General features: G+C 44.7%; 9 protein-coding genes and 2 long non-coding RNA genes across 22 annotated transcripts; 4 read left to right on the forward strand and 7 right to left on the reverse strand.

Annotated features, from left to right (window-relative positions):
* Positions 1–9,613: 9,613 nt before the first annotated feature.
* Positions 9,614–31,748, forward strand: sptbn4a (spectrin, beta, non-erythrocytic 4a). 2 transcript variants are annotated; one of them, XM_030360555.1, is made up of 20 exons: positions 9,614–10,505; positions 10,840–10,996; positions 18,148–18,411; positions 18,777–19,004; positions 19,230–19,319; positions 19,646–19,924; positions 20,440–20,570; positions 20,897–21,101; positions 21,533–21,778; positions 22,292–22,426; positions 22,691–22,932; positions 23,286–23,424; positions 23,679–23,763; positions 24,002–24,213; positions 24,604–26,120; positions 26,243–26,303; positions 26,392–26,660; positions 26,903–27,073; positions 27,239–27,281; positions 27,512–31,748. In XM_030360555.1, exons 2-20 carry the CDS (start codon positions 10,874–10,876, stop codon positions 27,809–27,811), a joined length of 4,740 nt encoding a protein of 1,579 aa, XP_030216415.1. In that variant the 5' UTR covers positions 9,614–10,505; positions 10,840–10,873; the 3' UTR covers positions 27,812–31,748. The 2 variants fall into 2 exon arrangements, with proteins under 2 accessions (XP_030216415.1, XP_030216416.1); XM_030360556.1 differs by lacking the exon at positions 9,614–10,505 and having other exon boundaries at positions 10,747–10,996.
* LOC115546800 (uncharacterized) lies at positions 18,512–19,793 on the reverse strand. The gene is made up of 2 exons (XR_003977274.1): positions 19,622–19,793; positions 18,512–19,283 (listed from the first exon to the last, which is right to left on the reverse strand). It is a non-coding gene; the product is annotated as an uncharacterized LOC115546800 (long non-coding RNA).
* A 1,343-nt stretch (positions 31,749–33,091) lies between the features above and the next one.
* On the forward strand, positions 33,092–38,216 carry micu2 (mitochondrial calcium uptake 2). Its single transcript, XM_030360559.1, has 12 exons — positions 33,092–33,525; positions 33,711–33,840; positions 34,051–34,082; positions 34,194–34,269; positions 34,385–34,432; positions 34,615–34,697; positions 35,385–35,438; positions 35,640–35,737; positions 35,926–36,097; positions 36,443–36,551; positions 36,768–36,925; positions 37,629–38,216. The coding sequence occupies exons 1-12, from the start codon at positions 33,334–33,336 to the stop codon at positions 37,728–37,730; spliced, it is 1,254 nt and encodes a 417-aa protein (XP_030216419.1). The 5' UTR covers positions 33,092–33,333; the 3' UTR covers positions 37,731–38,216.
* On the reverse strand, positions 37,902–41,532 carry LOC115546798 (interferon regulatory factor 2-binding protein 1). Of its 2 annotated transcripts, none has more exons than XM_030360557.1 (2): positions 39,469–41,532; positions 37,902–39,252 (listed from the first exon to the last, which is right to left on the reverse strand). In XM_030360557.1, exon 1 carries the CDS (start codon positions 41,288–41,290, stop codon positions 39,494–39,496), a length of 1,797 nt encoding a protein of 598 aa, XP_030216417.1. In that variant the 5' UTR covers positions 41,291–41,532; the 3' UTR covers positions 37,902–39,252; positions 39,469–39,493. The 2 variants fall into 2 exon arrangements, with proteins under 2 accessions (XP_030216417.1, XP_030216418.1); XM_030360558.1 differs by having other exon boundaries at positions 39,458–41,532.
* An 830-nt stretch (positions 41,533–42,362) lies between these two features.
* Positions 42,363–49,975, reverse strand: hnrnpl (heterogeneous nuclear ribonucleoprotein L). 2 transcript variants are annotated; one of them, XM_030361662.1, is made up of 14 exons: positions 49,772–49,855; positions 49,231–49,349; positions 48,870–49,107; positions 48,525–48,610; positions 48,252–48,348; positions 48,071–48,143; positions 44,473–44,508; positions 44,097–44,165; positions 43,753–44,018; positions 43,489–43,610; positions 43,182–43,383; positions 43,017–43,074; positions 42,807–42,902; positions 42,363–42,722 (listed from the first exon to the last, which is right to left on the reverse strand). In XM_030361662.1, exons 1-14 carry the CDS (start codon positions 49,853–49,855, stop codon positions 42,664–42,666), a joined length of 1,605 nt encoding a protein of 534 aa, XP_030217522.1. In that variant the 3' UTR covers positions 42,363–42,663. The 2 variants fall into 2 exon arrangements, with proteins under 2 accessions (XP_030217522.1, XP_030217523.1); XM_030361663.1 differs by lacking the exon at positions 44,473–44,508 and having other exon boundaries at positions 49,772–49,975.
* A 347-nt stretch (positions 49,976–50,322) lies between these two features.
* slc8a2a (solute carrier family 8 member 2a) lies at positions 50,323–75,936 on the reverse strand. 4 transcript variants are annotated; one of them, XM_030360353.1, is made up of 13 exons: positions 75,615–75,936; positions 66,142–66,606; positions 65,645–65,782; positions 64,742–64,969; positions 63,927–64,205; positions 62,955–63,392; positions 61,874–62,226; positions 55,948–56,051; positions 55,138–55,155; positions 54,635–54,747; positions 53,135–53,234; positions 52,473–52,739; positions 50,323–52,074 (listed from the first exon to the last, which is right to left on the reverse strand). In XM_030360353.1, exons 2-13 carry the CDS (start codon positions 66,493–66,495, stop codon positions 51,698–51,700), a joined length of 2,769 nt encoding a protein of 922 aa, XP_030216213.1. In that variant the 5' UTR covers positions 66,496–66,606; positions 75,615–75,936; the 3' UTR covers positions 50,323–51,697. The 4 variants fall into 4 exon arrangements, with proteins under 4 accessions (XP_030216213.1, XP_030216215.1, XP_030216214.1 ...); XM_030360355.1 differs by lacking the exon at positions 75,615–75,936 and adding an exon at positions 72,823–73,016; XM_030360354.1 differs by lacking the exon at positions 75,615–75,936 and adding an exon at positions 71,296–71,551.
* A 109-nt stretch (positions 75,937–76,045) lies between these two features.
* On the reverse strand, positions 76,046–79,912 carry nccrp1 (P1, F-box associated domain containing). The gene is made up of 6 exons (XM_030360357.1): positions 79,758–79,912; positions 79,126–79,206; positions 78,792–78,888; positions 77,969–78,064; positions 76,702–76,840; positions 76,046–76,385 (listed from the first exon to the last, which is right to left on the reverse strand). Exons 1-6 carry the CDS (start codon positions 79,828–79,830, stop codon positions 76,242–76,244), a joined length of 630 nt encoding a protein of 209 aa, XP_030216217.1. The 5' UTR covers positions 79,831–79,912; the 3' UTR covers positions 76,046–76,241.
* A 491-nt stretch (positions 79,913–80,403) lies between these two features.
* On the forward strand, positions 80,404–82,351 carry LOC115546683 (uncharacterized). 2 transcript variants are annotated; one of them, XR_003977260.1, is made up of 4 exons: positions 80,404–80,606; positions 81,027–81,174; positions 81,866–82,017; positions 82,261–82,351. It is a non-coding gene; the product is annotated as an uncharacterized LOC115546683 (long non-coding RNA). The 2 variants fall into 2 exon arrangements; XR_003977259.1 differs by lacking the exon at positions 82,261–82,351 and having other exon boundaries at positions 81,866–82,248.
* A 6,946-nt stretch (positions 82,352–89,297) lies between these two features.
* ckma (creatine kinase, muscle a) lies at positions 89,298–93,904 on the forward strand. The gene is made up of 8 exons (XM_030360364.1): positions 89,298–89,554; positions 91,073–91,281; positions 91,435–91,589; positions 91,751–91,883; positions 92,194–92,365; positions 92,489–92,612; positions 92,738–92,927; positions 93,310–93,904. Exons 2-8 carry the CDS (start codon positions 91,089–91,091, stop codon positions 93,486–93,488), a joined length of 1,146 nt encoding a protein of 381 aa, XP_030216224.1. The 5' UTR covers positions 89,298–89,554; positions 91,073–91,088; the 3' UTR covers positions 93,489–93,904.
* Positions 93,905–94,260: 356 nt separating this feature from the next.
* On the reverse strand, positions 94,261–116,687 carry mark4a (MAP/microtubule affinity-regulating kinase 4a). 5 transcript variants are annotated; one of them, XM_030360363.1, is made up of 18 exons: positions 116,039–116,687; positions 113,289–113,486; positions 112,950–113,003; positions 109,340–109,388; positions 108,570–108,635; positions 107,869–107,939; positions 107,576–107,632; positions 106,220–106,456; positions 105,552–105,671; positions 105,001–105,100; positions 104,722–104,831; positions 104,217–104,406; positions 103,536–103,747; positions 102,484–102,587; positions 101,813–102,100; positions 100,354–100,436; positions 99,352–99,400; positions 94,261–98,894 (listed from the first exon to the last, which is right to left on the reverse strand). In XM_030360363.1, the coding sequence occupies exons 1-18, from the start codon at positions 116,087–116,089 to the stop codon at positions 98,471–98,473; spliced, it is 2,463 nt and encodes an 820-aa protein (XP_030216223.1). In that variant the 5' UTR covers positions 116,090–116,687; the 3' UTR covers positions 94,261–98,470. The 5 variants fall into 5 exon arrangements, with proteins under 5 accessions (XP_030216223.1, XP_030216219.1, XP_030216218.1 ...); XM_030360362.1 differs by having other exon boundaries at positions 98,729–98,843; positions 99,356–99,400; XM_030360361.1 differs by having other exon boundaries at positions 98,730–98,843; positions 99,356–99,400; positions 103,536–103,762.
* A 10,092-nt stretch (positions 116,688–126,779) lies between these two features.
* On the reverse strand, positions 126,780–137,047 carry exoc3l2a (exocyst complex component 3-like 2a). The gene is made up of 13 exons (XM_030362015.1): positions 136,895–137,047; positions 134,664–135,308; positions 133,488–133,705; positions 132,004–132,757; positions 131,765–131,879; positions 131,564–131,674; positions 131,359–131,459; positions 130,937–131,047; positions 130,554–130,689; positions 130,338–130,460; positions 130,089–130,244; positions 128,849–128,970; positions 126,780–127,942 (listed from the first exon to the last, which is right to left on the reverse strand). The coding sequence occupies exons 2-13, from the start codon at positions 135,281–135,283 to the stop codon at positions 127,609–127,611; spliced, it is 2,901 nt and encodes a 966-aa protein (XP_030217875.1). The 5' UTR covers positions 135,284–135,308; positions 136,895–137,047; the 3' UTR covers positions 126,780–127,608.
* Positions 137,048–141,113: the final 4,066 nt, after the last annotated feature.

A 141,113-nucleotide genomic window follows, 5' to 3' on the forward strand; every position in this document is an offset into this window, starting at 1 on the left:
GGGGGGGGGGGGGGGGGTTGCTATATCTCTATGATTCAACATGAGGATGTTTTCTCTCCGCTGTGAATCAGACATGGAGAGTCACTTTCATGCTTCTGACTTGCTCTGCCTCCTGCAAATCTTGATATCATCCGTTAAAGCCAAAGTCTGTCAGTGTTAAAGGCGAGTTCTTTTAATAAAATTTGCCCATTATATATTCAAGCAAGCAACATAAAAACTGTTGTAAGTGCACACACAAGCCCGGCTAGGGGAAAATGACCGCAGAAGTGTTATAGAATGAAAATATACTTTAATTATTGCATAGTTACACATATCGGAAAATATTTGGACTAAGATGTCTCAATTATTTTGCTTTGCTAATTATTAGATATTTTAGGAGCGTCCTTCATGAAACACTATTTATCAACATGTATGCATTACTTAACAATTGCCCTATTCAGTGGCGATCCTAGGTCCAATTCCGCCCCGGGCAGCGATTGTTGACGGGGGGGGGGGGGGGGGGGGGGAACCAACGGACTTCAGTGGGGGTTTCGCTTATGCAAACAAGTGTGCGCCTGCAACCAGAGGGGGCGCCAAAATACCTATTCCCCACACAATATTATGTCGTACTTCATTGATAACCGATGCGCAGCGCATTTTTTTTTTTTACTGCTCGTGGCGCCCCCCATGTGATTTGCCGCCCCCCACAAATATGCCGCCCCGGGCGTCTGCCCGGGTCGCCCGTGCCTAAAACCGCCACTGGCCCTATTGCTGTGCCCATGAATGTTTCAATAGATCAGTGAAAATCCTTCCAGACTAAAACAGGATTACCCTACTTAAATTCGGTTATAAGGCAATTCCTAAGCCGTTTTAGTAAATTGGGCTACTACCATTCACATTTGACTATGTAACGTCTAGCCTAGGAAAGTAAACTATGACGCTAAGTGTACAAGCATGAACTCATGTTGAAGACAATTTAATTGTGCGAACGATGACGCATGTGATACATAGTTTATCCAGTCACTTTCCAACGTGCTGGAAAGTGACTTACGAGATCCATGTCCCCTTTGTGTCAGACAGCATTCTGACATCATTGTGAATCACTGCGTAAGATAATTGGGTAGGCTAGTAGAGATCTCCTTCACACAGTGAAACATGAATTCAAACTATGAAAAAGGCCTGGGGTATTTACCATCATCACTGACACGGCTGTCAACAATTATTAATCACTGGTACTCGATAGTTTAATGTGACATGAGGACATTCAATTGTAGGCCTATAACATGTAATGCAACCTGGTAGCATGCACAGATAAATGTGCAATATGAATGTATCGGTGAGGAGACATCTAAAAATACATAAAGGAGAACAATTTCAAGTTGAGACTAGTAGGTAATAACTTCAATTAGAATTTATATATATATATATATATTTATATAGAATCCTTTATATGGATTTTACGAAGGGATATTATTCTTTTTTTTTGTATGCAGTGAAACATGCCCAAGCAAGATAACTGCAGAAGTAAATCCATTCATTGTGTTCATAAATAGCAAAAACTAAATGTTGGGTTCGGCTCAAAAAGTAGTTATGATCTTAAAAGGATTGATTGGTGCGATGTGTTTATCAATCAGTTGATGTTTGTGTTTTTCCCAAATGTTAAACATCATATTTTCCATTTGTACGTATATCTTAGGTACTTTAAGTTATTTTTCTATTTCTCTATATTGTGTATTGTTATTTACTGTTCCTCTTCTATGATTACATCTCATTCATACATATCTGCACAATGCAAACAATTCTCATTAGTTTGAGAATTAAAAAAATTTGGCAAAAAAACAATACAATTCAAGAATCTGATATTGTCTGACAATCTTAAACATGCACATCTATTCACTAGCCTTATAATTACTTAGGCTATACTTACCCTATCTAATTTTTTTCAAGCATTGGAACAGTAATTTATATTCAAAACTAGGGGGTTCAGGATTGATCCCCACTGTCCACCCAGACAACCTGCAGGCATCCTTCAGCAAAAAGGCTAATAAACCTCAACCTGTTTCAATGCTCTTAATTTCACTTTGGAACCCATTCACATGCACACACACACACACACACACACACACACACACACACACACACACACACACACACACACACACACACACACACACACACACACGTACGTACACACACACATACACACACACACACACACGCACGCACGCACGCACACATGCACGTACGTACACACACACACACACACACACACACACACACACACACATACACAAGCACATACACACACAAGCACGCAACATTACTTTAACTGAACATTACTTTTGCGTTGCTCCACCCATCCCTGGCTGATTTATGCCTGAAAGCATGCAAATAAGCAAGCACTGTAGTCACAACATGTCAGCTTCCTCACAAAACACCAAAAAGGTATGTAAGTGACATAACTGCCTCAGCCCTAAAGACATGAATCAGTCCATCCCAACTTGGTTGAGAATAAAGTCAGATAAAAAATAAGGGATTTCTGGGAGATCCGTGTTGTACATTTTAGATTACTTTTGGAGGATAACCGCAACTATTCCTTCGATAACGGTAAGCCGCTATAAAGATATACAATGTTTTCCTTCCCGGTGCAGTGAAATAAACCTGTACATTGCATTATAGTGGCATTTCACATGGCAGTAAATATAGCTGGGCTACATGGCTCATGGTTCATTATGCCATAATTATGCAAAGGCAAGTATTGCGTTATTAGAAAAAACAAAGCATTTAACAAAGGTATTGTTTAACAATATAAATTCATATTGTTTAAAACCTTAGAGACTGCAGGATGATGTCCTCTGTGCATTCCTTCCAAAGAGGACTAATTATAGTGGGTACTCTTCGTGAAAGGGTATATTTGGAGTGTCAGAACATGTGGTCAAGGTTAACTGTCTGTGGGCTAGTTCCCACACAACCTGCAGCACTTAAACCACCGCCACTGTCGCACCACACAATTAGTTACCACTCACTGAGAGGGTAATTACGCTTACGTTTGTCTAACGTTTATTTAGAACAGCTTCCTTATTAAGATATGCGTTCATGAATGAACAAGCATGAATAAGGATGAGCTATTATGGAAGGACGAAGCCCTTCTTTAATCGCTGAAAAAAACGTTTTGGTATAAAATGTAGTAAAGAAAACGAAAAGTTATTGCTGGTGGGAACACTACACATGTGTTGGGGGTTTTAATGACAAAGGAAAGTTATAAACTAAGGCGCATGATTGTCATTAGGCAGTCATTGATAATTGTAGGCTGCGTTTCAGGTCAGTCCTACAGGGGTAACAACCTTTCCCTGCCTTTGGCTGTTAACCTTTCTCCCATCGGGACAGGGGTTACAACCATGTCTTCACAGGTCAGTAGATTTCATTTTAATTTATGTTTGCTGGTAGGGGGAGAAGGTGGGGGGGGGGGGGGGGGGGGGGGGGGGGGTACTTCAGAACACACTACGGATGTGCTAAAACGTTTACTCCTACAATAATGTAGTTTTAAATTAGATGCAATTTATTTTCTTTGGGTAGCCCAATGCAATGTCATTCTTTCAGTGTGATCAGTTAACAGGTTATATGAAGCCTTGTTACCATTTCAGTTGCAGGCAATCGTTGCAGTCTTCTCTCATTAGGAAAACTAATGTGGCTTGTTACAAAGCATAAAAGCATAAAACATCAATAAATCAGTATGGACAGTAAAAAGCCAGATGGTACCTGTATTCTATGGGTTGGGGGCAATCTACTTTACCTGTCATTATTAACTGGTGGTTATTACCTGCCTCATAACTAGACCTAACCATCGTCGTCTCCCACACAGGGAGAATACATTGCCACCTAGTGTTGGAAACGTAATATGTATATATAGACTGCCATCTAGTGGTAGAATATAGATTTTGATCATTTCTCTGAGTGTTGTCAACAATCACACGTGCATCTGCAGCCATCTTTAACGGTACTTTGAGGTAAGGAAGACATAATTTGAGTTGGATATTAGACGTTTTATCCGCCAATGTCGAATATAGCCTTCAGCAGATTTAGTAAGATCTTCTTACTATGTCAACACTGTCAATTTGACGAACAAACTACCAATTTATTTGGTAACTTGAACGTCAAACGGCAAATATCCAAAAACTCAAAGGTCAAGTGAAAGGATAGCCACGTTTTTTACTCGTCTGTTCGTTTTCTCCCGTTTTTATTTAGGGCATACATGAGACGACCAGGTCTGTTCTTTTGTAAAATTAAATCTGTGTGCATTTATGTGTTTTTCTTTACCAAGTAAAATTATTCACAATACATCGTCATCAGGTCACATGATGCATGTACCTACATCATATTCTAACTTACAAGAACCGTACCTAAGCACTCCCAGTGACATTTAACCATTACCTTTCGGTTATCCCAAATCGTTTTTAAACGTAGGAATTAATGTGTCATATTTATCGCCAACATTGCAATATAAACGAGGGTAAACAGGAGTAAAATCCTATGATTGTGCCAATCTCTGCCCCCGGAACCTTCCACTCTGCTCTGGAACGGAGGTGTTCTTTCGTGATGACCGAGTGCCCTTTTGTATACTTAAAGTACAACAGCACAGTGTGTAGTGCATTTCATATACAACATTGCTGATTATTACAATAATACACACCCTTTCTAAAAAGGTGTTACAAATTGGGCCTGGGTCAAAACCATGGGGATAACATGCAACCCTCCTTCCAAGAGCTTTCAACCAAAAACAGTGGGTTTGACTTACACACACTCGAGTCCTCCAGATCTTTGACCTCTGTCCTCTAGCTCTTGCCTATGAACACGAGTGCAGTACTAAGGGGATGTTGACAACTAACTATAGGCTATAGGTCCAAAATGACTAGTCAATTTTTTCGTCAGCATTGGAATCCATGCCATTTTGAGACTGTCATTTAGAAATAAGACCATCATTTAGACAAAACAGGAGTATATATTTTTGCCAATCTCTGCCAAACTGTTTGTTAACATTCCATTCTGCCTCGAACAATTCGAAAAAAACACTACTTCTACAACACCTTTCATCCTTCAGTTTCAAGCCAAGAGCACTATTTTCTCAGATCAGTTCTCAATTCATATGCATGCTTAAGTGGTGTCACTTTAAAAACAAAAACATCCTATCGCTCCATCCCTATGGCGATGAGAAGACACCTTAGGTCCTATGTCTTCGCTAACCTGTTTCAGAAGGTTCTATCAGAGGGGAAACGTTGTCGGAATTGTCATCAATAACTTTTGCAGTGCTATAGAGAGAGAGAACACATTATGCTAAAATGGTTTTCTGCTTTTTCGAGACTGGGAAGGGGGGGAGCAGAGGGTCAAGGTTTAAGAGTCACGGTTGCTACTGGGTTCTACTGTGTTCCGAACTCGGCTGCCATTCCTTTTGTGACGTTGAAGTGTCTTTTTAGACGTACTACAACATCATGATATGGGCAGGCCTGCCTTAAACTGCCATTGGGCCCTGGGGCTGAGAGGTTTCGTAGGCCCCCTGAGAGGGGATCTTACAATGAAGATGTGTAACTTTTTTCCGACATTTTGCAGTTGTTGACGGGGGAGGGGGTTGGACGAGAAATCCTGACGGGGGGGGGGGCGGGGGGGGGGGGGTCAAGGGGCCACTGGACCTCTTTTTTCTTGGCTGATGATAGGCCTCTGATCTTTGTAAGCCCCAAACAAAAAATCACATTGTCTTGGGCCTTCGCCGATCGGGGGGCCTATCATGGGCCAGTATAAAATAAAAGATAAATAAAAATAAAAGATTATTTTTATTTTATTTTTTTACTGCAGCTCATGATAGGCCCCCCGATCGGCGTAGGCCCTGGGACTTCAGCCCAGGCAAGCCCGTGCATTAAGGCGGCCTTGGACATGGGGCACCGACAGTGAGAGTGTATCATAAAGCGACTTTGTTGGTGGATGTGTAAAGCCTTGTCTGGGCAGCTTTTAATGTTGATAGCTATGACCTTAGAAAAACCTTTCCTTGTAAAAATGTGGTCTCTATACATTTTGTCCCGAATGTTCGGCAAACAGAAACAGAACAGTGCAAGCTTGACAAATTCTCTATCCATGGTCTCCCACCATACCAGCTGGGGTCAACACCTGCGCCCTGATACCAAAGAAACACTTCAGGAAAGCCCAAACCTCTGGGCTTCAAGTGACACCACAACTCTTACAAGACATCTTAGCTTGTTTTGTTGAATACCCAAAAACTCTTCAGTATTCTTCTTTCAAAAGTTTGGGAACAAGGAAGGGGACTTTATGGCCCTTTTCCACCGACAGTACCTGCTCATCTCGCCTCGACTTAGCCAGCCTTTTTTTGCGTTTCGATCACCAAAATGAGGTACCTGGTACTTTTTAGTCTCACCTCCGTCGAGGTTCCAAGAGAGCTGATCTGATACTTTTGTGAGACGTAAAGAGGCTGCTGGCCACTGATAGGAGAACGACGTCCAAGCCTGGCACCCGGCATCTTTAAATACTAGCATCAGTGTTCAGTCGACAATAGTGTTTGATTATTGAAAACAGCAGGAATAGTGCGCAAGAACACGCCGTGGATCGTGACAGAGGTGGAAACGCTCCTTTGTGTAGCCCTGTCTGTTTATGTGTCGCATGGATAAATACGTCACTGCAGTTTGGCCTATGCGTGCTATGACGAACCGCCCAGATTGAAGAGGTACTTTGTTCTAGATGGAAACACGACGTGCCTGGAACCAAACCAAGTCGTGCCACGCTAATTCGTGGCGAGTTCAGCTGGTACTGTCTGTGGAAAAGAGGCATTAGTCAGCAAAAGGCTTTGAATCGACCATGCTAGCTATTTGCTGTGTCTGTTCTCAAATACATTTTCCACCTTGTACTTGATATCTGGGGGGGGGGGGGGCAGTTTGAATATTAGTGTGGGGATTTCCCTACAGTAGTTTCAGCCCCGGCAGTCCAGGATAGGGTTTAGCTTCTGTGACACTTTTGGTGTAGCACCACGTTGGATGTAGGGCATTTATAAACCACACCGGTCATCGTAACACTCATACTATGGACAGGAATCGGCAGAGACCTCAAGTTACAATAGTACACCATAAGATTGTGATTCTGTAAAAACTGCAAAAGTGATATTACAACTTTTTGTTGTGCTATTTTATCTGTTGTGTTTAACGTGGGAGTATGGCAAATTTACTATTTGTGAATACACAATAGAACCCTCTGAAGGATGTTACCATTATTTTGCTTCCAATAAGATTGGATTCGATATTTGGGTCAACCGGACGATACAAAAGCAAAGAATCTTGGATCTGTTAGGTGATGCGTAGACGTAGCATTAACCGCTGACACATTTTAAGCCGGTACACAGCCCGGGACCATCCGGTGCTCACCAGTCTCCAGTCAGACTCAACAACCTGTAGTAACTTAAAGGATGTACAAGAAACACCTCCCCCTCCTTCCTCTCAGATCTCTGCCCCCAAAATGCATTTAAGCAATGTAAAGTGTTCAAATTTGAGCTTGAGGTTCACTTACACTTCTGTATTTTCTGTAGCACAGGAGTAATTAATAAACAATTAATTGTACAGTCAGTTTTTTTAGTGGATTATTTTCATGCATTTCAGCAGACAGGCTAATTTGTATGCCGATGACGTCTAACTGTGTATGACAGAAATGGTTATGCTATGTATTGTATATTGACTGGAAATAACTATTAAAAATGACTTATTTGGGACAGAATAAGAAAAGCTGAGACATAGTGCAAGGGGCTGTCATACAAAGCCAAACAATGGTAGTGGTGACAACCATGGGGGTGTAAATGTTAAAATGCACATGATTTATAATATTTTAGCAGTAATTGTATAGTTTCAACAACTCTTCACTGTCCCCAATCTAGGAACAGCCTGCTTTAAGTGGAAATGTATTCCCTAGATATGAATCACTGCTAGGATTGGCTGCTGTATTGAATGATGATGATGACAGCGAACATGTGGGGTCAGGAGGGAAGAAGCAGGCGTTTCATCCAAAACAAAACCAAACGATTTTGTTCTGTTTTGTACTCAATGAGAGCATTATTAATTCCTATCATGATGGGGCTCATACTACTGATCAATATATCTGTGCTGCTAATGAGATCATGGGGAACGCGATTTACTTGTGTCAGACATTACCGTTAAAAGATAAATGGCCTTTTGTGGACACCCAAATTAATTTTATTTCTGAAGATCCCAGAGCCTCCTTCACCCTCACTGCAGCTCCTCCTCTCCTCCTCCTCATCTGTAAGCATGTGCTTGCAAATCTGATGTCAGCAAATTTAGTCACACATTGGTTTTACCCATAGTGATGTTGGTGGGGCTGGACCATACATTTGATACGTTAGCATGTACATCAGCATTATCTTAGTGTGAATTGTTTCACATGCAGTACAGAACATTACTATAAATCATGGACCAAAACAAGTTGTTTTATTAAAAGATGTTAAAAGTTCTCCATTTTAGACTATCTTACGACATTTTAATTTCTTATTATTTATTTTAAAATGATGAAAATCATTTCAATCTAAATTTGACTTGTCAATCAAATCCAAATAGAACGATCAATACTAACTGGTAATCAAACATAGCAGCCTCCTCTAAACCTGAAAAGTGCCCTGCTGGTGTAGAGCCGGTATTTATGGCTGCTGTCAGTGAAGGGGTTAAACTGATCCACCCGGCACCACACCTCCCCCTCATCCAACATTTCTTTCCCATAATCAATGAAACCAAATCACATATTTGCGGCAGGATCATTTCATGCACGGAAGAAGGAAAAAAAAGGCGAAAGAAAAAAAGAGAAGGGGACGAATAGCATTGCGGTTCAAATCACTGAGCTGCACTGAGAGGACCATGTGCTCCTCCTCCACCTCCTCCTCCACCCCCTCCTCCTCCAACCGCCTCATTCAGTTGTTAAAAAGGACACCCAACCCCCGTCTCCTAAATCCTGCTCAGGCTTCGGGTGCAGTCATTTCTAGTGCAGAGAAATGTCCCTGGTGACACTGAAGGATGACGCAGGCTCTATCCGTTCTCTCCGTTAAACACCGCCTCCTCCACCAGCAGCACGACCACCAGCAGCACCACCACCAGCAGCACCACCACCTTTATTCCCTCCATTTTTTTTTTACTGTTCCCTCCACCTCCCTTCAATCCACCCCCCTCCCCCCTTTTTCCCCAAGCGGTCTCCCCCTGATTCTCCATCTTCTTGCACACTCTGTTTCTCTCCCTCCCCTCTCCCTCTCCCTCTCTCTCTTCCTCTCTCTCTCTTCCGTGTGTGTCTCCTGCTCCCCGTTTCACACACACATGCTCCCTTTCCTTTACTCCTTCTCCCTATTTCTCTGGCTCTCTCTCTCTCTTGCTCTCACTCTCTCTCTCGCTCTCTCTCTAGCTCTCTCTCTGCTCCGGCACTGCAGTGCTGATTGCGATTGCACGCACACACATACACACACACGCACACACACACAGACACACATAGGCAGACACACACACACACACACAAACACACACACACACACACACACACACACACACACACACACACACACAGACATACACACACACACACACACACACACACAAGCAGGCAGGCAGGCAGGCAGGCAGGAGTGTAGCTGTGGAGGAAAGACTGCAGCAACGTGCAGCAGCCACTGTCTGATCTGGTTCTGGGGACACGAAGCACAGGGAGCCACGGAGCGGCCGAGCGAGAGAGCGGGAGAGAGGGAGAGCAGTGTAGCGTTATCTCACACAGGCACACGCATGTGTCGGTGTGCGTGCGCGAGCGGGCGGGCGTGCATGCATGCGTGACGCGAGTGCACGTGAGCGCGTGTGTGCGCGTGCCTCTCTGCGCCGGTAAGGAGCGATGCATTTCAGGAGCAGATAGCTCATGTTATCCGGCCTCTTCTACCTCTGCATCCCATTCACCCTGCTCCTCCCACCAAAGTCTTCCTCCGCCTCCTCCTCCTCCTGCTGCTGCTGCTGCTACTGCTGCTCTACGGCATCATTAGACAGGACCACAGGCTGACCGGAGACTGGTGAGCACCAGATGGTCCCAGGTTTTGTACCGGCTGAAATGTGTCGGCGGCTAATGCTACGTCTACGCCTTGCCTAACTGTTGGATTTGACTGCTGGCGTCTTCCTTTTTTTTTTTTTCTTTTTTTTTTTCGCTCTTTTTTTTTCGAAACCGCGCATTTGAAAAAGGCAGAGGACGATCCCTAAATCCCAGGTGAAACGAGGAATCGCTGGATGCGTCTGTGTGTGCGTGTGTCATCCTTTACTGGTGTTGCCGTTGGCGCAGTTCCCTCTATTTTCCGCGGTTGTTGTTTCCCTTTTCTCTGAGACGGGGCTAGCAGGCACTGCAGCACTAGCACTGCAAGAGCCGTGAACGTGTGGGGCATGAGGACCCAGCGACCACCCAGCGGAAGGGCTTGACTGCTCCCATCGCACCGCTACAACTGCTGCTGTACTTCTGAGGTGCATATCTTGTGTTTTTTGGGGGGGAGTTTTCTCTCTCTCTCACCAGAAGAGGGTGTCTGGTTGGTGGTGGGTGCTGGTAGTGGAAGGGGGGTAGAGGGTGGGGGCTGGTTGGGTGGGTGGTTGGGGACTGCACAGGTACCCCAGGCCCCTGCAGCACTGAGCCAGAGTGGCTCGGCGTTCTCGTGTAGGTGGGAGGCAGGCAGGACGTCCTGCGAGAGAGAGAGAGAGGGGAGGGAGAGCGAGGGAAAGAGAGAGAGGGTGAGAGGGGAGAGAACGCGGGGCTGGCTCAGGCACGGGCTCCTGATGGTGGCTATTTTTGTCTCCCCCTCAGCTGAGTGATTGGGGACAGCGGGCGGGAAGAGAAGATGCTTATGGCCCGAGACACGGCGAGGGACGAGGCTCAGAAGCTGCACAGGAAATGGCTGAAGCACCAGGCCTTCATGGCCGAGCTGGCCCGCAACAAGGAATGGCTGGCCAAGATAGAGCAGGTGAGTGGAGTCGAAACCGCGGGGGGCTTCTCCGGGGGGGTGGGGGGGGGATTGGAGGGGGGGATGGGGGTGTGAAGGGGGGATGGGGGTTTGGTGGGGGTGCTTGAGAGGTCAGAGAACCGGTGTGTCGGAGAGATGGAGGGGTGTTGGTGCTGGCGGTAGTGGAGGTGGGGTAAGGGGGGGGGTGAGAGGTTGTGAGGGATCGGGGGTGGAGGGGCTGGTGGCGGCGGGGGATGGGGGAGTTGGGTTTTTTGCTTGTTGGGTGCGGTGGAGGTGGAAAAGGAAAATAGGTGAGAATGGGGGAGAGGAGGGGTGTCATCGCTCTCCGCTGGTTACATCACACGCTTCCCGGGGACATCCAGCATGGCAGGCTCAAGGTTATGACTGTCAGAGCAGCTGTGCTGGGTGTCGACCGGGGCACAGGTGATGAGATGGGACATTTCTTTGATTTCCCTCTCACACACACACACACACACACACACACACACACACACACACACACACACACACACACACACACACACACACACACACACGAGGGCTCTGTCAGTACGAGGGGGTGGGGTGCTGGATGGATGTCATTGGATGGCACCGTAGAGACGAGATCTCTGTGAGCAGCGAGGGAGTGTTTTTTTTTTTACTAAATCAGCATAAGACATAAGGGTATGCACCACCCGGTGATTTACGTGTAGTTACTGTGATCTTTACCTGATCTGAGGGGAATCCACTTACAAACAAATAATCCTAGATCCATTTTTTGTTCGTCTTCTCCTGTGTACCCATGGTGCATTGCAAACCTGGGAGAGCAAAACGACATCTGTGGAAACCCTGTGCCTTAACTAGGCTGGAGGATTGTGTGTGTGTGTGTGTGTGTGTGTGTGTGTGTGTGTGTGTGTGTGTGTGTGTGTGTGTGTGTGTGTGTGTGTGTGTGTGTGTGTGTGTGTGTGTGTGTTTGAGTGTGTGTGTGTGTGTGGGGGGGGGGGGGGTTCAGATGTAAATGGTTGATGATTAATGATGCTTGATTTCAGTCAATGGCTTGGAACATGTTTCTGATACAGCACAAAACGTATTGCTTCTCTTGTGTGAAAATGATATGCTGACGAGGAGGTAAATGCAAGAATATCCAATTGCATTGTAACCCCGGTGGATGACTCATGCTAGTCATAACAGTAGAGGAGAAAAACAGTGATCGTTTCTATGCATATTTATATTATGTGTGGTTTTAGTCAGGACAAGGCCTAAAACCAAGTTACCGCAACATTTTGTTGTTGATCTGCCCTGCTGGGATGTGTCTCAACTGTGCTGGCTTTCTATCGGTTTTATTCTGTTGGACGCCATCTTGGAATTCACAAACATCATATGTTGAAGCATTTTAACCTAATGATACAAGTGACAGTATCAGCAACATAACTTTAGGTTAAAATGGTTATATTTTCTGTAACATTTAAGCCCTATATATTTCTTTCCAAGTTTGTCATCATCCATCAATCAGCATCCTCATAAACTATGAAATAGGCCATGTGAATATGGTTTATTGCTAGCATTCAAATGTGAGTATTGGGTCACAAACAGTGCTGATACATCACACATTTATTGAGGGTATTTATACAAATATTACAGACATTCATGCATTTCCAGTCCTTTCAATGTGTGCCAACAGCTATCAAGTTTGGTTTGCACATACTTGCTAAATTAAATGTCTTACTATCATAATGTTCTTATTATTTGTTCAATTTAATACGTTAAAAATAATCCACACCTGGCCCTTAAATATGTATTCAGATTAATTAGTAAACTACCAATGCTTCAATGTTCATCATCTGCAGTCGACCATTTCTTGTTTACTGTCTCATAGACTAATTGGTTACATTTCTGATAGCTATTACAGTATTTATAATACTAGTTAATTGTCTGACACCCCCAAAAAATAGTCTATTTTTAAGATACATGTATAATTTGTGTGGCATTCATTCTTTGACATGCTGGTCAATCGTCTTGAATAAATCCTCCTGTTAAAGCAAAGGTTCAGTGGTCCATCTTCCTATTTTGTTATCCATAACAGATTAACGGCGGCAGGGCAACCTAAAGTCTTGCTGGTCCCCAGGTGCCAGTTGAGACAGCGCTTTGTTTAACTGGAGGCCTAATGCCCTTGATTCCCAGTAAACATAAACCCAATTTATGTCTGTCCATGTGCTGCTGTTTATGTTGCTACATTTTTTATAATTTGTTGCTGCATTCTCATCTGGCTTACACAGTAACCCTCCTTCTGATTAGTTAAGGTGACCAAATCACTTCCCATGTGCCAGTAGCCAATCATTTGATGCCCTGTGGACTGGCAGTCACTCTGTAGGTGAATCCAAAAGGTCTTAGTGTCTCGTGTAATGTTTATCGATGCTCTGATACCAATGATCTACTAGGAGTGATAAATTGTGAATATTTTACCAATGATAACCGAATTATGCAACACTATTCCTGCACAGACACATAATCCATCACCCCCTGCATTTATTTTACTCTAAGTCTAAGGCTAGTTAGTTTGTATAAAATAATAGTTCTATCATCTTTCCGTTTTTTCCCGAAAATAAGATAGCTTGTTATTTCCATTAAATTCCAAAAACGATGTGTTGGTAACCAAACAACATTATGGGAACCATCTTTTTATAGCCTAACGGCTCATAAGATAATTGTGCCACTTGAAGCAATAACATATCTTTTATATATCCTGTAAATATGTGGATATTAGTTTTCCCTCAATGCTAGCGGGTTGTAGAGACAGTGACAGCTGGGTGTGGTAGGATGTGTTAAAATATGACAAATAATTATAAAATCCTGTTTTTAAATATCCTTTTATTTTAAATGTACTATTATATATAAAATTGTCTATAACGTACACATACCATACTAAGAAAGATACTAGAAATATAGAAAGATTGGCCTGCATTCAAACTGAAAATAACATAGGCCTACACAGGCCTGTGGATACTGATAGGAATCAGATCTCTGCATAACATGCGATGGACACGGTATTGAAACAGAATACTGCTCGGCTTCTGAATCATCAGCGTATTCACGTATAACCTTTAACGCCAGACACCAGACACCTGAAGCCGGATTTGAGTGACACCCTGAGAGCAGTGAGAGAAGATGGCTGCCACAATTAATAACATTGCTACCAGGGAGCTAACGAACTGAGCGTGGTTATCCAGTGCCCCTGTCTCTCTGTGTCCTACAGGGACCTAGCTTAGTCTCCATGCTAACGTCCCTTAGCTCTTAGCTGCCTCCCTTGGTCCCTCCCATCCCTCCCCATCTCTCTTTGTCGTCACCTGAGACACAGAGAGAGAGAGATCGAGAGAGAGACAGAGAGAGATAGACAGAAAGAGAGAGAGACAGAGAGAGCAAGAGAGAGAGAGAGAATAGAGAGAGAGAGAGAGAGAGAGAGAGAGAGAGAGAGAGAGAGAGAGAGAGAGAGAGAGAGAGAGAGAGAGAGGGAGAGAGAGAGAGAGAGAGAGAGAGAGAGAGAGAGAGAGAGAGAGAGAGAGAGAGAGAGAGAGAGAGAGAGAGAGAGAGAGAGAGAGAGAGAGAGAGAACATGACGTTGCGCCCTTGCGTCGGCCATTGGAGAACTATGTGTGCTTTTGGGAGTGTTTGTGCTTCAACCTCTATGGCCACAGTAAGGAGAAGACGCTGTTCTGGTACAGTGGGAGAAACTAGGGTTGACCTTGTGCCAAAGCTAGTGCTCTACCACCGGCTCTGGGAGGGAAATGCCTCTGTAAACACACTGCCATGTCGTGGCCCAGTCTGTCTAGCTCAAGGGCTTTGAACCAGATAATGAGCTAATAGGGATGGATCGATAATGGTCGTTGAAAACTGTGTAGCTACTGTAATGTAGGATTTTCTTTTCGTTGAAACCGGAAGAACTGTTTACTTATCGAGTATCATGTTAACCTCAACAGAGGAAGCATGTTAAACTGCTGAGGGTTGAAATTGATGATATCCAGTTACCCTGTTGACTCTTGCTCTCTTTATTGAGAACACATGATTGTGATAGATAGAATAAGAGAGATATCCTACGCAGCTTATTTAAAGTTGATGGAAAGTTAGATCGTACCAGGTTGCTATTATACATGCAGAACATTTTATTCTTTATATCCATTTTCCTACCTTTCCCCAAGCTTTTTAAAACTTAAACGGACAACCCAGTCATACGTCAGAACCTTTTCAATATGAATGTTGGGAAAGGCCATGCTTTATCGTTCTGTTTTTTTTTTTTTATGTCTATTTGTAGCTTTGAATATATCAGAGCTTTCTTCTGTGTTTCCTAGTGTCTCCATTGTATTATTTATCAGTTCCACGTGGTCAGGTGAGATCTGAGGAAAAGGGGATGCTTCCTAGCCATTTTCATTCATATATTTAATTTTAGAATGATGACGTATCAATTACGCTTTCTTCTATTCAATGGTTCTGCTATTGTTCTTCTTCTGTCAGGACATGTCCACCGTGTCTGATTTCTCTGCCTTGCAACGCAAGAGGGATCTCTCATGTTACTAATATGGACCACATTCCCTAGATACATATAAATGCATTTATTTGTATGGTTGGAAATATCCAATAGGATGGATCCCTCTACAGTACACTAAATCGATCCTCATTTAAAATGTGCCATAACCAAAGGTGCTCATAAAGAAATATAATTATTTGTGTAACCAATCAAATCTGTTTTATATGGCCGAATTACATGTAGGCTTTTAGTGTATTAGAAATGATCAAGGCCAAACCCTTTCCCAGAATTTGTTATGATATCAAAATCGTGTACAATATGCTGAATCATACACACTTAAAAATCCACATTACTGTGTTATGCCACTGCTATGGACCTTTGGTTGAGCCATAGATCGATATGAACTCAGTAAAAATACATAAAATAGAAAACAATTTAATTATGCTTGTACTATGTAGAGGAGTAGGAGTGTCTCACTGTCTCACTGTTCTCTCATTCTTCTTTCAATCTTAACTGTACACAAATATCAATAATCGTTTAAAAAGATCCAAATAAAAGTACCGGTTTGAAAAAGTTTATTACTTGCAGTATAACATTCTGCTATGGTCCACTGATCCGTTTTTTTTTCATTATGCTTACCCATTGCAATTCTTATTGGGCGTCTGAAGTTGGAATCATGCAGGTTCTACTGCATGTGGGCTTCTGTAAGAATATCTAAGAATTGTTTTCCTGCATTCATCACTTCATTTGCATAGCAGCTGCATTGGCGATAGCATACTTCTTCCAGCAGCCAATACAATCTGCTGCATACTGTCACTTTTATGCCTGACTCTGGAATACGTGTTTGTGCCAACATTGTAAAACAAGCCATTTAATGGCACCCGCCCTTTCACTGATCTGTACCGGCGGCTCAAGCGAGCCTGCAGTGTGTTGGCGACACAATGCTACGAGAATAGCACAGTTTCTTCTGGTTGTATAGGAAATACTGCGCTATGTGCAGGTTATGTCGGATGTATTCTCCTCTTCCTTTTTCAATCCTAACTGAACTGAACCGCCCACAGCAGATACAGCATTTTCTGTGCTATACACCATTTTTTCCGCCCGTTTCTTTACCTTAACTCTTTCCCTCTCCATCGCTTCTATGATTTCCTTTTCCATCGCCCCGTGTGTCAGTAAAGCCTGAAGAGTAGAGAGACAAGAGAGAGAGAGGGGGGAGAGAGACAGAGGGACAGAGAGAGTGAGAAAGGGTTGGAAAAGAAATGGAGAAACCTGCGTTTTGCTGGCTCTGCATTATGAGAGAGAGAGAGAGCGAGGAGGGAGGGTGTGAGAGAGAGTCTGAGACGAGTAAGCAGTGAGCGAGAGAGAGAGAGAGAGCGGGAGAGAGAGAGAGCGGGAGAGAGGGAAAGCGAGAGAGAGAGAAAGCGAGAGAGAGAGGGATGAGAGAGTGAGCGCTAGCAGCAGTAAAGCAGAGAGCCTGTGCCAAGTGGAGGAATGCAGCACAGCAATATGAAAGCCACAGGACAGGTCCAGCTCGCCTTGAAAAATGCAGAAAACAAGGAGAATTTGGGGAGACGGATTCAGTGTAGGAACAGATATGTTCGGTATATGCAGCATTGTATCCGTAGCACGCAAACACAGCTGAATCACAAGCACACAAGCATTCTCGAAGTCAAGATATTCTCCTGTTATAATAGGCTCTCACGTTACCGTACGATTTAAACCACTAAAGGTATTCACTGACTCCGTGGTTCTCATCCATCATTAAAGCACCATGCACGTTTAAGATTCTCTCCATTAAAATGTGGAACCACTCATGATAAAAGCACCGCCTTTTGCCCAGGTCTGAGACAGGGAGGGTACACTGCTACAGTTCTATTTCAGGGAACTGGACAAGAGCCAGTGAGAGCACATAAACGCAAAAGAAAATGACACATTCTCCTGGTCCACCTCACCCCATGGGCAATGCTCCCGTATGAGGCAGCTTGAAATGACCATATGCCATCGAACACGACGAGGGAGGGTTTGGTTCATGCATGATTACGAGTGGATGGTTGTCTTTATCTATGTGTGTGCTGTGTGATAGGGAGTCCAATCCTAATATACTAATATAGATTTTGGCTACTATTCTTTTTCATTATCTTCACAATCTGTTAAAAAATTGTGTAACAAAATTATTTTGTTCATGAAATTATTGGATTTCCCTTGTAGGTAGGTGGGTTTAATGGTAGATAAAATGGCGGTTGCCCTAGTGTCATTTGAGAAAGATGTCGTCCGAATGGCAACTACTACTCATTATGGTTTGAATGTATTCAGTATGGTCTAAATCTGTGCTGCATTGCTTTGCGGATAGTCCTGCGCAGCCACTTGGCAATTCACACACATGGGGGATGTGATTGTAACCAACTGAAGACATGCAGGACAGCTGGGTGCATGGGAAGCCTCGCTTTAAGCTAGACCTGACATTAACCAGTGTACGCGTAGCTACGATAAATAACACTCAACACTGAAACAACTGATGATGTAAGCTCCACTTGAAGGAGGCTACCGATGTAGCAATCCATAATCGAACTGAATCGAACACTGAATCGAACTGCAGCAGAGCACCATGAACCACGAACCATGACATGGTCCAACACATGCCCGTGTGTCCCCAGGAGGGCCAGGACCTGATCCAGGAGAAGCCAGAGCTGCGGCCGGTGGTGCAGCAGAAGCTGGAGGAGATCCGGGAGTGCTGGTCCGACCTGGAGCGGACCACCAAGGCCAAGGCCCGGCAGCTCTTTGAGAACAACAAGCCGGAGCCGGCGGTCAAGAGCTACTCGGACCTGGACAGCCAGCTGTCTCACCTGGAGCGCCAGCCCCCCCAGCTGGAGCAGGCACACCACCTGCCCACCTTCAATGAGCAGCTGCAGAAATTCCAGGTGATCCACTGAGGCCTCAACGGTAGTCTTAACTATAGTCCCACAGCCAGTATATCCCAGTGTGGTGCATAGTACCGCAGGAAATCAGAGTTCAACAACATTTTGTATTTGATATCCATGATGCATTTATTTCTTTATACTCTCCCTGTATAAATGTTGCTTATAATGTACCTTCCAAAGGGCCGGTATTAGCGTATCATTTTTTATACGCTAATAATAGGAAGAGACCCCCTTACACAACATTGAAAGTCGATGATATCAAATATCCGAAACATGTTTTGTATTAAGTCGTTTACCGCCTCCCTTTGTCTTTTCGGCTCACATGACGTTCTTCCCTTTTATTCCTCCTCCGCCTCCTGGCTCAGACCATGGAGTCCCAGATCGGGGACATATACAAGGATGTGAGCGATCTGGGCAGCCTGCAGGGAGTGTGCCTGCCCCAGCGGGTGGCCGGCAACAGGGAAGGCGGAGAGCAGTCAGGCGTGGTGGAGACACGCATCGTCCGGCTCATTGAGCCCCTGAAGGAGAGACGCCGCATCCTGCTGGCGTCCAAGGAGATGCACCAAGTGGCTCAGGACCTGGAGGATGAGATAGTGAGCAGCAGCAGTCCTTCCAATCCTGCCTGCTCCCTACACTTTACTTACTGTTTTCCCCTCTACATCTTGTTTTCTCTTTGCTATGTCTATCCGCATACCGTAACACCACCACGCTATGTCTTGTGTTTGAGGGTAATCAGATCAATCGTGGAAATAGATATACAGTGTGCAACTTGATTTTTCGCTCCAAAAACCCAAACCACCTTTTATTTCTTTTTGCAGCTGTGGATTCAAGAGAGGCTTCCCTTGGCGTCCTCTAAGGAGTACGGCAACAACCTGCAAAGTGTACAGCAACATGTGAAAAAGAACCAGGTGAGACGGCCTTATTGAAACCCCCTCATTTCAACCACCCACTAACACTAACCTTAACCCTTAACGTACACGCAAAACGACATCATCAGCCCCACTAACACTAACCTTATCCCGAACCGCACATGCAAAAATACATAATCAGACCCACTAACAGAAACCTAAACCTAACCGCAGACGCAAAAAATCCTCAGACCCACTAATACTAGCCTTAACCCTAACCGCACACGCAAAATGAAATCATCAGACCCCACAACATTCACCAAGCGTTCCGTCGAAACGCTTCCCGCCCGCCACTCACTCACGCCTTGATCGTCGTCCTTCCCCAGACCCTCCAGAGGGAGCTGACGGGCCGGTGTGCGCGGGTGGAGGAGGTGCTAGACCGGGCGGGCATCATCGCCTCCCTGCGGACCCCCGAGGTGGACTTTGTGCGCGAGGGGGCGGGGCACGTGAGGCAGCTGTGGGAGGTGCTACGGCTGGAGGCGGAGCGGCGGTCTGTGATGCTGGACGCCGTGCTGCAGGCACAGCAGTACTACAGCGAGGCCGTCAAGGTCGAGTCCTGGCTGTCCGGGCAGAAGCTGCAGGTCGCCAACGAGGAGAAGGGCACCGTAAGGAACCGCCCAGCACACCTGTCAATCAATTCAATCAAACATTCAACATATGTATGGCTCTTGGTGCAACACCGCAGAGCATGGTGGTCAACAGGGTAACTACACCGCAGGAAACATAATCACAATAATAATCCTTTTAAATATCGATTAAAGTCTGAAACACAAGGGCTATATTGGGGAGGTGGATTTGAAGGATGTACATTATCATACATTATGTACATTGTAAGGTTTTCCGAAAATATCGACAGACTGGGTTGCTCCACCGGCTGTCTGTTCCATTGGTGAGGACCATAGACACCAAACATTGCCTCGGTGGGGGTCTTGGTTCTTCACCCGAGCAACAAGCAGGCCAAGGGCCAGAGGATCTGAAGCATCTAGAAGGAGCTTAAATTAAAAAGCTGTAATCTGACCATCATATTCAGAACAGTTAAACAGTACCAGGTGCTGTGTCGTGGCGTTACCTGCCACCTGGTTTCGGTCGTAATTGTTAAAGTTGCCGTCTTGGTTTTCAGGATGAGGAGAGCACTCTGCAGCTGCTTAAGGGACACCTGGTCCTGGAGCAGACCGTGGAGACGTATGCAGAGACAGTAGGCATGCTGTCCCAGCAACGCCAACGCCTGCTGGAACTGGGGCACCCAGAGAGGTAATGTGGAATGGACATCCCAGTGATCAGGTGTTGACAGTGCTGCTGTTTTAAGCATCAGTAGGCAGATAGCGGGCCACTCGTGTTTTAAGTGTGGAGACAATTGCAGGGATGCTTTATTTCTTTATCTCTTCCAATCAAATGTCTATTTTGTCACACAAACCCACCACGGAGACGTAAAGGTCTATCAGAGAACCATACAATAGTTGTACTTTGTCGCTATCTTGCATAGTGAAGAATGTGAAGTCAGACATTATCAATCGAATGCACTTCTAAAGATGCACACTTGACGTGTCCTGTCGCATTCTTCCTCTGCGTCCAAACAGCCAGCAGATCACCAAGCAGCAGTCCCACATAGACCGGCTGTACGTTTCCCTGAAGGACATGGTGGAGCACCGCAAGACCAAGCTGGAGCAGCAGTACTGGATGTACCAGCTCAACAAGGAGGTGGAGGAGCTGGAGAAGTGGATCACCGAGCGAGAGTCGGTGGCCAGCTCCACCGAGCTGGGCCACGACCTGGAGGACGTCACGGTGGGTGTCCGAGAGGACGACGCGGCATTGGTCGCTTAGTAGCATACGTTCTCTCACTTTTGATGTTTGACTGTTGAATTATTATAACTAATTAACATAGCACTTATTAAACTATCTGCTGTCAGTCGGCATCTTATAATACATTTTATTCCTTGTACGTTTTTTTCTATTTTTGATTATTTTCCATTTTCATTCATGTATTTTTATCAAGTCCTTTTTTTCTTTACATGAAATAAGAGATATGGTTTGAAGAAGAACAAACTCTTCCGAGTATGTTATTACAGATATTCGACCTACAGCACCAAGGGAAGTCCCCTTGAATGTGTAAATAACACCACAGTAGGATTCAGAAGGCCTCATTTTTCATTTTTTTACTAAATACAATAAGAATAGTCGCTAAGAGCAGAACGTGGCCATTTATTTGGGTTCAGGTCCTTCAGGAGAAGTTCACCAAGTTCACCATGGAGACGGACAGCGTGGGCCAGCAGCGGATGGAGCAGGTGAACAAGATGGTGAACGAGATGATCGACCTGGGCCACACCGACGCCGCCACCATCGCCGAGTGGAAGGACGGGCTGAACGAGTCCTGGGCCGACCTGCTGGAGCTGATGGAGACGCGCAGGCAGATGCTGATCGCGTCCCATCAGTTGCACAAGTTCTTCACAGACTGCAAAGAGGTACTAGGAAGTAGCGTCCCATCCACCCTGTCGAAGCCACCAGATTCTCCTGTCCATAGAGACCAACCCTGGTCATAATCCCGGACAGGATATTCTAGATAGAGTCTAGGGGTAGGGACCAGACGAAAGGTTCTGGGTTTGGAGCCCTAAAGACCCCAGCCTACCTGTAAATTATCATTGATAAAGATATCTCACTCCCACATGCACCCGATGACCTTCCTTATATTTATGATCGATGTCTCGATTCACTTTGCCTACCAGCATTTGCTAGTAAAGCCAATAATCATTTTTAAATAGAATCATATCCATGGATTTTTCTGTAGAAATGTCTTTAACATGGTTGCTAAATAGTGTAGTAAATATGTTAGACCAAAGGGGGTTCAGTTACTCCTTATCCGTTGGTCCGGTTAGAGGTATCCCGTCTAGGCGGTCGTGTCCTGCTTCTATTTATAAAAGCGATGATGATGACGATGATGATAAAGATTTGCATGATCATGCCATCCTGTGCCCCAGGTCTTGGCTCAGATCGCGGGGAAGATGAGGCAGCTGCCAGAGGTGAGGGCGTGCCAGGCCAGCATCGCCAACCCAGCCACCCTGCAGAGGCTCATGCACTCCTTCGAGCACGCCCTTCAACTGCTCGTCGCGCAGGTGTGCACTCAGGCTCGCAGTTCAATGTCGATTCCCTAGCCAGTAAAGGCAAGGAGATAACGTATGGAGGTGTACATTAGACCTCATCACGCTCAATTATTTTGCCTTGACATCCTTGAAATCCAAATTAAAAGATTTTAAATCCCGCTAAGGAAATGAGTCTTCCCGGAATTATTTTGAGATATTCCCGATCACACTGGTTTTCACAAGCTTATCTTATAGCTCGAACTGAGCCTAAATCATCTCCTTCCCCTCTCGCTGCAGGTAAGGCAGCTTCAGGAGAACGCTGCCCAGCTGAGAACCATCTATGCTGGGGAGAAGGCGGAGGCCATCATGGTGAAAGAGATGGAGGTGATGGAGGCGTGGAGGCAGCTGCTGACCTCCTGCGAGGCCAGCCGGGTCCAGGTGACCTCGGTGACGGACAAGGTGCAGTTCTTCTCGGTGGTGCGCGAGAACCTCATGTGGATGGAAGGCATCATGGGCCAGATCCGATGGGATGAACCCAGGTATGCCTTCACGCCACAGCAAAGCTCCATTTCCTTTCTTCGGTTGTAGTCTTTGGTTAAAAGGGAGAAATTGAGCCCTTTATTTAAATATTTACTTAGTGTACAAAATCTGACCATATTATACAATCACCCTTTACTATTGTGTGTTCCTCCAAGTTAATGTAAAGGTTCAGCCAATTAACCCTTTTTTTTTTTCAAATATATTTGTTTTTAACATAGCAGTCAACAGAACAGTAATGGTGTCCATAACTTCAAAGAATGACCCATTCAATTACCCAAGAGTCCAGCTAGCATTAGCCATGTAGCATGTTTTTGTTGCTGTTTCTAGATTAGTATTGCATGTTCTGCCACAGGGATGTGTCAATGCTGGAGCTGATGATGAAACAACACCAAGAGCTGAAAGCCAAGATGGACAACCGCAGTAAAACCATACAGCAGTGTGCCGACCTGGGGAAGATCCTATTGGCTGCTGGTAATCCTGCAGCTGAGGAGGTCAGTCGGGCAGAGTTTAACACCTGATTTAGAACCCGGTTGAAATACATTTGTTGATATTCTTCTGCAAGAAATCCGACTCCGTACGCTGGTGCCTGAAGGGTGATTAGGTATAAAAATAAAAGCACTAGCGTTACAATCACAGATCAATAGTGTACATACAATAAAAGCTCACACGGTTTATTCCTGGCTGGCTGCATTGTAGCCATCAAGTGCTATGACCATGAGTGCCATGATCTATATCTCCCCGGCAGATAAAAGAGAAGCTTGACAGTCTCCTGGCCAAGCAGAAGGATCTGGTTGAGAAATGGGAGAAACACCAGGAAAGACTTCTACGCAGTGAGTAACACTAAAGATCACTCACTAAAGATAAACAGTGAATGCTCTTTGAGTATACATTCAAGGGATTTAAAAGACACAGCCTCTCACCTACGCAAATGACTGCGAACGCAATGAGTGTTTGAACCATAATATCGACATCCAATATTCTAATATCAAACACCAGACAGCTATTCATATAGTACCATCTACGGTCACATGTTTGTGATGGGACGTTTGTGTGCGATGTCTCTTACAGAGCAGGAGATGTTCAAGTTTGCCCAGGAGACAGTGAAGGCGGAGGCCTGGCTGACGGCCAAGGAGCCGCTCATCTCCGCCAAAGCTCCGGAAGGAGGAGAGACCCAGGCCCTAACAGACGAAGTTGAGCAGCTCATTCTCCGCCATGAGGCTTTCCGCAAGGCTGCCGTAACCTGGAAAGAACGCTTCAGCTCGCTACGCCAGCTTTCCGCAGTAAGCTTGACTGTAGATTGACAGTCTATCATGTGCTGGAATCATTTAGCACAGCTATTGGAAATAGAAAAGGGAATAGGAAGAAAAGCAACACCTGACCTTGGGGTGTCCTGTTAGCTTAGCAGGCAAGGGTGCATGCTGTGCGCTAGCACCATCGTGGGCTTGAATTTGTTTTGTGACCTTTGTTACATGCTGCGCACCCTTGTTTGCGGTTTCCCATTTGCACTGGCACTTGCTCCATTGTATGCTATCTAATGAAGCAGGCATTACATCTGTGTGGGATTATACATATTGTTTTTAATCTAGCACTGCACATTTCTTCTGTACATAATTTCCCTCACCTTCTACTGGGTTCATGCCCTGTTATTGTTTTCCTCAAACACCATTTAGGCAGAGAAGAAAAAAGAAGAGGAGCAAAAGACCACTCCGCTGTCTAGCCGACGGATGTTCCCCCTGTCTTGTCTGACGTCCAGCCTCCCATCCTCCAGTGCGGCCTCCTCTTACCTTAGGCAGACAGTCCAAGCCCACATTGAGCCCAAGCCCATGCAGAGCAATCTAGAGCTGGCTGCCACGTCTGCATCCCAGAGACTGGCCACGGCGATGGCCAGCTACTCCCCGGTCCTGAATGGATCCAACTACCATGGACTTGATCAGCAATGTGGCAGGAAGCCGGAGGGTTCTTCTTACCTCGGCATGAACCACCTGGCGGCAGCTGGGGTCGGAGATAGCCCCGGCTACTCAGGGTTGAACCCCCAAAGTGTTGGAGGAGAGAGCTCTGGTTACCTGGGAGTAAACCATCAAACTGGAGGAGGTGCCGAGGGTTCGGGCTACCTTGGACTCAATGCTGGGTCTGTAGGCAGCTCAGGCTCCCTCATGCACAACTACCAAGGCAGTGGCGGGTTTGACGGTTCTAGTCACATAGTTCCAAAACATAGCAGCGGCAGTCTAGGAAGGGAGTCAAGCTATCTACCACAGCAGCAAAACATGGGCAGTTCTGGGTATCTTGCACAACAGCAGAATATGGGAAGTTCTGGCTATTTGGCACAACAGCATAATTTAGGTAGTTCTGGCTATTTGGCACAACAGCCAAATCTAGGTAGTTCAGGATATCTGGCACCGCAGCAAAATGTAGGCAGTTCGGGATATCTGGCACAGCAAAATATGGGAAGTTCTGGATATCTGGCACAGCAACAGCCTAATCTAGGTAGTTCAGGATATCTGGCGCAGCAGCAGCAGCAGCAGCAGCAGCAGCAGCAGCAGCAGCAAAATGTAGGTAGTACGGGATATCTGGCACAGCAAAATATGGGAAGTGGAGTTCTCATGGCGCAAAATTATCAAAGTAGTGCAGGAATGGGCAGTTCGGGTTATCTAGCACAAAATCATTATGGCAGCGGGAGCCTGGGCAGCTCTGCATTCCTGGCTCAGAGCGGCGGTATCATGGACCCTAAAATGGCGTATGCATGGCAGCACCTTAAGGCAGACTTGCAGCCCAGGATCAATCACATCCACAAGGCAGTGAACCCCCTGCTGGAGGCCAGCAGAATGCAGAGGGAACAGTACGGGGACATCCCCATGGCGGATATGTGTCCAGAGTCTGGGCTGGATCTCCTCCACGGCAGGCTACAGCGGGACCCCCGCGGCAGCCGCTCCGACCCCCAGATGGACCACCTGAGGAGGGAAAGGGAGTACAAGCTGGGAAGGCAGACATCCAGCGAGCAAGAGATCCAGGCCCGGCTTAATGAGCTGCCCATGATCGTCCGGCAGGAGCGCTACCGGAGGCGTGTGGAGAGGCAGTCCTCCAGCGAACAGGAGGGGAATGGCAAGCCGCGGCTTCAGAGGCAGGACTCCAGCGACTTGGAGGGCTCAGTGAAGGACGGCTCAGTGAAGGGCGACGACAAGCGCTCAGGGTGAGTGGTGGGCCAGCTAGCATTGTCTGTGGCAGGAAGGTTCAACTGCTCACAAGTTTATCCCAAAAAGGGGGCCTTTTTTCTGATGTATTGTGAGTAACTTATCTCCGTGGATGCTACAGGGAGAAGAGGTCAACTATGGCTGAGATCGTGGAGCAGGTGCAAGAGAGAGAGGCAGCAGAGGTGAGTCCTACTGTGATAACCAACGACCCCTCTTCTCTTTTGGGGGAGGACCTAAGTGACACACTCGTCCCCTCTCCTAACCCCTCAGGCCCGGGGAGAAAACTACCGACCCTCTAGCAGCCTCTCTGCGCCTGTGACTCGCTTCGACGGGCGACCTCGTGCTCGAGACCGCCCCAAGCCAAGGAGGAGGCCCCGTCCGAAGGAACCTGAGGAGTCCAGGCGGTCCCGCTCAGCCCCGGCAACCGGTGCCCCGACGACGCCCCAGCCGCCCTCACACACTGCCCACAATGAGGGCTTCCTCTACCGCAAGACGGCCACCGCCTCTGACCTGGAAGCCCAACAGAGGAGCCCCAACAGGTATGGCCAGGGCTTCTCAATCTGTGGGTCATTGAACGAGTCGTATAAAAACTTCTTGTTTGATATATTTGCATTCATCTATCTTAATATTGTATAATAAATCCTGATTCAATCACGGAATCTTGAAAATAAAATGATGTTTTACAATAGACAATCAACTAATTATTCTATTACTTACCCCAAGGTTACTTGCATTTCTCCTGAGTAATGCTTTTTAAATTTGTTTGATTTCTTCTTTACAGCAAGTCCTGGATGAACGTGTACTGCGTGTTGATCGATGGAAAACTGACCTTTTATAAGGACGGGAGGTATCGCACCACAACGTACAACAGCGAGGCTCCTATTGACCTCTCCAACTGTTCATTTGACCCCACCATTGGCTACAAGAAGAAGAAGAATGTCTTTGTCCTCCAGTAAGAAAACGATCCAGCTTTTCTATCAATATTATTCACAAATTTTGAATTGACATAGGCAGATTGTTACGAGTTATAAGGCTAAGACAAATTGTTAAATTGTTACATTCAAGAATGAAGAATCCAAATGATCTGAAAATTTCCCCCTTTGTTTCCCTGCAACAGAATCGATGATACAACCAACTTCGTATTCCATGCAAAAGATGAGGTAAGAAAATAGAACTGTCGGAACATGCGAATGCAGTAACAGCCTCCTACTAGAAAGTAGTCAAGCCTCATGAACATGACCCACTTAGAAGAAGTAGACAAGGTGCCGGTAAAAAGGCGAAAAGGGGTTCCTTCTCTAATTAATTACAGGCCCAAGTTTGACCTATTCAGTGAAATCCTTGCAAACCGCTAAATCTATTCCCATCTCATGGTCTCACCCCCCCCCGCTAGGAGGACCTGAAAACCTGGACAGCGAACATCATCACCAGCTTGGAGGAGCACGAGCAGATGGCTGGGTGGGACAAGCCGGGGACGTCCTGCACGGACCCTGACCGCTCGGAGCGCAAGGAGAAGTCGGAGGGTGACGCAGACGCGCGATCCGAGCGCTCCGAGTTTGTGGAGGGCGAGGACAGGTCAGAGAAGGAGAGATCGGAGAAGGGCGAGGGCTCGGAGAAGCTGGACACTTCGGAGATCGCCGACAAAGCGGAAGGGGGCGCGGGAGGATCCAGCACGTCCGGCAAGAGCAAATGAGTGGAGCGACGTTCCCAATTCCCTTTTTTTAACTTTACACCCCCCAATGACAGCAAGAGGGCGAATGCTAGAGATGGATCGGGCGGGGTGAGAGGGGAGGAGAATGGGGAATGGGTGTTGGAAGAGGGTTGTTGCTGCGAGGGGGTGTGGTCCTTTTGTTTTTGTTTTTTCCCCCTTTCCACAGCACCGGAACACACTGAGGTCCTCAGACTGACTATTGTTACTGTGAAAGACTGGCCTTTCCAGTTTCTCCCAGTCAAAGCAGGCAGTACATCCTTGCTTGCCTGGTGTCCTCTGCCGGTGGATCTACTAAGAGTTCCCTTGTGGCGACTAAGTCACTTTCTCGTTACATCATTGACCCTGAATCTCTTGGGACTGGTTTCACCGCATCCCCCTGTATGTATCTTTGACTGATAATGTAACGCTTTGTCCACCTAGACAACCTGAGAAGCAGCGAATGAAATGTCTCACGGTGTTAAAAAGAAAAAAAAACTTTTTTTTTTCAAGCAATATACTTTTTTTGGTTATTTCTTCTCTTTCATTAGAGAAAGAAAGGGGGAAATGGAAGAAGAAAAAAAAAGAAAATGTTGCAAATATGAACTGATGATTCGTCACATCCACCTATTCCAGGCATCTCTGCACCTTAAACACTCACCACATCTGTATACTAATCCCTCTCTGACATTTAACCCCATCACATGGCAATCTTTGAATATGTTAATGTATTGGAATGCTGGGATTTCCCAACCTGAGTTTAAAAAGTGTTAACTGAAATTTCAGAAAATTTCACCAGTGACTTTTTTGTTTTATCGGTTCTTCTTATTGGTTCTTCTTCGTATGACGATTATTTCAATGACCCATGAAACCTCTGAAAAATCAAACCTATGAAAAATCGATTTTAGCCAGGAAACGCTAAGTGTCACAGTGTGACGCGATGCCTTTGTATACATTACATGTCGTAAAAACCAGAACATTGCATGAAATAGTCTATTAGTGCGCCTGTTACAGTAATGCCTTTTTTATGTTCTCAAAATAAGTTGAGCAGTCTCAGAATTGCAATAATTTAATGTGAGTGGGGCAATATGTCATTTGTTAACATGGTCCTCTTCTCAAAGTTGAAAAAAAAATGGCTTGTCTTATCTCCACAGTAAGCATGAGATGAAAGGGGGTGTTCTTAGGATATAGCAAAAGAAAAAAGTAAATACTCATTTATGTATGAGATGAATGAATGAATGGACGGATGAATGACATAGCTGTATTACCTCATGCTGTTTGTGTAGTATTACTGCAGATTTTTTTTTACGATCAAAACAAGATTGTAATGGCTTCACCATTGGTTTTGCCATGCCCAAAATCCATCACACCCAGAAATTATTACACAGAAGAAATAACAACTCACCTATATATCTCCTTAATTTGAAATACACACAGATTGGATATCGCAGTCAGGAGAGTGTTTATGTAAAAGTGTCATGATTCAACTCATAAAGTGTATATACCTATCTTTGTATGTATACCACTGAATTCTGTGCTCAAATAAAAACAGTACTCTGTGCTGAAAATGGGTAACAATTTAAAATATTTGTATTAACCTACATAAGTGAAATAAAAGGAAATATCACTCAAGTATAATATTAAATGTTTATTCCATTGAAATATTAAAAGTATGCAAATTAGGATTCACTATGGAATAATATAGTGTATGTAAGTACAGCAGTATCTAGTTGCATTAAATACGTTTACCAAGGGAAAGCAGCAGTGCATATTCTAGGTATGCTTGTTGCGTTTTTATTTTAATGTCTTCCGTTATCTTAACCCCACCCCTGCCCCACACAATCACCTGTGTGGGCCCAAATAACAACACTGTCCAAATACCAAGTTGTTCCAAAGTGTGTCTGTCCCAAGGATGTGTGTTGTATGTTGTTAGAATCTACGCGAAAGTCTAAATAAAATAGCCAAGGCCACACGCACCCTGAGATTGTTTTTTTTGTGATCAAATAGAGAAATATACTCCTCGCCTCTTGTTTTGTTTAACGTTATGGTGTAGTGATTCATGGCCAGTGACTTTAACAACACTTTAACAGGTTGTCGGCCTACTTGAATTTAACTCAACACAGAGTATCGGTAGCAATGGATATATTTTTAAACGCTGGCAGCATTTTGACAAGATATAAGTAATTCTAAATGCATCTTTGGTTTCCAAACGAGCATTCAAATCTCAATAACAGACATCCGATGTGAGACAACGGATGCAGACATATGTGAACTCTTTGGAACCACAGTAACAATGTTTCTGTGCATATTAATGTCTACTTCCAAGACGTGATTATATGCTATAACATGATGTGATGTTATGCAGATATGCCAATATTACAGTGTTTTGAGTGATAAACATACGAGCCATTTTGTGTATTTTTTTTACTTGACACATGTCATTGCAATAGAGTTTTTTATATTTCATAACATAAGCTCTAGTATTTTCTTGTGTTACATTGGTGTGCACATTTAAATACCCATTGCGGATATTTTGTTGAATCTCCCAGTGTGCGCTATGTTGTTCCATCATGTTACTTTTACAGAACACACGGGGGGACTATCACGTTGTATATACAGTGTTCAGTGAGGACCGATGTTGTACCATTCCTTTTCTAATATTATTTATCTCACTCATGGGTCGTTTTGCAGTGTGTATGTCTTTGTTTCCTTACATTACAACTTGCTGCTATGACATTGAATAAACTTCCAAACTTGCTGATGCAAACTCGATGTGGACATCACATTGTCCTTCTGGCTTGATAATATACAACAATTAAATTCAATTTGATAAAAAAAACACACATTGAATTCCGTGTTCGAACCTTGCATTGGTTTGATCTTTCAGAGTAGGCCTATACGCTGAGTCTTCCCCAACTCACCCCTCCCCCCCAACCCTGGTGACAAATACTACAGTAGTATTTACACAACCAGCCACAGCTCCACCAACCACAGTTCAGAAGTGAACATCTTGATCTCTATACAGTCTAAACAGTCTCCATGAGATAGTAGTTCTTCCTATCTCATGGAGCCAACCAATCATGTTGGGTCATGCTTCTGGAGCCAACCAATCATGTTGGGTCATGCTTCTGTAGCCAACCAATCATGTTGGGTCATGCTTCTGGAGCCAAACAATTATGTTGGGTCATGCGTCTGGTGTTATAGCAATGTGATAGGGCCATCATCGCGTGGAGACACTTCACACTACAAGTAGTAATCTGAATGTTAAAAAAAATCCATGGAAGGAAATAGTGTCTTTTACATGTGCTTTTCAAGTGTTAAACACCCCTACTCCACCTGGAAATAGGTAGTAGCTTACACTTTGTATGAATGACCAAGCTGTGGGGCGGCCCATCATTGGAGGAATGTCACCCAGAGAGGGCTGTTTTATCCAAAGTTGTACATGTCAAGGGGTTACACACAGTGCTTGAGAACATTATGCTTGAGATATTTGCTTCTGTACATACAGGAATTGGTACGATACGAACATTTTGCGCTGTAATTATGGCTTTCTTATAGCAACCAATGAAACGCCGTATCCCAACATGAGCCTACATGCAGTTTTCAATAAAATGCGAGTGGACATGTTGAATAATTGATGGTGTGGGGGTAAGAAAAGAAAATTCTCATGCAACTTTTGTTTTGCACTAAAGTACAGCCCCATACACAGTGTGAAACGTTAGTGGTGATGCAGGGTCTTCTCAATAATAATAATAATAATAATAATAAAAAAAACATATGTATACAGTATTGCACAAAGTCTGCACAACTCAATGTATGTTTTAAGAATGTACATTTTAATTCTAATTTGTTTAATGAATGATCGAGTAACATTTGCCAATATCTGTCTGTGGAAACATAATGGAAATATGGTATTGTCTCATAAACTCTATTCATCCCTTAATTTTGCCATGGTCTTATTTTCGTTTACTGGTTATTTTGCTCTGAATATAACTTAATTACTTACTTTCTTACTTATTTGCTTCTTACTTATTATTGAGCATTCCTTTGTATATACTTTGCCCAATTCAGGAATCATGAATCAATGTTTTTGCATAGGGTTATTAAGATCGGATTTTCTTTTTCCAAATCACTATTTCAACAACACACCTGGGGTACACCTCATTTCAATCCAAAAATACCGCTACATTAAAACACTTAAAATAAATATTATTGTTATAAATAACTCAATATCTCAAAATATAGCTGTACGATTATTATTACTATTATTTTCATTATTATCATTATTATTTTTATTATTATGGTTGTTGTTATGGCTGCTGTTGTTATTTTCAATCTAGTGTTTCATTATTATAGAATCCTTATAGAGTGGGTCCAGATTAAATTCTGACCAAACAAGGTGAAATTTGAAATTAATAAAGTGGATAACATATATTTAGTTATAGCTCAGTCATTGTGCATAAAGACCATGCAATTAAATATAATCATACAGGAGCAAACATAGGGGATGTAAAAACAGTTTTACAGGCAAAAACATATTTTGTTGGATAACATGTTCTCATCATAGTCGCTGATTACCTGCATAACAGTAAGTGAAAAATATAAGACACAGCTCAAACCAAAGCCACTCCCCTAAACACATGACTCATTCTCTCGCTAGCTTTTTTAGCTGCGAGAGTGCCTAGCCTTGTGGAAGATTCCAGTCATGCGCAATGAGAGCTGGCAGAATGTTGGCAGGTAGCCAATCATTTAAATCAAGCTAAATTAAATTAATGGGCAGGCCTGCAGAAGGCCACAGTAACTGTTTTTTTGTTTTCGTCATAGCATTTTATTTATTCATTGCTGTCGGGATGTAAATAGGAGAGCAAATACGACAAATAATTGTTTTCCTACCCTATGTTCCATACATTTTTCAATAGTTGTCTACGTTTTTTTTCCACCAACTTTGTTCTAAAATACATATATATATATATATATATATATATATATATATATATATATATATATATATATATATATATATATATATATATATATATAAATATTTTCTACTTTTGCCATTCAGGATCGTTGAGGGTAGATTAGCTGCACCAGGATCAGGTGTAAAGAAAAAATAGTTATTTTGCTCCACACCATGGCAACCAAGTAAGCGGCCACACGCCCTTTACCACCACAAGAGTATCGCGGTTACGCATTGTCACAGAGAGATATATGCGCAGATATATACGAGCAGCAGAAAAACAAGAAATATGTTCACCGAGATGCGCGTCCACAGGGGGGCGCCGGTGTACCACCGTTCAGGGTAAAGATCAACAAACACAACAATTGCCATATCAGATAAACACTTGGCAATACTTCTGAATGTTTCCCTACTCCCTCCCAGTTAAGCCCAGTACTTGGTGTTCGACGACCCCGACCGCGATCGAGGCGCTGTTATCTAAACCCGAGAGCAGGCTGCGTCGTCAGGATCTGAAGGCGTAGACCGAGTGAACGCCACTACCGCACTGACACTAGCTCGTTTTTAAAAAATGGCCAGCTGGGGCAGGGTGTATAACATCTTGAGGAACTTTGCGAGGACGCCTCGGGTACTCACAGCGTTGGGACAGTCCCGCACTGTTGGTACGGGCGTATTTGCATCTCTCGTTGGAGGTGGAGTGATTTATCAGCATTATGAAGCCAGCAGGATGTTTCCTGTGGTCGTTTATGCTGAGGAGACACAGGTAAGTTTAGATCCAAAAGTAAACATTTCGGGATAGTCTATTGGGATCTCAAAATACGAATTAATCGCTTATTTCACTACACCTCACCCATTTGCCTACAATCGACCTTGATCCTCGTTCTTCGTCTGTTATGATCAACATAACATCTCTCAAGGCTACTACATATTTTATATTTCTGTCACCAGGAAACCGCTGTACCCGTGCGGTCTGCAAGGCGAATTCGCTTTAATCAGTTTGCCTCGTTGATTTACGAGCAGGAGGTTTACATGACACCCAGAGACTTCCTTTTCTCGGTGATGCTGGAGAATGTCGACCGTAAGAATTCCATTAAATTATTTCTCACAATAAGATGAGCTATTGGATCCCACGTTGTGATGTGGGATTCCCTGTCAACATGGTCCCACACCTTGCTTCCTGTCACCTTTCCAAACTTCCATCATACTCATTATCTCCCAGATGTGTTTAACAGAAACCGTGTTAGAATTTAAACCTTCCTTTGACATCTTTCTCTGTTTTCTTTTTCAGGTAAGTTGCGAAAGAAGGAGTTGAAAAAAGAGGTATGCTTATACGTCTTTAATTTTTTGTCTATTTTATGCTTATGCTGTTGATAAAGTAACTGGTTTTCATAGTCGATTATGCAAATCTACTGGTGATGGTCCTACTTTCAGGAAGTGGATAAAATGTTGACGACTGCCAGCAGGGCGCAGGCTGATAACAACCTCTTCAGAAACGTGGGAGATAATGGTATGATAAGTTCAGCCATGTTGAAAAGGAAATAACTAGATCAAATCATTCATGCCTACAATATATAAAACAGACAAATCGTTGTTGTACCGATTTGCTCTTTTGTGCCTTACAGGCTTGATATCCTACACGGAATATCTATTCTTGTTGACCATCCTAACCAGTAAGTTTTTGATTCCCTGACCCTGTGATGTTGCCCATGGACATTCCCCATGGCTTCTTTCTAAGTATTGCATCCTCAAAAACATGTTTCCTCTTAAAACATATAGGTTTTAAAATATTTTTGGGATTATCTATGAAAGGAAATCACAGATAAGGAGAGCATACATTATTTTGCTATTTCAGAGCCTGGCACAGGATTTCATATTGCTTTCAAGATGCTTGATGTTGATGGAAATGAGCAGGTTGATAAGAAGGAGTTTCTTAAGGTAAGCCATTTCAGGATTTTAATGATGGGCTGTAATACAATGCCAAAAGTGACCTATAATAATACTAATACATTTTTCCTAATTAGCACTGAAAACCAGTAAATTGTGTATATTATAATATTTGAATCAAATGCGGATTCCTATTTAGCAGATATGAGTGTTCTGCTGAATTGTATTTAATCACACTTACATTTTAAATATTGCCACCTTTTTAATGCTGCCACAAGTTTGGATGCTACCTCAAATGTAAGTATGTACGCATATTGCAAAAGCCACGGACAGGTGAGGGCGCATTTTGTAGGGCCTCAAAAAAAAAAATACTTTACGTCGCTGTGGTTTGTGGTTTGGTCAAGCCCATGGAACTTCTTTAAAAGGTTTGCTTGTTGTAGACAAATGTCAAGACCTGGCCATTGTTATGAGCTTTTCTGTTGATTTGTCCAAGAGACTGCATGTGAGCACGTTGTGATCCACTCATAGTGCTGTTTGCTACTCAATGCTGAGAGAAGAGTCCAAGTGCATGAATGACAACCTCAAGAATTCATCAGAAATACGGAATTACAAATCTGTTATTATCCTACTATTACATAACAACCTTTGCATTTGTTTGTTGCGCGACTACTGCAGTTGCTTTAAAATGAATCAAACATCGTTCTTATTTTTTCAATTATTGTATTATTGTACCTACAGCTGAAGAACATCATTCGGCAAAAAAAAGAAAAAAATCCCAAGGAAGGTGACAATGTAAGTAACAAGTTAATAATTCATTTTTCACTCTTTAATTTAATGTGGGGTTGAAAGATGAGTTTCTAGTCGTTGTAGAACCCGATTAATTTCTTGTCTAGGCTTAAGGATTCAACAATGAAAATGTAACCTCTATTGGATGCTTTGAGAATCCAGGAGATGGAGATTGGATTTGACCGTTTCGTCTTCTTGACCTTGCAGAAACCAACAGCTGGAGTGGAGGACGTGAACACCACCCTGCAGGCCTTCTTCTTTGGACGGCACGGGGAAAACAAGCTGCAGTACAAGGAGTTCCAACGGTAAAAACAAGCGATAATTTCCCTGTTTGAGAAAGATAAGTCTCAATGTTTTTAGTTTTTTTTTGTCAAAGGGGGGGATTGCTTACGCTTCACTTCAGTCTTTTTTCTCCGCCTCCAATGGATCTCCTCTGGTTTTGTATTGTGGGTCACCATGCTTCCTGGTTTCATCGCTCCTCCCCCTCCAACAGGTTCATGGAGGACCTGCAGGCCGAGGTGCAGGAGATGGAGTTCCTGCAGTTCTCCAAGGGCATGGACACCATGAGAAGGGAGGACTTTGCTGAGTGGCTGCTACACTACACCAACGAAGAGGACAACGACGCCTACTGGGAGAACATGCGCAAGAGGATCCCGGCTGGCGAGGTGCAGATGAGATGGACACCAAGTAGAGTGCATATAAGACAAAAGATGTAGTACATAATAGTTTTTTTGTTTTTCCACTCCACAGAGATGAATCACGTTTTTACCCCGCACAAAATATTTTTTCTCTTTGGGGACAATAAAATATAATACTTAATGGAGGAACCTGATTATTTAAGGATAAATAGGAACAATGCATATATGCAGGATATATGAATATGTTGTAAAAAAATGAAATAACAATCTCTAATGTTTCTTTCCTTCTTTATGAAATCGACTTACCAAGATTATTTTAAACCATTGTTGTAATGTAAAATGTTTAAAACTGAACCTTGTTCTGTCTTGCAGAGCATCACATTTGCTGAGTTCAAAGCCTTCTGCCTCTTCACCAACAATTTGGAGGACTTTGCATTCACGATGAAACTGATCAGTGAAGCCAACCGACCTATCGGCAAGGGTGAGATCCCACATCGTATCTAACATGAATCTTCATTTTAAATCCCTGCTTGTGTGCCTGTTTGTCATCCAACTGTTGTGTGTTGTCAATAGTGTCAGAGGCGCATCTAATTTTCCCTTTTAGGGACCAATCGTGTTTTACTGTATCGTGTATCCATCATATTGGTCGTCTGTCCCGCCAACACAATGTTTGTTTTTTGTTTTGCGCTCACTGCAGCCCAGTTCAAACGAGCGGTGAGGATCGCGACAGGACACGACCTGTCTGAGAACGTGCTGGACACTGTGTTCAAGATCTTCGACCTGGATGGGGACAACTGCCTTAGCCACAAGGAGTTCCTCGGTGTCATGCACGACAGAATGCTACGCGGCCTAAAGGTGACGTTGTTCAAATTGGCATAGCTAGTTCTGGTGGGACACTCTAGTCATGCACCCCTATCAGCAAACTGCTGACGCTGTCCAATGTTTTCTGATGTACCCCATGGTATATTGTATAGGGCTCCCTGTTAAATGTTGGTATGCTGTTGGCATTCTGGATCTGACATCTGTAGGTCAAGTTTTAAATCCTAAAGCAGGGAGCACCAGAAAAGAGTTGAACCATGCCGCCAAACTAAATTGTATTACCTTTTCATGAAATAAATGGCTTAATCTATGACATGAGGGATTTCTGACAGAACCTGTGTAGTGGCAGGTCAATCCATTGTTGCCTGTCGTTGTTTAGGAATGTTCATGAAAATCGTAATATCGCAGTAAATTGCAATATGAATTCATCCAGTTTACATTCTGCTTTCCCCCTCAACATATCTAAAAAAGGATGTCGTACCATGTAATTACTTTTCACAAACATGTTTGAGTGGAGTGCCTACTTGTAACATCAAATCAAATGCTATACTTGCGTGTGTAGACTTGTGTATGATACGCTGGCAGCGAACTTTATTTTAGTAGGCAAGTTATATTCGATTCATAGTGTTGTCTATATAATTCTAATTAATTGGTGATCAAATTCCTGAAATGTAACTAGCGCATGATGTCTCAGGAAAGAAACCTCTGCCTTTAAACACGTGGCCTCCATGTCTTTCAGGTGCAGCACCGGTTAGGCCTGTCTGGCTATTGGAAATGTGTGAAGCAGGAAACCCTGAAAGGAGCGCAGGAGGCCCTGAGGGAATCTGGAAGCCCTTTCTAACTCCCCTCTGATGCCCAGTGTTTTGATGTGATGTCATTTTTTTTTTAACGGATGAACGTACAAAGTTAACTTTAAACATATCGGAATTAGATGTTTCAGCCGAACTATGGCGCAAAAGGGAAAACACAACCATGATGCCAAGCAAAGGATGACACTGCAGTCTATGTCCCAAATGTTTACAGATTTAAATTTTGTTTAAGAATATGCACGGTTAGTACATTGTGCCACAATATAAAAAAAAGGTAATTAATATTTTCTCTACACATATGTATTCATCATATTGACGTTGGTGTGCAGATTATGCATATCATACCAAGAAATAGTGTCATCAGCTTTAAGTTTGCACAGCATACTTTTGCTATTCAAGCACATTGTGTTTACAAAACTGGTTACCTGTGGTATGGTGTTTAAAATAAACTGGGGGTGGGTTTAAATTGCGTAGCATAAACTACAACATTTGCAAATAAAAGTATGCAATTTGATACACATCTGAACTGTTTTTTTGCAGCCGAATAAAGCCATAACTGCTAACTAGTCTGTAATTTATTATAGACTTGACCTTTTATGGTCACATGAGTATGTGAATTAACCATTGACGATTGTGGTGCTAATTATCTTACCATATATATATATAATCTATATATAGAATAAAAAAGACAAATACAAGCTGACTAGTATAGTAGGTGAAGAAATTAGTGACTGTTGCCAAGGTTATCTGAATACAGAATACACGGCTACGATACAATAAAATTACACACGAAGCCATCTTTGGTCTTCTTATCACTTACTATAAACAAATACATATAAATTTGTATTGTATCAAAAATAGAAATTACATGGTAGCCATTGAAAGTAAATTCACATTTGACATACAATATATAGGTAATAAAGACACATACGTCAGATGTGATTACATTTGTTTTTTAAACCCTTGGCTTTAAAAAGGACCTAATAATTTTACCATATTTTTTTGGACATTCACTCAGTGTCTGGTATGAATAATGTAATTTCTTTCACACCACGTACAATCAATATTGGTGTCATTCATTTGCAGAGAACAGTATACAAAAGTACATGAACAAAATGGAAACAAAAACAACAAACAAACCAATAAACAGATTGTCATTTTTAAACATACGCCCTGCGCTTTCAATCCAGGGCTTCTGAGGGAACAAGAGGAGATACATGGCCTGGCTGGAACAACGATCCTGTAGAAAATGTCTCTCCTTTAATCCTTTGCAGTAGGCCTTTAAATGCATGAGCGATGTTGTGACGTGAGGTAAGCCCCTACGGAAACAGACGCCTGTCCTTACTCAAAAGAGATTCCATTGTTTAAAAAAAGAAATACAACAAAAGAAAAGGAACACTTCCCAGAGCCGTCAGTCTGGTTGTTTTTGTGGGAAAGGTTCGGGATATTTCTGGTTTCCTTTCAGCTCAGGGGCACATATGTTGTACTGCAGCCAAGTGGACTTCTGCTCGAGAAATTCAGGAAGTGCTTTCTAAGTTGTCGTTTTCCGAGCCACTGTGGAGAAGAAAGTGAAAGTCAATAATGGTGTCAACCAAGGGCAGTTAAGGCTCTACTACTACCTAACCACAACATGAACAGTCTGTCTGTGTTCACTTTTTACCGTCCTAACAAAACACAGAAGGTTTTAGTTATTTAATTTTTTTCTGAACAGCCCAATAAAACAAAGAAAATGCATAAATGTGTCCCCCACAAAACACACCGTGTTTTTACCATTCACCACTGCAGGGCTGGGAGGTCAAGGGTCACTCTCCTTCTTCACCGTCACATCTCCATCACCAGCCAGGATGGTGGAGATCTCTCCCTGCATGAAGGCCCAAGGCACGGTGGACCCGGACAGGGGACAGCGCTCCCCGCTGGGGCAGTACACCTCCCCGCCGGGACCCTGGCTGCGGATGGAGGCACGGGTGCACGGGAAGCAGAACTTGTGGTGTGGGACAGAGGGACACTGGACAAAGTGGGTGTCCTCTAGTCGCTCGCGGCAGAGGGTGCAGCAGAGCAAGGCACCTTGGGCGCCTATTCCTGGCTCTCCTGCTGCGGAGCTACTGCTGCCGGCGCCAACCTGGCTCCCTCCCTGCCCCAGTGACGCCTGGGAGCCCGAGGCCGTGGAGGGGCTGCCGCTGGCAGGGCGGTTGGCCGAGGAGGAGGAGTGTGCTGCGGACATGCCCGGGCTCTCTCGGGACATCTGGTTGGAGCTCAGGCTGTCAGCGACGCCCATCAGTGAAGAGATGGGCGAGGGTTGGCTGTGCAGGCGAGGCGGGGCGCCCTCCTGAGGGGCGGCCATGCCCGGGAGGGGCTCCATGCCCTGGTAGGCGCTGCGCTGCCAGGCCTCTCTAGACGGGTGATCGGGGCGCGCGCCCTCACCCTCTCCGTTCTCTGAGCCCGGTGAGGCCTTGCGTCGGCGCGCCGCACCCTTGGGAGGCACCGGTCGCCCGGCGGTGGCCATGGGCATGCCCGCCTCGGGGTAGGGCTGTGGCAGCACCTCCTGGATCGGGGGCTCCTTGAACAGACGCACGCCGTCGTTCAGCAGCTCGGTGAGTCCACGCCAGTCGCCGGTGCCCGGGCGTTTCTCGTACTCGACGTAGCGCAGCCCAGAGTTCACCGCTTTCCCGGCGTCCTTGGCCGAGTCGCGGAACATCTGCCTGACCAGGTCTGGGATCTGGGAGTACACGATTCCGGAGCCGCAGGGATACTCTGCAAAAACTTTCAGCTCAAAATCGGGAGTAGTGTTGGCATCAAAGGCCAGAACGCGCCCTATTAAATTATGATCTTTCCTAAAACGCACGTTGAACGGGACACAGCCGTTGAGGGTCACGAGGACATCTCGTACTGCTTTTGGGCGATTGGGCCAGCCTTCAGCTTTACTGCGGGCGCTCTCTGCCAGCTCAGCCATTACTTCACCATTTCTCCAGACCCCAGCATCCAGACCCACCAAGGTAGATGAACTAGGCCCCACACCCAAGGACACAGCTTGTCTTCTGCCAGACTCTCCCATTATAGGTCCAGCTGAGACAGCAATAGATGGGGCTCCAGCCCTGGAGCTTCCTAGTGGGGCTAATAGACCATGAGGAGCTCCTACTAACCCTTGTGCCAGCAAGGCATGAGGGATAGATCCGTGTAGAGTAGAAACTGCTCCAACTATTGCCCTTCGAGGATTGGGGCTTTGCCTGCTTCCCTCTGATATGGCCACATCTTCAGCTCTGTGCAGACCATTGGGAAGACGAGAAGAGGAGACCCCATACTCTCCCCTCCCCCGGTCTATACGTTCTGAATGCTGGCGCCCCCCTTCCATTGGCCCACTCGAGGTGGGTTTGCTTTGCTGTGGTCCGGGAGACCTCCCGTCTAAAACCCCATGGGTGCTTTTTAATTGCCTGGCAGTTTCTATTAGAAGCTCGATTCTGTCCGCACCATCGTAATTCACACATCCGCGACATACCGCCTCGCTGAATTCCCACAGCATTGCCCACGGCATCTTGGGGAGATCGCAAAGGTAGCACCATTGCCGTCTAGAGGATGCCTGCGAGGCGGAAGACATGTTGTTTACAGGCCCTCGCACAAACTTTCTTCAGAGGCCCACGCTTTGCAGTCTTCGTGTTTCAATAATTATTTAATATCCAGACACGATCGACCGCATGTCTCGAGATCTGTAGGAATTATTACAATTAAACTAAGATCGAACACGACAGAGGATTACACCGTTAAAAAGTTATCAACGTCTTCTTTCTTGGGTTGTTCGTGTCGGTCTGTCTGGAAGGAAGTAAAATGTTGTAAGACACCGGATACACCTACACGTCAATGCCATTGCATTGTGGGAGTTGGAGTTCTGTCATTTGTACATATAAATATGTCTATCTATATTGTACTGTATTTGGGGTTCGTTTGGGTATTTTCTTATAATAGCAAAAAGTTGACCCTGTAGTGTTAAAATATTTTACACAGTCTTACAATTATAATGTAACTGTTATGCCGGTAAAACCAGTTTGCAAATATGTATGCAAATCTAACAGTATAAAGCTATTTATTTTAAGCTGCGCATCCAGTATCGAACATCAACTAAACATGACACCACAAACGTGTTTTTGAAGTACATTAAAGCTGTAAATAAATGTCAGTTCTACTACTCTGTAATCGCTTTTAATTGTTAACGTTATTCATGTAGTAAACATTACTACTCGTAAAACTCGTTTGAATACTTTGACCCCTGTAAATGAAATAACATCGTTATGGATTTTTCTAAAGTAAAGTGGTGTTCATGGAATTCAAAATTTTGTGTATTCCATCCGGGTCTCACGTGTTGCATGACCCAGAAGAATATGCAGCAGAGGTTTAAAACTAGGCCAGATGGGGGCGCTGTGAGCAAATGTGTGGAGTGACCTCTACGTATTGCATGTAGATAGCAGTTGCAGTTAATGCAGTACATAATTTATCATGGCCTTTGACAGATTAAAAAAATACACACACACACACGCGCAACTTTAGGCTGGACAATACACATGGCTGAGATGACACATGTCTGAACTCAAAATCATATGACGGGAACATTTTAAGAAATCCATTTATGACCTTACTATTCTTGTTGGTTAAGAAAATGCTGAGAAAACACATCATAGGTTAACAATCATCACTTTATTAAAAAAAAAAGTTCATATGGAAATTAATTTAGAGCAGGTGTATGGGTTGGGGTGTTCTTTGAAAATGAACGCACTACAAAAAGGTATAGCACCAAAATAAAAAGGATCAACTTAATAATACAAAATCTATTTAAGTTAACGTAAAGGTTTCCTAACCCATTGATACTACATATTTGTCAATACAGATTGAATGTTCTATAGGGGTGTGACAACTTAAACTTTGAAATACACTATGCGACCACATAAAACTAGAAATTGGTGGAGGGTGCATCGTCATTTAGTTGGCATGGTGTGCAGTTGAAAAACACAACTTCAGTGTGTACGGGTAAGGTCCACCTAAAAAGAGCAGAACAAATGGTTAACAAAAACTGTTTTGCCTCCAAGTTTAAATGAACAATGAAATTAATTAACTGGACTCACTGGGATTTTTCATCTGATAGTGGTTCATAAGAGCAAGGGCTTCCATGGCATCGTTGATGGATTCCCACTCCAGTAGGCCAGAAGAGCTGCGCTCACCTGGAGCAGTGCAGGAAAGAGACCATCATTTCTAACTGAAGCACAGCCGTACAACAAAAAGTAAAAATACAAATCGTTATACATTATATCTTTATCCTTTTTATCTTTACTCACTCTTTCCAGTGAAAAGTTTCACATTGGAGGGGACCTTGATTTCCAATTCTTCACAGACCTGAAAGATAACGTGTTTAATGTTAATTTTGATAATCCTCACATTGTACCAAGCATAAGTAAATGGCTCCCAAAACAAAACTAAAAGTGACTCCAGGTCTCCCTCACCTGGTTGAACATCTCAGCGGAGATGTCCGGCTGTCCGTTGAAGAAGTGCAGCACGTTGCTGGGGTGCTGGATGCGGTTCTTGGCCGCCTGCTCGGCAGAGGTGAAGCGGTTGTTGCGGGAACCGTGGAAGTCCTTGAAGCTGCTGCTGCCGTCCTCCAGCTCGTAGCACTGGCCCGGCATGATGGCCTGCTGCTTGGACACACTGCAACAGAGACAACGCGTGACTGTCACCACCCACACCACTAGCACCTGCCCTCCTGGTACAATTGGGTCTATTGCTTGGCAAACACGGAGGAAAGGTCTTTACCAAACATTGAGCTTCTGTCCGAAAAGGAAGTTGTTGTTGAGGTGAGTGATAATCCTGTCCACGGCATAGCAGTCTCCCATCTCCACCATGGCAGCCCCAGGCTTGCTCTTCATGAACTTGATCTAAAAAGATAAATAATCTATAAAAAATATATCAAACAACAAAAAACACTCACTAACCCAACACAAGCAGCAGCAGCAAAAACACTCACACACACTCCAACGTTCACTATTAATCATGGTATCCCTTCCCTTGCAAGCTTACCCTCTCTATGTTTCCGTAGAGGCAGAAGACATTGAAGAGCTTGTCTGCGTTGACCTTCGCTGGCTCCAGGCCGTACACCATGACAACGGGGGAGTCGGCGTGGGCACCGTACTCCGGGGGAGGCGGCCCGTAACCAGGGCCGTAGCGCTGGCTTCCACCACGACCACCACCACGCCCGCCGCCCATAGGGGGCCCCATGCGATGCGGTGGGGGAGGCCCGTAGCCGCCTTCATCATTGTAGTTGTGATAGCCTCCCTGGGGGCCAGCTATTCAGAGGAGAGCAGATTACTAGCACGCGGAGGAGCCTCCCTCGTTGTTCTAGCATCGTGTCATTGGATACTTACCATAATCAGGAGGGTGGTCCCCCAGGAGGGCGGGCTGCCTCTGACGCTTGTTAGGATTGGCATTAGGATCTTTGAATAAAAACACACAGAAAAAAATAAAACTGCCTCCGGACCTAGGGTGTCAAACAAATAGAAGGCTACAAGCTGCGTTTGGTACTATGTGCTACGTGATAAGGTTGGGGGGGGGGGGGGGGGGGAATGCATGCACCAGAGCCATCTCAAGATTAGTATGCAGGAATACTTAAAAAAAAAAAAATTAAACAAACAACATAATGGAGATTTTATTTTGACGCTAGAAAAGTAGTATCAATACGCATATCAGTATCAGTCGACTAGGATATTTGTCGCCCTAATGCAAACATACACACAAACACACCTTGTGAATTGTTCCAATTGCCTTCACCATCAGCATCTGTGCAAGTACACATAGTCACATGTCAAGTCCGTATTCACAATGAGACGAATAGAGCGCCTGGGCGAGACTGAAGCAACATATTACTTTCCAAACTCTGCAGGTCTGACAAAAAACAAGTAGTGGGAATATTTCAAAAATGGAAGCAGCATGAACCCTATGTGCACCAATTGTAAAAGGTCTAATCCGTCTTTCTTTATTAAGTACAAAATCAGCAGAATATGATCAAAAGGATAACAAGGGAGGTATAAAATGCATTGTGTGTGGACTTGAGACTTTGACCTACAAAGGGTCACCTCGAGATAAAAGGAGAGGGCCTGATTGACCCTAATGGTTGACACACCTTGGTACGGGGATACAGGTTATAAAAAGAAATACTAACTTCTTAGCATGTCTTGACTGGTTTACAAAGATTGCTCAAGGCTGCTTTGATATGACCTCAAATAAATGTTTGAACAAAGCATTAAAGAGGAAAAAACAGACAGGGAAAAAGACCTCTAGTAAATGTCTTGCTGACCAGATTAAATAATTGTTATATGGCCATACTATATTATTGCCACATCCAATACAAAGTTATAAAAAATATACATGAGATCAATTATTCAATAACTGGCAACCAAATATGGAGCCAAAGAAGCATGGAACACCGTTTCAACTCCAGGTTAATATGTTGCCTAACAGCGAGAGACCTGTTTTTTTCATGTGTTTATCACCTTACAAAATAATAACCCCGGACACACTTGGATCAGCAAAAATAGTTGATCCGAGTCCCTGCCCGCAAAATATTGATCATGTAAATGATAGTTGGGTTGTTGCGTGTACTTACAGCACCACAACTGCAGCACAGGACACAATGGGGACGTAGGGGGCGCTCTCCTGCAAGGCAGCTGCCCGAGCAGCCTTGCTGCTCCAACATCAACTCATCCCTTCCCTCCTCCTTCCCTCCTTTTCCCTCTGCCAGAGAAAGCACATCCGCCTGTCCAGTCTTGGGTTTTAAGTCGTTGTTGCTTTGTTTCCTTCTTGGGAGTTTCTTTGTCTTCCCCCACCCCCAGTCTTGTCTGTGTTGGGTTTTCCTTTTTGGGTTTCAATGAGAAGCTTGTACTCCAGCTTACCGTGCTTTCACTGCAAAGCAGGACATTAGCATCGTTTGAGAGTGGGGTGCCTGTCCGCAGACACACTGTGCCAAACCTGCATCACACGGGAGGCGATAAAGGCATCACTATGGGCCCGGTCATAAGGAGGAAAATGAAACAACACAAAACAGCACAAGGAGGAGGGAGAGGGTATGCAGGGAGAGAGGGAAGGAGAGGAAAGAAAGGAGGAAGAAAGAGCATCAGAGTCCTTAAATGAAGAAAGGAGATTGGAGAGGAGGGGGGGAGGATGTTGATCTGTTTGCCTCTGAGGTTGTATGCTTGTGTCTTCGTAGGACCCACCCGCCACCCACGGTTATTCTTCAGGTGTCAAAATGGCAGCACACATGATGCTTGTTTATTTGTGTGTTGTTGTTGCTGTTGATGGTTTTGTAGCATTCAGCCACTAGCAAAGTGAGAAGTCATCTAGTGCTTGCCAATGTGTCATCTGCAGTCATGGAGACTTGATGCCGTGTGTTGCCGTGGATATTTTCTGCACGGTGTGTGGTCGTGTGATGAACCAAACGGATAGCGAAAGGAAACCCACACAACCAGGTCGAGCGTTGAGGTGTGGCATCTGAGAGAGTGCTTGTATCATATTGATGTTGTTGTCGTTGATGGTGGTGATGTTGTTTTTAACCGCCCTCAAGTATGTGATGCCGTCTGCCGCCCCCTTTTGTCAGGCTGAGTGTGTCTGAGAGAGCTCCTCTGTTGCGTTCCTGTGGTTGTGTTTGTGCCAGTCAGCTCCTGTGGGCCCGGGAGGAGTGGTGCATTTAAAAGAACGCCCCCCCAAGCCTGCCTCCCGGCCGCACCACGCGTCAATGTGTTGTGTAGAAAATATCCACACGAAAAATGAAAAATAGGTGAATCCTCTGGTGGCTCTGCAGATGGAGAGATGTGCTGTAACTTGTAAGAGAGATGATGGTGGTAGTTTGTTGTGGGTATGCACAGTGTCTGTTTGCATGACCTTTGGAGGAGTGCATGTCCAACAGTGGGCTTGAACTCAGTGGCTAGTCAAAGCCAGGCAGGGGCTATAGAAAGAGAAATGGATGTTCCATGTCAGGTGGAGATAGGAGTGATGGAGGACTTGGAATAGGTAGGCGGTATTGAGGGTTGAGGATGTGTGATTCCAGTGTCTGTCGCCCCCACTGTGTCCGATGTGTGCCACAGAGCAGCGTTACGTTCGCTGTGGCTGTAGATGCGGTTTGTGGCTTGTAGATGCTGTGGCACTCCCTGCGCGGGACTCGCATTGAGCCTGTATGCGTGTGCACGGTGAGGACACAAGGAGCACCCTGAGGCAGCCGAACCAAGAAACTGAACACGAAATGTCACAGAATGGCGAGAAGCTTTGAAAAATGTCTATTGTATATATTGTGGACCTACCTGTTTGATTTAAGTGTATGGCAATGTTTAATTTTCGAACAAGTATGTATATATTGAGTCTAGGTATATCAGAATGCCAAAATACTTTGAGGGTTTTTCTTTTTGCATACCATGGCCTTTAAAACATTATGTGTGCTTGAATTGAAATCTTGACTTTTGCATTGTATTTGCAAAATTCAGTAACAATTCATGGATATACATTCAAATTAACTAGACTTAATTAGTGTGTTGGATATGTTTTGGTTTAGAAATCAAATGCGTTTATAATTCCGCAAACAATTACATTTAGCTTTCAAAAAATAATAACTGAAATGGATTTTAACCAACGTCAATGATCACAAAGTATATAAACATTCTTTACTCATTCAACTACACCTAAAGTACATCCAGCACATTTAAAAAGAAATGTGTACAATTTAACAATCAAAATACTATACAATCAATTAAGTGTGCGTGTGTCTCTAAGCTTTACAGAAATGTACCAGTGCTAGTTTATCCACACACCCCCTGAGTTGTGCTCAGCTGTGCGATCCAGTTTTAAACCCAGCATAAAAATCTCCAGTATGTTGTGCAATAGCATTTGATTAAAAGCAAAAAAGAGACACTAAAACACCAACGTGCGCTAGGCCTCTTCATGGACTGGGGAATGTGAGGCAGTGACATGCGCTACAGGGATTGTGATCCTAGGCGTGAAGGGACAGTGTGCTACTGTGCCCGGTGCAGAAACGCGACCACTTTCGCAAAACCACCCGACCCCCACGTGAGGCTGCTCCTTGTGCCCTTACTGTGAGCCTGCCGTGTGCCCGAGACAACGCATGAACAGTGGAACGAGCGTCGCCAGAGAGCGCCCCCTTCGAACGCCACGAGGGACGGGTGCGGCGGGGCACCGAGGGTAACGGCGCCCAGCCGCGGGCGAGCGAAGGAGACGCTCAGGGAAGCGGCCCAGCCGTCCCATAGAGTGGCATGATACGAAAAGAGGAAGAACACAAACAAATCAAGGAGGGGATGGAGAGGAAAGGGAGAAGGAGGAGGGGGGAGGTGTGCGTTACCTTGGCCGCTCAGGTTGGGGTTGGTGTAGTCCCAGGTGTCCTGGTCGTTCTTGAACACATTCAGACGCGCCGGCTGCAGAGGCAAATACAGACATTTGAAACATATTTCACCTCCAAGCCCTTGAAATAACTCCACTCATAAAGAAAGACCGGGGAGCCTTAGACACGGACATTTCCTAACCTTGGCATATTCGATCTTTAGAGTGCAGCAGCCAGAATAGATGTCCGCCCCATTCAGAGAGGCCTTGGCTCGTTGGGCGCTTTGAACAGAGTCAAATGTGCTAAGGGGGTGGGGGTCAAGGAAAAATAGTATTTACCTTGATGTCGTGGAGTCAGATTAATAAAAATAAAATGAAACATTTACAACATATTCTTTGTGAAAAAATGCACGTTACATAGGCCAAGACATAACCAGGTGAAATGGACTAGCAGTAAAACTAAAACTGAAGGATATTCCACCATAGCCTGAACACCATTCTTCCTGAAAATGACGATTCTCTGTACTGGCCCACAGTTGTTGCAGATGGTGTAGAGCACATCCTGTTGGCAAATAAAGAGCGCCTGATTATAAAAAAGATGATCGATCTCTTTGAATATATCTTCATAAGAATATAAATATTAACATGGAAATCATTGTTTGTTGCGTTTTTCATTAATGCACTACATTTATCACTACATATCATTTTAAGGGATGGTCCTTTCTGAAGCGTGCCATCCCAATGCATTATATCTAGCTCACTGCACTCATGCATTATTTACATATCTGCACACAGAGCATGCCAATGGTCGCTTGCTTTACCGAGGTGATGGGGTATATTGGGTTCATGACGGTGAGCAGCAGCACGTTGTTGACGCTGCGGGTGTCGTCGGGGTCGCCGGGCCGGGAGATCTTCTGACTGGTAGAATAGTTGATGAAGGCGGGGTGGCCGGCGATGTACACCTGGTTCTCCGACGCATAGGTCACCGCGCTACTGGAGCCGTTCAAGTCCTCGTACTCCACCAGGGCCTGACGCTTCTTGGGCATCATCACCACAAAGCTGAAGGCATGTGAAAATGCAAATATAATAGATGCCGGCGAACTTCATTTGTCACATTCCCTAGGGGATTTATAGACTTGCATGAGATGCTTTTGCAAACAGTGTAGTGTGGTGGTTGGATACCTAATGGCTCCAAACTCCTGCAGAGCCTCCACCAGGTCAGCCTCCATCATGCCGTCAACCAGACCCCGAACGTGCACCACCGGGGAAGGGAGTGTTTTATGGGGGTCATCGTAACCCTCCTGTGTACCATACCAAATCCCTCACATCAAACAACAGCTATGGTGGCAGACATTGATAAGGCGGTACATTAGCTTCACAGAGACGCACCGCTAAAGTACAGCAAATGTCTAGCAAGAATAGCAAATAATGCTAAGACGTTAGCCAACGAGATAACCATTTTTACTTTTTATTGTTTGACTAACCTTATTCATCAACTAATTTAATAACGCAAAGGGTCAATGGAATAGTAACGTATGATATCGTATTATTTGTGTAACAAAAAAATGAACGTTAACATGAGAGAGTAAATCGACGGGACGTGACATCTCTTCGCTACACTCCCCGAAGCAAGATGCTGTACATGAGCTAGCAACCAGCCACGCAGTAGACAGAATAACCATCCGATTGAACGAAGTGTGTGATTGTCAAAGGGAATTCTCACCGTTGTCATTCCTCCGTCTTCAGTTTTCTGTCTTTTCGTTGCTCTGCCACCTTCTCCGTAGTAGCGGCCCGCAGCTGCAGCCATGTTGTCCTGATCTGAGTACACGACTGAAAAGAACGGAAGATGCCGAAGGGACTCACAAATGGCCAGCAGGCTCAGTTTTTATCCCGTTGCTGTTGGTTGGGAATCGGGATTACATATTTTTGCGATTGTAGCTCATTTTTAATATCAAGGCTAAACAATGCAAAGCACAATTTTTCTGCATGTAGTATTTTTTACTACTTTTTTACAGTAGAAATTGTTTTAGTAATTCAATCATTTTCTATGTGCATTCGTTAATTTCTTCATTGCTTACTGCAATATATCTTTGTTTTGTACGAAAAGTTGTGCATTAATAGCTTAGCAATTATCACTTTTCACGTGTATGGTTAAATATAAGGCTGGTGTCAATAAGCTTTGTAAAAAAAATTAAAGCCTTTTAAAGCCTTATCACATTTCATTAAATTGTTTCATTTATTAATCACTGGATAATAAATGAGGTAGGACAAAGGTTATGACAAGAAGCAGCAGTGCACTTTTGTTTTACTGTTGCCTTTTTTAATTTTTATTGATTCAACGAAGTGAGCATGAATTTATTACCATTTGTTACATTTTTTTATTACTACAAATCATTTTTTGAAAGGCTTCTGTGATCTTGGGCAGTGGGCACTTAGTCTTAAATGTCTTTTCATCCGGTCAATACAAGGTTTTGGGTATGATCTGTGCGTCAATGGGCAAGGCATCAAAGCCAATGACTTCCTCAAAAAAAATGTAATTGGCGTGCATAGCAGGTCCATCACTGTATTTCCTTATAGAATAATATGAGCATAAAATGACTAACACACGTGTCCTGTACAGTAAGGCTCATTGCTTTAGTACCTTCAAAATATATGAATGTACACACTTGTGCAGAGTCAGACACATTGTTCCATCATGAAGACCCCATCATGCAGACCCCATCATGCAGACCCCGAGTAATAATACGACAATATAGTGTTTTTTTCATATCAGCTCATATACATTATAAAGACATTCAATTAATAAATAATCAGATTACACTTAGTGAGTGAACGAATCATCTCTTTTCACACAATCACTCTAAATGGCAAGTATTATGCATATAAATATATACCCATGCTGCAACTGATTAAATTATAAATAAATTAGATTAGACGAATGATTGAAATTGTGCCATTCCAGCAACACTGTGCACTGATGACCAGTACAAATAATCACCACTTGGATTGGGTGAATTTTAGCAACATGGGTGATACCAAGACACGATGCATAACGAACAGGATAATGTGACATCTGATCAGTCAAAACAATGCTTCAGAATAACCTAGGGCAGCTTTCTTCCACACTGTCAACTCTTTTCAGTCCATGGGGTTTATGTTAGAAGAAAAACCTGCCACAGCTATTGTGGGCAGTCGTCTTCTGTTGAGTGGTCCTTTGGTCATGGCAAAAAAAAGCCTTGTTTTCTTTATAATGAGATATTTCATATTTGTGTCAACTCAAATCTTAGTGACCTAGCGAATGCAGTCCCGGCTGAGTCCAACCATGATCATCACTGCAAGTCATTTCCTTTCCTACAGCGAGCACCTCTGTTAATCGCACCAGTACTAGTGTGGAGGAAACTTGCAAATATGGTTGTCCATATGCATGGTTGATTATGTATGTGTATCTGTATGTGTGAATCTCTGCGAGGGTGTGTGCGGGTGTCCTTGAGACATTTCTTTTTCAAAGTTCATGGCAGTGGTTGTCAAGCAGCTCCCATCGCTGTGTAGCACTTGACCTTGTTTTACCGCAGCATCAACGATATCTCTCAACGATATCTCTGGGTTTTGCGTTTATCGTCGCCTTGTGCCCGGTTCTATCTGCGGCCCCTCAGAAAGCCGTTATATGGCAGTAGGCCTCCAGGCTGGAGAATAGGATGTAGAGGAACCAAAGGCCAAAGAAAAAGAGGGCCGTTAGCGTCTTGCCGCACTTGGAGCCCCCCAGCTCGCCCCCTATGGACGGCCGCCGGCGTATCATCAGCACGGCGATGATGAGGAAGGCGAAGATGGTGAAGAGCGTGACGGAGAAGGCCAGCGAGCCGGGGTCCACGTGGAACTTCAGGCCCTTCACCTCCCAGTAGATGGCGGCCACGGACCAGGCCAGGCCGATCCCCAGGAACACGTTGACCGCGTTGCTGCCCGTCACGTTGCCGATGGAGGCGTCGGCGTAGGGGTCCTGGGTCGCCGCTACTTTGCTGGCAAATGTATCTGGAGCACAAAGAAGAGCATGGGTTTAGGGGGCTGCATTGGGACTCATGGAGAACAAGCTTTAAAGGTGACATGTGTACCACCAGGCGTGAGTGTGATTAGCCGTTACAAGCCGTTTTGAGAATTTGCCTCTTCTGAGGTCACAAGTGGGCTTGTCCACCTAGATGTATAGATAGATCAGTCGACCTGCCTTCCCAGTCAACTGTAGCAAAAGGTGCTCATCTATCCGTCATACATCTAGGTGGACACGCCAACCTAGGATGTCGGAAGAAGCTGATTTTCAAAACAGCTAATCACACTCACACCTGATGGTATAATAGAGAGAGATAGACTGAGAGACAGAGAGAGATTTGAGTTTCCGCAGTGATGAGGAGGACCACGTCTCCGGTTCAACTGACCAGGGATGGAGGTCCCCAGAGCCACAAACACCACGGCCGTGACCGTGTCCCTCAGGCCCACAGTGCAGCCAAAGTGGGAGGCCAGGTCTCCGATGATGGCCGTCAAGAAGCCGATGACCATGATGGATATGACGAAGCAGGCCCAGCCGTTCCAGTAGGCGGTGGGGGGGACGAAGGCAAACAGAATCTTCCAGAAAATCGTCATTATGTGCAAGAAGTAGTCGAAGCAGTTGGGCATCCGCTGTTCCTCTCCGTCCTCCCCCTCGCCTATCGGGTGGAAGGTAAGGTCAGGGGGCATTCTTTGCTTCTTTGCTTCCACAATATCAAAAAACCTCAATGAAAACCAAAAGGGGCGTTCCTACAGAGGGCGCTATTGTGTATGACCCTATAGTCAGTTTGCATAAATTATGTTATTTTCTGTGAGGCCACGTGCAAAAAATGAATAAAATGACGGACCTGTAGAGCCCGAACTCCAGCATTAAACCCAGACGTAAAAGCACAAAAGATACAATCGTAGTATCGTATAGCAATATTGGGAGAATCACAATATTTATAGAATCCCAATACATATTGTATCGTCACTCCCCTCATAATCTTTGTTATATCATACCGTGAAATGTAAATGAACATCCCCTGCCAATGAGAAAACGACCAAGCTGTACCTCCACTGACTGTGACCGCCTCAATGAACTGTTCCTTCCAGGAGTTGGTGCCGATCACAGTGGCCAGGTTAGTGTCCTTAAGCAGCTTGTCCACAGTGCTCTGTCAACATAAACACAAAGAGGTTCAGCTTCAGGTACTAAAGGCCGCGCTTGGATACCGCTACTCTTACGTTTTACTCTTACGTATTTATCGGGACTCAGTTGTCAGAAAGGTTGATTTATACAGATTAAAGTAGTTACAGGTTTTGGTCCTATATGATGCCGTGTTGATGTGAATGCTGTGTTCTCTACTTTAAAACTTGGTTATGAATAAATCCACTAAATTCCTCAAGTCATGCCAATACAACCCCAGAAGATTGCAGGCATGTAAAGGCTATTTGGATTACAGAGGGGCTGAGGAGGAGGAACTAGATGTCTGCAGGAAAGCGCTGATGGCGTCAGTTCAGCAAGATTTGAATATATTTAAATTATTATAAAAAGAAACGACATTACATTATATGGCTCAGGACATATTTTCTGAAGAAAAATGTGTTGTTTTCCATTATCAACTTAAATCAGTTTGAACTGACTTTGACCCAACATTTACAATTAGAATAACAATTAGGGCATTTAGCAGACGCTTGTATCCAAAGTGACTTACATCGGTTAATACACACATTAACACACCAACGGCAGAGTCAACCATGCAAGGCGACAGGTCCAGCTCGTCAGGAGCAGGACACATCAATAGCCATTTAAAAGGAGAACCTAATAATATACTAGAGATATCATAATATGAAATGTTTCTTAGTACACTTAAAGGGTGTTGAATCAACAGAAGGGTACACACAGCATGCGTGGCAAAATTATACCCCATCGAGTATTCCATTTGGACTTATGCCCTCTCCGATCTGATACGCATGTGGATTAAAGGGAACAAAACATGTTAAGGTCTTTGACCCGCTCAACCTCGATCTCTCTAACAACAGAGTAATATTTTCTTTGGAGCATAGCTAAAATGCACTTTATTAATCATGGACAGCGAGTAAGAACTAAGAATATAACCATATTTTTGGTGTGATAAACATACGCTCAGATGCTGAAGCATTCTACTACACAATGTTTAACCCTTGGAAAATATCCCCTAAACAATGGTTATTAGACAGAATACAAATGTGTTAAGGTAAAACAAACCCTAAAACAAATGTTTTAGATTAAAAGTGATATAGTAGGTTACATAGTAGTGATATAGATCGATGCTGGTCCAGTTTATACACAAAATAGGACAAGATGTAAACATGGACTCAAATTGCCCACTTTATGTTAAACTATTGCATGTGTTATTGGTTCCTGACAGTTTTGGATAACTAGGTAACATGAACAAACATCCAGGCTACACATTCTAGAAGTTTGCCAGAAGGCATTTTCAAAGAGTCCAGGCATTTTCAAAGTACAGAGAAAGCCACAGGCCTAGCTGGTCTTTTGGATACCCCTTATAGGCCCTGCCCGGCTGCCACGCACCTTAAAGTTACAGTTCTCCTCTATGACGACCTCAAGTCGCCTGTGCTCTCCTAGGATGGGTTTCCCCATCTCAGCGATCCTCCGTGCATCCTCCTCCTCAGGGCTGGGGTTGCCTAGTGAGCGGACGCAACACACAACAGCTTAGTATTCACGCTAAAATGTTACCGCTAACCGCTATGACTCTGAGCTAATGCACACACGCAAACACACTCTCCCCCCCGAATTCACTCCACGGAAAAAACACACTTTTTAACATGGGCCCTTTTCCCCATGTAATATGTTTTGGGGGCATTAGATACGTTCAAGTGCAATTTTCAGTCATCATTTTGTCTGTATTTTTTTTGCATTGTACATTTTGCCTGTACACCTGTACATTTCCTACCCTGGCACACACACAACAGCAAACCAAAAAGGACGAGCAGGTATTAAAACCCAAAAAGACCGCCAAAACACACTGCAGCTAGATTTCACACAAGCATAAAAGAGTGGATACTCGGCCTTACCCTGGTTGAGTAGCAGGGCTGTGGGAACAGATTCAAGAGAGGTTGAGGTCACTAGCTGTTCAAATGTGATACCATGCCTCAAAGGGTGAATGTGGGTGGCATTAAACACCATGCATGAAAATACTTCCAGGCCTCCAGCCTTTGTTAGGAGATTAACAACGAGCCAAACAGTAAGGCTGAGACCTCTTCACAAGACTTTTTGTAACTTCCAGCTAGAAGTGAGACACCCCCGCAACTACACTCCTATATACCCACTACACTACTCACATCCTGCCTGCCACTAAATCATGAAACATCAAGAGAAGTTCCAGATACAAGTCTAGCCCTTATACTTATACTACTTGTTCAATGAATGAATGCTATTAGAAAAGCGTGTAATAGATTCCTTCTCCACCCGCCCTCGTAACGACTACATATCCAATTCCCCAACCGCTCTCTGGACTCACTGAGGCTGCCGAGACCTGGCAATTAGCTTTGAAACGCATAATTGGCGATGCCTGTGCCACAGTGCAACAAAGCAGAAAGGCTGCGTGGTGCCATGTAATCTTCAGTTACTGACTCTGATGCAGTTCAGCGGTCAGCCGAAGACTCACACACATCCTATCACAGAGCCACACACATACACACCCACACCGACACCCAAACTCAAACACACACAGAACCAAACACACCCACACATGGACACACACACACACACACACAATCAAGAATGATAAATATAGATGATATTCAATTGATTATTATTATTATTGGGCCCACTGGTTACCATAGCAGCATATTCTATACATGAAGGCATATAGGGTGACATACCTGAGATTCCTCGTTTTAGCCATTTGGGGTCCTCCAGGATCACAGAGAAGGTCTCCTGCTTCTCATATTCTGCCACATTAATGATGCGTACCTGGATGATCTGACTGGACACACACACACACAAACACACAAACATCAACAACCATAACATAGTGGGATTATAGCTAAAGTAAGATTGAGCCCCTCCTAGTTAATAGGCAAGAGACTTTCAGAATCCAAAAACTCAATAACAGTGTTGTGTCCACTCTGATTGGCTGTGCCGCTGTGTGACGCGTCACACTAGCGTAGCTCGACTGGCTGGGTGGCGTGAGTGGGAGGGGTTCTGGGAGGGTCGATAGTAAGATTCTTGTTAACAAAGAGGGGTACGGGCTGGCTAGTATTTATTATTCTAACATTATATCCAATATTTATTTTATTGATACAATTATTGAAATAATCGATCGGCAAATAATCGATCGGCTAGTTTCAATGTTACACATTGCGTCTTCAGGAAACATAAGAATAACTTAATTAACCTTTTATAAGCATTCAAATGAGATGCATATAGCCTCATAAGGCCCGCCCACCCTAAAATGAAACTCACCCACCTCCGCCTTCACTAAAATATTTACATTCTCTGTGCTATCTAAATCACATCATGGGCTGAAGTGACCTAAATATTTAATCACAAAGGACATAGCTAACTTATTCATGACTAAACATAGTGTGTGCAGACAGGCATGTGTGCACAAGCACATGGTGGTCACCGAAGGCCAGGGATCTTTAGGCAACGCAGGGCGATGCCGGAAGACCGGTGGGTGGTAGGCCATACTGGCGTACTGAATGTAGAAAATACTGTTTGGTCAACGGACACAAACAAGTCGTTTAGCCGTGGCAAACGATAGTGGGCTCACAATACGATTTGATGATGTTTTCGTGGTGCTGATACGGTGTGTATTGCGATTTTGTAAATATTGCGAAAGGATAGTACTATCTTGAGTGCGATTTAATCGTCTGTTTTGTTTAACGTATAGGTTTAATGTTGGGGTTCCACATTGTATTTTTAGTGAACATGGCCAAACAGAACACAGTCGATGCGAATAAAGGAACAAGGGAACACTTAGAGACATCATATCGCCCTCTGCAGGACGGTACCATTCATTTGCTTCCACTAAGTTTTAGTGGAAGCATTGAAGAACAACAATTTAGAATTTAAGTTGTTCCCTTACATAATGTGACCCAATTTTTTGTCAACTTTACGATAAAAGTATTACGGAATCAGAAGCTTTTCTAACCCCTGCTCCCTAAAGTGTTTCCAGTGCACATGCAATGTCTGTCTACACTGAAATAACTCAGCATGTGGACATCCTGATGTGAGTCATGGCCCTGACCCATTAGCCTTGATCTACAAACAACTTATAGAGCCTGAATATTTAAAGGAAAACTGATCTGCTAGATAACATGAGGTGAGGACAGCCTCTCAAACCTGAGCAGGGTGTAGGATTGTTCCCCGTTGTCAACCGTCCCTGAATGTCGGTTCACAGAGAAGCACACTAGCTATGCACAGCACCCCTGCAGCGAGCAGAGGGAGAATTGCAACTGGGAGTTGTGCCAATGCTTGATTGCAAAGCCTTGGCTAAGCATTGGTGATTAACGAATCACGTCTCATGTCTCATAGACAAAAGGCGCCACCAAGTAGCAGAGCTTATTGGGGAGTACAAGAAAACTAAAGTAACCTGACGCCTAACTCGACACCTCCCAGTCACAGGCGCACGGTGTTGGCTTCGGATACATCATATTCTTGCATTTTAGCCGTAGCTGAAGTGAGCTAAATGTAAATAAACTTGTATCCTCCATTGAGAGAGCCATGCTAATTGGAGAACAGACTGCCTTCAATCAAAGACAGTTTTCTAATATGGCAACATGTTGGACAAATAAAGCTTTTGAACTTGAACTTGACTACATAATATACTACATAATAACAATTCTTCGTTTGCAACTTACGTCACAGCTAATTAAAATTCGTAACCAAACCGGAAGTCGGCCATCTTGGTAGGAAAGCATTCACAACATTGCGCCCCGCTACACTTGTTTCAGTCACATTAGAGTGGAGGTCATTCAATCGCAAAGCGCGTACATCTAACCTCAATTGTTTCTCTATTATATTCTTTTGTTTGGCTAATAATGCCTACCAGTTGTGCTGTGCACGGTTGTGCGAATAATTTCATATGGGAGGATGGGAATTGCAGTTTTTTTAGGATTCCAAGAGTGATCACAACTCAAGGTGACCGACGGGTGAGTTGACTGAGGAGCGACGCCGCACTTGGATTTCGAACATCTACCGAGGCGACATGGCACAAATAAATCTCGCAAACATCACTTCAGCAACTGTAGGTCGGGAATACCAATGTGCAGCAAGTTCTGGGAATACTCCCACCTTAAAGGGACTCTGACCTTTGTTGCATTTGAGAATTACAGCACATTCAAATCATCCCGCCTTCCTCCAATGCCCCACCCCCTAAGCGTTATTTAGTACAAGCGTTATTAGTACAAAACTAAGCGTTATTTTTTAGAGTACTGTAACGACCTCGCCGGTGACATAATGATGTCGAGTCATTAGTAGTTGAAGGTAGTTTTAATGAACCAAAACCAGGTCACTGAAACCCGTAACATTGTAACCAACGGCAGAAAACCGACACAAAACAAACCCCGGTTACCCCGGCAACCCCCAATACGGTCTCACTCGCGTGCAGGCCCCCACCCTCCTGTTCTTCCAAGGCCCTCCCCCAGCTGACCTAATGATTCGCCCCCACGCTGATTGACAAGAAGAACATTACAATACATGCACATAGAACAACTGGCATAGCGGACAACGAAATATAATGTAACACATAACACACAAACTATTTAACTGTCCCAGGGTCGCTACAGTACAAAAGTTCTAGACTCCCATGGGTTATGTTTAGACTCCCATGGGTTATGTTTAGACTCCCAGGGGTCATAATATCTACCAGGGGTCTAGTAAACAAGAAATTTAGCAGGTGGCTCACTGTAATTTTTATGGGCTTCGTGTGATACCGTTTTGAGGCCCCATATTGAAGGACAGTGGTCCCACTGAGTATAAGAAAGGTGTATGAGCATTACAAACAGAGTAGCGGGACAACGTAGCGTCTGAGGCCGAAATGGGTCCCCTAATCGGACTGAATGGTGCGGTTGGGTGCCAACGGTCTGGAGGTCTTCCTGTAGCTCCAGAGTAGCGGGACAACGTCGCGTCTGAGTCCGAAATGGGTCCCGTAATCGGACTGAGTGGTGCGGTTGGGTGCCAACGGTCTGGAGGTCTTCCTGTAGCTCCAGAGTAGCGGGACAACGTCGCGTCTGAGTCCGAAATGGGTCCCGTAATCGGACTGAGTGGTGCGGTTGGGTGCCAACGGTCTGGAGGTCTTCCTGTAGCTCCAGAGTAGCGGGACAACGTCGCGTCTGAGTCCGAAATGGGTCCCGTATCGGACTGAGTGGTGCGGTTGGGTGCCAACGGTCAGGTCTTCCCGGAGCTCCAGAGTAGCGGGACAACTTCGCGTCTGAGTCCGAAACGGGTCCCCTAATCGGACTGAGTGGTGCGGTTGGTTGCCAACGGTCTGGAGGTCCTGAGAATCATCCAGGGGAGCGGGACCACTTGGCTTCTGAGGCCGAATCGGGTCCCCTTGTCGGACTGAATGGTGCAGTTGGTGGCCAACAGTCTGGAGGTCTTCCTGAGGCTCCAGAGGAGGGTAACTCTGTGAGTCTGAGTCCGAGATGAGTCCCCTAATCGGACTGAATGGTGCAGTTTCAGTACGCCGTGGACCACTTTGGTCTGCCATCGTCAGTCGCTACGGTCGCTACTCGCTACTGTCTGCCGTGGAATCAAAACAAACCCTCTAGTTGAGGACGCGCCTTGATGACGCGGGCCCGAATGCGCCACAAGAAGCAGACGGAAAACCTTATATATCCATGCAGCAAACAGACAGGTCTGTCGGCCAATAAGGTCATTCGGTCCGAAGAATTTTATTGGTTGAAGTTTTCACTAAATATTATGAGAGTAAAATAATTGTTTGTTTTTACTCCTGGTTGGTCTGTCTTGCATATTAGAGTGTTATTACCTTATTAATACCAATTTAACCTTATCCAAAAAAAGTGTAAAAATGCAACAAAGGTAAGAGTCCCTTTAACAAATGCCTCAGCACTCTGAATTGTCGAAACCCAGAACTGAGCGTCAGGCAGGATCCTTTCAATGTATATCCCCTTTGTGGTCGAGACCACAGTCGCAGTAATCCAGGCCACATATAAATATCTGGGCTTGGACTTGGAAATAGTAGGCATAATTCCGGTCAAGTCTGATGATAGTTCTGTTTTTCAATAGGCAGAAATCTTTGACTCCTGCTGCGGCTTCAGGGTCAACGTCTCGAAACCTATAAGGGCACTTGATTTCGCAGACCCCTGAACCGCAGCACTTACAGTAGACTATGCCACCTGGGGAGGCTCCAAGAAAGGGCTTTTGAGGGTAAACGAACAAACCACATTCAGAGACCGAGAAATCTTCATGCGTTTTATTCATTTCTTCTGCAGAACAAGCCCTTGCTTGTGCTTCATTATTCAGACCCCAAGATGTTTCTGCATTGGAAATTGTATTTGCTTCCGGGTAGTAAATCGTTATTAAGAGATGAAGATGGCTTGTGTTGAGTTTGGTTCGACAAGCCGCCTTCAGCTTGGATGCAGTGATCCGTCCAGCCCGCTGCTTAAACCAATTTTGATCGCTTGTGTTTTCCTACCAAGATGGCCGCCGTCGTGACGTAAGCACTTTTTACGTCATTTTGATCACGTGGTTGCAAACAAAGAATAATAGAGTGGCGAAGTCATGCCCCTTCCGGTAGAGTCCATGGGACCTATGAGATCGAAAAATATGAATGGGTTTCAATGGAGAGAAAGTAATTATTTTCTGATCCCAGTCTTTATATGCCCTGGATTACACAAAGGTTGTTTGTGGATTTAAATGATACATTTTCATGTCAAGAGTTTGACCGTTTATTGTGCAATTGTTCAGTTAAAGGCTGTAGAGAAAACACAATGAGAAAGACTACACGTCTCGTATGTGACGTCACGCTCCCTGCGACTGGTGTGGACAAGACTGACAATCACCCTGTTATCCTCCCCTTGGAAAAAAGCGGTGAATTGGAGCAGAGAGATCGCCATGTCTGTACCAGAGTGGTGGTGACGTATATCATTCACGTCGAGAGCAGCAAGGGGCTGTAGTTCACAAAGCGGCCTCACACAAACCTAACATTATCAAACTTCTTCGCGAAATGTTTTAGCTTTCTTTGCATGAAAAATTATCATTTAAATCAACAAACAACATCTGTGTAATCCGGGGCATAAAAAGACTGGGACCAGAAAAGAATTACTTTCTCTCCATTGAAACCCATTCATATTTTTCGATCTCGTAGTTCCCATGGACTCTACCGGAAGGGGTGTGACTTCGCCACTCTATACATAGGAGAAAAGCCTTGTGTTTCCTTTTCAAAGACACAGGTATACTTTTTACGTTGCTAGTGGTCATGTTCTGGGGTCAACGTTGTATGTTGGTAGGGCTCCTGTATTCAGTGTTACACACTGGTAGGTTCGGAGTAGCCCCCACCCCCTGACCACTAACTACCTAAAGTGCACTGCCTTGAAACGTTTTTAATATATGCAATGAATAATCATTGTTATATTTATAATTGTTTACATACATTAAGTTATTTCTCTTATTAGTCATTCATATATAGACGCTTTTATCCCAAGCGACTCATAGAGAAATCAGACCAATGTCACAAGGAGCCGAGAGGCTTTTATATCTCGCTCCAAGGCGCCGATATTTGGATATCGAACCCTGCAGCCTTTCAGCAGAGAAGCCCTCGCCCCTCCGCCCCAGTCTCACCTGGTCTGCTCGTTGGTGAACTCCAGCTCGCCCTGGGCCGACTCGTAGTCCACGCCCGAGCGCGCCGTGCCGTCCTCGGTGCGGTAGGGCACGCACACCGTGCCCCTGGAGCCGGAGTTCCTGACCACCTTCACGGCCACTACGCCCGAGCTCTCGCTCACCCGCAGCAGCCTCTGGCTGAAGGTGAAGATACCGGCGTGGTCGTCGTCGATGATGGTCACCGTGGCCAGCGTGGGCTCCACCAGCCGGCCCTTGGGCGGTGTGCTCACGCTGCCGTCCTCTAGCCTCAGGTTCTGCAGACGCACAAAGAAGTGCTCGTCCTCCTCGAACACGTCGTCGTCCAGGATGCCTACCTGGGGGAGCAAGGGACAGGTGTGGCTCTGGGACTGGCGCGCACGTTTGAAAACAAACACAGACAGAAGCCCCGTTTTCTGAGAAGCCGAGGTTTCCGCATCCGATGGCCGTATCTTATACCGGTTCCTATATCACTTTGTGCATTAGGAGTCTGGAGGTGCTCGGTCGGCGGAGCTAGGGTTGCAGGCTGATCAATGATTACTCAATCCGCTCGACCTTTGACCCGTCTCCACGGCTTCCGCGCGTCGCGGTTGTCAGTAGGGCTCGGACGCGGTGCCGAAGAAACGTTCATAAGAGTTTCTTCGTTCATAAGAGTGGCCGCGTGAGTCCCTCTACAATGCACAACGTTGCCTGTTGTTTTCCAGCCAGAGGGAATGGAATATGAGACTTTTGAATAGCATCAAAGCATACCTATATTTAACAATGTATGTATGTATTATTATTGAGGCCTTTCTATTGTGCATCAAACCCATCTCCTGACCCTTTATATCCCTGCAGTCTGTTTTCAGCACACTTTTCTTTCTGCTCTTTCTCCACTCTACTCAAAGTACAATTGTTGTCTCCATGTATAAATAAATAAATAAAATAAATTAAACAAAAAGGAAAGCAACACACACACACACACACACACACACACACACACACACACACACACACACACACACACACACACACACACACACACACACACACACACACACACACACACGGCGACTCCCTCCCCCACCTTAATCTCCTTGCGCGTCTCCCCCGGCTTGAACACCAGCGTGCCCTTGGCCAGCTCGTAGTCGGCACCAGCGTTGGCCGAGCCGTTCTCGGTGCAGTAGTCCACCTGGAAGGTGTCCTGGCCCGTGCCGCCCTGGCACACCACCGCCAGATTGGTGGCGCCGCAGTTCTCCGTGCATTGGTACTGGGCCCGCTCGAAGAAGACGATGGCGCACGAGGCACCGTCGCCGCCGCCCGCCACCCCGCCCATGGCCTGCCGGTGGCGCACGTGCTTCCAGAGCACGCTGCCCGCGCCGATCATCAGCCGCGTGGCCTGGATGCGGCGGAAGGCCCGGCTCTTCTTCTGCTGCAGCAGCGCCGAGTAGTTGGCCATCTCGATCAGCTGCTCCAGGTCCTTGTCGGGATGCTTCTCCTTCAGCTCCTTCAGGATGCGCACCACCTGCCGTCCGGGAAAGGGAGAGGGAGGAAGGGGGAGATGTAGGGGGGGGGGAGGGAGACGGAGAGACAGAGGGGGGACAGAGGGAACGAAAGAGGGAGAGAGAGACAGAGAGAGGTAGAGAGAGGGAGACGGAGACAAAGAAAGAGGAAGAGAAAGAGACAGGAAGAGGGAGGTAGAGAGAGGAACAATTCAACACAGCTGTATAGTTAAATTCAACCATGCACTTGATGATCATCTAAATATCTTGGCTAGCTCACCTTACTCTCTTTATGCACTATTTAACGAGCAAGAAAATCAAAACTGACAGAACAAAAGAAAGGAAACTGCCGTACTGAATGAATAATCTTGGCCATTGCCACTCCTGATAATAAGTTCAGGCTTGATTTCCACAGCACTAAAGTCGAAACCTCAAACACTGGAAAGAAGGAAAAAGGGTTTGAACTTGTGGCGTTGCAGTGGAAATAACCCTTGATAAAAATCGGTTATTCCACGAGCGTTTGAAAAGCCCCTACTCCTCCGCTCCCGGTGTCCCACCTCCTCGCGGTTGGCGTCCTCCTCGCCGGCCGCCTGCACGGAGACGGACACGCTCGAGCAGTTCCCAGCGCCTGCGCCTCCGTCTGGGAACTTTCCGTCCATTACCACGTCGATGCCGTTGGGCTCGGCGTCGCCCTCCATCTGCACCACGATGCCGTGCCTCTTGTCGGCGCGGTAACGCTTGTTCATGTACTTGTAGAACAGCAGGCGGCGGTCGGCGATCCAGGCCAGGACCACGCACACGGGGAAGTAGAGCAGGGTCACCACGGCCTCCCACACCTGGGGGACAGAGGGGGCCCCAACCCCGGACCGTTAAAGGTGACATATTATACCACCGAGCAACGTTTGCTCCATTCCACTGTTTGACTGGTAGACTGAACTGTCCGTCAAACATCGAGGTGGACACGCCCACTTGTGATGTCAGAAGAGGCAGATTTTTTTCAAAGCGGACTGTAACGGCTAATCACACTCACACCTGGTGGGATAACATGTCAACTTTAAGCCAGGGCTGGTTTGGCGGTAGCCGGGTTAAGAAACATGACACGGTACGAGGCCCATGGGTCTTCTGTGCAGACATGCTGTAGATATTAGCAATTCCACCCCCTCATCCCGATCCGATATATCATATTGTAGGATATATGACGTGATACATGATCATGGGTTGGGGTCTCAGGTGCACGTTTACGTAAGATCCAACCCAGGAGGACCGGCCAAAAGGTAAATCTGCCAATTTCTTTGTGGTATTTCCCATCTGAAAATGACACATTCATCATTCCCAGATGGCTAAAAAATATTGGATGAATGGGCAGACCTACCTCCACAATCCCAGGGGAGATGACAGCCAGGATGAGGTAGAGCCAGATGTAGGCGAAGATGCTCCAGAAGGCCGTGATGAAGAACACCCGTAGGTGCTTGATCTTCCGCGACTCCCCATCCGGGATGACCAACACGCACACGCCGAGGATCACAAACATGTTGAACGCCGCACTGCCCACGATGGTGCCCGGACCCAGCTCCCCGGCGTGGAAGTTGTGGCCGCACACCTGGGGTGGGAAAGATGGAGGTCAAGCCAACGGAGAGACGACAGAGGCTTGGCTCTGTACCCACTGGTCCGATCACAAGTTGTTAAGAAAGGGCCGGCTAGTCTGCTTGTTGTGTTTGTGTTTTATAGTTTTAGTTTAATTAAATGTATTCCATGTTCTCTTATATTGAACAATTGCAAAGGGCAGTTATCGACGGACGCAGACCAAAATGCTGTGGAACGCAATTTGATCAACCGTGGTACACATCAGCGTCGGACATCTTGGTTGTTTATGAAGAGGCCCTCCCACATAGGGCTCCGATGTTCATCTTTGTCATGTTTCATCGTATCAAACTAGAGCCATTGGAGCCATTTGATCAACGGTTGTGACTGGCCCCACCCAGGCCAGGTATGCTGGAAATCGTGCCAAACAATACATTTACAAGATAAAATAATCCTGCCTTGCTTTGAACGTTAGGGGAAAGAGACCAATGGCAGAGCAAATAAAACATGAGCCTGCAGATTTGTGTGGTTCCAAGGCTTATTTCTCCCAAGTATCTGCTGTAAAATGCCTGACCACTCCATAATGACATGATGAAAGAATGCTAACCATATTTCATAATTGATCATTGATAATCATAAGTGTCCGTAAATGACTAAACAGAAAGTGTTTTCTGAGGGATTGAAGGGGCTGTACCTCTATGACCGACAGAAGGATCTCAGGGGCAGAGGAGCCCAGGGCCATGAGGGTGAGGTTGGACACCGTCTCGTTCCAGATGCGTACTGTGGTGACTTGGACTTCACCGTTGGGTTTAGTGATGGTCACCTCTTTCTCCTAGAAGGACAGATGTTGGAAAGTAGATTGCTACTACACAATCGTTGCATTTCTAAAAGTCTACCAGCAGCCCATGAATTACTTTGAATATATAACATTGTTGTACTTAACGGCATACATTTTTTTTATCACAAATCAAGTCATTCTTCCTTGGTTCTGTTGCTACAACGAGTGCAATAGTTTAGTGCAATAGTGGATAGAAGGGACAACATTATATTCTTACATCATTGTACAGTTCCCAGTGATTTTCCGAGGGGTCTTAAGAGCACCTACTTGACAGTGAAGCACCGGATTCAAGTTGCCCAAATATAAGATAAGATAACAATCCCCCCCAGAAAGACTGGGCTTGGCGACCCTACCTGGGAGGTGATGACCTCGATGGAGGCCATGAAGCGGTCTGCGATGATGGACACCCCCAGGAACATGTAGAGCAGGCAGCTGAAGTACAAAATCGCCCGGCCCGCCTGCTCGCCGATCGGCGGGTCCAAGGGCAGCCACACCGGCAGCAGGATGCCGGGATGGCACACCACCTTGTCGGCACACTTCTTGGGGGGGGTGGTGTTGGTGGAGGGGGTGTGGGGCTGCTGCGTGCCCGAGGCCCGCTCCACCGCCTGGGACTGGGAGGAGGCGCTGGGCTGCGGCAGCAGGAGCAGGCCGGAGGTCAGGAGCAGGAAGAGGAGGACGGGGTAGGGGTGGAGAGGCAGGGGCCCCATAATGTCCCCGGGTGGGGTGGTGGCCGGTGGTGGTGGTGGTGGTGGGGGGGGAGGCGGGGCAGGGTGGAGGGGGTGCCACCGGGCCGTGGAGCTAGCTCAGGCTGCTTTTTCCTGATGGACGGAATACAAGTATGAGCTCAGTCAAATTGTGATTCTTGTTGTTTTTATCAGACTAATCCATTGAAAGAAAATGGACTGTTGCTCTTCCAACACTTGAAGCTCAGTGGTACCATTTATTTTTGATAATCTGTCCTGACCCCGTATCAAAATTAAATTGATTTGCAAAAGGGAAAGCTTCAAACATTCAAGGTCGAGCAATTGACCGAGCATGACCTTGAAAGCCAAGGATACACAAGTAGCAGTAGACTATTAATGTTCCAATCTTCCCATTGAACAAATAATTCATCTTAAACTAGAGGGCAAAGTACACCAAGCGTATGGGGTTGTGTCTTCAGAGATATAACTGGGCGCAGTGTTCCAAGTTTTCCCCTCACTAACTTCAATCTTTAAGTGGTGTTTTAGTAAGTGCCATGGCAATTCGTGCCAAAGCTATGTGGCTTGGTGGCATGGTGAAAAGAATCAGTAAAGAAAACAGTTACCAAACTGACACATCAACAGCAGCTTTGTTTTTCCTCATCGTTCTCTATAGTCAAGGCGACCGAAAACACAAAGTTAACGAGGGAACAAGAAATGTAGGTCAATGGAAACCACCAATTCCACACGTTTCACAGGTGATGTCAAAAGATGTCCAGTGACTTATTTTGGATTATCATATTCATGTATTTTTTGTAGTCATCGACTAGAAATAAGCTATCCTGCAAGAGATGAATGACCACCAACTAGCGGCTCATGGCCCTCTGCCTATATATGATTGCCCTGTTAGTCTTTCTTAAAGCCCACAGAATTACATCATGACTAACCTCAGAAGATCTAAATAAACACTACGGAAACCAATTTCCCGCTCCATTTACGCCAGTCATGCAGGTATGTAGGCCAGGATGTCATCTATATAGTCCCTGATTCAGGTCTGGGTCTCTGTGTCAACACATTGAGAGAGCGTTACCCTCCAGGTTAAACTGTAGCAGGACGATAAGGGGTTTGTGAATGTGTCTGAGAAAATGTGCGTCTTCGTAGGGGTAAGCTCCGTCTGTCCTTAACCCCCCCCCGCGGCCTCCCCCTCCCCCTCCGTCCTACTGCACGGGTGCAGACTGCATTGTTGTGTGTTGGGAGTTGTAACAGATACTGGGGTGCTGCATCTTTGATGCTGCCAGCTCATTATGGGGTTGTGATTCAGAAACCCAGCGCACACAGGGCTAGCGCATCGCATTTCACTTTCCAAGTCCTGCTATGGTTACCACGACCTCAGACTGAGGGCCGCCTTACACCCGCTGGACTTTGGGGGTGGTCATTGTGATGTTGGGGGGGGGGCGGTAACCAAGAAATAACGTAAACAATCCCCACTCAGCCAGGAATACACACAGGTAAGAGGGTGAAGGCTGGGCTGATGATAAGCCGGTAGTTGCTGATGTTTAATTTATGAATGCCATATTCGTATATATGAGACAGGGTGAGGGCTAGAGGCTTATTATAACAAAAAGATAATTTTGTATTCAAAGGTCAGCTTCAAAATAAAGTTATAACCAAATGAGAGATTTACATCTCAAATGATCGGTACATTGATCGCAAAGATAACGCACTTCATATTCCTCTGTAATGGCTAGGGAATTGTTGCATGATAATATATCTCTAACAACACATTGATTCATTGGGCGGCCGGCTCTAACAAAGCAAGCACTATGCATTGCTTATTCATGCCCCTGTCTAAATTTAGTAGGCTCTTTCTTTCCTCGTCATCTAATACAAGCAATTCTTAGCACTATTTACGAGACGGTCGAAGGAGTATTTATTATGGCACACGGGGGGGGGGGGGGGGACAGAAAGCGAAAGAGAGAGAGAGAGAGAGAGAGAGAGAGAGAGAGAGAGAGAGAGAGAGAGAGAGAGAGACTAAGAGAAAGAGACTAAGCGAAAGAGACTAAGAGAGAGAGAGGGAGAGGATATCTTGATCTCCTCCTTTAATGTGTTCATGGAAACACTCACAATAACATAGAAACAAAAACCCTACTCTGCTCCTAGCACCTCCGGTTATCTCCTCTCTCACCCTAAAGTCCAAGGTGGTACGGCTGGGCGGGGGGTGATGAGGATGTTGAGAGGGGGGAGGGTCATGCTCTCCTCCGGCCGAAGACACACTGAGCTGTGAGACAGCTCATCTCCCCTTACCTGCCTCTGGCATGGTCGCTGTCTGTCAGCATTGCCTATAAGTGATTGGCTGGTATTATCTTACACAGATAGGAACACCGGCAAACAGGGAATTAGCGCCTTTTAGCGTTTAGCTCGGCGAGGTAACATCGGAATAGCAGTGTCTCATGTACATGTATGTACATGTACATAATGTATTCATGTACAAGATGCACATGCTACATTACATTAGAGGATTGTGTTTTCACCTTAGCTTAAGTCAGTCACTAACCGCCAATCGCTACGCCTCAATGGGTGCTACAGCTATGGCACTACCATGTCACTCTACATTGTTACTGGTTACTTATTAACGTTGTAATGCCAGATGGATGCATACAGAGCGCCTAAAAGTTATCTTTCTGCCTAACCAGAATGACAACCTGTGCTTGATGCGTGTCCAATGGAACAGGATGAGGCTCTTCCTCGAAAAGCAAAACAATAATCTGTAACTTTTTGTTGGCGATATACTTAACAGAGAGGGCTCAAAAGTAGCACTTGTAAATCCTAAATCCATGTAAATATAACGTAACCTAGGCAAACAAACAACTCTGTCTCGCATGAGAAACGCTTTGGCAGCACAATCTCGATTCAACATCACTATTCTAAACAACGTTTGAAAAACATTTACTCCCAACCATAAGGACTATTATTACCATGCTCCTTAACTCCCAAATGACAGCCGTCATTTTGATATGCTTTTCTACAGATAAAAACCACATCTGGGCCAATAACATGCCATGAATAAAGGTTGCCAGACCACCCACTATACCATGTACGAAAGTGCACACAAGACATTGCGTTGAGAAGCCCTTCAAATATTATTATGCACAAATAATACTTGAACCCTGGGAATAGAAGGCTACCTTACAAGAACATAAGCTCCCCTTAACAGATGCTAGCTTGTGTCAAAGTGTCCAAATACTCTCTTTTTTTTGCTGGTATAAGTGCCTCGTCCATATGCTTGTTTTTTAATTGCCATAAGAAACGGTTTTATAAATTTGTTCAAAATATGTGTGTGTGTGTGTGTGTGTGTGTGTGTGTGTGTGCATGTGTGTGTGTGTGTGTGTGTGTGTGTGTGTGTGTGTGTGTGTGTGTGTGTGTGTGTGTGTGTGTGTGTGTGTGTGTGTGTGTGCGCGTGTGTGTTTGAGTGTGTGTGAAGTGTGAACTAGCATTTAAAAAAAAATAAAAGTTGTGTTTTAGTGGGTAAAACGGCATGCAAGACCTAAATAATTAATCAAAATTTGAGAAAACATTTGAGTTGAGTTGAGTTGAGTTAAATGCCTATCACTTCTTTATAGACCGTACGTGAATGAGAGACAAAGCTCATTCAAACTCCAAGCACCAACCACTTAAAGAACTAATGCAGGAAACCCTCTTTTAAAACATTACCATCAACAACAACAAAACAACAACAGCCTCTTTGCAGTACAATGATACCAGCTCAAGTTACGTTCAAATCCTGGCATGTCGAACACTGTATACAGTTCAACCAGAGAGATCTATCCTCTCAATAAGTAAAGGATGGCTTTGGCTACCTGTGCACCCGTCTGGGAGAGCGATGAAACAGACTGTAAACCAATCCATCTCTATCAGGACGACACACAAACACGCACACACACACACACACACACACAGATAACCAGTCAGACAGAGAGACAAGATAACCAGTCAGACAGAGAGGGGTCCATTATACCCAAATGGCTGTTGTCACTTTATGCTGAATAATTTCATTGTGTTTGTAGTTCTATGCAACCCAAAAGCTCATTCAGCTTTCTTACATGCCATTCTATGCAGCCTCATTTCCTTGTCATTTTTTATATTAATTGTACATACAAACGCAAAATCAGAATCAGTTTGCTGAACTGTGTCCAAGTTAAATCTGCTCTCACTATTTTCAATGGGTCGGAAAGCCTACAAATGTTTGAACAAGTTAACACAACATTTCCACAAATAAGTAAAGGCATGTGGAAAAAAATATTCCATTCCTAGAAACTTGGCTCTGGTTAATGTATTGCTATTTAACAAGCAACGGCTAAATTATTCATTTCTGAAATGACAGGACACGTGGCAAAGTATATATGATAAGTATTATTACTTTATAAAATCTTCGACCTTGAATACGACGATGAATTTCCTTGGCTGTCCGGGCTAGCCTAAAGACATATGCCAACAAAGCCTCTTTTTTCCTCGGGTCACACCAGTTGAAATTCCAATGCACAAAAGACAGCAGATGTTTCTCTACATGAAAACAAACTCAAAATCCGCAGGAGCTACAGAGTTGGATAGACATCCCACAGATCTTGTTGTTACATTGTCAGAAAAACCATTATATTATAACTGTGTCATCACCGAAATGCAGTCTTAATTGAAAACAACACATTTGTGCCTATTTTGCGGAAGCATATTCCTATCAACTGCTCCAAGATTTTAGGAAAAGCAGCTTGACACCTTCCCTTGTTTTCCCTCATGCTCATCTCCCTTCAGTGACAACATGTTTTCACTAACCTGCTTGCCAAGAAGAACTCAGGTCAGTTTCCTCAAAACGATCAAACAACCTCCCTGGAGTTTAAAAGGGATGTGTGAAGTACATACGCGCCAGCAGAAATCACTTGGCTGCCCTCAGTCTGTGTGGATTGGGCCGTGGAGGGATGACGTCACCAGGGGGCACATACGGCGCCTTCTGGGTCAGAATGTCATCAATCTGGACGGCAGGACCGTACGGCTGGCTGGGCGCACGGGCTTGGCTTACACTGAGACTTAGGCTTTGTGCCATGCCTCGTGCGTTAGGCTCGAGAATGACGGTCATCTCTGAGATCATTCATCTGACGGGAAACATTTTCCAAGGCGGTTTCTTTTTTTTAAATGTATAACCCAATGAGCCTCATTTTGGGTTAAATACACCCTGACATTTTGATTTATAAATGAGGTATGCAGAAAAATGTCACGCAGATGTTAACCCTTCCATCCCTTTTTAGGTGGAAAAACATATCTGAGCTCTCTTTAATTTACTCTCAAGCTTTAGAGCATGGCGAGGAGAACTTTAGAACTTTAACAAGATTACATTTTCTCGGCTTGAAATATTTTCCAGCAACATTTGCGACAACGTCCCTCCTTTTTGCTATGAACGCCTCAGAGACATCAGAAATCTGCAGGTCGCCATTACGGGGGTGCCTGGAAAAGAAAGTGTGTTTGTCCCGGCTGAGCCCATACATGCCACTTTCAGATCCGCCTGGAGCCATTCTCTAGATAAAGAGATTCTCGGGGCCGAAGGTCACTCCCACCCTGCAGGGTTCTGTGTCCACTTAAACCTAACACTGCCCTGTCCTCAGACTCGGCCACACGTGGCCCAGAGAGTCACTTACCTCAAGAGCGCATGGTGAGAGAAACAAAGACAGAGGGAGAGGGGGAGAGAGAAAGAGAGAGAGAGAGACATTGCGTTGTTGCATGGGGGCGCCATGCACTGAGGCAGAGAGGATACTAGACAAGCCTCCCTGACAGCCCAGTAGACGGAGATAGTGGTTCTGGTTTCCATTACCTGTGTCAACCGGCCTGCTCAGCGGCAGCCCTGTCACCTTAGAAGGACCAGTGTTGTCAGATCAGCGTGGGGTACCGACCGCACCGGACGGTTATGTAATATACACACCACACACAGCCACCAAAACGAGAGCACAGCTGAGCACAGGGAACCCAAAGAGCATAGCATGTTGCAGGCGCTTCTAGTTGGTAAGTTTCCCGCGGCTAACCGCTGACCGCCTGTGCAAGACTGAAAGTAGCAGAAAAAGGGCCACAAGGAAAAATCGATCAGGCCTTTTTTTCCTGTGAAGTCACTTCTTGCACTGAAACACAGAACGCTCCTCTTTATGGTTGTAGGGTTACTTTAGTAAGGGAAATCTCCACAAATATCTCCACTACTCCCTCACTGTCTCCACTTTGACCCGTGTCACCCGTCTGTCCAGATATAACATTAGTGTTAGATGAATGAGAAAAGTCCATGGAAAGAACAATGATGAAAGTTTGAATGACCATATTTACCTTTAAAACATGATTCTTTAAGCCAACGGTATAATCGATAAATGATTATCGCTTTTAGTTCCTCACCATGCCAGTTCGAAGCCACAACAACAACTTTGTCAGAGCAACAGAAATGTTAACAAAAAGTGCAGAGGCAGCCAGCAGGGCTGATCGGACAAAGCCAGGGAGCCGGGGTGAATGAAAACAAAAACCGACAGAACCCACCCTTCCCTTCACACACACACACACACACACACACACACACACACACGTTCTCTCTTTTTTTTCTCTCATGCCAACACCCACCCACACACACACACACACACACACACACACACACACAAACGCACATTCTCTCTCTCCCATGCCAACACACACAAGCACACACACTCTCTCATGACAACACAAACACACACACACAGAGACACACAGTCAGTGAATCAATATTTTGAATGAAAACACATTAAAATTAGGATGACATCCAATTTCATCCAAACATGTTTTTATGGAGGCCATTCTGTAAAACCTCCAACCCATAGAATCACTTCTGGATCCACTCAAGGTATGTCTCCCCGTGAGACCCATTATGCAGTGCGAACTCTGTATCGATTGACAATTATAATATTATTTTTATTTGACTTTTAATAATTTATGTGCTTTCAATTTAACCAAAAAATGCACAAAACGTTTTGGGACAAGGCCTTGCCCTGAAGTCATACAATTGTAATAACTCAATAAAAAATAAATAGGTTCCAGCCAGACTCCTACGCCCTGTGTCCGATAACAAATCTGTATGTTATACACCATAGTCATTTCCAATTCAATTCAACTCTCTTCATCGCCTGCAGAGTGAGAGGCAATACCATTAATCCCCCTGCAAGAAAACACGGAGACCCCTCATCCTGTAGACCCCAACCCCCCCCAGACCCCAAGTGAGCAGGGGTTTGACCGACTCTATGGGCCTAGGCGCTGAGTGGTGATGGATCCCACCTGGGCTACCCGGCTGCCAGGGAACGGTGGGGGAGGTGTAACATAGCTCTTCCTCTCGCCTTTTGTCCGGTGGCACCTACGATGATGCACGTGTCAATGCCTGCATACAATACCCCAGCGTTGGTTTACTGCTGCTGACACGGACGCCACGGAGTTGCCTTTCAGTTTAAGTGGCAGGAAGCGTTAACGCTAGCTTACTTGGATTTGGCCGCTGAATCCCGGCGCATATTGTCTTCCCCTTCACGGTCAATGCAGATAACCTAAATAAATAACTGTTCCTAGGCAACGAGGGAAAACATACCGGATTCATGTGTAATAACTCAATTTGTGTGGGAAAAATAGAGTTGGGTTGGATGGTTTATCTATTGTTTGCCTATAGTCAACGCAAGTGTGTGATGAGAAAACACGTTTCCAAGTGCTCAGCTACCAGAGACAACACACTAGACAGCCTCAGGGAAACTTTGGCGTGGAGTGTGGGAACAATTAGTAAATTCATTGATCATTAGATTAGGAGAAACAACGTTGTTTTCCTAATTTTGCTCATCAAATTGTAAAGTAAAAATCCCAGAACATTTGCTTCTTAAAGCTTTACATATTCATATATTTGGTTGCTCTGTTTCAGATCATTTGTAAACAGATGCAGGTCAGAGCAGGACACACTCCCCTTCACTTCAATCACTTTGGCCCTGGTGATTGGGTTTACTATTATTTACAAAATGAAATAAATAGGAATCAAAAGAAAGAACAATTGGTTTGGTAGAATAGTCCAAAAGCCAAATACTGGAAAAGGCCTGACTATTGTTTGCTGTGGACAGTCGTACATAATGCAACTCCAAGCATTATAATCATACATATATGAGTGATGTTTGTTTACTGCAGATTGTGGACTGGAATACAAATGTAATGTTTGTCAACGCTTAAATGAATCATTAAATGATTCATTGATTATAAATAGCTGGAATTAAACAATACATAGAACTACTACAATAAGTATTATGAATTATGATGACTATAGCAGGTGTTATCAGAGGTAGAACGAAAAATCTGAGGATCTTTTTTATTTTATTTACGCTTCACCGTAAAGATGCTGTTAAATATGTTCAATGTCTACTGTCTACAATGTCGTCATATAGGCCTACAGTACACCTGCAAAGGTCCACTGAAGAAAGTCCAAGTTGTACTTACTAAACACATAGGCTATTTATATGGAAAAACGATCGGCTACATTATATGGAAAAACAACCACTCAATTTAATAGTGTGCAATTGCATCCACGTAAGACGAAACCGTTTTTTGCAAGACAACTTGAAGGACTTTATAAACCTTACCTTCAGTTAGGCAAACATTGAAAGGAACAGGATTTAGAAGGAACATTTGAATTAGGCTATTCAATTTTTTTTTATATAGCGGACCACCAGAGGATAAGGTACCGGTCTGCGCCGTGCGTTTGCAAGTCTTTAACATCTCTTCTTTCGTCCTACTTCCATTGTATCACTGACCCCCGTGTTTACCTAATTCTAGGCGATACAGCAACGGTGTGTCAACCCCTTTGTGAGGGAAAAGGGTAAACGCATAATTTAGCGCATTCTCCGGTCATCACAATGAACAGCGCACTCTAATTGACACCACATTAAGAAGTAGGCCTGTAGATACCATCCGTACTATACAATATAATAACGAAAAAACTATACAGATCATATTTATCATAATTTGTTTCAATTAATTTGTTGGAATTGGATAATATCGGTAAACCAGAACATATACAGAAACCTTTTCAATAAATACTAACTTCTTACCAACCAACTAACTGACTTGAATCTTACCTTTTCGCCTAGGGCACAATGTGTCGGAGAGCGGGCATTGCTTCAGAAATACTCGGGAAACACTGTAGTAAACTGTCCTGGTCTTTACACACAGGCGGACTCACGGACGAACTTTCCCGTTAACTCACACTTCCAAAACAACAATGAAGATGCTGCTCCTCATACCCATGTGGCTGGTCATACACACCAGGGCTACAGCGCATGCGCAGCTGCTCGCTCAACCTTTGATTGGTGCACACCGCTATGGAGCAGTAGTTCGGGTAATAAAGTAAATGCTGTTCTAGTAGCTTTAATTAAAGGAAAAAACTGTTACTTTAACAATGTCTAGGTTAGTTGCAATGTCTCAAAAAATTTTAATAAAATATAAACAAGTATTATTATTGGTAGCCTATTAATAAAATGGATAAAAAATCAACAAACAACCATCATCATTATCATGATTAAAATGTGTTTAATAGATTAAACAGTAGCCAACATTTTAATATCGTAATCTACAAAATCAAAATAAGGCAATTTCTTCAGATAATAAAATGATGAATGTAGGCTACTGTAAGAAAATAATACATGCACTGACTTGAAATATTCAGTGATATGTTCTTTCTCCATATAATATGAGTTATGGACTGATCATTTGAATTTGGTATTTTTGACAGTGACTGAGCTGTCGGTAACAAGGGTAGGGAAAAACTCATTTAAGAACATGTTCTTCACTCGGTGGCTAAAGAGGACGTACCTCACCCCAGGACCATAGCCTGTGAACACATGCGACACCTACAGGCAGACAAAGATATTCATGAATAACATGGGTGGTAATTTTGAGCATCAATGGATATGAAATTCAAGCTGGTGGAAGCTTTTAGTCTAATTGAGTCTTACACATTTAATTCAGGGGCGCCCGAAGTATTATGCTCAATGGACCAAAATGACAAAATATAATTAAAATAATTAAAATGACAATAATAACTTGGGTAAACTCAAGAAGTGTATAATACCAAAGCAAATGCAGACCAGATTATCCACATACAGGCCTTCATTGAATGGTGTATGCATTTAATTTGATGTATGGTGTGGTGTTAGCCCGACAAACCTCTTTCCAGGTGTGTTTGTAGTTGGAGCGGTCCTCGGTAGGCTCGACATGGTGCTCTGAGATGACCGTCTGGCCGTCGGCGGTCAGTAACTTGACATGCAGCTGGTAGATGTGCTCATGCACCTGGCTCTCCTCATACCTGACCACCCCAGCACACAACAAGGGGAGCGGATTCAGTCACTCTGTTCAGGCAGATGACAACAGTTAACAATAAATGATATGAACTGTGAACTGTGCCTAGCTAAATAGGGCCGCAGGTCTACGCTACTGTAATTTGTTATATTTTATAACAACGGTCATAATGGTGGTACTTGGGGAGACTAATGTTTTCATAGGTGGTACGCGGTATAAAAAGTTTGAGAACCACTGACATAGAACATACAATTAAATAGCTTTAAAGGATTATCTTTCTGGGAATTTCAGAATAAAGTTTGAACAATAATGTGTTTGCATTTAGCATGTTGCATAACTATGTAATACAGCCGTATACCAGCAGTAAGCAGATATACATTTTTAGGTGCAAATATATGCAGAAATAGCTATATTGAATCAACATTATTATTATTTTATTTGTATATATCGAGATATTGAAGCAATGCAACAATAGTTCACCAAATTTAAACCTAAGAGGGTTAATTACTTATTTTGTTGGACCTTAAAGTAAAAGAGATTGTTATTTAAAAGATATCCAAACAAGCCCCTTCATTAACAGTGTAACATGTTCTTAGTTCATACTCAGTGAGTTAGCTAGACTGGGTCAGTATGGACTATCACTGTGAAATGATGTCCTATCCTTTTCTGTCCTGACATTTTTAAACTGCATACGTGTCAGGGTGTATAAAACGGATGGTTGATTGTTTTGTATTATTGTCACCATTGACAGTTACTATATTGTACTCATTTAATTAATAATTTACAATGAATGATCAATGAATCCTTTACGATGAAAGAGTCCAATATGATGTGGAGAAATTGTTTATAATGGCATTCTATTCAGTTAAAAAATTGTTTCAGTCTGACATCATTCATTGAATTACCATACACTTAAATGTTGTATAAGCTATTAAAAATATCTATTCAATTTAGTGGATGCTCTTATCCAAAGCCTCTTATCCTCTTTCTCTTACCCTGGCCCCCATGGAAATCAAACCCTAACTTTGACCAGTCGTGCTAGACACGACCACAACTTAATACAAAAATACAAAACTAATGCAGAAGATAAATTCAGTTTTGTGTAAAATTCTATGTATTCATAATGTTAACCCACCAGTCTTGTATTTCAATGTCTGGCTGAGATTTATCCAGCAACTCATCCCAAATTCCTTCTGCCTTCAGGTCCACCCGCTGCTCCAGAGTGAACCAGCTGTGCACAGAGAGAACACATTAACACACACACACACACACACACACACACACACACACACACACACACACACACACACACACACACACACACACACACACACACACACACACACACACACACACACACAGGCGGGTGCAGGGGTGCACATTAGGTGTGACAGGTGGTGTTGGTCAGCAGTCACTGACCAATATTACTGATTGTGCTTCTGTCGTAACCCGCACTTTTGTCCCACAGCCCAAACCACACATTTGGCTACAGACGGCAACCTCCGGGAACATAGCTTTCATTTTGTATTTATTGCATACATTTATTTATCTTTTATTTATGCTATGATTCCTTGTTATTTTACTGTTTGTGTTATGTGTTTTAATCACATCCTTGGTAAACCAGCATCTTCTTTTAATGTATTCTGGAATACCAATTAAGTTTAACACGGGTTAAAGAGGGGGAACCAAATATTTCTAAATGTGGAGGGCACCTTTCCCCCCTGCCCCCCACCCTAAATTGCGCCAATGGGTGGGTGAACTGTTTCTGTAGTTGCTGTAGATTGGACTCGGCCATGCTGGTTGTAATCAGACATCATGTTTTATTACTGTTATTACAGGGTGTTTTGGAGGTTTGAACTAAGCAGCCTTGTACTGTAGGGTTAGGAATATTTACTAAGTTGTCTTTTTTGCAGAAGTTGAACACATATCTAACAGCATAAAGTAAAGTATTACTGTACCTGTACTCGGGTAAACCGCACACAGCCGCGCCCTGGGGTATTCTACTTCTATCTAAGGGGAGACGTTCTACTCTGGTAGTCCAGTCAGTGTAGTTACCTACATGTGGAGAAAAAAATGAAGAAGTAAATAATACATGCAAGAGATTTGATACATTGCTTCAGCCTTCTTCATTCTTTCAATTAGGAAACTGCCCTCTCCTCTTCTCTCTCTCTTTGTGCTCTTGCACCCCACTCAAAAGTGAGCAGAACTTTTACAGATAATGAAAAAGCTGAATGTATTGCAAAATTATTGGGACTAAATGGGATAATGGGAAATTCTCTGTTTCTCTCTCACCTTCGGCTTGGAAACGGGGAGGTCCCTGTGGGGGGACTTCACTGAGCTCTACTTCTGGAGGAGGGGTTTTGTGAGTCAAACCTGTACAGGAATTCAGAGACACAAAGTCATGATACACCTGCATAGTGGGTGTGGTGGTGGCCCATGTGTGGACTGCAGTAATCCCACTGTGACCCTCACAATGATCATTGGTATGTTTTAGTGAGATGGCACATGATTACGTAGCTGTCACAAGTTATTAAAAGAGTATTTGTTTTATTTTTGTGCAATGCTATTAATTGAATTAATGAATATTATGCTATACATTATGAACGAGATTACGTATTTTTTAATAAATACAATTCTATTAAAATAAATTAAATACATTCTAAAATAGATTATGTCAAATGTTACTCTATTCCGCAGAAAGACACAGGAATTAACGCCATATTTGAATGAATGTTGTAATTTATGACGAAACTATTTGCCAGATAGACAGTAGAATACAAACTAAAAGATTAGACTAGGAATAACTTTTTCCAAAGTGTAGGCTAATTCAAGCAGTTATTCAAACACGACAAATTAACTGCACAATGATGGAAGTCTGCCAGTTAAAAAAGACAAAAACGTGTGAGCCAATGGTGGCGTCATACCGTAAGGCGACGGATTCTTCAACAAGTTCCGTCCGAACGGCTGAGATTCGCAGACCTGCTTCAGGGCAGCCATGATGTGTAAGGTTGTAGGGGTTCCTTCCACAATGAGAAACCAGGAAGTCTATGCGGACATTTATTACAGCAGTAGAGCAGGCTTAAACTGCCCATGCCCCACCCTGATGTTGCAATAAAATTACACGTTTTCTCGGTGACGCATTGGCGTATGGTTAAACTTTAACCAAACCCTGAATCGTATCCACCTATAGAACTTCCCTATATGTAAATACATAGAACGGCATATATATTAAGCCTGACTATGACACTGATAAAGTGCTGTAAACATTGGCAATGTAAATACGGTAACTCAGGTTTAGGGTACATTTTCAGTATGGACCTCTGGCTCCACCTAGTGGATGAACACATGGACCGGTGGCCATGAATTGGGATAGGCCTAATATTAATAATAACATCAAGTTAGTTTGAAATACTGCATGCATGACAGAGCCAGACATTTAGAAGGCCAACACACATTTTTGAAAGCCACACATTGTTTACGGCGAAAAAAGAAATTACAAATATTATTTTGGAACCACGCAAGCCTTGATGCCTGGAGCAATTTGTGGCACATGTGTACACATGATTACGCCGCAAACGGTGGCGTAGTAGCCTAATGTGTCAACCGTTTGTGGCGTTATAATGTGTGCAACAGAACAGCCTAACGTGCATCATGCCGAGTGAGGCTCAATGGCCTCTTGCTCATCTCCTACAGTTTTGAGTGTCCAAGGAAGGCAGAATTCTCCGACAGGGACTGATCATAAAAGAAACCAAACACAATATCATTGTCAAACGGTGAGAATTGTCTTTCAACGAAATTGCAAGTTTTCTGCTTGAGATCATGAATTAATTATGAACACTGGTAAAAACCAACGGTAAAACAATGTAACCGTTAGAGTTGTAAGCGCCTAGTATATGGCGTTAGAAGTAGTAAGTTGCCTATAATGTTGGTTAACTATCAGACGTGTCCAGTCCAGTCCAGTATAATGATGAAAAGTAACCGACACAACTGAGTTAGTCTGTGTCGAGTCATTAACGTGAAACCTGTCCACCATCGCAATCCTATAGTGATAGGAGTCATGACAACGTATTAATAAATTGTGATTGTTGTCTGCACAATGTCTCTAGTCTAGTGGTCACTGGAAATTACTTTGGATTAAAGTCTCTGCAATATTATGAATACTGGAGCGATATGAATATGATATGGTTGTGTAGCATTGTCCAGGAGGAGAGAGGAACTTCTCTGACTTCTGCAGGGCTCATCAGACCTACAGCGTTGCCACACAGACTCTCCTGACGTCTTTCCCCCCACCCCCATCTGTCCCGCGGAACAACTCAACCGCAGGTTCGCCAACGTTGACAGGTGACAGATTATCAGGATGTACTAGGCTACTACTACTACTACTACTACTACTACTACTAATAATAATAATAATAATAATAATACTACTAATACGTCGAAGGATGATGGCGCTTTTAGTGTTCTTTAAATTGGGTTTCTGCCTTCATAAGGCACTTGAACGGCCTTGCGTTTGAAGGGTGCTATTTAAATAAACTTGCCTTGCCCTATTACACCGTCCCCTGCTCTTGAGTCAGAGACTGGAGAAAAAAGAACAGACGGTTATTTTCAGCTACATTCTCAGTGTAGTTCTGCTTGTAACCACTCTGTTGAAGTCTGTGGAACCCATTTGGCCCTACTTGCTCCAACAATAACGATTTCTGTTGGTTAGGTCATTTATTTATACATAATAGTGTGGAAATAAATCAAATCATAGCCTTTGATATGGATCTTGGCATTGCATATATTTGTTGCAGCATTATGGAATTTAACCCTTTTTGTACCACTCACTTGAAATGATGGGCCTTATTCACTATATTGGCCGTCTTGGATCCACCTTGTGGACTGGTCCACCCACCCGATCCCACATTTAGTTCGACCACTCAGCTGGTGTCTAGAACCAAGATGTCTGTGTATAAGGTCCACTGCCTCAAGATTCTGCACTCATACAAACAACTGAAATGCAGTTTGATCTTTTCTTGTGTGAAACGTTTAGATTGCTCCTCAGGTTCTCCATCTGTGGACATTCAGCCAGAGCCGGAGACGATCTCAGTGAAGGAGAATATGGAACCAGTTATGTCCGCTGGTCAGGGCGCTGACCAAATCAGAGAGGTCGGGGATGAGGTCACCAATATCCTTCAGAGAACAGTGGGTGATTAGATAATGACCATTTGTTCCACGACAGCATAACACAGTTTGGCTTAGCAACCACGTCATTCCATGAAGAAAAAAACTAAATTAATTGAAAAATCTGATGGTGTTTCATTAAAGACACAACTATGCTAAAAAAGTGCATTCATCCCATTGGCACTTCTCCACATCACTTCAATATGATTTATTTGGTAAATTTGTGGGACATTTTCTGCACATGTATGTACTGTGTTTGTACAGGAGGTGAAAGTTCAATGGGGCTCCGGCTCCTATGTCCTCTTGGGTTTGGTCACATTCGTGACCAGCTTCGCTGTTATGTACCTTTACCAGCACCCCCATCTGGACCCCCGCCAGCACTGACATGAAATCAAATAAACCTTTCTCTTGATTGGATCCTTTGATGATGGCTTACATGGCAGTTTACGAGCCATGTTTCACTTGTGTTTTCACTACCTGGACACTGATGTCGCAAAGGGAAGAATCAATGTTGGTAGTGTTGGTTGTAAAAGAGCTTAGTAAATAAATAGCCCCACTATGTAGACGCCATTGCCACACACACTCTTTTTTTGTGTGCGTCAACAGTGAAGTCAACTTGCTTTTTGTGTATTTATGACATAATTTTCAAATGACTGAGTAATTGAACACTTTTTGTGATAATTTGAACAAATGAACACGGTGCAACTTAGGTTTTGACTTAACTTTGAGTTAAGGTTAGATCAAATTTGTTAGTGTTATTTTTTTGGTGATACATGGAAGCATTATTATTTACAGCTGTTGATATACCATATATATACATAAATCAGGACATATATTCCATTGTATGAGAGAAGTGAGAGAAATAGAGTGCAAGAGGGAGCAGAGGGTCGGCGGTGTCTGCCATGGAGTTTAGGAGGGTAATTTATGGGTCAGCTGCTCGGTTGGTGGAGAACACCCCTGACCATATAAGGCCTGGAGTTCTGGGAGGAAGCCAGGGGAACAGAGGGTAGCAGAGTCTGTTTACACAAGCCATGCTCCTATCAGGATACATTCGTGACTACATGCACAGAACCCTGCATCCGGGATTCTGGAAGACAATTATTAAAAGACAATGCAAAAGAAACATAACCCTTAACAAACACACAAGGTATAAATACATCTAAAAAAACTGCAACAGAACTAGTCTCAGGAGGTATCGGTTTGACGTCCTCCTGAGTGAACTGTGATGTGGAAGGCTAGCTAACAGACTATAATAAATAATACTATATTGTCTGAAAAGGCAACATCCACATCATTAGTCATGTTAGCGTTTAGCCTAGAAGCATGACACATACTCCCTATGCAATCCCCTATTGCCTGCATGTATTCTTTAACTGTCAGTCAGTTAAATCTTTTTCAGAGATGGACCTGGCTGTTGTTTATTCTAACATAAATACTTTGTAAGTTACATTTGTGTACAGTATTAACTGCTGTAACCCTTTTAAAGGCTGAAGGTAAAATACATGGAGTGCATGATTAGTGTTGCGTTTTAAAGGTAAACACTCTGGCTGGTTTCCAATGGTTCAATCCTTATCCCCCCCCTTCCCCTCATGTTAAGGTAAAAAATAACCACTGATATTGTTCCACCGACGTGTTTGTGTGTGGGGAAGGGGGGGTGTGGCATTAAGAAAATGCAGGGAGATCATTCTTTCTAGTTATTCTACGACTACTAATAATACAAACCTCGAAGACGACTTAGCTTAAAGCATAATGCATGTGCACGAATGCATTAGTAGGGTTGAATGACCGGAATAATGTCAAATTAAATCAAATACATGTGCTTCTGAAATGGCATAAAGACAATTACTATAAAAACGTCTGTTTTGATTCAGCGTGCACATCTTATAAGCTTAAGCTTTGTGTTAAAAGCGTGTTAAATTGTGAAATGAACAAATCAACACATATCAAGATTGTCAAGATACGACCAACACAGATTTTTACCATTTCATGTGTTGCCGATGGTCAGCCGCGAATCGGACAAAGGTGAAAAGCCTCACGTAAACGCTGACCAGAGTTGGGCTGTGAACTAACAAACACCTCCCCCCGTGCCCCATGTGCCGCAGCAGCAGTGGGTCCTCCAGTGGGACACCTGTTGGCCTCCGATATGTATGAACCGTGGTTCAGAGATGTTGTCTGGCATGTGCCCACGCTGACCCCAGGCCCACGGTTCTCCCCATCGGCTGATCCGCTCCAAGCACTCGAACAAACACTCTGACCTGAGAAAGCGCGGTGGAGGACATTAGCGCTGCTTCGGCTGGATGAAGCAGGATCCTCTGAATAAATAAACCTGCTTGATGGTTAAAGTACACACTAATGGTGCTAGCGCGTGCCCCAGTTGTCCGCTCTGTTTAACACCGAGCACGAGTGGCTTTTTTAGCCGGGGTGAAGGGGAATTTTGGATCGAGCCACTTGAATGGGTTAAACGTAGGCCTATACTACTCACCAACATATACCTAAACGAATTCATAATATGATATTATAAATAGATCATCTCCATTTCTACTACTTTTGTATATAAGGACATCTTTTCTGTATACTTTTTGTAGGATTATAAAAAAAATAATATGTATACACTTTTGTAATTCTAACTCCTCTGTTGAAATACACACATTTCCTGTCTAGGATTAATTAAGTTATTTTACGTAAGAATTTTAGAAGCATCCATGGCTTTATGGCTAACAGCTGTATTGACCCTGACCCAGCTGGCACATGCATATGCTCCCTGTATGCATCGAGGGCACGGTTGCATCACATGTTAAATTCCCAACAATTGCAGCCAACCATGTACCATGTTCACGGCTACAGAAATACATGACCTTTCCATCTACCATAATGAACATTTTTCTAACGGAGAGCACACAGTGTACACACATTTACATTATTTTGAATGTGATCATTTCAAATTAGCCTGGCCCAGCCTGCTCCTGCCATCGATATGTGCAATTTCCATGTGCAATTTCTTCCTGCAATTGCGTTGTGCAATATCTATGCTGCAATATCAGCAAATAACGAATCTTGGAGTTTCCACAAAATAAATCATTATTGTACTGATTCACAGATTTGTATTTTCCAGATTTGACTGACTTTTTGTCCGAACAGGTAGTCAGAGCGAGAAAAGGTTAAAAACCTGACTTGATGAAATTGAATCAGCATGAGGGGTGGGCTGGTGCTTGACCTGCTGCAGATGGACAACCAAAGCCTGGGGTAAATATAGCCTGTTGCCTGACCGCACGTTGTATGCCCCATGGGGCCTGCTCCCCTTTCAATGGTGAGGCCTCAGACACACATGCACATCGATCTCCAGAGAAGGATTCACACAATGTTCAGGCCCTGCAGACTGCCACCTAAGATATGTGTTGCATGGACATTACACAACCCAACGTGGGAATGCAGTTTTAACAAACAAAAGATAAATTAAACCAAGTAAATAAATGGGCTATGAAGTCAATGTCTTCGAAATAAATATTACAGGCTCCACAAATGCTGTTTCATTACCTAGTGTGAATTTAATTTCCCAATTAGTATTTCCATCCTCAATACAATGTGCACATTGTCAACACTATCTGCATCTTTGTTCTATATATCTGCAAATGTCCCGACATAGACAGGGTGACAATTTAATGCAGGCGACAAGTTATAAATAAGGTCTGCCACAAATGTTTTATTATAGAGGTGGCAGTAAAAGCAAGATTTTTCTGTTGCCAGGCAAATAATCAAAACTTGTGTGTACGTGAATTTGACATGCAGAAAATGTCTGCACATATTGTGCACTGGATAGCTGCCAAAACACTTGCATGAAAACACACTCGATGCCGCGATGGGAGCAGCTGCAGGGACTCCGACACGCCTCATTGCTATCAGTTTCCTCTCTCCACGGGTCAAGTCATACACGCTCCGAGAGAGGTGTTCTCGATAGCCGTGAACTAAGTTTCCTTTTCCCAAGACACCCATGGATCGCTTCTTGGGAACAAGATCATGAAATTGCCAAATCAAAGTATGTGTTTAGTACCTTGAGGGGAACCTATCCAAAACAGGGATAAACAGTTCTTCTACATTAAAGTGAATGGATCATTTTTCAGACGTCATTAGGGTTCGGTACAGCATGGGATGGGCCAGTTGGGGGTTTTCAATATCCTATGAAGCTTGAAGGGAATTTCAAAGCCTAGAACTGGAGCAGACGCAATCTAACACGGTGATTTGACAGGCGCGTTGCATAACTGTCCTTGGACGACGCTTGGCGTGATGAGAAATGTGTTCTCCACTACGCCTTCAGGAGCAACGACCCCCACCCTCCGGTCAGGGGCGCCGAAAAGGGGGGGTAAAGGAGACGGATTCTAGGGGCCCATGATGGAGGGGGGCCCAGAGAGGCCCCTAATGATGATGAAATTATAATACAGAAAAAATAATGACACTAAGTAAAGATTCTTTTCATGGGGCCCAAAATCCCTAGCGGCGCCCCTGCCTCCGGTGCCACTGCTATCTGCCCAGACCACTGCACCCTGTGCACACTCTCGCCCTGGCTTCTCAAACTACGTGTTGGTGTTGGAGAGATTGCATAAAACTATGCAACTTATAGCTGCCATTGCAGCAGATCCTGTGGGTTTATCGCTTTTAGATAGTGTAACTGAAAGTGGCTTTTAATGCCACTATTATGTTAGAGTGTGTGAAAGTAATTCATGAACTGTACCATGATTCAAACTAATTCGAATGGGACATGTTGAAGTGTGTGTGTGTGTGTGTGTGTGTGTGTGTGTGTGTTTGTGTGTGTGTGTGTGTGTGTGTGTGTGTGTGCGTGTGCGTGTGCGTGTGCGTGTGTGTGTGTGTGTGCCTGCGTGCGTGCGTGTGGGTGCCTGCGTGCATGTGTTGGTGCAGACATGAGTGTGTCATTCGGGTGTCAGTTGTTGGGGGTGGGTACAGAGCAGGGCAAGCCTGGACAGAGACTAATTTGGTAGCCCCCCACGAGAAAGGGGACAGGCGGCAGACAGCTGTGTCACATGACACTCATGGAGTGGGAGGGATTTGTGGGAGTGGGGTGTGTTGTGGTGGTTCAGGGCACATATGATGGGAGGTGTAACACAAACCCTGGGCCGGTTGGAGCAGTATGTACTTACGTGTGTTAAGTGTGTACTTACGTAAGGGTGTACCCTTGACAGTGTGTGGGTCTGGAAGGTGAAGCTGAAGGTTGTTGGTAGGTGGTAGGTAGTAGGTACAGGAACTCGTTACTTATGGTGGGACACAGACACGGGGAAATGGGGAAAGGGAGTGCCTGGCTAAAGCTGGCGTCGGTCAAGGGGGGAAAAGGCCAAAGCGCCTGTTGCCAGCTGGCAAGTGAAGTTGGGATCACCCTCCTACAGCCCCTCCCCCCCACCCCCCCCCCGACCAACCTACAGCCCCTCTCCTCCCCCCCACCCCCCCCGATCAACCTACAGCCCCTCCCCCCCACCCCCCCCGACCAACCTACAGCCCCTCTCCTCCCCCCCCCCCCACCAACCTTCTTCATCTTGGATCAGTGCCACTACTAACAAACCCTTATTGCCCTCGAAGAAAAGTGTTTGAAACGTGTTTCATTCAACGGGTGACAGGGTGTCGGGGAAGGGGGTGAATGAATGTTTTTCTGCCACAGCCATTGGAGAGTTTCAGGTACACCCAAACAACGAACTTCAAGCACGAATTAGTCTGAAATAAGCAATGCATGGTAGAAAGACTGAAGGCACTGCTCAGAGATGTGAGTGCCTTGGGCCGCCGACTTAAAAAGAACGTCAAATAGAGCTGGAGGCATCTCAGTCATCATCATAAGCATTGTTATTTTTTCACTAAACTTATTTCAAAACTGCTCATCCTTATCATCATCATCATCATCATCCTCTTCATAACAATCTACGACACTTGCTGAAAACAACGAGTGCGAATATGGCTATTTCTTGTTATAGCTGAATTCTAACCGTAAGCTCGCTCACTCGTCCAACTTTACAAGCCTGAAAGACGTTTCTATACAGCGAACCTCAAAAGCGTGGAAGTAGTCCTGACTCCGAACGAACCCTAACAGAACGAACATGAAATAGCTTTCGAGCAAAAACCGTTAGGACACACAAAGCATTTCAGACAGACCGTCAAACACACCAAAGTCACCCAACTAGTGGGGACGAGCTGTCGGACTGGAAGGGATTCATGGAACAACAGGGTTACCAAACCAAGGTCTGGATGCGCGCACTTTACAATATATAGGCAGACCCCAAGAACCCCACAATATTATCAGTCAGAATAAATAACTGTTTGTTAAATAAATTATAAAGTAGATTTAGTTCCAGTAAAAAGGACTGAGGAATGTTTGCTGTTTCTTTGACTGATGTAACAGCTGCATTCCCTATGAGGAACATGGTAGGTAATAATTAGTTGTGAAGCATCTTATCCTAGCTAGCTTTGTTGTATACAGGGAATTGGTTAACCTAGCGATTGTAAGTGCTTTGCACTTCTCTCTATGAACATCTTTACTGTACCGACAGCGATATATTGTTTCTCCTTCTGACAAATGTACTTATTGTAAATGTGAATATAATTGTTAATGTAGACAACAAGGAGGAATATGTAAGATGTGCGGTGCAATGGTTAAAACTTGGCCTTTCAATCTCTCGACAATCTTGGCAGTTGATGAAATCAACTGCCAAACAGCTGTCAGCTGTGTAGGATATGCATGGGTAAAAGGATGCAAGACATTTGAGAGAAGCCAATTTGCAGGCTTCTAATGAAGCTTATGTGCAGCAATGGCGTCTATCATCTTTAACATTCCCCAGAGCTGTAGGATCACTTCCTTCTTATCTTTGGTGTCCAACCATTGGCCAGAAATACTAGAGCAAACCGTAGGAACATAGTAGCTCTAGCTTCCTTGCCTATTGGAGATCTATCTGCATTTAGCTACAGTCTGCTAGGAAATGATAGCTATCCATCAGAAGTTTGAGATTAGCATAGTTGGACCTTGACAAGTTTGGATTAGCCTATCATTGACAGCCTAAACAGTGGTATCCATTGACATTTAATTGGAGGTTGATATATGTCCTTCTTAAAATAGTTGGCTGCTAATTCGGCACAGATTAACACCTCTTTTTCTGAATCTTCCCTCCACACACACAAGGTTCCTCTACCCACTGTAACACGATTGGGAAAAGTGCTGCTCAGCTTTTTAGGGTTATCTCACTGTCTCATGACCCCTGCCGCTATACACACCTCCTCTCCATGTCCCCCCTCCTCCCTAACTTCTCTGACCAACTGGTTCTATGTATGGCTGCCAAATTCAGCGCCTGTCTTGAATATCCAAGACGTAAATGCAGGAGCTGTTCGTTGACCAGCTACCAGCACTGACCAATGGGGGCCAAGCAGAGACCAAAATAGCAAAGCCAATGGCTGTTCCTCTGGTTCCTCTGAGTATATAAGCGCTAGAGAACTGCAGTCAAGTTGGGTGACCCCTATTTTGGCTTTGGTGAACAGGATCGGACAGTAACTTCATTTCTTGACTAGTTTGCAGGTAAATACATGCACCATCAACGAAAACGGCAATGTCACAGAAATATGGGCGGAATTAAGGAAGGCAGTGCAAAATATATGGACAACTGAATTGACCTGAAGATGCATCCAAACCGTAGCAGTGGCTAAGAATCGAGAAAGTATAGCGCAAACTTTTTAAAATGCTGCCTTTGTTAAAGGGCAGCATTGGAGTTTTTGTGTTTTGAGTTGTTGTCTTGACATCATTCTGTCTAAGGGAGGATGCTTTATAGGTTTAGTATTTCGAATTTCCTTTCAGTGTTCTGGAATAGAAATAGAATCAGTTGAGAAGTTTTTGGATGCTGCAGAAAATGTCCTTGATTCTGTGTACAAAGTGTATGGGGAGGAGTTCAGCTGCTGCAACTGCAGCAGCTGCTATCATGTCTGTAATACGGGGAATTGATTAGCCTAGCGATTGTGGTACTTGCACTTGGTTCTATGAAAATCCTTTCTGTACCGACAGCGATATATTGATGCACTTCTTATGACAAATGTACTTATTGTAAGTCGCTTTGGATAAAAGCGTCTGCTAAATGCCCTAAATGTAAATGTAAATGTAAATGTAAATGAGTTCTGCATGGACTGTAGCTGTTGGGGGCAGGTTAACATGCTTAGGTTAAGTCTTGCATTGCAAGAGCGTTCCATGTCCTTGGTAAGGTCTTGCTCTTAAGACTTTCATGTGTTTGGACAGGTGGCGCCTAGTGGGACACAAGGGTTTAGAGCAGGTGTAAAATGGTCTTGACCTTTTGAATATCTGGTCATATAATTTCCCCGACTACTCACAATCAAAAGTTCACACTCTGTAGTGGCTCTTTTTTAGGGCATTTTCAGGCCCAAACAATCTAGCAAATTGTAAAATATTGTCAATGGCATTGCATTCAATGCACAGTTAATACAGTGATTTATGTATGCAAAGTATATTGGTGATATGTCTGTGTTTTGTAATGCATGTGTTTTTTAATGTTTAAAGCGACAGGACTGTCAGAAATTGTAAATTTGTGTAGAATAGTATGCGTATGATATGTATGATTTTAAGTTGTTGTTGAAATTTCAATTTGTTAAGAGAGTCTTTAGTAACCTGATGGACAATTCATGACAAAACATGAGTTAAAAATGTTTCACATCGTTACATAATCGAAGTGGTTGATTAGTGAAGGAGGAGGTCGGGGGGGGGGGGGGGGGGGGGGGGGGCTGATGTTACAAATAATTACTTAACAGAGGCTCCACCCACTTAATCTATTTATACATGACATATGATCTGTTGGGTATTGACTGACATTAGTTACCGGCATTCCTATGCTGTGCACCTGTCCAATGGCTATCATGCATTCCCAATGTTCCCTCACTATATGGGACATTCTAAAGGCATCAATTGCACTATGTTCACACGCACACGTAACTCACATGCAAGAGCGTGTGTCTGGGACTAGTTCTTTCAGAGCCACAATCTCTGTTTTGACGATACAATTTTTTTTTACATACAATCCTTTTCCCTTCGCAGTGTGAGAAACGCAATCATGCCTTTCGGAAACACCCACAACAACTTCAAGCTCAACTTCAAAGTTGAGGATGAGTTCCCCGACCTGTCCAAGCACAACAACCACATGGCCAAGGTGCTGACCAAGGAGATCTATGGCAAGCTGAGAGACAAGCAGACTCCTAGCGGTTATACCCTGGATGATGTCATTCAGACTGGTGTTGATAATCCAGGTGAGCCATGCAAAGACGTACCAAAAGCCACATAAATGAAACCGCACAGAACACCTACGACACATCGGCCCAGCAGCTGGCCCATGAACAGGGCTTGGCTCATTTCACCGCCGTTATGTGTCTAAACCGTTCTCCCGCTCCCCTCTCGTTCAGGTCACCCCTTCATCATGACCGTTGGCTGCGTTGCCGGTGACGAGGAGTCCTACGAGGTCTTCAAGGATCTGTTGGACCCCATCATCTCCGACCGTCATGGTGGATACAAGCCCACCGACAAGCACGCCACCGACCTGAACTTCGAGAACCTGAAGGTACGCTACACCAGTACCAACAGCGATGACGACAATAACGCAAACCGTCGACCACGATGAAACGGTTGACACGGTCGATGCAATGTCAGCACTAGTGGATAGTTCCATTGAAATACGTATATCTGTTGTTGCTGTTATTTAATGACCAGCTTGTCGTTTAGGGAGGTGACGACCTGGACCCCAACTACGTTCTGTCCAGCCGTGTGCGTACCGGTCGCAGCATCAAGGGATACACCCTCCCCCCCCACAACAGCCGTGGGGAGCGCAGAGCCATTGAGAAGCTGTCCGTTGAGGGTGAGCTGATTTTGTTGTTGCAAAAGGGGGTGGGAGGGGGAGCAGTTGGACATACCCTACACACAAACAATCAGCAGTTTATGGGATAATGGTAGATTCGTTGAGGGGTGTTGTAGGGTCATGTATTGTTGTTACTTGTTCATCTTCATGTTACTGTAGACCCTATAGAACAGAAGAGATCAAAACTCCAATGTAGTCCTTAAGTTACTTCCTGTCAAATTATGCACATACACAACAGTATGTTGCTCTGAAGAGATAGCATCCGTCCTTCATGTATTTATGTTGTTTGTTTTGCTCATCTCCCCCTCAGCTCTGACCAGCCTGGATGGTGAGTTCAAGGGAAGGTACTATCCCCTGAAGTCCATGACCGATGCCGAGCAGGACCAGCTGATCAACGATCACTTCCTGTTCGACAAGCCCGTCTCCCCCCTGCTGACTTGCGCCGGCATGGCCCGTGACTGGCCCGACGGCAGAGGCATCTGGTGAGAGCCGCAGACCCCCTGTGTCGAGAAGATTAGAAACACAAGAATGGCCCTTTCTGTGGCCACCTGTTCTTTGAAACCAACAGGCTCATGTTTGCCCTCTTTGCCTTTCCCTTCTGCCAGGCACAACGATGCTAAGTCCTTCCTGGTCTGGGTGAACGAGGAGGATCATCTCCGTGTGATCGCCATGGAGCAGGGTGGCAACATGAGGGAGGTCTTCAGACGCTTCTGCGTCGGTCTCAAGAGGGTACGCTGACCAGCAATTCACTTACAAACGCTTGTAGGAGGATCTTTGGCTCGGCCTTGGTTTTGGTCCGGCTTGAATGCAACAAACGAGACATTCATTGTTTGTTCCTCCAATCTGTCTTCCAGATTGAGGAGATCTTCAAGAAGCACAACCACGGCTTCATGTGGAACGAGCATCTCGGCTACGTGCTGACCTGCCCCTCCAACCTGGGAACCGGCCTGCGCGGTGGCGTGCACGTCAAGCTCCCCAAGCTGAGCACACACGCCAAGTTTGACGAGATCCTCGGCAGACTGCGTCTGCAGAAGCGTGGAACAGGTGCGGCAAAGCCTGATGTGTTCTCTGTTAGCTTCGGGCGCTCAACAGAGCCGCCACTACCGTAGATCACACAGCAGAGGTCGTGCTTGTATCTGCAAAGAGCCAATGTGTTTATGTTAGCCTCCAGTGCTGACCAGGGCCGTAAGTGCCATAGAGTACACAGCATAGGTGATTTCCATAGTATTTTTTCCTCAGGACCCTTTCCCTTAAAAACCTCCTCAAATAAATAGCCTTGATAAAAGGATAGAAGAATAGCAGATTGCCAGAATATCACAAGTGACCGGTATTTAGTGTCTTCTTACACAGATTTCGTCTGCCAAGTGTGTGTGAGCGTTTCCCTCTGCTGTCACTCACTCTTATTTTTCCCCGCCCATGTCCTCAGGTGGTGTGGACACCGCCTCCGTCGGTGGAGTGTTCGACATCTCCAACGCTGACCGTCTGGGCTCCTCCGAGGTTGCCCAGGTGCAGCTGGTTGTTGATGGCGTGAAGCTGATGGTGGAGATGGAGAAGAAGCTGGAGAAGGGAGAGGCCGTCGACAGCATGATCCCCGCCCAGAAGTAAAAAAAGAAGGACAATGTTTCACCTTTTTTCACTTTTTCTAGTGACCACACCGAGATGTGTAATCAATTGAGCCAATCCAACTGGCTGGGGGGAGGGGGGGGGTTCCTCTGCCACACCTAGAGACTCTTGACTCTGCTCACCTCTTCTTCCCTCCTCCCCCAACTCCTTCCAGCTCTATTTTCTCACCATACTTTCTTGCTTTCATTTTTTCCACTTTTTTTTAAACCTCTCCTGGTCTTCTTTCCTTCCTCTCTCACTCTTTTCACACTTTTCTCCTTCTGGCGGCAACATCTTGTGATCCATTGCGCCGGGCTTGCCTGGCCGATGTGCCACCCTCTTTTCATTTTGTTGTCAAAAGTCAACATTTGTTGAAACTGTTCAATAAAAAAACACTCCAAGAGATACTTCCAAACAAATCTGAGTCTTTTATGTGGCACTGGTATTGTGTGTTTCCCAAATATAGCAAATGTGCTGCCTGTTTCTTAGTTAATGTCGCGTCGCGACCTTGGTAAAGGATATGCAGACTGTGAGCCAGTCTAGTTGTGGGTTTGACCAAGAAGACGAACGCTTACGTTGTCATTAGTTACCTGTCTGTATTCATTTGGAAGCAGCTTCAGATAAAAGTGACTCCTAAATGACAAACAAAAATCAGATTGACACCTTGAAAGAAACATCACAAATACACACTATCCATATGCATGATCTTTTTTCTACATCAGTGAAGTAGCATTGATGAAAACATGGACGCTTACAAAAAGAGCAGAAAAAGAAATAGAGGAAAAATGGCAACATATGTGAATCTTTATTAATCGTCAGCTCCATTTTTTCCTTTTATACCACAACCAATAAATCTCACTTTACAGTTTGTTTCTGAGGGGAGGATCAAACAGCAGAGGGGAGCAGAATCACTTTATTACCAAACTGTGCATCTTCTTCACTTCCATTAGTCCCCATTTGCATATTACAACAACTGGTTACAAAATCTGGCTCCAGAATGACAGTGCACTTTAAAATACTAAGTTTCCTCCAGGAACATAATACTGTAACAATTAAGCTATCTCCACACATCCAATGACAATCTGTGTCTGAGTCGACGTACCAGCACACATCGACCATGGTCTCCCTCAAAATACATTTTCTATACATTTCACAGAATATATTCCACTGTCGGACAAATGTCCGTACAGCTAAACGCAAAATTGAGGCCTTGTTCTTCCTTATCAATAAATCCCCTTCCGCCAAACTCTTTGCTAATCCCCACACACACACATACTTAGCATTCCACCAGAGGGCTTTTGTCGTCTGAGATCATTAAAATCCATGTTTCTATGGCTTGAATGCAATCCAAAGGCTTTTCAGAAATTCAGGGCTTGTCTCTGGATGGGCGTAGATTCCTTCATTACAAAGTGTAGAAGCGTTTACAAATTGGTAATTCTCTCCGTAGCACATTTCTTTCAGCTCCCTTTGGAGTATTTTTTTCATCTTCTTTTTTAATTAAGGACATATCTGAATATTTTGACGGACCTTTTAAAAAGCTCCATATGTAAACAAATATTCCATGTTATTTTTATTTTTGCAAACAATATGGTCCTAAATAACTTTCCATTTTTCGCATACTTGTGGTCAGGGGAAAGGATAGCACATAGAGCACCATATCTTTTGACTTATTTGTTGTTTTTTTCTTGGTTGGTATACCTAAGACTGGGCCCATGTGGCATGTAGCTTCCACTTGTAGGTGTGGATATTTTCATTTTTTTTTCGTTTTTCCCCTTTAGACCGAAACTCTGTAGTCATGCAGTATTGCAGGTCAGTATTGTTCCCCGTTGTCATTGACAGAAACTGTTTTTAACTAGAATTATTTCCCTTGCTCTACCTATAAATAAACCTTGAGCTCTAAGATATATACTTTATTCATATATTTTATATACAGCCATTAACTGACTGATATGAATCCAGTTTTTTTTAATGAGATTATTCTAAAAAATAAATAAAGTACCTGTGCAAATATCCACAAATTGAAGTGTTTCACATTTAAGACATTGGCGCCCTCCAGTGGCTAGTTCTCAGTTTTTACCTGTACAGGCACACTGGAAGGAGCTGATTCAAGTCAAAAGCAAAGTGCATTGAGGTCTATATTACCTAATGCTAATATACACCACAATGAGAAAGTCCAGGGAGAGGACAGAGCATCCGGGCATCCATGTTTTGTGACTGCCTTGGTGCTCTGAGGAGGGAGGGAGGACAGGTCAAACTATTCTCCTCGATATCGGGTTTGTGTCGTGACTCATGTAACAGCACAGACGAAACAGGACTGAGGATATCTAAGGAGATATATTTATATATATATATTTATATAAACGGGTCTACGACATGACTGCGAGTGAAATGACAGCTAATGGGTGTTTCCCTGCCAAACACAGAAATCAATAAAACACAGAATCCCAAAACCCCCAAGATGAGAGCGGAGAAAGGCCGAATGCTCTGCATTGGACGAGTAAGGATGTCCTATTTTAGAGAGGGGACACCTAATTGTTACACACAAGATGGTGGACGGCTACGGTCTGTGACGTGGGCCCCTATTAAACATGGGGATGTTGACCAAGAAAGGCATATTAGACGGTTTCAATGGTTTGGTGGAGTGAATGAAAGACCGAGTGTGAGAGAGAAAGAGAGAGTGAAACAGAGAGAGGGAGAGAGACAGAGAGACGGAGAGAAAGATAGATATCTACATGAGCGAAGCCACAACCAATCAAGTTAATATTAACATGAAGCTGGCAGCCTACATCGACACCACCATCTGCCCTTTATAAACCACAGGAGGGGAGATGTAAACCGTTGACGATACTTGTTATTCGGGGCAGGGAGGGACTTTCAAGGCAACCTGACTGGGAGGACAATAAGACTTCTAGTTGCAAGTTATCCAGAACGTTCCCTGATCATCCCCACAGATACCAGTATAGATTCCAGTTTATATTGGAGGTACACCAGTATATGTGCAAAATGTGATTTGAGCGGGTACCTGAAAAGCGAGAGATCAGAAAGCAGAGACAGCAGAGAGAGAAAGAGTAAGGAAATCGAGAGATAGAGAGATAGAGAGATAGATAGATAGATAGATAGATAGATAGATAGATAGATAGATCGATAGATCGATAGATCGATAGATCGATAGATCGATAGATCGATAGATAGATAGATAGATAGAACCTCAGGGAGTATCTTTTAGGCAACGTTCTAGAATGGGAATGCTTTTTGAAGTTGTTATTTTGAGCTAAATTACCTACGCATTATTTATTATTTCTCTGGGCATTAGATTTTCCCATTTTTGTTCCACAAAAAAGATTGTGTATTCTCCAATTCATCTGTGCTAATATAATTTATACAAATTGGATGAAACAACAAGGTTGGGTTCAAAGGAGCACTGAAAGGGTCACTGATACATTTAAATAACCTTGGCCAATGTAAACATTAAGGTCAATCTGAGAGCTATGTGCAATTTGTTTTCCAAAACAATATCTAATACGTAGCTCTACAGACCTTTTTTTGTCATTAATAATAATTTTCTCAGGGAAGCTGGCATAAGAAGAAAACGGTTATGGAAGGTTAACGGTTCAACCTTTAGTGGTTAACCTCCATATTGGTTTGGCAGGAGTCAATATGGTCAAGTGAAAGAAAGGTGAAGTGAACATTTAGCTCTTTGCCAGAAAAAAATAGCTTACCTCTGTGTATATTGGCCAAGAAGTGTACTTACTCGTTTAAAGTCTTATTTGATGCTGCGAAATTGGCACCGGGCCAATTCAATGTAAAAGTGGAGGAAAATATCCCTTCCCTGCCATTTGAACACAGTTGATATCACTGTCATGGCAGCCAACCGAGAACCGCATTCTGATTGGCTGCTTCAAAGCCATGTCAACCCAAAATGATAACCGCCCCCCCCCTCCCCCTCCCCTTGTGACTGACAGTAATCCGATGGCAGCTTACACTATGTACACAAACCAAAACATAACACCAACGCCCCCCTTCTGTGGGGCGCTTAACTGATCACTGAGTGGCATTTGTGCAGATTGTCCACAGGTGACAAAAAACGATGGTGGATATTATCACTTCACTGGTGTCAATGTCAAACAGGATCAAACAGGGAATACAAAACAAAACAAAAAAACATGGTCTGTTCACGCAAAGAGATGCACCGAACTGGCTTTCCAAACGACGGGTGTTTCTGACGAGGATGAAAAAACTAAAAATGGCGTGAGCGCATCAATAAAAAATAATAACAAAAATTATAGTATTAATAACAAATCGTTGTTGTTTTTTATGTCTAGAGTAGCACTACAAAATACCAAGCTGGAGTTTCTTTGCTCCATGAGTCCAGGCCAATGGGCAGAGTTGCTCAGTAAGTCGAGAGGGGTGGTGTAGGTGAGTTTTGGAGGGGGACAGGGGGGGACGGGGGGGGGACGGCACTGCTGGGGCTCTGCTGGGGAAGGCCAGGGCGGAGGTGACGGTGGTGGTCAGTGTGATGGTGGTGGTGGTGGTGGTCATGGTGATGGTTGTGGTGGTGGTGGTGGTGTTGGTGGGGGGGGGGGGGGCTCAGGCTTTATGACTAAAAGAGTGAAGTAAGTATGCGTGTCTCTGTGTGTGTGTGTGTGTGTGTGTGTGTGTGTGTGTGTGTGTGTGTGTGTGTGTGTGTGTGTGTGTGTGTGTGTGTGTGTGTGTCCATAAACCAGGAGGAGAAGTGTGATTTGTGGGTCCAGCCCCTTGCTCCTTCTCCTTTTCTTCTCTTTTTTTGTGTGTGTCATCATCCCCCTCCCCCACTTTTACCTCGCACGCACAGGCATACACTTTAACCCACACAGAAAGACACACAAACACACCCACACCCACACCCACACACACACACACACACACACAAACAAACCAACCCCCACACACACACCCACCCACACACACCCCGACCACAATGACAAACGACACACGGCCCCTTGATATCAAAGCTCAAGGTCCCTAGAGATCTGGGTGGCGATGTCCCTAAAGGCCACGGGCGCCCCCCAGAGGCGCGTGTAGCGCACCCCGTTCGAAGTCTCGGAGGCACCCCCCGTGGACAGGTGGCACACCTCGGCGTGGAAGGCCACGCGGGCCCCGGCCGCGCCGCGGCTGCAGGACAGCAGGAAGGGCCCGGCGTGGTGGACCTGGCAGCCGCAGCTCAGGGCCGCGTCCCGCAGGGCCAGGACCACCTCGGCAGGGTCCCGTCGCCGCACGCCGCCGCCGCCGCCGCCGCCGCAGCCGCCCCCCCGCCTCAGATCCCAGCCACATCCGACGGCCCGGGACTCGGACGCTTTTTGATGCCCAGGTAGATGGCGACTGTGAGGGGAGAGAGAGGGGAGGAGGGGTGAGGGGGTTTGGAGGAGCTCCCTAAACCTTAAGGGAGAAGCCCTTGGATTAATGGGTGCTTCAGTGTTCATCGTTGTTTTAATAACTTGGTATTTCCTTCAGATAAGCCACAAGCGTTGCTGCTTTTTTATTTATTTATTTATCTACGGCAATATTGGTGATTATTTGTTTTGTTTTTGGGTCATGACTTAATAACTGACGAAGCATTAGCGAGGCTAGACAAGTTCAGAACCACTGGGTAAGAGTGAAGAGGACTATGGATACAACAACAAACAGCATCTGTTCAACTATTTGGATTATCAATCCTTCTGGATTTTATTATAAAGTGCATTTTGTTTTACCTTCATGAGGGTATTTTTCCAAATTTTTGTGTGAAAAACATCTTTTTTTTTTGTGTGAAATGCTCTTTCCCCCACTAAAGTTGGAACAGGCGTCCGTGTCGTACGGTAACCCTGCATTTGAAACCAGCGTAAAATACAAACCTTGTGATCGCAAATCTGCTGATTCCCTCAGATTCATTTGTGACCCTGAGGAGGAACGGACAGACGGACACACAGACCCAGTTAGAGATGATCCACTCACAGGGCTTCCCGTTAATTCCACCAAAACACTGATGTCATCAAGACTACGACAGATAAGCATCATAATCCATTCGGCAATGATCCCTCCCCCATCACAGGCACACACACACCCGCCCACAACCACTATGACGTTGCATGCCCATTCACTGCTCTGAGATATGATGGAGGAGTGCTGGTTATTTGGATGAGACCACACGGGTGTCAGTGTGCTGAACGATGAGGAACAAAGCGGCGCCCCCTTGTGTGCAGGAGGGGGCACCGCTGGTTACGGCTTGTTCCTCTCACTCATGCATTATTAAAGCATGCAGGTAGTGCATCAATACAGAGTACTACGGCTTTATGGCCTTGTATAAACAAAATACAACGACAAACAACTCTCAAACACGAATGATAGTAAAACTTAATGGAGGATACAATATGGGATCGCATACGTGAATAAAACCTCACCAAATGAACGGTGACAAAGACCCTGTAGCAAAACGCTGAATAATTAGGAACAGAATAATAATAGATAACATAACCGAGCCATGCATGCTTAAAGGCTCAAGTATGGAGGCCCATACTTGCTCAGGTGGTCATGTCGGTAGGCAGACGGTCGAAACATGAACAGCAACAACAACAACAATAACAACAACACCTCATTAGTCATGTAAAAGGACATGGAACAAGTCATGCAGACAGGGCACCAAACACAGATTAGTTTTGACGCTTTGCGACGGTTAGTGCGACAGATAGACGGGTTACACAGGCAAGATGGACCTTCTCGCTTTCCCCTCCCCCCAAAGAACAGGTGGAGAGGGGGCGGAAGGGGTGTGGTCAACGAGCACAAAGGCAAACAGAAGAAGAAGAAGAAGAGGAAGAAGAAGAGGTAGTAGAGGCGAGACGCGGGGGGAACTTACTAACTGTTTTTGATCCTTGCGGTAGAGTACAACCCGACACTGATTTGTTTGAACCCTGGCGCTTAGAGGGGTCGAGGTTGACCCTGGTGCCCGGGAGAGGAAAACCAGATCAAGTTGGAGAAAATGAGAAGAGGAGTCAAGGAGGGAGGAGGGGAGACGGGACAGGGGGAGAGTGTTGGAGCGGGGGAGGCAGAGTGGGAGTAGTAACGGAGGGGGAGTAAGACAATATAATTGAATCACAGCAAAGAGTAGAAGGGAGGAGAAGTGCTCATGAGGAGCCCACTGGAGAGGATAAAGCTGGGTTTGATCAGATTATACATGTGATTATGAAGACCGTGTGGGGGATGGGAGAGGAGGAGGAGGAGGAGGAGGAGGAGGAGGAGGAGGAGGTGGGGTGGGGAGGTGGGGGGGATAAATCCAGAGACAAAGCAAAGGGGCCTGTCTTAAAGTGTGTCTCTGAGGGTTCAGAAACCGTATGATTTGATTCCTCATTTCCCAGGGGATGGGACTTTTACACGATTTGTGATGTATTTGGTACACAATCATCTGATGAAATGGAACACAGATCTGATCCGCCCTAGTCGAACTAAGAATATGTTTCTACTTCGAATAATATCTTTGTATATACGTATATACTTATGATGCTAATATGCTTAAGCACAAATATACAATATGTGCATATTTGCATGCATCGGTCTAGGTTGCGAACTGGGACACATGCACAAGTGATTAGTTATTTAATGAGCAGTTTAACAACAAATGCTTCACAGTATATGGGGTAAAGAAACTAAGAACAGACAGTTCTATTTCAAGACACTTAGACTTGAGCAAATGGATTAGAGCAACCTAAGGTAAACAGAAAGCATCCACCCAATTGTGCAGTTCGATGCACAACTCCCTGTTTAATGTGGGACCGGCCATTGTTTTCTCCTACTGCAGCTCTCTTGCCCACAGTTGTCAATGAAGGCCTTTTGTATTGACAATGAATGGCCTTATTGTCTTTGCCGGCCCTGAGGGCAGGACCAAAACCACGGACAACAACTGTACAGGGTCTGGACTATTTGCCAGAATCGGCTCCCTCTTTTTAATGTGTCTAACTTAGGACCGCCGTGAGTGTTGTCACACTGATCACAGTGATGGCCCGCTGTGATCAGTGAGTGACAACAACGGAAGCGTCCTTAATTACAGTATCAGCTAGTCCGCCGAAGACCCTACAGGAACATCAACCCCAAATTAGAGGCCCAAATGCTAACCCTCTCTTTCCTAAGCGGAGAGCATACCGAAGCGGAGAGCCACTCCAGCACCACGGCAGGTGGGGAACGAAACCCCAAACTGAGGACCGAATCACGGTGGTGGTGGTGGTGGTGGTGGTGGTGGTGGTGGGTGTGGGGGAGGTGGTGTGTGTGTGTGTGTGTGTGTGTGTGTGTGGGGGGGGGGTGGTGGTGTGGCGGTGCGCTACCTGCGTGTGAGTTTGGAGGTCAGCTTGGTGAAGAGGTTGGAGGTGGCCCGGCTGCGTGCGTGCGGCAGCGGGCTGGCTTCGTGGTGGGAGAGGGTGGGCGAGGTGGGCGGGGCCGAGTAGACGGGGGCCCCGCGGTCCCTCAGCTGGCCCCCGTGGAAGGTGCTGCGGATGGTGGAGCCCCGGGTGAGGCGACAGCGGTCCGTGGAGGAGGTGGAGGAGGAGGAGGCGCCCGCCCCGGAGATGCTGAGGGTGGAGGGGGAGGCCGGGGGGATGCGATGGCTCAGGGAACTGGGGGGGGGGGGGGGGGGGTACAGTAGGAGGGGATTTCAACAACGGCGACGTTAATAAGGCGTACTTATCGGCTGCACTCTCTTCTGCTAGCTAGTAAAACAGCTAGCATGGCACTGAGCTGTCGTCTTCGTCCCCACCCACCCTAAGCCGTTCTTTTATTTTCTCACCCAAAAATAGTTTTTGGCACGTGTAATTATGGCACTTAAACGTGTCGCGCCCGCCAGGACGAGGCTTTGGCGGCTCCGACAGAGGACAGCCCGGCTATGTGTCTTCATCAAAATGGACGTCCCCGTGTCGTATCTCTAGCCAAACTGATCCCCGATGCCTCCCTGCAGCAGCCCGCACGTGTGGACACAGCAGAGGCCAAAGGTCACACACACCTGTTCTCCTTGCCGTTCTGCAGGAGAGATTGTCGATCGGTGCCGGCGCGGTCCGTGCACACGTACGTGTTCCGACGTGTCATGGCGCTCCCCGGGATGTTATTCTACGACGCAGAAAACAAATTTATATAAAAATGTGTAACTACCTACCATCCGTCTTATCGTCCAACTGGAGCACATCACCCACTGGAGGGATTTGATTCAAGCATTGGCTGAAACGTAGACATAACGTAGTCATAACTTCATTGGTCTGTGTTGTCTGTGGCTGGCGGCTCAGTTGTAGCCAGTGAAATGATCCCCCACTATTAATGTAAGTCTCAAGGAGTATTGGATGTACCGGGGCAGTGCATCACTGCATCAGGCTCGGCTGAAGCTTATTTAATGGAAGGCCTCTATAAAGGTCTCCGGAGGTTCCATTATGGGAACTTGATACTGAGGCTGAGTCCACAGGAAAACATGCTGTTGCCAGTGTTCGAAAATGCAAAAGGACGCGTTGCCCTGCTGCATCGATTTAACGAGACCTACATTGACAGGTGTGCCCGGATGTTGTTTTTCTAACCATCGCTATGGCAACTGTCGGTCAATCATATGGGAGGCCTATTATAAGATTTCGAGAGGTCAGATGGAAAATGTTTACATTGTAGTGCCATGGAGACGCCACGACCGGTCTCCTCCTTTATCTATATATCTGACACATCTTGGGCAATTCCTATATCAACATTAAATATTAAATGCGTCAATCAATTAAGACATAAAAAGCAGTAATAAATCTCACAAGCCCTTATTACCACATAGATCGTTGTTGCATGTTTGTCAAATGCGCCAAACAAAAGAGTGGAATTATACGATTGACACAGTGACACTGCTAACGCAAATCACTGCAATCGCACTGCGGAAACACAAAAGTCCTCTGCCGTTTGTGTCGGAGGGTGCATTGACCACCACGCACACATCCGTCCATCCGCTGCTAAAACGTGTCGGGCAGCGGGGGACGTCCGGTGACCCCCCACCCCCCCCCCCCCCCCCCCCAACGTCTGCGTGCGGACGCTCACCGTGGTGGCGGTCATCTCCTTGCGCCGGTCGGGGATCTCCGACTTGTTGGGGTTGTTGGCGCTGCTGACCATCGGGCTGGAGGGCGGCAGGCTGTGGCTGCCCATCACGCTGCAGCTGGCCTTCCGGGACGGCATGCGGCCCTCCCTGAGCTCCCGGTCCCCCGTGCTAGTGGGGCTCCGCTTGGGGTGCATGACGGGCATGGAGGGGCCGCCTGGACATTGGAGGACAAAAGGGTCGCAGAGAAAAAAACAGGTAAGGTGGCTTTCTGTTTTGTGGACACGGGGGTGTGTGTGTGTGTGTGTGTGTTTGTGTGTGTTGCGTGTTTATAAAATGGGTGTCTCGTGTTCTTTCTCACTCTTAAGGATGTAACCGATGCCTCTGCGTTGGAAGTGCAAGATGGGGGATTACTATCTACCTTTGGTAAAAGACTAACCATTTGATTCTAAGTGACTTTGTTGGACATCTTGCTTGAGGATGCCTACAGGCATGCTGCAGACATTGGGGATCGTACCCGGTGCCTTTCGGCTGGGCTACACTATCCTGACCCCATTATATAACAATACAGCATTGTGGCAAATAAATAGGGGTACATAAATAACCTTAAATAACCCATTGGGTTATTGGGTCATTATGTGAAGAGACCATTCAACACATTGAACCAGCACCAATATTAGACTCACAGAAGTCGCTGTGTCTTCTCTGCCTGTGGTAGGTGGAGGCGCTGCGCTGGGTCTTGCTATGGGAGGAGGAAGAGGAGGAAGAGGAGGAGCCGGTGGCCGAGGAGTGCTTGTTGGTTCCGTTGGTGATGGGGCTGGGTCGTACCCGTGCCAGGGACAGACTGCTGGCAGAACGGGTCTCGCCTGTCCCGTCCTGTTACCGGGGGCGACAGATAGAGAAGGTGTGACCGTGTCCATAGCAGATCTGTCAGAGATCGGCTTGGTGGTCGTGGCTGTTTTTGTCCTAGCGTTTCATTATACATTTTTGCAGTTGTAACCTTTATTTAAAGCAACACTAATTCTTAGCACATACACATATCAACAACAAGAAATGTCAGCCTTACACTAGGCTGGTCTGGCAGCAGTAACTGATCTTGAAGTGGTACAAGTATTGTAGCACAACAGCAGTAGGGCACAGCCACTGTGACACAATCCCATTACTGTAGCGACATACTTCCGTATGGCTCACCTCTGTCTTGAGGCCCAGCAGCAGGTAGGTGGCGGTGACCTCGTTGTACTTCTGATTCAGCAGAGCGTCCTTGATTTCCTCCGGTGTGAAGCCCATCCCAACCATCACCTCTAAAAAAGGCACACAATAACACAGGGAGAACCGATTGGATTTTTTCGTTCCATCAGGTTCAAATGGATGCAAGGACTCCATCGGCGGATGAGCCTTGAATAGGGACGCATGATGAATAACCTGGAGCCGATATGGAAGCTCCGGTGGGTCAGTTTCTTGGTAGCTCACCTATGCGAGCCGCGTCGCTGTAGTCCTCGACCGGCTCTATGTGGGGCTTCAAGTCCTCCCCCTCAAAGCCTGAATTGATCCATTTGTCCTTCATGACTTGCTGTAGAACGGGACGGACAGAAAGGCAAATCATTATTATAAATCACAGTAGAAAATGTGCACTACGACTTTGTATAATTTGTCTAATGCTCTTGTTGCTGATCACTAATGGAGACAGAAATTAAGCCGCAATTTCAATCATTCCTATGGAACAAACAGATGTTTTGGGAATATTATGATAGCTGAGCTATAAGCTATAAGCTCCAGCTATCTTTATATTAAGATAACCAGTTTTGTGTTCCATCTGCATCGGTTACGCATTAAACAACAAACCAACACTACAATAAGCAAACTGACTCTATTCTATTTCAGACTAGCCCAAGCGGTATCAAAGTACATTTTAAAACCCACCGGCTTTCAACAGTGCCAAGACACAGACAGCGCCGTGAATACTTCCCCGCTGTTTGAGTTTGAGTAGGAGTGAACTGAACGTGTGAGTGTGTTCCGCTCACGTCTAGGGTGCAGCGCTTGGTGGGGTTGAGCACCAGGAAGCGGCGGAGGATTCCCTCGCAGTCCGTTGACATGTAGAAGGGAACGCGGTACTTCCCTCGCAGAACACGCTCTCTCAGCTCCTGCAGGGCGCGCACCAGACATACCAGTTAGGCAAAGTGCTTTTAGACGTCAACGCAACATTAACGGGGGCTTGGCAAATTAAACTGAATTAACTAACGTTTTTGTTGTTATGTTGAACGGTGAAGTCACGCGACTAAACCATAACAATGGAGATAATTACTAGTGTAGAAAGTAAATAGTACCGGGAAAAGTAATGACCCAGTACGCACAAGGGTACATGTGTGTATTTTCCAAACCAAACATTGTCTCCTCAAGCCCTTAATCTTCTTCCTATTAAAATCTAGTCTCTGGGCTAATCTGACTACATACTCTGCTGAGGCAATTAAGCAATAAAAAGAAAATAAAACACCACACCTGATGTTTAATGCACACAGCACTTACAACTCCCATCCAGTCTTAACCACACACCAACAATGGAGAATAGTCTCTGGAAACATCAGTGTAAAATCAGTGTCACATAAACCCAGACATCCCCATGGGACTCCTCTCTGCGCGGCCCAGACCTCCTCCTCCTCTGTGAGCTCTGCTTGGACATGGCTCCGCTTGCCTTGAGGTTCTGCCCGTCGAAGGGCAGCGAGCCGCTGACCAGCGTGTACAGGATGACCCCCAGGCTCCAGACGTCCACCTCGGGCCCGTCGTACTTCTTGCCCTGGAAGAGCTCCGGGGCGGCGTAGGGCGGGGAGCCGCAGAAGGTGTCCAGCTTGTTCCCCAGGGTGAACTCGTTGCTGAAGCCGAAGTCGGCGATCTTGATGTTGGCGTCGGCGTCCAGCAGCAGGTTCTCCGCCTGGGGATGAGAGCGATGGGAATGATGGATGGACGGACGGATGGATGGACGGATGGATGGATGGACGGACGGATGGATGGACGGATGGATGGATGGATGGACGGACGGATGGATGGACGGATGGATGGATGGATGGACGGACGGATGGATGGACGGACGGATGGATGGACGGACGGACGGATGGATGGACGGACGGTTGAATGGATGGACGGATGGATGAACGGATGGATGGATGGACGGACGGATGGACGGACGGACGGGTGGACGGATGGATGGACGGACGGATGGATAGATGGATGGATGGATGGATATATGGATGGATGGATGGATGGATGGATGGATGGATGGATGGATGGATGGATGGATGGATGGATGGATGGATGGATGGATGGATGGATGGACGGACGGAAGGATGGATGGATGGGTGGATTGAAGGACGGAAGGATGGATAGATGGGTAATGGATTAAAGAATGGACGAATTTATGGAGGTTAGAGTAAAAGGGATCCGTAAGAAAGAAGAGCGATAATGGAGAACCACAGGAGGAGGGCAGGAAGGTGAGGTACAGGAAGAGAGAGCGGTCAGAAATAGAATAGGAAACGTAAGAATGAAAGTGGTACAATAGAGAGGCCGGCAAGCAGAGAGGAAGTTGTGGATAGAAATGAGAGCGAGAGAGAAAAGATATAAAAAAAAGGGAGAGAAAATGAGATAGTGAGAGAACGAGAGACAGATGGGAAAGGGGAGGGGAGGGGGGGAGCGTTCACTTGTGTGTCATCCAACAGGAGAGATACTGGACATGACTCATTGAGAAAAACAAAGAAATACATTTAAAGAGTTTAAATATAACATATTTCCCGAACACAGATAAGCCCCTTTTTCTCATGTTTCTGCCAACAAAATAAAAAAAAGGAAAACTAAGAATAGCTTCTCTCGACACAGCTCTGGTATGTGATTAAGATGATGTGTGCAGTTTCACCATTCATAGATTACCACTTGTCCCATTTCAGGTTTGTTCTAATCTTGTCAAGGAAAGAAATTAGCCCTCGTCACAAATGTACCCTAATATAGCCTCTTGAACCCTGCCAAAGATTTTCATACATTTATCAAGGTTTTTTTTTACCTTTAAATCTCGGTGTACAATGTATTTCTGGTGGCAGTAGTGGACAGCAGAAACGATCTGAAACACAAGATGGACACGGACATGAATGCAAGGTAACAGGCCTTCTGTATGGACCTGGGACAACTCTTAATTGTAATATTCTGTACAGAATACTATAACATCAAGGATCAGATCTAATCTGATGCATTCCTGCCCTCATAATAAACATTTGCATTGAGTTCATACATTGGGTTTCTTTCATTCGAGTATACAGTTTGTCCAGAAGGAGAGATGAGGAGATGCTGCACACTTACCTGTCGAAATTTGGCTCTGGCTTCAATCTCCTTCATTCTCCCGTTAGACACAAGGTAATCAAAGACTTCACCTGAGGGCCCCACCCAAACACATCAGATCCATTCAATAGACCCAAGAATAGATCTCAAACCGGAATGCTGTAAAGCATATACTGATGCTGAATATCCCACATTTCCCATATGTGTTCAATATTATAACTTATTGTTCAAATTCAATAACTAAATAAGTATATGAAATATATATAAATGTATATTTTTCCATCCCAAAGAACAAAATCCACTTGATGAATATTATAATTTTGAAACCATTTTGTAGACCTCTAAAGATACAGATTCATGTAAGAACATAATTCAGGTTATTTGAAATCAAGTCAAGATGAGGAAAATTATGCGAACATCCTTAAACTATAGCATAAGCCTTTTGTATTTGAAAGTGTAAAATGTATATATCATGCCCAAAATTCTCAATCATTGTGCCTTTGGCATTGATGGAAAAGGCAAAAGACATGTTTGTCTGTCGGTAAATCTTTCCCTAAAAAACGTTACATTTCAGATTCAAAGAGATATTGTCAGTGTGAGACATCTGCGCCACAGTGGGCTTTGTGACGTGTGTGTTCCTGGACCCCAGCTGTCCGCCTATGGGTTATAACCTATTGCATCACTTCCTGTGCTGGTGATTCCTAGACAGCAGTGTGACCCACCTCCACTGGCGTACTCCATGATGAGGTAAAGGGTCTTATCTGTCTCAATCACCTCAAACAGCTGCACTATAGACCCAAACAGAAACATTAAAGGCAAAAATATTAAAATGGATCCCAATCACGTTTGGAATATGAACACACACACACACACACACACACACACACACACACACACACACACACACACACACACACACACACACACACACACACACACACACACACACACACACACAGGCGGGGGAGGGGACAGGGATTTTCTAAAGCTGAAATGTTGTATGGATCAAAATCGCCCACGGAATTAGCAACATGTCCGCAGGTGTTATGACGGACCAGCGATGGCTGTGTGTGTGTGTGTGTGTGTGTGTGTGTGTGTGTGTGTGTGTGTGTGTGTGTGTGTGTGTGTGTGTGTGTGTGTGTGTGTGTGTGTGTGTGTGTGTGTGTGTGTGTGTGTGTGCGTCTGCCTGTGACCTCTATATCAGGACCTGAGGAGTTCCCAGTTAAATCACGGTCAACTGCTTCTCTAAAGGCTATTCAACATCCACTGGGTTAGGAGGACCCGGCATCGCTGAAACGCTTCTGTCTGGACACACACACGCACATGGAAGCGTGCACACGCCCACATATGCACTCCTGCACCCACTCAACAAAGTGTTTCACTACGGAGCACTGGCACGGATGTACACTCACATGAACACAAACAAACACACGCTGTCACATGGAAATTACCCACGTTTGGGTAACACAAAATACTAGAGGATGTTTCTTACCTATGTTCGGGTGATTCAAACCTTTCATTATTCGCACCTCCCGAAAGAGCTGGAGAGGAGGGCACAAATGAGTATTTTACGGATGATTAGAGTGAAAACAAATAACATCACAGTATAAATAATAGACTGTTTGTCTCTTTTTGTTGTCTTCTCCCTTTTGAGCATAATATCCAATGAATGAAGAAATATTCATTCAAGTTAGATTTTCTTCAGATACATATAGTGACTGTAATCTTAATCAATGCCCATCTGTTCACATAAAACCTCCTCTTAGGAGTTTTCAGTTTCCCATGACTCACATGCCATGGTATCAAAAAGCATAATATTTTTCTATATTGGTGAAATTCTTAATCCTGAGGGTAAGTCCCTTTCCCTCCCTTTGCTTTTATTACGTACTTAAGCTTTTTTTAGTCTTGTCCCATCAAAGTTTTCCATCCCAGGTTTTTGTGTTTAGTTCCTTAACCTCTCTTTGAAGAAACGTGGCGTGTATCATTAAATATTTATGTCTCAAAAGATCTCAGAAGACTTCAAACAGAACACATAGGGAAGCTCATTCCTGCCCCGATGACCGTACCAAACGCACAGAACCTAAAACATAACAGACGACAAAATAACATGAGTGTAGAATATATGAAGTCTTCCGAGATGGCGAAAAGAAACAATAACTGGTGCAAATAAAACCATGCAGGAGCGACCCTACAATGAATCAACAAATGAACACATTTTTATATATTTCTACAAGTTCATTCAACCCTGGTTTGATATTAACCCAAAGATAACAAGGCAGCAGCCAGCCTCATAGAGTGATAGAAAAATAATGCAGTTGTATCTGCACCATCTACACAGCAATGTACTCCTCACTGTGTATAACATGTAAAATGAGAATTATATATTTGCAAGCTCTTTTTGTAGGATGTAGTGCTCAGTAAAACCTTAGTAACACCGTAAGATTCCTAAACTTAAAGCCTCATAAGGGTCCCAATCAGTGGTTTTCTTCCATGTCACCACCTTCAACCGAAACATGATGGTACGATAAGCTTTTTCTATCCTCTTTCCTCAATCCTCGCCTCCTATGTCTATATGTCTCTCTCTCTCACACTCGCTCTTCAATCCCTCCTTCATTCGGCTGCCATTCCTCAGTCTTTTCCGCTGGCAGCGGCTAACGTCACTGTTGCCATAGCGACCTAGGTATTAAGACTAGGCTCTTCCCAGCTTCTCCAGCTGTGCGAAAGAGAAGGGGAGGAAATCTGGGGATACACAGTGCCGAAGTGACCCATCTGGCCATCCCATAATTCATTCTGCCTCGTCCTCCAAAGATCCGCCAACAGAATCCCTTAAATAGGGTTTCTCACCTCTTTAGTATATACAAAGACATATCTTCTCACTGTTGTCCATTTCAATCTGTAACACAGTTCTCTTAGGGTGGAACCGTGTTTAGAAAGTACAATTTCCCTACCCCCTCCCCTCACTGCTACATCCCCCTCTTTCGTCCCTCAATTCACATGTACATTAAACAACAGATTATGCTAATATAGACTCTTTCATGTCTTCAGAAAGAAGGCTTTTCTTTGGCCCACGGGTATGTAGGAAACCCTGCTATCATCAGCTGGCCAATGGTTAAACATTCTTCCCCCAACACAAACACCAATCCAAGCCTTTGCTCCTCCTCCTGGCCAATCACAAAGCTTCAAATTGCAAAAAATACCCAATCATTATAGGTATGGCAATGTTGAAGTTTAAGAGATTATATAATGCAATTTGTGGGGATAGTAGAGTCAATCAATACACCTGTTCCCCAATAGTATAAGTCCCAATATTTACCTGCACATAACAAGTCTTGATTCAGCACATTCAGCATATACAAGACTCAACCATCTTAAAACCACCTTAGAAATATGGAAATTTGTTTTTGCTTTGTATGTCTTTGCATGTCTGTGTGTGTGAGAGAAAGATTTTACATTTAAAGATACAAAAACAGAGTGCAAGAAACCTAGGAAAATAATCTGAAATTGACATTCTGTACTTGACATTTGACCAATACGTGGATGTAGTCTTCTGCACAGGTAGAGAATGGGTGTTCTGCACTCTGCACAGTTCAAGCATTTTGCTCTTTGTCCCTTCAGTGTTTTGTTCCTTTAGAAAGACTAAGGGCACAAAAGTTTGTACCAGCTCATGATGAGATTCCAACAGACAGCTATAACCCCATGAGGAAAGGGCCCTGTGCCTACTATGTTGTCCTAAAAGGCAACCGTAGAGTGTGTTTTCCATAATTCATGGACACAGGCTTACAGGTTGATTTGGCTAAAGAGGTACCACATTTCCATGGTGTGAGACTTTTAATGAGAATAGGACAAGCAGGAACCGATCATGACTTAGATCGTATTGAGAAGGGTCTATAGCGTCGCTTGTAGAAAAGTCATGAACAATGCAACTGTTCATGATATCTGAAATCTGTAATGACCACAAAGGGCATTTGTTGAATGTCAGAGGTTCCAGAAGTCTGTGTAACAGAACATGGCGTTGCATGGATTACGACGCAAGGAAGCAATTGGTCAGCTTTGTATAACAATAACAATGTCCGCCCAGTAGACATGTCAATGAATGTACAAAGTATATAGGAATACTATTAAGTGACAGTAAGTGATAAGTGATTGTAGATTTCTGGGGACATTAAACATATCTCATATGAACAGAAAACGACAAATGTTTCATCCAAACGTTGAGTGTGGGTGCATACATTTTTGGGCGTTGTCCCTATTATTATCTATGCGGAGCTTGTTCATGATGGCTGGCAGCAACCAGTGCAGGCTGACCAGCAGAAAACAAAGTGGTCTTCGCACTCACAATCACACCAATGCATATCCAATGAAAATATTTAGTGGTTATACTCTGCTTTTTTGACGATACTTCTCACAGGGATACTGTAATTGTCTTTTGTTATTGAACCTCATCTGTGTAAAGGGACGGCAAATTAAGACTTTATAAAGCATGTGTGGACCATAAACTTGGATATGAGATGCTCCCCACTCTTGGAATCAATTGGCCCATGGAGACAAGGCAAGGGCCTAGCTACCAACCAAAGTGCCCTATGTCCTCCTCCCACCAAGAACTTAGTACCCGCCAAATAGTATCACATCTCAACTTCTTTCTCTTTCTCGGTCTCCCTGACTCTATTCATCCCTTCATTCATCTTTCCATTCATCCATCAATCCATCCATCCATCCCATCCATCCGCCACTCTACCTTAAGAGAGGTGTAAAATATATGAATTTCCATTTAAAACCTGAACCTTTAAGTCTTTAAAGGACTCGGTTATTGTGTGTTTCAAATCAAGGCACAGCTCCGTTCATCAGAATGATGAATCATATTGCATGAGTGTTACTGAATTTCTCAAATTGAAGTCTGGTGAAGTCAGCTGAAACTAATTTAAGCTTACCCGGTGATTGAATAATAAACTGTTTATGGCTATCCTGTGTAATGCTTATAGTGCTTGTTTAATCTATAATAACAGGATGATTAATAAGACAATGGGTTTATATTTCACTCATCTGCCGGGCGAAAAAAGGGTTGTCATCTTTTCTAGCAACGCATTATCACAGATCAGGCTCACCTTTTGAAGACTGGTGGGGTTCAACTGAGTTTTGTCGATGATTTTTATTGCCACCTGTAAAAGATATGATACATGATGTTAGAGGAAAGTCAAACTAGTACTTCGGATTAAAAATTTGAAATAATATATCCTGTGCATCCCATAGGACACTAGTAGGAACCAGAATTCAATCCATACCCATTCATGTGCCCTATATACAAACACATAACTTCCTCCATCTCGTACTTTCCGTCCATTCGGCCCATCTACCCATCACCCGTAACGTCATTCACTCCATCAGTCTTCCCCTTTTCACCCTCTAACCAAAGACCCCCGCCCATCCGAGCCCCAAGGCCTCACCTCCTTGCCGGTCAGGATGTGGCGGGCCAGCTTGACCTTGGCAAAGTTCCCCTTGCCGATGGTCTTGAGCAGGCGGTAGTTTCCGATGTGGGGCTGCTCGTCGGAGCAGGAGGCGATGGAGTTCCTACAGCGGGCCCCCAGAGAGCGGCTGGACAGGCTGGTGCCCTTATCGGAGCGGCTGGCCCCCAGGGACACATGCTTTGGGGGGGGGGGGGAGAGGAACAAAGACATTCAGTTGGAGGTACTCGAGGTGGCGCCGTCAGTACCATCAGCCCCCACCACCACCGGACCTGAAACAGCTGGCCGGGCCGGGACAGCATATATACGAGGAGCCTGGGCCCAGTGCGTGATTGCTGTCATAACAGGAACTTGGCTCTGCCCAAAATAGCACCATGGACCACATTTTGTTGTTGTTTTGTTGTTGTTTTCTCTTTAGTACGACTAAGGGGAGTTGGTTGGAAAGGAGCCTTCTGTGGCTTGAAGGAACATTTAGGAAGCCGATGAGATTTTTTAGCATATCCCAAATGGCACACGGTACAATCTGTTTGTCACCAATTTAGGTTGGGCCTTGCCTTCTTTATACTTTGATAATAACTGCAGGTAAGGGATGGACTGCATAAGGCTGCTTTGGCAGCTGTGGCACAGTAACAGTTAGCATAAGCGCCGTGGCTGTAGTAGCAGCTTGCTCGTGGACCAATATAATGTGTACTTCATCTGTGAGGTCACCACAGCGTCCCGAAGCCTGACTCATACATAATTCCCAGGCAGGAAACAGAGCAGAAGGAGAGTACAGGAAAAGAAAGACAACAGTGTCACAGAAACCCAAACCAAGATGACTGTCAGTGCAATGTCGCTTTTGGTCATGTGACAACATGCAGGCCCAGTAAAATAGAACAAGGAGTGAGAGACAAACAAATGTAGAATGGGAAGAGGAGACAAACAGAAAGATAGATATAATATAAGGGGAAAAATATATAAGATGATAAGATGGAGTCAGGGAGAAGGGGGGCATGTGGGGGAAAGAGCTAAGTCAGAAAAAATGATGGGAGAGAAGATCTGTGTGAAAAGGAGGATAGAGAGCGCGTGCGAGAGAGAGAGAGAGAGAGAGAGAGAGAGAGAGAGAGAGAGAGAGAGAGAGAGAGAGAGAGAGAGAGAGAGAGAGCGGGGGGGAGCAGATGCTGGCACAGTGGTCCCTGGCCAGTCCCAGGGCCTTAGACATCACACTTCCCCCCCCCCCCCCCCCCTCAACATGGCAGTTTGCTCTTACATTTACACTCATATCTATGGAAACACACACACACACACACACACACACACACACACACACACACACACACACACACACACACACACACACACACACACACACACACACACACACACACACACAGCACACATATAGAAATGCACAAAAGCATTTCACAAAAGCCAAAGAACAGACACCACACAAAAAACACACCTTAGAGCCAATACAGCCTCCTTAAAATCTCTCTCTCTCTCTCTCTCTCTTATCTCTCTCATAGGTTTCTTCATCTGTTATCTAAGATTCATCTGATTGAATCATTTTGGGTTAGCAACATGCTGATAATTAAGGTTACCTTCCAACCTCACCTCACCTCTCTCTCTCTCTCTCTCTCTCTCTCTCTCTCTCTCTCTCTCTCTCTCTCTCTCTCTCTCTCTCTCTCTCTCTCTCTCTCTCTCTCTCTCTCTCTCTCTCTCTCTCTCTCTCTCTCTCTCTCTCTATATATATATATATATATATAATATCAGTTAACCCTGTAACACTGGATGGATGCATAAACCAATGTACATCAGAGTTGCCAGAATAAATAAAGTGAGTTACTCCTATGTTGAATGCAAAGCATTATCAAACAACACTTAGCTGGGCCATGATTAATTATGAATATATTGTTGACATGTCTCCATCTATTCTGAAAGATTGAATTTAAATTAGAATGCAATGCAAAGGATGACCATTGGTGAAGATAGATAGATAGATAGATAGATAGATAGATAGATAGATAGATAGATAGATAGATAGATAGATAGATAGATAGATAGATATTTACTCTTTCTGTTTCACTATGTTGTCATTATTTTACATACAGCATTAATACCAATCCATCTGGGATCTGTATCGCCAGGACCTGCTACTGTTTCCCATGTAATCGGGCCTGTATTGAATGTATGGCGCTGTCTAGCACCATGGGCGGACGCTTCGTAGGCTACGCAGCAGTGGATTGCAGATCATTGTATGTCGTAATCCTCTTACACTTAGGAGCTGTTAGGAGGACAATGCGAGAGTATGTATTTCATATGTCTTTTTTCGTCCAATCCATCCAATTTCCTTCGGCCACTCAAGGGGAATGCACGAGCAGTAGGCTATGTGTGACATCACTGTCTTCACAGCGGTGGTCTGATAAGAGCTGACGGCTCGTATGAGCCTTCTGCGCATATCCACTAAATGTTATCGTATGCGGATGGACTCATTCCGGGCTGTTTGCCTTCCATCAGCTCTTTCGCTGTATAGACACTCAAGGATAGCCCATTTTGAGGGGACCTGCTCTACTGATGAGCCAACCCATATACCACGTCCCACAGCCCCCTTTAGCAACAACGCACACACTGGCAGGCCATCCACGGTGCACATAAAACATATAGTTATTCGAGAAGGAGGTTATATTCGTCAGAAGGAGGGATATTTTTGCATGCACAATCAAATGTAGGCTGTAGGCGATCATTGCACTTACATGGTCAGTACTCCTGTCGTTTCCAGACGGTAACGCAGAACGAGAAGACATTTTCCCTGAGCAAAGGATCACTGTGTGTGTATGCGTATATAATAAGGACCGTTTTAGGCTCCACGGACAATAATAACAGCCCACATAGGCAGTTCCGCAGATGCGACCACGTCCCAATGAGTCTGCTTCTTATCCAACCGGCGAAGCCGTGGCGGTGAAGAGACCTGCTCTGCCTGTCATGGCAGCAGTAGATGTACGTGTTGTCCTCAAGCAAGCTGCATGTTTCACCATCCACTTTGCAAATGTCCGATCAAAAACGCAGCAATGCAATTAGAATCCCATGGAGCATCGAATCCGGGCTAAAATGCGGTGCTGTTTGGCCAAAGCCCAACGTCTCTGTGGCGACTCTCCACCCCCTGCCTCATTTCGCCACAGAAATACACAAATACGGCTGATTCTTCTTCTTCTTCTGGATGAATGTCTCCGTTTAGCATAATACTAGCACATGATATTCTAAAATTTACCCCATGTATGTATGTATACACGCAACCGTCCTACTGTGCACCAGTCCTCAGGGAAACAGAAGCTGCGGTGCAGGAAAAGGCTCGGTGTTCCCAGTCCGGGAGATGCGCCACTTCTCTCGTCAGGGATGCTGACAGACATCCTCCGAACTCTACCGAAGGTGCTCCCGATTGCACGAGTGCAAATTTAATCATAAACGAGGCTAAGCTTCTACAAAAAATGACAGGGATAAGGCAAACGGACTATAGCAGTTGATGTATTCAGAAATAATAACAATAGAATGAAATTATAAAATGTGCAGAGCTATTTCAGAAATGTACAGGCTATGTTGACAGTTTTGCATTGAGTGGCAGGTGCATCACCCGAGACGATTTTTAGGAGGCCTACTGATCTCAGGGTCAACCACATAGGCTACATAAAATAGACCCAATGTTATTTGTAAAACAAAAGACACAATAACAATTGTGTACAACTTATTTTGTTAAAATGTAGGCCAAAAACTGTGCTTGTCTGAAGAACAGACAATTCTGCAGCATAAATTGAGTAACGATACATTTAGCCTATATTGTCTTTGTAAAATATGATAATTTAAAGTTAATAAATAGGCCTACAATATTAATTACATGTGGCTTACATAAGAATCAAAATAGACAGTTTTTAACCATTAACTAGGCATAGGCCTACTGATTTATTGAGTAGGAATAGTTGCTAAAGGCTGGCGGCTAGGTCCACCATAATTAATGATAATTAATCCCAAGATGAAGATGCCGCACTAGGTGGTGCATACCTGCATAAACTTTAAGACGTTCGACTAGATTGACACCGATCGCAGAACTTTAAAGGTACAATATAACATTGACACTGAGCGTTCAGACTGGGTACTGCAGTCCAATAATAATATTAGAGTCCGTTCTCTGCACGCCCCGTTCAGCTCAGACTCAGCTCCCGAAGGTTGAGGTCACTGAATAAACTTGAGCGGAAGACGAGTGCAACATACATTTTTGAGACAACCGCAATCATTTTATTTTGACAGTGACAAGCGACAACAAGTCCTACACTGTAAGTTGTTCAGCTAATATAAACGTTTACAATTGCATTTTTCACACAAACTAAACTTTTTGCCTATAACTGGTTAGCCTGGGAACCAGACGAATCTCGCAAGCTCATGTTTAATTTGCTCTGCAGACGTCTTGCTCCCCTCATATACAAAATATTTATGGGTCAAGCTGGCCCGCCACTCAGATAAACAACCGTTTATCTGATACGAGGCGGGATAAATATGATGACGGTGCAGAGAAGAATTTTCAACAACAACAAAGATGGCTTCTGCTTATATAGAACATCTGTTGATTACGCTATCGAGATTCGAGACAGTAATTAACGGACTGGATGGTATATATTCACTAAAAGAACACACTGCTGCACACTACAATTTTTTTAATGAGTATGTTTTTCGTCGCTCACTGCTCCGTCAGATGTTTCGTTGCTGTGATTGGTTGTAGGCCTATCCAATTGCGTACAGAGGCATTTTGGTCTGCACCTGTTGGTAACGCCCTTTGGAAAACATCGTTAAGAAAAGCGTAAAGTAAAGGTGCCTGTCTCCATCATCCAAATTCAACTCCAAGATTAACCAGTGTTTTAGCAGCTCCTGCATCACCCTGTCAGGGTTACTTTCGCGACAACGCCCGTCTATACCTTATCTCGATGTGCATTATCTCTTGCTTATCTCCTCTCTACCCTAAAATGGAGCCGGAAGCTATGAGGACAATTTTAGTCAGGCCAGTTGCATATTCAATGCAACTGGCCTGAGTGATACAGTTTAAAAACAATATATTTATTGAACAGCAACAAGTTTTTCTGAAACAATGAAGCGGACGCACTTTATTATTAGAAAGTTTTTGGCTGTAGTTCATAGTGAGTTGATAATCTTTCCTGGTGTCCTACAGTGACAAGGAAGGATACACCAAACGGTGCCAGATAGGACAAAGCATTGGGTCTTAAATTTTATGGCGTCTTTCTTTTCAGATTATGTTTTTCTTAATACCATACAATTGTGACAGTACTGTAACACTGTGCACTGAGTGTGTCGATTTTGATATGTTGAGTGGAGTTAATTGGAAAATAAATGTTTGGGCTGTTCTGTTTTCGGATAAATGGCAAGATAATGTACTGTATGCATGGATAAATGGATTAGGTGTATGCTAGCTGTATGCACCACATCCTTTAGCTTCAGGGCAACGCCATAGAAAAAGAAGACAGCATTTATTGTCTTGCTCGGGTTTTGATATTTTTTCACACAAAATGTATTTTTTGAAACCAAAGAAAAATTTGGTATTTAAATATTTTCAAGTTTAAATAGCCTATGTATGCATGGAATATTTTGTGAAAGTGGAAAGGCTCGTAAGGCCCCACCCAAAACAACACCTTAAACATCAAACAACATGACATAAATATGGTTTTCCAGTAGATATCATCAATAGAAGAAGGATAGAAACCTTTGTGCAGATTAGGTTGTTTATCGACTATATTTGGATGTTCTGGTCTTTCATACGTTTAGATGCATCTGTTGGATAAGGTACTGATAGCTTGGCTGCAAGTGCTCTCCATTTTTTGGTATGTTATTTTCTTAAGTTATTTTGACAAGTTCACTTTGATGGACTATTTAAAATAAATGTGGTGGACCACTATATTCAGTGACTCATGAGAGCATATGCAAAGATTGCAATTCTTTGTATTAACCACTAGATGGTAGGACTGTTGAACTATTGTCACTAACTGATTTGCCCAAAGTATATTCACTGCATACAACAAATAGCATTCTGTTGTATGCAGTGCACGGTGCACCCCCCCCCCCCCCCCCCCCCCCCCCCCCCAGGCATACGAGTGTCAAAGGGTGTCAGCAAAGATAGTCTGTGTCCGTTGTGTAAAAGCTAATTGATTACCCTGTGCAATGGCTGAAAGCCTATCTGCTACTCCAGCACAACTCGGCAGGTATGATCATATGAGTGGTTGTTTGAGAGGCAGTAGCTGGACAAACACTCAGAAAGGATATTGCTAGATCTGCGGTTCATTTAGAAGAACTCTTTGCATGCATGTGTGGCTTGTCGTCATTGTTTGAGAATGCTTTTGCTCCTGTGTTTTTAGCATGGATATTAAAAGAAAAAGATCTCGCAGCATGGTTTGAACGCTGTTCCGTTGTTATGTGGGTAATAATAAGGAGAAACTAAAGGGCACACTGCCAGATACAAAGGTACCAGTAAGACAAAGATGGGTAGCCACTCAGTTCAGAGGTGAAATGGCCTCATTGTTAAGTGTGAAAGGGCAGGTTTGCAGGGTCCAGTCAGCACAGACAGGAAACACAGTCATTAGTCTTTGGCTCCGCGATGGTGAGAGATGACTGGGGGTTCAACAAGCGGTGAAAGACATTGGTAAAGTGCTTTTGCTGTTTTGACAACTGTTTGTACTGAGCATAATCAGGAAGAAGAATTATGAATCCAGTTCATTTTCTCGTCTTGACCATTGACAGAAAGGTTTATGGATCTAAATGTTTAATTGCAAATAATTAAATAATAAAAAATTATGGACTTGGACTTATTTGGACTAAGTGGGCCGGTTTTGCTTTGCACTACAAGAAGTTGTTCTCTGTGAGAATGAAACGTCCACAGTGGCGGAGCTAGGACATTTTCAGTGGGGTAGCCAGGGTGAGACCAGAGATCATTTTGGGGTTGCACATAAATCAAAATATGATATAAGGCATATTGAATTTAGGGAATATTTAAGGCATGTACACGCTGTAACTCTACATCCTAATATTAATTCAGACAGTGGTGTAATTGTCAAATACACTTTTGCTTAACAATTTCTTGCAGTTACCTGTGAGTCAATCTCAGCTCAGTCTGTTTAAAAAAACTACACTAACTCGACTTTTGATCTAACACTGTAAGAGTAAAAAGTAAAAATGCAGTGCATTTATCTGAAAATAAATTAAACAATTGCAAAAACATTCATTTTTTTTACTGTTGAATCCCTGCTTCTAACATAAACAAAATACATTAACTTGCCATAGATTCATCTTACAACAGCCCTATTGTGCGATTATTGTGGTTTGCAGCAAAGTGATTCACAAAATCACCAAAATCCAGGGCTTTGCTCGTCTTGACTCTACGCTTAAAACTCCTAGATTTCTGAGTCGAACATCATCCATGGTTGATTTAAGGTAGGTCTTGACCAGTTTGAGTGTGGAAATGCTTCGTTCAAAGGTAGCTGTACTCACAGGTATGGCAATGCCCCAGACATTAATGTATAAAGTTTGAAAAAATGCAAAAAGATGCAAATTAGACAACGGTTGCCAATGGGGTGGCTGGGATTCAGTCCAGTGTGGCCCCGGCCACCCCTGGCAACTCTGCCACTGAACGTCCACAATTCCCGCGGTCAGCAACCGGTTCATGCATTTATCTTTTTAAGTTGTGCAGCAGCAGAATTTGCCATTTCGGACTGTGAAGGCACCTTTAATGAGGCTTTAGCATCTTCCATCACTGCATCATGTTTAGAAAGGTTGTTTGGCAAACGCAAAGGTTCTCATGTATTTTTGGGTCCAAATATGGGATTTTTCCATTTAATTATTTTGATTATTTTACAACTATTTATTCAAATTAGGCATGCTGTATTATTAAATGTAAAAAAAAAAAAAGGCTTCATATTTTTTTATTCAAAGAACTTTAATTTTTTATGGAATTGTCCAGCAGTACACTTGAACATTAAGTTGGATATAGTGTTTTGCCCTGGATAACAGGGCAGAACACAGAGAGTCACCTTGTAGAGAACTAGACAAGCAGACTTCTGGAAACAAAAGGTCAATGAGGTGTGAAATATGCAGTTACTGGTCAGGGATACATGCAGGGCTGTACAAGAAGTACAACAGTGCTGTGCTGTAATCAGGTGGCCCTCTCTGTCCTGCTAAGACATTGCAAGGATGGATAACAAAGTGCTTAAAACAAAAATAGCCGTATCTAGCCTTTTTCTCAACTCTTCTCTGGATGATAAGATAAGAACCTACTTGGGGTTTCGATGCAGAAAGTTTACTCTAAATCCTACCTCTGCTTTGGGTTTCCTGCAACGCCTCTTCCTGACGCGGCGCAGAACACAACCTGCTTACGTAAATAAGCGGGGGAGAAAGCACAAGGAGCCAAAGGTGAGGCCCTGTTGCCATATTTCACAGGAGGCACCATTGTTTAGCTTCACACTGGTTCCTTGCCATGCAAAGATTTTTTCCGCTACTGCAATTTACTAACGCCACAAAATGTGTTGTTTGTGTTTAAATAAAACCCGACAACTTTTGTATGAGGCGAGCGGGTGAACGTGTGACAATTCCTAACCGAGGGAGGACTCTTAGGAAACAGCCGTCTTCCCCGTGCTTTGTGCAGTGGTACATGCAGTCCTCCAGATATGTTTGCTCATAGATCATCCAATGATGGCATGGCTTGCAATCCAAAGTTGTATACACTTGTTTGTATGAACCTCTTCGTAACATTTCTACATTCTTATATGTGGCTTGAGCCAGCTCACCTCATTCCGGTTGTGTCTTGAAGTCATCCAAGGGCAATATTTTGGTTGGATACAATTGAAATGTGCACAGGAAGAAAATTTAAACAAAGTTGCCCATACTTAAATATTTGGCGATGCAAAAAGTCATTGTAAGCATTGACTGTCCCAAACGTTACTAGACTTGATGCTTTAATACGTCTGTAAAAACTGTAAAAAAGAAAAAGAAAAAAGAAAACAATGAATGTCTGAGATTACCCTATTGACTTATTAACCCTTTCTTTTTCTCTGCTTTCTTTTGTCTTCAAGAGGGGGAGAAGTTCAGAAAGTTCTTCCGACTGGTGCTATGGTACCGGTCAGAGGTTCTGGCCTACTCTGTCTTATCTGGACGTTGGCTTGGTGGAACAATGTCTGGGTCATTACAACCATGTTTTTGTCTGAGGTTAAAGAAACAGACTCACATTCCTTATCGACAGTAAAGGTGAGTCTGGAAAAATGAGGCAACCTCCACCCCTCCTTACTTCCCTCTGCAAAGCCTCAATAAATTCATGGCCATCAAGGATGTCCCTTCTGGCCGCCCTGTTTTCCTCCCGTAGATATGTCAGTTCAACCCGCTAGTGAGGTAACTGCGTAGGCGATATGCCCAGGTTAAGTTCCCCTCTCTCTCAACCCACTTTCCTGTCTGTATCCTTGTCCTGTCTGTTGTGGCACGGAAAGCCCATACAAGTACAAAAAAAGACATATCTGACTCATGATTTGACTGTAATTCGTCCACTCTCTTGGGTCAAATATTTGTCGCCCTGTGTCTATGTCTTTGTTCAATTCTTAACATATTTTCCATAAATTCATGATTGGATGTTTCTCGTAAAACGTGGCTAAGGTTTGCCTTTTATTCAGAGGAAATGGGGTTATTTGAATCATTAATACTTCCCACAATAAAGTGACATGTTGTATTCCTGTGTCCATGTAAACTGAAAGATGATGAGGTAACATGACAAAAGGGATTTTGCTATATTTAGATTTGAAAAAACAAAAAAAGTACAGTTTGGTTGGGATGGTTGTGTTTTACTGAAATGCTGTGTCCAATCCATATTGTGCAATTTGCGAACAATTCGTTTTAACAAAAATGTACAGCTTGTTTTCCGACAATCCTTGTGAGGAATGACCACAAGGGGTACCCTACTATCCAGTCCACATGTGAGGGACTGGAGAGGCTGCAGTCTCCAGTCCAGTTGATGATTACATATGAGGCCCAGGTCAGTGAGACCAAAGGGGATGTACAAGGATAAATAAAGATTAGTCAGTTACGCATGCAGGACCAACCCAGCCGCCCCACGTCTGTTTTTGCTTCACGCTATTATTTGAAACGTCAAAACAATTTATACAAGAGGGAAACAAATAACCCCACAGGTTGGGATGTTTACAGTGATGAAGGCATCCTGCCAACATGGCTAGGAGCAAATATTTATAGCCACGCCTCGCACTTCAGCTCAGCTGTGTAGAAGTGACACAAAATTGGATGCATTTTGGTGATTGTCTTTCTCCATTTGACAAAATAATATGATCTTTTAATTTATTAGAGAATAAGAGAACAGCATGTTTTTAACTTCCCAGGAAGCTTACGGACTGCAGTGCGCTACCTCAAGCAAAAACATGTTTGTGTTCATGCTTTCAAATTTTCCGGTTTCCGGTTCTGGTTCGGGTCCATGCCAGGCCTATATGCCACATTTTGCATGATAAATTCTAAGAAACACATCATGCATCGATCAGATTTTATCAAAGGGCTATTTTCAACGGCTGTCGAGGCTTTGCTTCAACAAAAGCTGTACATCCGCCGTCCCTTCCCTTCCCTCGCCTCTTGAGTCCCCCAGAGCCATATCTCACAGAGGTCGTTGACACTGACACAAAACAAGACCCCTTGGCCCGGTGAGTCCACCAGCGTGAAGCTGTAACCCCCTCCCAGAGGGCACCGGAGAGGGGGGCCCATACATCTTCTTCAGGGCTAAATAAAGAGCCTACTTGATGGGTACGCTCTGATAACATAAATCAGGATATCCCATGGCGAGAGAGATGGAGAGGAGCTATTGTTTTCTCGTCAAGTGAGCAGTGGTCGTGGCGGACAAGGTGCACATGATATACGTAGGCAAAAGAGAGAGGGAGCGAAAGAGAGAGAGACAGAGGCTGTGGCTGTGTTGAATCCTCTCGTTTGGTCCAGGACAACACAGCAGAAGGCAGGTGGAAAGGATGGCTGTATGAAGGTGTTGTGCGTTTACAGGGGTTTCATCTCTCCACTGCTAGAGGTAGCACCAGTGAATACTTGAACGCCTGCATATAGAGCTTCACCTCATCATTTAAAATATCCAATATTAATCAAAGTGATTATCTTATCATTGATACTAGCCTGTGACCGATAACATAGTCAACGGTGACTGGAATCATGTGTGATAGGCCTTTATGATTCTAGGCTGTATTGTGTGGACTTGACGACCAGTGTCTTGATTTTGCAAGTATAAATAGAGCATCACCTGAATGCTGAATACACCCCTTTACCCACAAATCCCTATCATTGTTTACCCTATTCAGAGAAGTACAAAGAAAGAAAATAACCAGAATTCGGTGTACAGATGAAAGGGGAATTACGAGACTGAACAAGGAAAAGGGATTGGCGTACCTTTTCTTTCCGAAAACAAAACACACACACAAACACACACACACAGACCGTGATTGCATCCAGATGGGTTTACCAGCACAGTGCTGCATTAATTAACGGAAGCAAGGAAGTGCTTCCCAGGGACTTCATTGTGATCCAATGGATTGTGTTGGGGGCTGATGCTTGGGGTGTTTGGATGAGGGAGTGGGGGGGACCATCCAAAAAGCCTTTGGCTCTTGCTGCTGATACCTGGCCTGTACCCCGTCTCCATTGGGCCTGGTACTACTGAAGGATCGTGGAATACTTGGAACCCCAGCCTGCGACATCCGTTCTAGAACTACTATTGTCAGATGACCAGGTGAGATATCCAGCATGAGTCAGAAGAAGTTCTGCCAAACTTACCATTCAGTCCAATGCCAGGGCCACTCCATGTTCTTCCTTCCCGTGCTCCGGGGTTGTGGAAATTTTGCTAGCGAGCGCGCTGTGTAATCCAAGGGCGGAAATATCACAGACCTATTGTTTTCTCTTTGTTGGTAAACATGTAGCCTTCCAAACCTAAAGATGGTTGTCTGATGAGTGTTACTTTATATAGAAGCTACAGAATGAATAGGCAACGTAGTGACACATTTAGGCCAAGGTCAAGGTTGGCAGTGGATCAATTGGACCAAAAATTCAAGAAGGTGCAATAATATAATTATATATTATTATATATTACAATTCAGATGAAGAGTGTGAGTTATCCATGTCCCAGCTCTGCACCTTCAGGTGAAAACATCAGGAAACGGCAAACTGTGTGTGTGTGTGTATGTGTGTTTTTCTATTTGTGTGTGTGTTTATGTGTGTGTGTGTGTGTGTGTGTGTGTGTGTGTGTGTGTGTGTGTGTGTGTGTGTGTGTGTGTGTGTGTGTCTGTGTGTGTGTGTGTGTGTGTGTGTCTGTGTGAGACGCCAGCTGCCCTTCCATACCAGATGTATGCTCACCTGTGCTCAGTGGGTCGTTAGTGTAACTGGGAGTACCTTGGCCTGTAAAACAGCTGCCCCAGTTCTCTCTCTCTGTCTCTCTCTCTCCCTCAGTCTCTCTCTTTCTCACTCTCTCTCTCTGTCTCTTTCTCTCGCTTTTGATCATTCCCTTGTCTCACCTCCAAAACTTGGTTTGCTTTCCTCTTTCTACCAGAACGCCCCTGAGCAAGGCTTGTAACCCCTTTTACGTGTTATCATAGACCTCTGCAGGTATTGGTTCTTTTATCATCTGTTCTCTGGTCAAACGTAGGTCTACCTTTTCAGAGAGATAGGCTCAGTCTCGAGTCAATCTGGGCTGTGTTAGCATACATCCCCCCTGCTGAGGCTAACAGGCTTTGTTTGGAATAGCCCACGAGCAAGTCAAACTTGAAAAAAAGCCCAGCCGTGGCTCGCACCGTCGCTCCGAGCGGCAGGGAGGAAGTTCCCTCCTAGTTCATGTCGTTAACTTGGCTCCAATAAAAGCATCCGTTTGCACCTCTCTGGACAACAGGAAGTCTTTGTTTATCGAAAAACATCCCCTTGGCAGACCCCAAGGGTGTGACCCCCGTTCTCTGCCCCTTCCATTACCCCCCCCCCCCCCCCCCCCCCCCCCCCCCCACACACACACACACACCTCCACCAACAGCTTCCCTCCCTAGCTGTACAGTTGCAGGTTGTCTCGGTGTAGCCATGTTTGGGCCCCGTTTTTCAGTCCCAGCGTTCACCGCTTCACCGAAAAATACACGTAGGACAGAAGCCATGAAGTATGTGTGTCTATGTCTCGGCTTCTGCGTTACGGCGCCGCAGAGGGGCGTTTGTCAAAGTGCCCGCTGCCGCGTATTTTTACATAGCCTTTGACATTCCCTTCGTCCAAGTCACCTAAAGTAGGAAGGAACAGTACATTAGATGTACAATGAGGTGTTCTCAAAGCGTCCTGACGACGTCATGCTATAATTAGCACCTGGAGCTCTAGGTATCCATTCTTATCTCAAAGTAACGGTTAAGGCAGTCATACACAATAAGTGAGAAATACATACAAAATTGATTATGGTGACCCAATCAATAGGTTTTTATTACATGTCCAGCAAAAGATCCATGTTATTCACAGTTGGGGTTCAAAACATATACCATACATACACACACACACACACACACACACACACACGCACACACGTATGCATACGCACACACATGCGCATACACACACATCATTCTAACACACACACACGCACTGTCAAATATTTCTATATTTCTATATATATATATATATATTCTTACATAGATAAGCGGGATATCAATTACTAAAGTGTGGCTTTCTGTGCAGTATCCATAGCAATAACAGAGCAACTAAGATGTTAGATGACCTGCCGTGTGAATACGTGTTACAACCAAATGTACTTCTACAGGACATTACCACATCGCAACTATGCAGGCAGGTGCTAGCAAGGTGGCCTAACATGGCATTCGCTTTGAGAAACTGCTTAAATGAATGTTAAATAAGACTTGTCTTCCTTCTTTGTAAATGCGTACTTGAGTACTAGAGATGATCTTGATGAATTGCAGTATTCCTTCACACCTGCAGTCCTCTGAAGGTGATGAGACATTTGGTTTGAGAAAGCATGATGTACACTAAGAGAAGTACCTGAGCTCAAGTTTCTTCATTCAGCTTTCTAGGAACGGCTTTGCTTGCAATACTTTTGGCGTTGCCAAACGCCTTTACAAGGTGCTTGATACAAATCGTCAAAAACATTCACAGTGTATGAATTTGTGATTGTTCTATCGTTTTTGTTTTTTTTAATCTACAACCCGCTGCCCTCCCCGGGAGAGACCCAAGCGTCAAACCCAACACTTGCAGCCGTTCCCCCCCTTCTTAGTCCTCTCTGTGCCCCCCGGCAGCGCCCTCTTCACCTTGCCGCGACTGTTCGTGGCCGTGGTTCGCCACCGTCTTGCCGCCGGTCTGCTGGCGGCGGGCGGACCCATGCCGGCGCTCCGACAGCCAGTTGGCGACGCTCATGGCAAGGCGGAGGAGGCCCAGGCTGAGGCAGTGCACCTCGGAGGGGATGGGAATGTCTGAGAAAACGGCGTGATCCCGGCACATCAGCGCCGCGCTGCACTCAAAGTCCTTCACCACGTTGAGGATCTCCTGGCGCTCCGCCTGCCGCATCATGCCCCGCACGTTCAGCAGTGTGGACACGTGCCTCTTCCTGTCGACGGTGGGGGAGGGATACAAAAGACTGGGATGAGAAGGGGTGCGTGTTGGAACTTTTCCCAGGGCCAACCGGAGTGCCTGATATGCCATGTGTACAAGGTTCGGAGTTCCTTGTCGTCATCAATCACTCTGTCAATCACTCTCATCTTCCACGCATCCTCATCCTCCATGTATCCTTATCTGTGTACGGATGCTAAGAGTGTACATACGAGGAAGGCTATCCTATCAGCCACCTTCATCACTGAGTACAGGCCAGGATGGCAGGCCCAGCAAACAGAAGTCAAAACATTTTCTGAATTCCTTATTTATTGCTCTTATCATCCATCCCCTGCCCCCCCCCCCCCCCCCTCCCCCCCCCCCCTCACTACCCCAGCCCCCGCTTAAATTCCAAGCCGTGGCACCAGACTGTCTCCCCTGGGGGTGGCAGGAATAGGAACTCCCCTGCACTTCCTGTCTGCTGCACCATGGGTCATGCGTCACACCCGGCGGTGAATTGCCAAAACTGTCACCTGAGCTTCAAGCAGTAACACAAACAGCCTCTGGAGAGGGGGGAGAGGAGGGGAGAGGGGGCTGGGACTCCCCTTGAGGGCCTCTTCAGTCTCTTCCATTCTCAAAACAGACCCTTGTCGGTCGCCCGAAATAGCCAGGTTAATGTAGTTATGTTTCCGCGAGTCTTTTCCTTGTTTTGATCCATTGTGTCAACAAAAAGACCATACATTCTCATTCGATTTCCCCGCCTTAGGCAGAGGGCCAAAAGCAGCCCTGTGATTGTGCGGCTCTACACACGACATTGGCGGCCCCTGGCGAAGACAGTGGAATCTTTTTATGGGAAGAGTGACACCTGAGTCATTAGCGGGGGGGAAGTGGTTTTTTGAGTGATAATAAATTGCTCAGGCCTTACCGTATATCTGGAAACTCTTTCACCAGAACGGCAACTTCCATCTGAATAGAGGGGGTGTCTTCCAGGAGAATGATGTCAGCCAGATGGCAGATGAGACTGTCCAACCATGATGAGCCCGACTCCTAAGACGACAGAGAGCTTTAAAACTTGATCTAAAACTTCAATGGTACCTATCAAAAGGTATGGCAGTACCATATCAAAAATAGAACAGTGGGATGACTATTGTATTTCATGGGGAATTCCGAACCTAACGTTTTTGTTGTTTTGATCAATATGGAGCTCACAGAATGACCAACTATGTATGTGTTATTGTGGACTACAACGGATTGCAGGGCAAAGATAAATTCCCTTCGAGAGACGTGAAGAGCGTGCACGTGTTTTTTTCCACGTATTTTTTCCTCAAAGTGCCGAGCTTGTCGGAATTCTTTGGCCTGCATTCACTAAAAATATCTGTGTTGTTGTTTCTGAGGCTGCCATTAAAAACGCATCCCCTGCGTTTGCACTGAAACGTTGTCCTGCTCTTGGGCAAAAGGGGCCCCCAAGGCCATCCGAGAGCCACATCAAAGCCAGCCAGCTGACGGGAACAGGAAGTTCCTTCTGAGCACAGAGGCTTCCTGTTGTCAGCCGGTAGGTGACGGACACTTGTTTGAACTCGCACACACATAGGGGGCAAATGCCATGCTGGCAGGCCCTGCTCCTCTGAACCTTTTTTCCCTTCCACGGCTGGGACTAATGTCATGCCACTTCATCTATCTTCATCTCACTGATGGCAGCCATTTTTCTGCGCACTGTCCTGTATCAACACTGTCTGAGTTATTTGTGAGCTGGAAAACCCAAGGGTCGGGCTGCATCCAGAGTCCCCGGCCGCTGCCTTCCAGGCCACTTCTGGTCTGCACTGTTAGCATTAAGCTTCACTGGAATATTTTGTACAGGATATTCATTTCCTGAAAAGGCATGCCCAGTTCCAAACTCTGAGGTCCTTGGCCTCTCTATTGGCTCAATTAAAAATGACTTGTAGGACCTTTTGGGCTGACTAAAAATGGAATGGAAAAGAATATGGAATGGTAAAAATAAGTGCTTTGTTGGTGGTAAATGGAGAGAAGCATCTAGTCCATTTGCCAAAACCATTGTTTATAAATGTATCAATTTTCCTTATTCAGGTTAACATTCATAAAACTGAGAGACATTTACGTGGTAATTTGGCAAAACAATCTTGAATCTTGAGACCCGTACTGCTTACCAGATCCTTGAATAGTCCCTTGAGCTGTTTGGCCTCATCCTGAAGCCGGAAAGCCATCCTCTTCCTCATCTTGGAGGAAGTGCAGATGACCCTTCCCCGCAGTATGGCTCGGACATACTCTACTAGGACTCTTCTGTGCACCTCGCCCACAAGGATCTGTCATGGAAATAATGAATTATCAAACCATGCAAAGCCCAACCACTGAAGCCGTGTGATGGAACTGTGATCCAGGTCAAACTTTAGTTGTACCTGGTACGGTGGTGGGTCCATCCTTCGGAACTTCTTAAAGTTCTGCTTGATACTTGCTTCAATTGCCTCAAAGGCCACAGTGTTGTTCAGCCATTTCCTCTTCACCAGCTTGTCAAAGAAAGGCTGGAAAGACAAAGAAAAACGCCACACATAAAGCCACAATTGATCAAGAATCAAGACGTGTTACTGGTTTCGGACATTGTGCACATTTCTCACCCTAATGTGCTCAAACAGTCTGTCGGTTAGAACTCGCACCGATTGGTTGACAATCCTGTCCAGGGACGTGTTAGCTCTCTGTGCTATCTCCTCACTTCCCTGTGGGTCACACTGCCTGCAGCGCTGCACAAAGGTCCTAGAGGGGCACACAGGATACAGATGTTATGTTTTCACCAAAAGTGGTTACAGTGATCACAGAGACCGATCTTAAAGAAACAGCTCTGCGCTAGGTGTCCTTCTCAAAGACACTTACAGGTAGGCTCATTGGAAGTCCATATCGAACAAAGGACATTTCATGGGGCCCTATGCGTTTTTGCCCCACCAATTTTGATGATGTTCAATAGAATGTTATTTCCCACTCTTCCAGTTTATTGCCAATTTACCTGAGCGGAGGGCAGCAGTTGACCAGAGCTATTGTTCTGGAAACATATCCGTCTCCTCTATCTCCAAACTCGGCCTGGGTCTCATGGAACATCTCCACCTTTCTCTGAAAACTGGACGCGTGGAAGTTTTGATGAGTTCACATAGCATATACCAATTGCATACATCTCAACAAGGATAGTTATGGTCTACATTAAGATATATAAAGCAACGGTAACGGGCTTACACTGCCAACTAGACAATCACTGTTTTTGGTGATCAAAGTCAAAATATCATATTGTCACATGTTTCGTTTAACATGGTAATTATGGATATTTGAAATTCATCAAGAGTAACCTACTTAAAAAAACACCTGATTGAAAAAGCAAAAGCAATTCTGTATAAGCTAGTCAAACTTAAAGTGTTGAGAAAAGCCAGTACTCACCTATAGAGGAAATCTGCGAGTCCAATGAGGCAGCAACGTGCCACTCTGGAGCCCAAAAACTGGCTGACAGTTGTGGATCTGTCCAGGTCCACCTTAAGTCTCTGAACCAGAGAAATAGGCAGACATTAACCTTTTTAATTGAAAACTTACAGTTGAAAACTGACCTGTTCCCAAAGCACATTTTGTGAATAACACAATGCTGTACCTGGATGACAGAACGTGCCAAATTGGACTGAAACTCCTCTATGTGCAGAGTCTGGGCCCATCGCCGCTCCTCTTCATCCAGAACCTGGATCAGTTCTCTCTCGACTTTATCCTGAAAGTCATAAATACGTTATATTATGAAGGTATTTCCTACTTTACAAAAAGTAATACAAATATAACAATCAAAATGCATTTTTTTTACCTTGACAATATTGAGGCAGTTTTGTTCCAGCCGGTCCACTGTGTCCTGGGGCAAAATCGGCTCCAGATGGGAATAATTGATATGTGTGGAAACGCCAATATTGCCTAGGACATCCCTGGTGAAAAACATACATCAAACATAAATACCTGCATCCTTTACGTGTTCCTTCATTGTGTATCTTTGGCTACTCAATGGGTGTTAAAAAGTTCAAATTGAACAATACAAAGTGTGGGACGTACCTGTTGTAAATATTGTAGAACCAGTCCAACAATGAGTACACGTCTGTGACCTGCAGCGGGCCGCCTGTGATGGTCCGCAGCCGCTTGGCCACGGCCCTGTGGTAGCTCTCCACGTACACCTGGAACGCGGAGAACTCCTCGGGGTAGATGGACACGGCGTTCCTCCTGGCGGCGTCCAGGTCGTCTACCATGCGACTCCTCAGGCTCTCCAGGTAGAGAGCGAGCTGGCCCGCCTTGGTGTCCATCTGGCTGGGCAGGCTCCAGTCGGTGGCCTCTGCCACCGCCTGCCTCCACTTCTGCTTCAACCTCCGCGGCCGGTGGCTGGGCTGGCCCGGGTTCTGGGGACAGCCCTCTCGCGGAGGCTTGTCCTCTTTCAAGGCCCAGGAGGCGTCGGCGTGCTCCTCCTGCTGGATCACCAGCACCACGAGGCACAGGTTGGGCCCCGCGCTGGGCTGGCGGAGAGACTCGCGCACTATGTCCCACATCTCCCTCTGCAGCGCCTCGTAGAGGAGCTCCACATCCTTGGCTTTGCGCCGGCCTGAGTCCAGCGTGGCGTTGGAGCTGAGCAGGTCATCCTGGAGGGAAGGCGTCGAGGAGCCTATGCTGGAAGGGGTACTGGGGAAGCTCGGCGTGAGGGCAGGATTCGATGCGTTGGGCAATAAAGAGAGCAGCTCACACTCTCGCTCCAGCTCCTGGATGTGTGTGTCGGCCTGGAGGAGGTCCCGGTTGTTCACCAACTGTAGGATCTCCAGTACTGTGGGGGGAGAAGAGAGATTCAGGATCCTTTCTCAAAGAAAACCAAAAAAAATGGAAGAGCAAGCAAGAGGGCAGTTTAACAATTTGTTGCCCTGTGACCTCGTTTCTAACCATGGCCAGGGTCCTGGTAGAGCTATGAACAGCAGCTTGGGTCAATGTAGCTAGGGAAGATGGGACCTGCGGTGGGAGGAAGTGATGTGGTTTCTTGACCCCACTGTCGGTTGATGATTCAACCCAGCGGACGACCTTGTAAACTCATCGCAGAGCGCTCTAGGATTGAGAGGAAATCCAACTGGACATAGCCAGGAAATTCAACGTTCTCTCTAAGTACAGTTTAACAGAACTAGCTCCAATGTTTTAATCTTGCAAGGCAAGATCACCATCAGGCGAGAATCCATTTAACCAGGCTTCAAGTTATGCGCATGTGGCCTAACCACAGTGCATTGGACCAATCAGCATATGAGGAACTACATGTGATCGACGTGCTAGACGGCGATACACAGAGGATTCATCCAATCAGCTGGCAAGTATTTTCTTGGGATTGCCCCTTGCTTGCCACTTTCCAAACACTTTCCAAGGATGACTTCCCAGATGGTTTGGTGTATCAAACCATCTTGCGCCTCGAGTTACCAATGTGTTTGGCCATTGAAGAATTGCCATGGCAAGCAAAGGCCCAACATCACAGCCATTTCTCACACACTTTGAGGTGTCCAATGTGCGGATCTTACCTGAGAGCGGCTCCCTTGGTTTGATGACCGGCTCCTCCTCTTCCTCCTCCTCCTCGGTCTCCAGGGAGCCCCGGTCAGACATGGATTCCCGCTTCAGCTTACCCAGGCTGACCATCCTGAGGAAGGAGGGTCGCCGGCGAGCCTCTGCCTCATGATCCATGCTCAGATCCCCACAGGGCAGGCTCTCCCTGCGCATCTCCCTCCGCCTGCCTGTGAAACTGATCACCAGAAGGCCTCCATTAACAACCCTCCCACCAAATGGTTCAACCACACTGGTGCAACTGGTGTCCTTTCGTAATACCAGTAAAAATTGGTGTCTGACTTGAAAAGTCTGAGTCTGAGTACATTTCCCTGTGTGTGTGTGTGTGTGTGTGTGTGTGTGTGTGTGTGTGTGTGTGTGTGTGTGTGTGTGTGTGTGTGTGTGTGTGTGTGTGTGTGTGTGTGTGTGTGTGTGTGTGAGTGTGTCTGTGTGTGTGTGCGTGTGCATGTTAAAGTATAGTAGAGCATCACCCAGAAATGGAATGCTACATATTTGCACATGTACAAAACTTTCCTGCCGTTGGGAATGAGGACAATGTCTTGGCTAAAAATAGCTCAATTCACGGAGCGGCGCAAGTTCACAAAATAGACCTGACAAACAAGAGCAGTTCCTGAGATCAACAGGTTTGTGACCGGGTCATTAAGTAACTCTAAAGGTAGTAGAGGACTATATGGTGGTATGAGTGAATCTGTGTTACTTGACCCTGACAATAGTTTATTTTCAGAAACCTTCTGGAACCACTCATCTGGGATCAACTGTCTTATTTCTGTTGATACTATTTAAGCACTGTTTGTTATTCTCCAGGGAACCTCTAGCATCTGGAAACACTATGAGAGCTAGAAAATAATGTTCCCCCTTTGGATTTGTTTTTCAAATGGTTTTTAGTGAATTTACAAAGTTCTTATCTTGAGAAAATAATTGAGCGCAGTTGGTTCAGCTTCAAGACGCAACTACCCATTGCATCACCGGTTGATACACCTTAGAGAGGATGATGAATTGTTGATCTGTAGACTATTTTTATCTTAATTCATATAGTTATTAATAGCAGAACCACTTATTCAATGCTATTTATGCTATCATGTCACAAGCAAGGTCAAAACCCCTCTATTGGCGCCTCTGCAACTTCCTCTGCTCACCGGAGAAGTGTCATGATTTCCTCTGAGCTTCTGCGTAGTCCTTTCCTTTTCTCCTTCTCTGGCGTGGGTGTGGTGGCGCCCGCAGGGCTGCGCTGGGCCGTGCCCCCGCCGCCCCAAACGCTGCGGCCGGAGATGCGTAGCCCCTTGCCAAGCTTCCCCAGGGTCTTGAGGGGCGACACGCCGCAGATCCGCTCCAGCGTCCCGCGCAGGGGTCTGCCCTTGGGGTTCCCCGCCCCGTGTCTCTCCGCGTTCACCTCGTTCTCCTCCACCTCGCCGTCCCGTGACGTCCGGTGCTGCTGCTGCTGCTGCTGCTGCTGCTGCTGCTGCTGCTGCTGCTGCTGCTGCTGCTGCTGCTGCTGCTGCTGCTGCTGCTGCTGGCGGTATCCCCTGACCTCGGCCATAATGAGGCCCGGGTCGTCCCCGTCGTTCCTCTGGTCCTCCAGAAGGTCCACCTTGTGGAAGGGGTTGAGGTCCTTCATCTCCTGGAGGTCCTGGAGGTGGTTCAGGTCATTCAGGTCCTTGAGGTCCAGGTCCAGTCGGGGCAGGATCAGCTCCCCGTTGCTCCTGGGGAACTCGTGGCAACTCTTGGATCTGCCCGGGAGCTTCTTTAGGATGGGCATGTCACACTTTTTTGGTTTCAACAAACTGAAAAGAAAACATGTGACGGAATTAGCACCTCGGTTTTTACTTCATGTGACAAAAACTACTTCTGACTACATATGACATTAAATGCATTTGAAAAACTGTCTATGATTAAGTCCTAGCTCCAAATAAATTCATTTTCGCAACATCCTTTCAGGTCGGTTTCATAACATTGCTTGCCAAATACTCAGGAAATACAAATTCTAAATATTATTGAATTTAGAGAATGGCTGTGTATTTTCCTTGACAAAATACATGTGTTGGACAAACTCATATTAACAATATCTTTTGATGCCAAATAAACTTGTTTGACTGGCTTATAATGTAGTACACTTGAGTGACAGGAGAATAAATATTTTTTATATTTTGGATTATATTCAGACAAATAATAAAACAATAGGTCAATGCTTTTCAATATTAATATGGCACACCTTTAGCGGCCTTTGAAAACGTATTTATTAAATTAATTGATGAAGATATGTGTGTTACTGAATATTATTTAAATTGTCACCAGATTTCTAAATCTTTTCTTTTACTTCACTGTGACACCGTGACCATTGTATTCCAAGATTTTCTGCTTAAACAGGAAGTTCTGGCTTTCGACGATTATAAAGTAATTATGGAAGAGGATATCAATTCAGATGGAAAAATACTTGATTAATATTACAGCTGCAAATTAATAACAATACACCTGTATAATGATTGGAGAAAAATCTCAGCTCAAATAAATAAACAGGAATCTGGGTATTTTTAAATCTATATATATTTTTCTTTTTTTATAGATTATTTTATTATTTTTATGCAACCTCAAATTCCTTTTTTTTGTGTAAATGAATGGTATTATTATTATTGTTGTATTATATAGCACAGACATAAGTGCTAAGAGGTGCATATTGTGGGTAAAGACCATTATATCTCTTTTAAAACGTATGCATTTTTGCACTATAGAAACTGTCTTCTTTAATAATCCAATACAGTAACGATGTATCTTCAAGTAACCAAAACAATGTTAAAAAAAATATACATCATGAAGGCGTCCATTCATCTCAATGTTCTCCGTATCCCCAGACTTAGCCATTGTTCACTTTGTATTATAACCAGTATTATGAAATATCTCCATGCATACCAAACACTAGTTAAAGCTTCATCATTTACTATGGCTTTTTAGCTGAAATTGTGCTACAAAAGTAGTAGCCTATTGTTATAGCTGCTTTATGGCTTCAAATTTGAAATGGCTTATCTTATTGTGAATAAATTCACAATAAGACATAAAGTTATCAAATCTATCCATAATCATAAGCTTTCACACATCGAAGAGGGGATAAGAGGAACGTCTTTGGCGCGTTGAAAATAACAACCATGACGTAAGAAAAACATACATCGGCAATAACTACACAGAACACGTCCGCATCATCTGATCATTGAAGATCATGGCAAGCCTTGTATCTCTAAGAAGAAACAAATCTACATCTCGACTCAATCCCAACCCCAGCCGTCACTAGGATTCCCCGGACTCCCATGACCACAGTGAAGCATTCAATATGAAGAAGAAGACTCTGTAGGCCTAGGTCCTGCTGGATGCTGCTTACCTGGTGTGACGGTCGTGCAGAGCTTCAGTGCAATCTCATCCTGGAGAGAGCTGCATGTATAAGCCTCCACTGGGTCTCCACTGTGTGTGCGTGTGTGTATTGTTTGAGAGACTAAAAAAAAAGTGTGCGAGTGTGGCCGTAAGTAGACTCGGTGGCCGATGAGAGAGAGAGAGAGAGAGAGAGAGAGAGAGAGAGAGAGAGAGAGAGAGAGAGAGAGAGAGAGAGAGAGAGAGAGAGAGAGAGAGAGAGAGAGAGAGAGAGAGAGAGACGGCCTCTATTGTGGTGGAGGGTTATGGTTTTTCCTCAGGAAATGCCCCCCCCCCCCCCCCCCGTTCCTTCACCCCCCCCCCCCCCCCATCCCATCCCATCTCTGACCCACCCCCACCTCCTCTTATCCCGCCCCAGAGACTGCTCTAACCACTGAGTGTGAAGGTGACAACTTGACAACTGCATGGCAACTGAGGATGAAGTTGAAGGATGAGATTACAGTTTGCATTTCCCAATCGCCTGTCATTTATTCTGCGTACATTGGTGCGCTTGTGCATGCATGATGTGTCTGTGTGTGTGTGTGTGTGTGTGTGTGTGTGTGTGTGTGTGTGTGTGTGTGTGTGTGTGTGTGTGTGTGTGTGTGTGTCTGTCTGTGTGTGTGTGTGTGTGTGTGTGTGTGTGTGTGTGTGTGTGTGTGTGTGTGTGTGTGTGTGTGTGTGTGTTTGCGTGTGTGTGTGTGTTGTGACGACCCTGGTGAGTCTTTGAATCCACCCTTTGCTTTGACTCCACCCTTTGCTTTGACTCCACCCTGGCTGTTTGGTTTGCCTGTTTTCCCTCTCTCTTAATAGGTGATGCAGTTCAGGTGTGCCGGGTTTGGCAGCAGGTTAAAAGCCTGCAGTCGCGGCAGTCAAGGGGGCTCCCTCCTCCCGGCGTGTTGGTTTTCGTTTTCCTTTGTTTGGTTACACATAGACTGACTTTGCTTGACACTTTTGGGTTACTTACATTTAACTGATTTACACCACACTTCTTTATCTTTAATTATTTCATTCTCTGTAAGATTATCTTACTTTAATAAATTCTTTATTATTGTAAAACGGCGTGGTCTCCCCCATTTCATGTTCATGCTAGAGCCAGCATGTGACATATGGGGGCTCGTCCGGGATAAATTTTCCAAAATTTGGTAAGGCATCTGAATTGTAAGTATGCTTTGTTTTGACTTGGCTGTATGGTTGAATTGGCTTTTGGATTGTACTGACGGGAATAAATAGCCTGTGCAGTCAAATTATCAGAAAAGGGGGAGACACACGCTAACTTGTATTTGGTAAATGATAATTTAGTGTTTTGGTGTTCATTGAGATTTCGTTGTTAATTTGGTTTGATAGTGGTTTGCTTTGGTTGATTTGCCGAGGAGGAGGAGTGCCATTTGGGAGGCTACCTGCGGGTTCTGACGGTTGCGTTGCAGGTAGGCGAATTGGGTGCAGGTGTAGTGGTAACTGTGGGGGGGTGGTAGATTAGAGTCTACCGGAGCACACGTGAACCCTCGCTAGGAATAGAGCGCGTACCGCTGTTTGTTGTTTTGTTTTTTTATTTTTGTGTTTGTTATTTTTGGTGTGTCGAACGCGCTGGGGTTGCTTGCAACTCAATTGCATGAGGGCACACTGAAGACCAGCTAGGAAAGAGCTAGGGCCGTGGTCTGAAGTTAGATGCGGGGCTGCTCTAGTCTGGGGGCAAATGGTTTGCTACACCTGTATTTAATTTGCCGGCTGCGCTATACACTGTCGAGTAATAGCCTAGTCTATCGTATTACCAATTTTAGAGACCAATAAAAGAATTGTCACAATATCCATCCGAGCGCTTGCTAGTCAACAACATTCATAGTATAAAATGGATTTGGATAAATTTTATGCGACTCCATCTGAGTCACTGTTTGATAAGTTCACAAAGGAACAGTTAAGGAAAGTGGCTGAACATTATCAATTGACTGATCTGCCGAGAGATCTTAAAAAAGAGGTCCTAAAAAATCGGGTTAGATCTGTGTTAGTAGAGAGGTCCATTATGGAGGTGATTCCAAGTGGGACTAATCCAAATGGCTCAGATGAAGTGTTCATTTCTGATAAAAATGCGGTTAGTTTTGAGCAACAGATGCAGCTTTTAAAATTACAGATGGAGCAAAAGCGGTTTGAGGCAGCAGAACGTGAACATCAACGTGAGAAAGATCGCGAAATGGAACTAAAACGTCTTGAAAGTGTTTTAGAACAGAAGCGTTTAGATATAGAGCTAGAAATGGAAAAAATGAAACGACAGGAAAGACAGGAAGAAAGGGAAAGTGAGCTGCAGAGAGAAAGGTTAAGATTGGTGGCAGAGGGAAAGATGCGGGATACTGTTAATGAGGATTCTGGTTCTGGCATAGGGGGAAACATCTCAAGTATGTTAAAGTTTTTACCCAAATTAAATGACCGAGACCCTGACATTTTTTTCTCTCTATTTGAGGGAATTGCGGAAGAGCGAGATTGGAGTGATTTGGAGCGCACCTTGCTTCTCCAAACAGTTCTTTCGGGGCGCGCTCAGGACGCCTACGTTGCGTTATCAGTGACCGAGCGAAAATCATACCAGTCCGTCAAAAACGCTGTGTTGAGGGTTTATGAACAGGTGCCAGAGTTTTACAGGCAGCGATTTAGAAACTGGAGGAAGGCTGACAGACAAACATACTCTGAGGTTGCCAGAGATCTGGTTAGTTATTTTGCTCGCTGGTGTTCAGCTGTTAATGTAGAAACATTTGAACAATTAGGTGATTTGGTAGTCTTGGAGCAGTTCAAGAACATTGTCCCAGAACATCTTGCTACGTTTATCAATGAGCACAAGGTTAAAACGGCCGCAGAGGCTGCCATTCTCTCGGACGAATATGCGTTGACTCATACGGGTAGAAGTAAGGACTATGTCCAGAATAGGCATGTTAATCACACTCGAGATGACCGTCGGACAAATGGGTACAATAGTGGGCCTGCGGCTAAACAAGATTTCTCAAATCGAAATAAAACTGACCCTGAGAAGTGTAGTTATTGCCTTGAACGTGGTCACTGGAAGATAAATTGTCCTTCGCTTCTGAGTAAAAATAGAAATAAGTCCAACTTCAGCAGACCGAACTCCGCGAAGGGGCAGGGCTGCGCAGCACCTGTCCACCAGTTTAACCGGAAGATTTCTCAGGTGAACGGAGACCAACCAGAGGGCACGGCTTCTGAAGGAGGTAAAGGCTGTGAGGTGCCTGACCATCCCGTAGAAGGCCCGTGTTTGTCGGAGTCTGCTGTGGGGGACGTGGGTGAAGGCTATGACCCATTTATTACGGATGGTTTTATTTCATTTGTGGGTAGCTTTGATAAAAAGCCAGTAAAGATTCTGCGAGATACGGGTGCTACCGAAACGTTTGTGTTGGAGTCCGTTTTGCCATTCTCGGCTCAGACAAGCACTGGGACTGTTGTCCTAATTAGAGGAATGGGAATGCATACCATGTCTGTTCACCTCCACAAGATCGAACTTAGTTCTGAGCTTGTGCAGGGTGAAGTAATTGTAGGCGTGCGTCCTGCGTTGCCTGTACCAGGAGTGCATGTCATTTTGGGGAACGTATTGGCAAGGGATCGTGTCTGGCCGAGTGGGCCAGCATTACCGGTAGTGACAGCCGATCCGACCAGGTTTGTGGAACAAGACGAGTGCGCTGCAGAATTTCCTGAAGTGTTCACTGCTTGCGCGGTGACACGGGCAAACAGTCGTGCACAGGCCGTGGAGGGTTCGAGTGGAAAAAAACATGTATGTCCACAAATACCAAATTTGCCATCAGCTTTAGATCGTGATGAGTTTATTCGGGCTCAGGAAGAGGATGATGGGTTAATGGAATTACGGGATGGGGCTTTGACAGGGGAAAAGCTGAGAAGCGCAGACAGCGGATATTTTAAGCATGAAGGGTTGCTTGTGCGTAAGTTCGTGTTTTTTAAGGATGATCTAATTGAAACTTTATTGCAAATTGTTGTGCCAATGAAGTACAGGGAACAAGTGTTGCAGACAGCACACGGGGAGGGGGCTGGACATTTCGGGGTGAGTAAGACGTATGATCGGCTACTACAGCATTTCTATTGGCCTCGATTGAAGCGTGACGTGGCAGCGTTTGTCAAAACATGTCATACTTGTCAAATCGTTGGTAAGCCGAATCAGTCTATCAAGCCAGCGCCCCTACATCCAA

The sequence above is a fragment of the Gadus morhua genome, chromosome 7 (genome assembly GCF_902167405.1).
Source record: "Gadus morhua chromosome 7, gadMor3.0, whole genome shotgun sequence".
Lineage (NCBI taxonomy): Eukaryota > Metazoa > Chordata > Actinopteri > Gadiformes > Gadidae > Gadus > Gadus morhua.

Bases quoted from the DNA above. Each gene is read 5' to 3' on its own strand.
- sptbn4a (XM_030360555.1), top strand. From the start codon at position 10,874: ATGCTTATGGCCCGAGACACGGCGAGGGACGAGGCTCAGAAGCTGCAC. The intron at 20,571-20,896 runs GTAATGTGGAAT...GCGTCCAAACAG, and splicing joins GAACTGGGGCACCCAGAGAG to CCAGCAGATCACCAAGCAGC. The intron at 21,779-22,291 runs GTACTAGGAAGT...CCTGTGCCCCAG, and splicing joins TCTTCACAGACTGCAAAGAG to GTCTTGGCTCAGATCGCGGG.
- micu2 (XM_030360559.1), top strand. From the start codon at position 33,334: ATGGCCAGCTGGGGCAGGGTGTATAACATCTTGAGGAACTTTGCGAGG. The intron at 34,433-34,614 runs GTAAGTTTTTGA...TTGCTATTTCAG, and splicing joins CTTGTTGACCATCCTAACCA to AGCCTGGCACAGGATTTCAT. The intron at 36,926-37,628 runs GTGACGTTGTTC...CATGTCTTTCAG, and splicing joins GAATGCTACGCGGCCTAAAG to GTGCAGCACCGGTTAGGCCT.
- LOC115546798 (XM_030360557.1), bottom strand. From the start codon at position 41,290: ATGTCTTCCGCCTCGCAGGCATCCTCTAGACGGCAATGGTGCTACCTT.
- hnrnpl (XM_030361662.1), bottom strand. From the start codon at position 49,855: ATGGCTGCAGCTGCGGGCCGCTACTACGGAGAAGGTGGCAGAGCAACG. The intron at 48,144-48,251 runs GTTAGGAAATGT...TTGCCTCTGCAG, and splicing joins TAAAGATCGAATATGCCAAG to CCGGCGCGTCTGAATGTGTT. The intron at 42,723-42,806 runs GTGAGTCCAGTT...TGCTCTTTTTAG, and splicing joins CTATCAGATGAAAAATCCCA to GTGGACCTTACCCGTACACA.
- slc8a2a (XM_030360353.1), bottom strand. From the start codon at position 66,495: ATGGGGCCCCTGCCTCTCCACCCCTACCCCGTCCTCCTCTTCCTGCTC. The intron at 52,740-53,134 runs GTACAGCTTGGT...TCCACCCGATAG, and splicing joins GGCGGTCACAGTCAGTGGAG to GCGAGGGGGAGGACGGAGAG. The intron at 52,075-52,472 runs GTCAGTTGAACC...TTTGTGCTCCAG, and splicing joins TCTGGGGACCTCCATCCCTG to ATACATTTGCCAGCAAAGTA.
- nccrp1 (XM_030360357.1), bottom strand. From the start codon at position 79,830: ATGGCTGCCCTGAAGCAGGTCTGCGAATCTCAGCCGTTCGGACGGAAC. The intron at 78,889-79,125 runs GTGAGAGAGAAA...CTCCACATGTAG, and splicing joins TCCCCGTTTCCAAGCCGAAG to GTAACTACACTGACTGGACT. The intron at 76,841-77,968 runs GTGGGTTAACAT...TGGGGTGGTCAG, and splicing joins GACATTGAAATACAAGACTG to GTATGAGGAGAGCCAGGTGC.
- ckma (XM_030360364.1), top strand. From the start codon at position 91,089: ATGCCTTTCGGAAACACCCACAACAACTTCAAGCTCAACTTCAAAGTT. The intron at 91,282-91,434 runs GTGAGCCATGCA...CCTCTCGTTCAG, and splicing joins GACTGGTGTTGATAATCCAG to GTCACCCCTTCATCATGACC. The intron at 91,884-92,193 runs GTGAGCTGATTT...TCTCCCCCTCAG, and splicing joins TGAGAAGCTGTCCGTTGAGG to CTCTGACCAGCCTGGATGGT.
- mark4a (XM_030360363.1), bottom strand. From the start codon at position 116,089: ATGTCTTCTCGTTCTGCGTTACCGTCTGGAAACGACAGGAGTACTGAC. The intron at 107,940-108,569 runs GTGGGTCACACT...TGGGGCCCTCAG, and splicing joins CATGGAGTACGCCAGTGGAG to GTGAAGTCTTTGATTACCTT. The intron at 104,832-105,000 runs GTGAGCTACCAA...TGCCTTTTTTAG, and splicing joins CAGCGACGCGGCTCGCATAG to AGGTGATGGTTGGGATGGGC.
- exoc3l2a (XM_030362015.1), bottom strand. From the start codon at position 135,283: ATGCCCATCCTAAAGAAGCTCCCGGGCAGATCCAAGAGTTGCCACGAG. The intron at 131,880-132,003 runs GTACGTCCCACA...GTTTTTCACCAG, and splicing joins TTCTACAATATTTACAACAG to GGATGTCCTAGGCAATATTG. The intron at 130,245-130,337 runs GTACAACTAAAG...TTTCCATGACAG, and splicing joins TGGACCCACCACCGTACCAG to ATCCTTGTGGGCGAGGTGCA.